This window comes from Hemiscyllium ocellatum, chromosome 36, assembly GCF_020745735.1.
Source record: "Hemiscyllium ocellatum isolate sHemOce1 chromosome 36, sHemOce1.pat.X.cur, whole genome shotgun sequence".
NCBI classification, from domain to species: domain Eukaryota; kingdom Metazoa; phylum Chordata; class Chondrichthyes; order Orectolobiformes; family Hemiscylliidae; genus Hemiscyllium; species Hemiscyllium ocellatum.
The window spans coordinates 14,165,498-14,309,676 of record NC_083436.1 but is presented as its reverse complement, the minus strand read 5'-3'; positions in this window follow the sequence as shown (position 1 = coordinate 14,309,676).

Here is a 144,179-nt window from a genome sequence, read left to right as displayed (position 1 = left end):
AAATATTCACTCATGGGACATGGGCATCACTGGCAGGGCCATGATTTGTTGCCCACCCCTATATGCCCTTCAGAAAGTGGGGGTGAACTGCCTTCTTGAATTGTTGCAGTCTATTAGTTCATTATTTTTAGAGATATTTTGAGGGATCCCAGACAAAGGAGGCACCGTCTGAAAATCAGAGCCAAATCCTTGAAATCTGGAAGGTACATTTATACAGAATGAATGGCAGAAATCTGGATCTCTCTCCCCGAGAAGGTTGTGAACAACAGGACTTTAAAATCTGAGATTTAAAGATTGCGTTCAGTCGGGATACCAATGAAGGGAAATGATAGGACCTGAGCTAATAAATTTGAGTGACTGTGTGATCCACTCCTACAGGTTCAGCCTTGTACAGATGAACAGAATGGCCATTGCTCACTTGTTGCTTGTTTGTACCTGAAAATTAAAGTCCAAACTGAGCATTCTAAACTTCAGCATTTTTCATGGAGGCAAGCAGGTGGACTCTTCATCCATTTGCAGACCTGCATGAGGATTATCTTTGGTGGACCTTTGTGAATTGTTAAGTGGCCATAATTTAACTTTTCCAAGTTTTCTGCTGTACACATGTAAAGCTTAAGTTTAGAGACTGCCAGACTCTCTTTCCACTTCCAAATGCCAAGTCATCCTTTCCTCGAGGTACAGCAAGTTGGGATATTGGGAATTTGAACATCAGTCTTAAAGTTCCATTAAGAGGAATGAGGAGAGTCCTAGAGTCATAGAGATGTACAGCATGGAAATAGACCCTTCGGTCCAACCTGACCAGCAATCCCAACCCAATCTACTCCCACCTGCCAGCACCCGGCCCATATGCCTCCAAATCCTTCCTATTCATATACCCATCCAAATGCTTTTTAAATGTTGCAATTGGACCAGCCTCCACGACATCCTCTGGCAGTTCATTCCACACACGTACCACTCTCTGTGTGAAAAAGTTGCCCCTCAGGTCTCTTTTATATCTTTCCCCTCTCCATCCTAAACCTATGCCCTCTAGTTATGGACTCCGCCACCCCAGGGAAAAGACTTTGTCTATTATTCCTATATATGCCCCTCATAATTTTGTAAACCTCTATAAGGTCACCCCTCAGCCTCCGACGTGCCAGGGAAAACAGCCCCAGCCTGTTCAGCCTCTCCCAATAGCTCAAATACTCCAACCCTGGCAACATCCTTGTAAATCCTTTCTGAACCCTTTCAAGTTTTGCAACATCTTTCCGATAGGAAGGAGACCAGAACTGCACAAAATATTCCAACAGTAGCCTAATCAATGTCCTGTACAGCCGTAACATGACCTCCCAACTCCTGTACTCAATACACTGACCAATAAAGGAAAGCATACCAAACAGCTTCTTCACTATCCTATCTACCTGCGACTCCACTTTCAAGGATCTATGAACCTGCACTCCAAGGTCTCTTTGTTCAGCAACATTCCCTAGGACCTTCCAATAAAGTGCATAAGTCCTGCTAAAATTTGCTTTCCCAAAATGCAGCACCTCGCATTTATCTGAATTAAACTCCATCTGCCACTTCTCATGCCATTGGCCCATCTGATACAGATCCTGTTGTAATCTGAGGTAATCCTCTTCGCTGTCCACTACACCTCCAATTTTGGTGTCATCTGCAAACTTACCAACTGTACCTCTTATGCTCGCATCCAAATCATTTATGTAAATGACAAGAAAATAGAGAACCCATCACCGATCCTTGTGGCACTCCACTGGTCACAGGCCTCCAGTCTGAAAACAACCTTCCACCACCACCCTCTGTCTTCTACCATTGAGTCAGTTCTGTATCCAAATGGCTAGTTCTCCCTGTATTCCATTAGATCTAACCTTGCTAATCAGTCTCCTATGGGGAGCCTTGTCAAACGCCTCACTGAAGTCCATATAGATCACATCTACTGCTCTACCCTAATCAATCTGCTTTGTTACTTCTGCAAAAAACTCAATCAAGTTTGTGAGACATGATTTCCCATGCACAAAGCCATGTTGACTATCCCTAATCAGTCCTTGCCTTTCCAAATACATGTACATCCTGTCCCTCAGGATTCTCTCCAACAACTAGTCCACCACTGAGGTCAGGCTCACCGGTCTATAGTTCCCTGGCTTGTCTTTACCGTCCTTCTTAAACAGTGGCACCACGTTTTCCAACCTCCAGTCTTCCTGCATCTCACCTGTGACTATCAATGACACAAATATCCCAGCAAGAGGCCCAATAATCACTTCTCTAGCTTTCCACAGAGTTCTCGGATACACCTGATCAAGTCCTGGGGATTTATCCACTTTTAACCATTTCAAGACATCCAGCACTTCCTCCTCTGTAATCTGGACATTTTGCACGATGTTACCATCTATTTCCCTACAGTCAATATCTTCCATATCTTTTTCCACAGTAAATACTGATGCAAAATATTCATTTAGTATCTCCCCCATTTTCTGTTGCTTCACACAAAGGCTGCCTTGCTGATCTTTGAGGGTCTCTATTCTCTCTCTAGTTACCCTTTCTTCTTAAATATATTTGTAAAAACCCTTTGGATTCTCCTTAATTCTATTTGCCAATGCTATCTCATGTCCCCTTAATAATGAAGGGAATAGACAGGATAAAATTAGGGAGGTTATTTCCACTAGCAGGTGAAACTAGAACAAGGGGACATATTCTCAAAATAAGGAGCAGATTTAGAACTGAATTGAGGAGGAACTTCTTCACCCAAAGGATTATGAATCTGTGGAAATTCCTGCCCAGTGAAGCAGTTGATACTTTCTCATTGAATATTTTTAAGGCAACGATAGATAGATTTTTGAACAGTAAAGAAGAGGGTCATGGTGAGCAGGTGGGTAGGTGAAGCTGAGTCCACAAAAAGATCAGCCATGATATTATTGCATGGCGAAACAGACTCGATGGGCCAGATGGCCTGCTCCTCCTCCTACTTCTTATTTTCTTACACCCCACAGCCAGTAACCAGTACTGCTGGAATGGTCACTAAACTATCGAGTGTTTTAAGGGCTCTTTTCCAAACTAATATGTTGATTGTTGAATCTTTAAGATCCCAGTCGATCCAAAGGCAGGCAATGGTGTAAGTTGAAATATCCAATTCAAATAATTAATTGCAAATTTAAACCTGGTCTATTTTAAAGCAAAATATTGCTTTGCTGTATGAGTTTTACAAGTGTTTGTAACTGTCTTACTTTATACTGGGTGTGTGTTTCTTTAGCCATTACTGCTCAATAACATACAATGGAATAATCATTAAAACCAGAGAATCAATTATCCTCAATATTTTCAAATACCATGGACGTGGTTTGGCCATTGGCGATAATAGGCTTTTCTCTAGTTGTCTGGTGCACAATAAATCATTCATTGTTTCTTTACAAGTTGCTTGCTGTTAAAAATTAAAGTCAATGCATAATAAATGAATTAACATAGCATAATCTATGGTTTTAAAAAGTGAATGTTTGGTTTTGTGTTCAGACGTGCTTTTGTTAAACTCTCCTGGGCTTAAAGCAGCGCAGAAGTAGTTAAATAATAAAATTGCTCTTCTAATGGCTGTGCATGATATTGATGCAGTGATGCTCTACTTAACTGCTGTCCTGTAATGTCAACCAATCTGAAGATTATGTAGTGTCATCACTTGATCTTACACTTGCTCAGATAATCCGACATTGCATGTGATTCACATGCCAACCTGGAGGCAGGAGCTACACTGGACATGACATACCTGCAGCCAGGATATGGGAAATGGTTTCTCAAATTTCAGCTCATTGGAGGTGAGTGCACAGATGAACCCTCCTCCAGAGGATCCAGTTGAAGACTCCCATCGTGTGGCCTGCAGGAAAAGTCAAATGAGCATCTACATTGTTAGGATTGGACCATTCTCAGTTCCACCGACACACTCATTTGTTTGGCCGAACTGGTCCTCACCCTTAACAATTTCTCCTTTGAATCCTCCCACTTCCTCCAGACCAAAAGGGTAACCTTGGGCACCCATATGGGCCCCAGCTATGCCTGTCTCTTTGTTGGCTACGTAGAACAGTCCATCTTCCGTAATTACACTGGCACCACTCCCCACCTCTTCCTCCGCTACATTGATGACTGCATTGTCACCACCTCGTGCTCCCGCGAAAAGGTTGAGCAGTTCATCAACTTCACCAACACATTCCACCCTGACCTTAAATTTACCTGGACCATCTCTGACACCTCCTTCCCCTTCCTGGACCGCTCCATCTCCATTAATGACGACCAACTTGACACTGACAATTTTTACAAATCCACCGACTCCCACAGCTACCTGGATTACACCTCTACCCACCCTTCCTTCTGCAAAAATGCCATCCCATATTCCCAATTCCTCCGCCTCCGCCGTATCTGCTCCCAGGAGGACCAATTCCATCACAGAACACAACAGATGGCCTCCTTCTTTAGAGACCGCAATTTCCCTTCCCACGTGATTAAAGATGCCCACCAACGCATCTTGTCCACATCCCGCACCTCCGCCCTCAGACCCCACCCCTCAAACTGTAACAAGGACAGAACGCCCCTGGTGCTCACCTTCCACCCTACCAACTTTCGCATAAACCAAATCATCCAACAACATTTCCGCCACATCCAAACGGACCTCACCACCAGGGATATATTTTCCTCCCCACCCCTTTCCACCTTCTGCAAAGACCGTTCCCTCCGTGACTACCTAGTCAGGTCCATGCCCCCCCTACAACCCACCCTCCCGCCCTGGCACCTTCCCCTGCCACCGCAGGAATTGCAAAACCTGCACCCACACCTCCTCCCTCACCTCCATCCAAGGTCCTAAAGAAGCCTTGCACATCCATCAAAGTTTTACCTGCACATCCACCAATATCAATTATTGTATCCATTTCTTCCGATGCGGTCTCCTTTACGTTGGGGAGACTGGGCGCCTCCTAGCAGAGCACTTTAGGGAACATCTCTGGGACACCCGCACCAATCAACCACACCACCCCGTGGCCCAACATTTCAACTCCCCCTCCCACTCTTCCGAGGACATGGAGGTCCTGGGCCTCCTTCACCACTGCTCCCTCACCACCAGATGCCTGGAGGAAGAATACCTCATCTTCCGCTTCAGAACATTTCAACCCCAGGGCATGAATGTGGACTTCAACAGTTTCCTCATTTCCCCTTCCCCCACCTCACCCCAGTTCCAAACTTCCAGCTCAGCACTATCCCCATGACTTGTCCTACCTGCCTATCTTCTTTTCCACCTATCCACTCCACTCTCCTCCCTGACCTATCACCTTCATCTCCTCCCACACTCACCTAATGCATTCTGTGCTACTTTCTCCCCACCTCCACCCTCCTTTCACTTATCTCTCCACCCTTCAGGCACTCTGCCTGTATTCCTGATGAAGGGCTTTTGCCCGAAATGTCGATGTTACTGCTCCTTGGATGCTGCCTGACCTGCTGTGCTTTTCCAGCACCACTCTAAGTCTAGACTCTGGTTTCCAGCATCTGCAGTCATTGTTTTTACCCAGACTTTTGAATAACCAATCCCAGAGTCTGCCAGCAAGTACACATTGGTTTGTACCTTAAGCAAAAGACTTAGCAATTTATTAACAATATAGTAACACTAGCAGACAAAAAGGGACAAGAAAGTAATCTAATAGGTCAATGATTTCAACCCAAAATCTTTTGTTTGCAGACCCATTCACACAAAAGACAGATAGGTAAACAAATAAAGTTAATGGATAAATAATAGAAAATTACAAAACTGGCCAGATTATCGAAGTTGGTTTTCATGATATGTTGTTCCATAAGCATTGATAATGGTTTTCTTGGTTTAATTTCTAAAGATGTCAGTCTTCATCATTCACTCCAATAAAGGCAGTAATACCTGTAATTTAATTTTCTGTCCTCTGGGCTTCTAAGAGCTGCTCATGGGAAGTTAGGGTCAGGATGTTGCTAATCTTCGTGCTTTAGCATCAATAATCAGATGTACTTCTCACAGAAAATGCAGTTTGAAACTTAATTTGAATTCTAACCACTCTCTGATTGACTGACCATCTTCTCCACAAGGTCCCATTATCATTCAACATCTGCTCTCTGTTGAGTATAGCATCTCTTCCAGACTTGCTGGTAACTAATTCCCTGGTACTGACATCATTAATAGCCACTTTCTGTGATCTATTTAAACATAATGTCGGTGATAGAATGCCTGCAAAACCTACAGATCAGCAACCAATCTTCAATTAAACTTCCAGGCTTGGCCTCACAAATAAGCAACAGTTTGTTTCGTCTGTCTTCCTTCTAACACTAGCTGTTAACTTCTATCCAAAAGTCAACTTTAGCTCTCAGTCCCCAGTTCACAGCTCCAAATCAAAACTGATAAGAACATGAAAATAATGAAAAATCAGCAAGCATTTTAAGATGTCCTCTGAAGCTGTAGAATTCAGATGGACCAGCCTGTTTCTCCATCAAGATTGTCAGCATCCTGCAGGTGCCTGCAAGACACAAGAGAGAGATGCTGCCACAACCCATGGTTTGGAGTGATGCTCAATGAATGACACAGATGGTGGGGTTCTGGTGAGAGTTGCAGTGGAAGGGAGAATTCTTACTAGTTTGTGGAGCTTGGCTGTTTCTCTCCAGCCATAGCTTTTGATCCCAATAAGGTTTTTATAAATAAGGATAGAGAATAGATGTAATAAAGTCCCCAAGTATGAAACAGCTGACAATCTAAAGTGTCACTTTAGGCACCTGTTGGATCCTTGGAAGACAACCCAGTCAAGGGTCAAGTTCCTCCACCATGGGCAGTGCTCTTTCCATCCATCTGGAGAAGGGTTCTTTCCTTCTCCATGTTCAAATTGTCACGTACATTGAGAGTCCCCTTCTTTCTCACTAACCAACTCAAAATATATCAGCTGGTGCCAGAGCATAAGTAATATTTTCTGACTTTCTGATCCTACAGCAAGAACTGTAAATTTAGACGTGACACTACGAGGGATGAGCATCATTCTGCCTTGGCTCATTTTCTTATTGAGTCATGGAGTCATATTGTATGGAAACAGACCCTTTGGTCCATCAGCCCGTGCTGACTATAATCCCAAACTGAACTAGTCCTAACTGCCTGCATGTAGCCCATATCGCTCCAAATGTTGCTTATTCGTGGCCTGATCTAACTGTCTTTTAAATGTCATAACTGTACCTGCATACATCACATTCTTTGGAAGTTCATTCCACGCACGAATCACTCTCTATGTCTTTTTGAAACCTCCTGTCTTTTTGAAATCTTTATCCTCTCACCTTAAGAATATGCCTCCTAGCCTTGAAATCTCCTACCCTGGGGAAAGGACACCTGTCATTCACCTTATCAATATCCCTCATGATATTATAAACCTCTGTATGACCACCTTCTTGACACATCAGTTCCAATCTTGCAATGTTGTATAATTTGACTATAGTTCGCAGCATTGGAGCCAATCCTGTGCTCGGGACTTTTAGTAAATATTTTCTAATCAACCCGTTCAGAAAAGTTATGCCTTCCCACTGGAGGAGGTGGGCCTTGAACCTGGAACTGCTAGCTTAGAGGTAGTGTCCCTAATATAATTGCAGTTATTTGTCAGTGATTATGCCTAACATTTCACATTCAGGTAGAGAAGAAGCTGCTAAAGGAATATTTTTGTTCTAAATACATGTTTTCCCAGCAGAGCATATGAATCCCGTCATCAGGACTCCGGTAAGTCATCCCTGGAATTGAACCGTCATTCCAGATCAGTAGAGGCTCCTTGTCAGATGCAAGGTGACCTGGCAAGAGTACCACTGCCAATTGAGTGCAAATGATTCCTTTTGCCTAACTATATTTCCTTGGCGACAGTGGCTGACAGGGAAGCAACATGAGAGGGAAGGAGGTGAGTCACAAACCAAACAATAGTAGACAAAGTAGATTAGCCCAGTGCTTTAGCCACCCTTGTAAATTCATTAATCCCTTTCTGCACTTCTGAAAGTTCCTGCATTATGGAGGTGATGCCTTAAACACCTTCTTTGTATAAATATTATACGATTTTAAGAAGGAGTTGGATACAACACCTGGGGCTAAAAGGATCAAAAGATATGGGGCAAAAGCAAGGACAGGTCAAAGAGATGGATGATCAGCCATAATCATAATAAATCGAGCAAACTTCAAGGGCTGAATGGCCTACAGCTGCTTCTATTTTCTGTTTCTATGTTTCTTCCATACAACCTAAATCACTCCGCCTTCTGTCTGCAGCAGTCAATCCTTTTTAAACTTTACTCCAGGGTGATAGCTAAATGGATGTTTAAGAGTATCTTTGAGTCGTGTCTGCTGCCAACTTTTCTGAAGTTGCTGCTTATTCAGATTTTCTGCTAGTCTGTCCTTGCTGTTGAAAATGCTCTGTGCCCCATTTAGCTAGCAGTGTCGGGTTCAGAGTCTGAACTTTGCTATCCTGAGTTGAGCCCAAAATGGGATGATTGAGTAGTGATGGAGGTTCTTGGATCTCTGGTGGCTATGGGGAGAACAAACAGCTGAGGTCTCCCCAAGAGTGAACTAAGCAGAAGAGATGGCGGTCCCTGCATGGCTAAACTCTGAAGAAAACTACTGAACTCTTAACTTATTTCTTAATTTTTCTGGTTAACATTAAGAAGGACTTCAATGTTAAGTATTAACATATTTCTTTAATTTTCCACTTATTCTATAATGGTCTGTAACGCTTAACTTTTTAACTTTGTTTCTCTCTTTTACTGCTTTGTACTTCAGCTTTTTGTACCTAGATACCTCTGTACCTGTGATGGAGCTGTATGTGGCAACATTAAACACTTGTCACTGGACTCCTGTACTTCTGTACTTGAGTATACATGACAATAAAATCCAAATCTAAATTTAATCCAACAATAGCAAAAGAATCCAGCCTTCAGTATGAACTTAGTTTAAAACTGTGCATATTAGAGAAATGATTGAATGAATACGGTATAGAAATGTCAACTTTAATAACTGTATCCTATAGATTATTTGGGGCAGCATAAATGAACAGAGAAGTGCTTTCTATGGGATTGGAGAGCAGCTTAGCAGGAGAAAATGAATCCAGTAGCCCTGAGAGACAATTTCCTTGAAGATCACCAACCAAGAAAAGTGCCTCATTAAATAAAGTGGAAAATTGTTAAAAATATCATGTTGCTATTTAAGGATAAAACAGGAAATTATTTTACATTATACACATGGGCAAAAATACCAATTAACTCTCAAATGTAGAAAATATAAAAATTGTAGCTTGGTTGCATGAATAGTTTCACACTGGTTCTGGCATAATTGCTGGTAAAATCAACGTAAAATTATCCAGATACCTGCTTGACCTGAAATATAAAAGAAAGAAAATAATGTCAGATGAAACAAATTATAATCAAACCTCTGAATACTGGTTTCTGGTTATACATATACGTTTTTCATTTTATTGCAATTTCCATGGTGCTGAAAAGGTTTAAACAACTTGAAACAATGTTGAAGAATTACAGGATATGATTCCCAGGTTTAAGACTTTTATTATAACAAGCAATCTAAATGCAAAAATAACGAAATACAGGTGTACAACCCTTTATCCGAAATGCTCGGGACCAGCTGGTTTTCAGAATTCAGAATCTTTCGAATTTCAGAATAAGTGACAATTTGATGGTGAAATTTTTTAAAAATCTTACTGGAGGAGCAGACTCACTGAGTAAAACAGGCCCTGAGACAGAATTGAGGGCTGGCAGTGCTGGGCCAAGCCTCCCCGCTCCCCCCAAGTCACATCTGAGTGACACGCATCGAGTGGTGTCAACTTGGGTTAACTGTTTGCACGCCAAACAATCTTGTTAATGAGAAAAAAGCTTCACAAAAAATCTTTGGACTTTGTCATGCCTGCCATCTCTTCAACCAACTAATTTGTATAAATTGTATACAGTTAAAACCCAAACACTGATCTCTGTGGCACACCATTCAATATATCTCATGAAACAGAAGTTGGCTCATTTATAAATCGCCATGGCAATTTATTACCTGCTATCCCATGAGCTTTTTTTTAAAAAAGCATTCTAGAAATCTAAATACAATACATCCTCTTTTATTCATACACAGAATTCCAAAAACTTGGTCTGTTACGTTTTTACCAAAACTATACTGATCTTGCCTGATTACTTTGGACCTTTCTAAGTACTCTACTATAATGTACTTAAAAATGGTTTGTCAAATCTTCCCTCGAATAAATGTTAAATTAACTGGACAGTAGTCTTCATTCTGGTTCCATCCATTTTTGAATAAAGTAGTTTAATTCGCTATTTTCTAATCCAATGGAACATTGCCTGAATTTAGAAAATTTTGGAAACAATTAAAACCTATGTATCAATTATCTCATGAGTCACTTCTTTTCAGACCCTCAGATGAGGTCCATCAAGAACAGGAAACATGTCATCTCACAACTCCAACAATTTGCTCAGGACCTGAATCACTCAATTATTACAGTGGGGAAGGAGGCCCTTTGACTTATCCTGTCAGTGTCAGCTCTCTAAATCTTGAAATAATGTCAAACTAATGTTTTTCTGCCATGAGCCTGCCATTGTCTCTATTTAAATATCGATCCAATACCCTCTCGGAAGCCTTAGTTGAACTTGTCTGTACCACAATTCCACGTGGAACATTCCAAACTGGAATCGTTTGCTGTGACAAGCTTTTTTCTCACTCCACATTGCTTCTTTTATAAAACACTTCGAAACTGTGCCCTCTTGTTTTTGTTTTTTTGTTCATGAACAGCGAGAACAGTTTCTCCCTATCTATTCTGTCATTTTAAAAAAACCTCTATCAGCAGTTTGCTCAATAACACTTCCATGGTGATTGTAGTTTATATGAATTTCTCCCAGCCCACCATTTTGTAATTTACAGCTAATCCTGAGCTGTTATTTGTATTCACGATAGTCAAGCTCAATGAAAAATATCCAGTTCATCCAACGTCTTCTTATTTTTCATTTTCTTTCACCAGACTCACGTCTATACGACTTTGTTGTCTTTTACTGGTAGAGTTTTTATCATTTTCCCTCTTGCTTTGTCTCTACTCTTTGATTTACTCATATTTATTCACCAGGTTCAATTTCTGTAATCTCACTTTGTTAACTCTTGTGTTCCACTTTTCACAAAATTAGTTCTCATATAAGAATGGGTCAAAAATCACACCTAGCTGTCAATGCATTTCTTTCTCTATGTTTTGCCAAGTCACGACGTCAACTAGCCATCAAAAGGCACTTCACTCAATTTTTTGCGGCAGTACTAAATTGAAATTGTAATAAGTTAAGAGAACAGGCAAAAACCTGCTAGATAGAATGTAATGTGGGAAAATATGAGATCATGCACTTTGTCTGGAAGAATTGAGGTGCCGATTAATATTCAAAATGGAGGAAGGTTGTGGAAAGCTGCGACAAAGATAACTTTGGGATTCTTTGTGCGTAAACCACGAAAAGCTAGCATAGAATTTCTGCAGATAATATGGACAAATTGGCCTTAATTTCAAAGAGAATACAATATCAATTAGGGAAGTCTTTATATATCTAAAAAAAAGGTTACATGACAGCTAAAATTTTGTGAACAAGTTTTGGTCTCGTTATCCAATTAAAGATATACAAGCATAAGAAGCAGTCAAGAGATCTTTCCCTGGATTGATTCTGGAGGGACTTTGTTACGAAGAGACACTGAGTAGTTTGGGCCTGTACTGATTGGAGTGAGAAGAATAAGAGACAACCTTATTGGAAAAAAATACAAGATACTTAAGGTGTTTACCATGTAGATGTGCAATTTTCTTTCCCATTGTGGGAGATTCTAGGACCAGAGGGCATAATGTCAAAGTCAGCTGTTACCCAGTTATGAAGACATAAAGAAGGATTTCCTTTTCCTGATGATAGTAAATCATGGGTTTCTTACCCCACAGAAGGTTGTAGTGGGTGTCACTAAATAAATTAAAGGATGAAATAGAAGAAAATAGAAGTTGTGGGAAAATCGTAGGGAAGTGAAGTTATCACATTAGCTGTGATCTCATTGAATTCCAAACCAGACTCGATGGGCAGAGTAGGTAAAAACAATGACTGCAGATGCTGGAAACCAGATTCTGGATCAGTGGTGCTGGAAGAGCACAGCAGTTCAGGCAGCATCCAACGAGCAGCGAAATCGACGTTTCGGGCAAAAGCCTGATGAAGGGCTTTTGCCCGAAACGTCGATTTCGCTGCTCGTTGGATGCTGACTCGATGGGCAGAGTGGCCTGCTTCTGCTTCCATGTCTTTATTGGTGTTATGGTCACACATGATCTACTTTAGAGATTTCAAATTCCTTAAAATTGCCAAGGGATGCTCCTTTTCATTTGGAACCTGTCTTCACTCCTGTATTCCAGCTTGGTAGCTTACGGAGAACTCACAGCTTCTACTTTCTGATGACTAAACCAGTAGGAGCTGGTTTCTCTTTCAGTGAGATCTCTGTACCCACTCCCTTCTCTTTTTTTCTACCCAAGAACTTGGCGGTCAAAAGCCTGTTCTGTTGCTTTTAGTTTTATTTTTAAGAGTGGTCATTTTACGTTTGTCCCAGTCAGTCTCACCCTGAACATTCCTCTCCCATAGTAAGCAAGCCACCCCGACTTATTGTCAGGTACAATTCAAAGCAGATCATAATACCCTCTTCAGTACTTAAATTTATATTGAATTAAAGAGATTATCCCAAAGCATAATCAATGTATAAATCCTTAATCTACAACAAGCATAGTTGACTGTCAAGGCAAGAATTCAAAAGAACTCCTGAAAAAAATTCAAAATAAGGATAGTATGCCATGTAGAATCAGGAGGCTAACAGCATGTTTAGATTACTTACAGTGTGGAAACAGGTCCTTCGGCCCAACAAGTCCACACCGATGCGCAACCCACCCAGACCACTATATTTACGCCTTACCTAACACTATGGGCAATTTAGCATGGCCAATTCACCTGACACTGCACATCTTTGGACTGTGGGAGGAAACCAGAGCACCCGGAGGAAACCCACACAGACACGGGGAGAACGTGCAAACTCCGCACAGTCAGTTGCCTGAGGTGGGAATTGAACCCGGGTCTCTGGCACTGTGAGGCAGCAGTGCTAACCACCGTGCCACCGTGCCGCCCACAAATTTGGAGTTGCTTCCTGGGACATGCCAAAAGATCAGCGGCCCCTTATCTAACCCACCCTAGCTGATGGCCTGACTGGTAGTCCTTCATTATGTTCAAATCTTCATCAAGTTTCTAATGGTTCCTACATTTATCTACCTCAGTAATGCCCAGTTCTCCGGTGAAGCTGATAACTATGCTGCAGGATATTGCATGCCCTTTGGCCTTTGACCTTGGAACCGGCTCACTGTCCTTAGCTGGATCACCATTGCAGTGATGGCCTATTGATGGGCTGCTTTCCCGAAGAATGTAACTGTCAGTGCATCTCTGACCAGTGCAGGTCCATGCCTTGAAAAGTATTTCAATGCCTGATTTTCAAAAAAGGCTAAATATCCAACTTGACGTCCATTTGGAATAATATTTATAAATGTGCCAAAATTATTTGAACCATGATACTCTTTTAACGATATCATTTGGTTTCCAGCTATCATCTTCCATGCTGGCTTTCTGAACCACATTTATTTAATATTAAGCACAGTTAGAACTTTTCTATTATTCATTTGTAATGGATAATTATTCATTTGGCAAATTTTAGTGGCAAAAATTAAAGGCTTAATTCGAATTATTAGTATCGTTAATATTCTGTCTTGTATATTCTTTCCCTTAACTTTTTTTACCTTCAGACATCAAATTTGTCACCCATGACATATATTAACCTTTTGAATTTCACAAGCCGGTCAAACGTGGCATCTTTAAATACATTTCCAAAATAGGCCTTAGCTGAATCTTCCCAGGCAATGGACAATGTGGTGGCCGATTCATGAAAATTGTATGAGATAGCCAGTGAGGACTTCTTGATATTAAGAGTAGAAAGTCCTATTTTCAAAGCAAATGTTGAACAACAAGACAAGATTCTCACTAGCAAGCAACAAGAGACTTTTTTGTGTGCATCAGTTACCAAGGGGAAAGTGTGCATTTGGGGATAAGAAGCTGAGCCTGAGAATATGTGTGTGAAATGCGACCAAGTTTTCTTTCCATTGTGCTGCAGATAACAAGTGCACAATGTAACTGCAAACAGCTGTCACCACACCATGTGTAAGCATTTCAATCAGTTAGGAAGGAGCTTCACTTTCAATTGATTTCAGGTCCTTCAAAGGACAACAGCATTACATGGACAACCGTACAGTCCAGGTGATAAACATCGAAAAGCACCAACTTTAGGCATTCAAGCCTACAAATTTTGGCATCAAGAACTCTTGATCACATCATCCAGCATGAGGAATCAATGCCATTAATCGCTGTGATGTACAATCAATGTACTGCAGCCAGGTAAGATCCATCCTAGTTGCCAAAGTAGCAATCGTATTCCATTGTCCATACATAGTATTGAAACTACTCACTTCGTACCTTGGACCATTAAACCTTAGTTAGCACTAAGAATGGTTAGACCCTGTACCTTCACTCTTGTAGTTGCTGCTAGATAGACATTTGCACACACAATTGAAGATGAAAAGTGATCATTTGTTTACAAACGTGAGAATATATTTACAATGATTTATCACTAATGTGTCATTAGAAGGTCTTCTTCCTCCTTTCCTTCCCACTACATTTAGATGCAGTTCCAGGGTCTGGAGATGGGGTGGAAAGATTGGGCCTTACAGTGGCCTTGGAGTCATAGTCAGGCAATCCTTTGTAGCGAGAGAGACCAAATATGCTGAGTGCGTACACTCTCCATGGCTCGGTCTCCGACAGGACCAAGGGAGGCTAGCAGGTAAGAGGTGGCCTCCTTTGGAGTGTCCTGACAGGAGGCTTTTGGGGTGGCCTGAAGATGGTTTCCATCAGGCTGGGTGCCAGTTGGAACTGTCCTGTCTTCTTGAGAGGAAGGGGCACCTGGAGTGAGGTCAAGGTCCCTCTTCCTCCTATCAACTTGAGTGTTGGAGCTCAGGGCTTTACATTCATCGAGCAGACAATTGAGATTAATGGACTTGGCTCTCCACCTTTCCATGGAGACAGCCAGATGCTCATATGTCAGAGGCAGCATGGTATAAACAACATAGGTGCAGCCCTGCAATCTTTGTGCCAGTTTCTCTAGATGTTGGGCCAAGATTTGTTGAAATCCTGTACATTGTTAGAAAAACAAAAAACAAAATTATCACCAATCAAGGCAAAGACCAGATACCCCAAGAACAACAAATCGCCACTTGCTACTGAATGATTTGCACTAAATGGCAATTACCAAAGTAACTTTTCACCCTGAACCTTCCTCGGATTTTATGAGGTTTGCTCATTAACTGCCCAGTAGATTTTCCTTAGAAAGATATCTAGAAATGAATAGCATAGGTACAGTTTTAACAATATGATAATTGCTTACAATTGTCAATCCATATCACCAGCTCAATTTTTGTTTTAGCGCTGTAAGGTACTGGATTTGCAAACTGATCATAGCCCAGCAAGCTTAAGAGGGACTTACTGAACGATGGGACAAATAGTAAATCTCCTGAACTGATAAATTGTAGGATTAAAGACGGAGGAAGAACTGAGAAGATATTGGAACTGATGGGATTTCATTCTAAGTCAAGTCAGGTACTTAAAGCGAGGTAAAGAGAGAAAGGAAGAGAGAGAAAGAAACAGGCTGAAAGATAAAAAAAGGTAATAATATCTCTTTCAGGTTGTAAGTTTGCTCAGAGAAATGTCAAATTAACCAGGTATTTCACAACGATCTGCTCCAGCAAATTTCAGCTGAATGCATTTCTCCAGAGAAAATGGTTTTCAAATGGAACGCTTTTAATCTCATTTGACTGGAACCAGCATTGACTGATGGCTTGCTTAATCCTTAATGGATGTAAAATCTTAAAAGGTTGTAATATAGGTAAGTATTTGAGAGTGATCAACAGTAACGGAATATAATGTATGTTTTTGCAGCTGAAACTGGACATGTTAATTCCTTGGTAAGAATTCTTGAGTGAATTAAGAAGGAACACATAAATCACGGCAAATAGATGGTCATGAAATTTTCTATTAAATGTGGGATAAGAATTTTTAAGCAATTTGAATTTTTATACTCCCACAAATGCAAGGCATCATAATGACAATTATATATGAGTCTTTCCATGGGAAAGTTTGTGAAGCGAGGCATTTTATTTCTATTACTTTTTTGAAGGTCTGCATTAAAGTATTAAACTGGCACCTGGTATCCTCAGCTCACCACTGGACCACACCAATCACTGACACCAACCTCTCTCAAAAACCTGACACTCCACCCCCAAGAATGCCCGACTGTACCCCTACCATCATATCTAGCTTCCGCAGAAATACACAACCAGCCACCATTCCTTCATACAGGAGCAAATGTCAACATCTCTCTTGCAGAGATTCTTCCGATGGACACTCCACAGCTCCTAAATCTAAATCATGCTGCCCTCTGACCCACTCAAATGCTCCTTGTACCCCCTCAGCCACCTGACGCCTTACCCTCTTACCTTCCTGCATTATGACCCAACCCTCTCAGTCACTTGGCAACCCCTCACTCAGCCAATGGCACTCGACCCCTTACACAATTTACACATTTACCTCTTCACTTACCTTACAGGGATTTTTAATCAACCTGTCTAGATGTGTTTTGTCACATCTCCGGAGCAGGACTTAACCCCTGGCTCAGAGGTAGGAACATTATCACAATGCCACAAGCGACCCCCAGATAACAAAAGCTGATTGGTTGATTTCCAGGCATGGATGGGGATGAAAGACCAGTGCCTTTTGACGTGGCCACCATGTCCTCTCACTTACTTGACACATTTACTGTCTCTCAATAGCTAGCAGTATGGCTTTGGGCCTTAAGATATTTGCTGGAATAAAACAATTAGTGCAATAAAAAGAGTATGTAAATTTTGGAGCCAGTCCCCACCCTGCTGCTGCCTGCATGCTGTATTGGGCTGTTTCTGTGGTGATAAACCCTGCATTGAGTGTCCAACCAGAAAATTCCTAGATAAGTAATTGGGCAAATATTTGTCAGTTCAGAGTTGAAAGTAGAGATTCTGACACAAATTGGAAGATTCTGCTCAAAGTGTGATTTCCTTGTTCCATCAGATATCTCATTTTTAAATCATTTCAGATTTTAAACTTAATTATCTTACCACTATGGTGCAGAAATGTTCAATACTTTAGAGAAGTTATTCTACGTGGGCCAGATTTCCCAATTAGTGTCAATCTCATGCAGAACATTATTCCAGTCCTTGTATTTCACCCACAAATGAGTTCTGCATTTTCATCAAACACAGCTCAGGAACAGGCCCTTTGGCCCATCATGTCTGTACTGACTATGATGACAAACGTAACTAAATCCATTCCCCTGCATTGGGCTGTTTCCCTTTATTCTCTGCCTGTACATGTGTCTGTCTAGATGCGTCTTTAACATTGCTGTTGTAACTGTTTCAACCACCTCTCCTGCCAGAGTATTCCAGGCATCTACCACCCTCTGCATAAAAGATTTGTCTCACACATCTCCCCTAAACTGTCCTCCTCTCATCTGTGGCTCTAGTATTTGACATTTCCACCCTGGGAAAAAGGCTCAGACATTTCATCCTCTCTATATCTCTCAATTTTATATATTCAATCAGTTCATCCCTCAGTCTCCTACATTCGAGTGAAACAAACCCTAATTTACCCAACCTGTCCTTATAGCTAATACATTTCAGAAAGGTTTCTGATCATCCAGAAATCCAATCCATAGCATAGGGCAGTCAGGGGAATACATGTTTAGAACCCCTTTCTCATAGCAGTCAGTAACCATATTCTGTAAGTTAAAGGACCAGTCAGTGGCGACAAAAGTATAGGTAATTGTGAGATTGGAGTGCTTGGAGGGTAGGGTGCCAGCTACTTGGGATAGCAGGTGACTAGGGAGTAGGGTGCCAGTGAATATGGTGCCAGGTTAGTAGGGTTCCAGAGGCTTAGTAGGGTACTAAGGTGTAGGCCACCAGCTCAGTAGGATGCCAGGTAAATAAGACTAGGATGCTAGCCAGGACACATGGCAGCGTGGGGACTGGGTAAGTGCTGGCATGTTTAGGCTATGTCTCAGCAGGTCTGAGGTATGTGTTTCGGGTATTGAGAGGAGTGTGGGTGTCCTATTTAGGAGCGGAATATGATGGCCAAGGTCCCACATGGGGGAACCATGTCTGAAGGGAAGTAAGATGGGGTCAGGTCTAACAGTGAGGATTAGGGGTTTTGGTTCCTGGGATGGTGGTGGGTAGAGGGGGGTGGCGTGAGGAGGGGGGTGGTGGGGGCAGGACTAAGGTGACACAGCAGTTGTCCGGGTCCAGAGCAAGAAGAATTGTTTCCAGCAGCAGAGGTAGGAGGTGTTGAGTCTGATGCAGGGTTCATCTTGGGTCAATGGTATTAGAGGTCAGGTCCCAGGAGAGGGGTTGGGGGTCTATTGAGTCCAGAACAGAGGTGGTTTGTCAGTTCCAGTGGTGGGGGAGAAGTCAGCAGGACCTGGAGGTGAGGGTGGTATGAGGGCCTGGGCAGAGAAGCGTATTTCATGTTCCAATAACGAGTGTTTTATCATTTAGTATCAGGGAGACTTGGATCCCAGTGCAGGATGTATAAAGACACAGGGCATTAGTAAAGGAGGTATCAGGTCAGATTCCAAGGGTGTATGGGCTCTGATGGAGGTGTACTTGGACATATGTGAAGTGAGCAGAAAGTGAGGACTGCAAATGTTAGAAATCAGAGTCAAAGAGTGTGGTGCCAGAAAAGCACAGCCAGTCAGGCAGCATGTGAGAAGCAGGAGAGTCAACACTTTGAGCATAAGCTCTTCATCAGGAACGTGCTTATGCTTGAAACGTCGACTCTCCTGCTCCAAGGATGCTGCCTGACTGGCTGTGCTTTTCCAGAGCCCTGATATGTGAAGTGAGTTGGACGTCAGTTAGTTACTGAGGAGTTAGACTATTTATTTAATCATCTAATTTTTCCTGAGTAACTATTGAACACTGTGAATTCTCCATATTAAATGGATGATTTTGGAAGGAAATTGTCCACTGGGGTTTCATCAGTGTCTCCATGTGCAGCTCCCACCCACACTTCGGAAATGATAGGATCATTGGGAAATTTGGGCTGACATTTCTTAGAGCTTCTTGTTAAAGTAAAATTGTAGCATTCAACCACTTTATATTTGTTTGCATGAATAAGTCTCATCCCTGAGTTAGCAAATTAGAAAAAACATGCATGCAAGTGCAAGGTAAGAACCACATTTGATGATAATTGTTTGGAAGGCCAGCTATTCTGTGATTATTTGAGATTAAGAAATGTAATTCCTATAATGTCCTGCTCAATTAATTTTCATACTCATTCATGGGAATGTTGCTGGCCTGCGTGGCATTTAGCGCCCTTTGTAATTTCCCTTGAGATTGTGGTTGGGAGCCACTTTTTTAAATCACAGTAGTTTCCATGCTTCTGACTCTACCACTCAACTGTTGGTTGATTCATTATTCAATATAAGCCCATGTGATAATGGAATGGATAGCATATTCTTTTTAAAGGCCACTTGCCCCTCTCTTAAGGATTATACTCAGTGGAAGGGAGCTTCAGTCCATTGCCAGGACTATTCAATCCCAGGCACTGTTAAGAAATCAGATCCGAGAGTGAAACATGGCTTAACAAACCATTGCCTTAGTTTTGCAATCTGGTTACTACGGTGATCAGTCACATGAGCTGAAAATGTGTTGCTGGAAAAGCGCAGCAGGTCAGGCAGCATCCAAGGAGCAGGAGATTCGACGTTTCGGGCATAAGCCCTTCTTCAGAAATTAAGAAGGGCTTATGCCCGAAACGTCGAATCTCCGATTCCTGAAGAAGGGCTTATGCCCGAAACATCGAATCTCCTGCTCCTTGGATGCTGCCTGACCTGTTGTGCTTTTCCAGCAATACATTTTCAGCTCTGATCTCCAGCATCTGCAGACCTCACTTTCTCCTCGAAGATTTTAGCCTACTCCGAATCCTCTTGCAAGGATGCCTTCCTTGAAGAAGCTCTCTTCCTTCCTGAAGAAGGGCTTATGCCCAAAACGCCGAATCTCCTGCTCCTTGGATGCTGCCTGACCTGCTGTGCTTTTCCAGCAACACATTTTCAGCTCTGATCTCCAGCATCTGCAGACCTCACTTTCTCCTGATCAGTCACATGAGGCTGCTAATGTATTTCTAACATGCGAACAAGTGATTATTACAACCAACAGAACAATTTGGAAAGATCTCTCAACTCAGGGTTGATCTATTTCAATTTGATTAAAGAGGATGAGTTGAATATGTTATTAGCTACTCTGGACAAAATGTTGTATAATCAGCTAGTACCAATGGCTGACTTGTTCCAGCGTCTCTCAATATCTTCTGAGGAAGGGTCACTGGACCTGAAACGTTAACTCTGATTTCTCTCCACAGATGCTGCCAGATCTACTGAGCTTTTCCAGCAATTGCTGTTTTTGTTTCTGATTTCTAGCATCCTCAGTTCTTTCGGTTTCTCTCAATATCTTTATTTATTTATCACCTTGATTAGAAAAAACAAGGAAATACTTCTTAATTTGAAATGAAAGGTTCAGAATCTCATTATCAATAGAAAAGGAAAAAAATGCCTAACTGTCCTAAACCATCTTTCTTTTCCTAGTAGGTTTTGAGGAAACACACTCCACCTGTGCTACAGTTTTAATACCAATTTCCTAACTTGAAATTCTATTTTCTGAGGACTTTACAAGTGTTCCTGTTACTGCATGATATTTCCTCTTTAATATCAAGCAACTGCTTTTAGCATGTCAAGTTTTATTGCAATAAAAGCATATTCTTTCTATCCGTTTATCTTGTTTATAATTTGACATATTTACGTTTGCTCCCTACAATTAATACCGTTTCCAACACTAAATATTATATTCCACTAATTCCACCATTCCCCCCTTTAATCCTGTGTAAGACCGCTCAGGTATCTCCCAATCTCAGAGAATTATCCCAGCTAACAAGAGTTTTAATTGCTGGAATCTTGTTACTTGATGCTCATCTGAATAACTCATAAGTATTACCATTACTAATACAGCATTACTACTGCTGTTTTTTCAGAATTCTTTCATAATTGTATAAGACTCTGGTGCGGCCTCATCTGGAGTATTGTGTGCAGTTTTGGTCGCCATACTATAGGAAGGATGTGGAGGCATTGGAACGAGTGCAGAAGAGGTTTACCAGGATGTTGCCTGGCATGGTAGGAAGATTGTATGAGGAAAGGCTGAGGCACTAGGGGCTGTTCTCATTGGAGAAAAGAAGGTTTAGGGGAGATTTGATAGAGGTGTACAAGACGATTAGGGGTTTAGATAGGGTTGACAGTGAGAACCTTTTTCCGCTAATGGAGTGAGCTGTTACTAGGGGACACAGCTTTAAATTAAGGGGTGGTAGGTATAGGACAGATGTTAGGGGTAGATTCTTTATTCATCAGGTTGTGAGGTCATGGAATGCTCTGCCAGTAGCAGTGGTGGACTCTCCCTCTTTATGGTCATTTAAGCGGGCATTGGATAAGCATATGGAGGTTATTGGGCTAGTGTAGGTTAGGTAGGCTTCAGTCGGCGCAACATCGAGGGCCGAAGGGCCTGTACTGCGCTGTATTTTTCTATGTTCTATGTTCTATGTTCTAATCATAATTTCCCTCACATTCTCATATTATTTCTCCAATTTCCACGATCAAAAACACCAATCCCAAAGTAATTCTTTCTCTCTGGCAAATTCTATAAATGCTTAATTAGGTTTCTTTCTGAAGCTTCAAGGACAAATTGTAAACATTGAATATTGCTATTTTAACAGTTTCATAGTCTGCAGACTTATCTTGTTACAAATGAGTGTACACATTCATGGTTGTATCTATGAAAATACACTGTCGAACATTTTTGGCCACTCCAAGTTCTGAACAATCCTTTTCAAATGAGGAGAAATGCCTTTCAGCCCCATCCTCTGTCAATTTGTCATTCGTGTTGTAATCATTTTTCTGAGCTATTTATTACCTTTATTATTCCTTTACCCCAACCTTTACATTTTTATTTATATTTCCATTTCATTTTTCTTTGCTGTGTCTTGCCATTTTAAGCTTTCTGATTTCCACTTAACTTCCTATTTATCTTTCTCTTTCTCTTCTTTTCCCATTTCTCTGTTCTTGTTTTCTTCAAAATCATGTTTTTTTTTTCATTTCGAAGTGAATCTTAGCTAATTGCAGCAGAGTTTTATCAATTTTAGGTTTCCCTCCTTTTAACGCTAAGCATCTCATCGTTATAATGTCCCAATTGTATTTCTACCTTCATACTATAACTCCATCCTTAGTCAAGGATTTCAAATGTCACATTTTCCATTCCCAGAGAAGTCTTGGCAACAGTCAAAGCTAATTTGAAAGCCCGACTGATATAATATGCTTCTCAAGAACTCTCTGATACTCACAGGTATCGGAAGCAATTTAAACATTTCACACATTCTCTTAAATTCAATTGATTTATTTCCAGTCAAGACCCCCTACTTTGTTATGAGATAATATTGGACAAATCAGCTCCTTGAGTGAATCATGTCTTGACAGGTTATAAGTTTGATTTTACAATAATACACCAAGTTATTAGACATTGAACAAACACACAAAGTGTCTAATACAAGCATTTTTTTTAGAAAAGCATTATTTAATAACAGAAAGAAAAGACTTTCAAAATATGGTCAATTGCAAAGACCTTAACACAAATCGGAAAAAAGAAGGGAAAATGACATTTTCCCAGCAATATCCTTTACAGACTGAAAGGATTAAAGTCGAAGGGGTTAAATACAGATTCAGGTAGAAGTGTTTGTGGTGGAAGAAGTGTAAGTTGAACAGTGAATTAGCAGGTGCCCCCACGGGGCAGAATGGCAAAGAGCCAGCCTGGGAAATGTGTGCTGAAACAAGGACACTGCCTCCAGCATGCAATCATCAGGATAAGGGGAGGCTTTTCGTGGACACGAACAATGCCTGGTATATATATTGCAGGAAATTAGTTACATCTGGTTAACATGTAGTTGTAAGTTGATCAGAATTGAAATTGAGTGCGTGACTTAAATTGTATAAGAGAGGGGAACTTGTGGATTTTTGCCAGAGTTCAAGATCTTAGAAGTTTCAACATTGACATTTGTACACACGACAAGACAAGACAAGACAAGACAAGACAATTGTAATCTGTACCTGAATTTCTTGGCAGTTTCTCAAGGTGAACAGAAACAATATATTGCATAGTTATCTGGACCTGTTGTCATATCTGCTGGATCAGCATTGCATGTGGGTGAGTACTTTCCAATTTACTATCAATAGGTAGGTCAGAGAGTTGCATTGGATTGATATGGATGAGGGCCCACGTAGCTGAAGGAGGTCTCACGAGAGGATGGGTTGGTTGAGGAGGCTGAACCATTCTGGTGGGAAGCTAAAACATCTTATAGATGAGTCAATCTCCTGGAAATTACCTGTGGGACAGGTCACTCAGGTGGGCTCAGCAACATATTGCCAAACTAAAGCTGCACAGGGTGAACAAATATCCAAAAAGAAAGCAATGAAAGATGTTTTTAAGACAGAAGTCGTTACGTAAAGTTGAACACAAAAACTCACAAGGTTTTTGACAAGATGTCACTTGGGAGACTGATTGGGAAGGTAAGACTCCATGTGATTCAGGACAAATTGGATCCAACATTGGATAATGACAAGAGATAAGACATTTGGAAAAGAAAGATAAAAAAACAAAGTCAAGAATGGAGATTAGAAATGTAAGCTACCATACTTACATGAAGTTAATAAGGGCCACAAATAAAAACGTAAAGGTTGAGGTAAAGGAAGAATAAAAGGCAATAAATGTCTCAGAGAATGATTACATTTCAAATGACAAATCAACAGTCATCAAACAAAGGGAAGTGTTTTATATAGAATTTAAACTTGATTAGCTGACAATATGTATGAATGTATTTGATTTTTGTTTATTATTTTTTCAAGAGCTTGGGTTTTAACATAATGGCATGTTGGTCTTGGTCTATTATCTGTGACGTGTTTAAAGAATAAATTAATCGGTTTTCCCAGATCTACAATTTTAGAACCAGCATCTGCCCTCTGAAGTATTCGTGGAAGTTTGTTTATACATGGAGGTTTCTGAGTGGAGAGATAAAACAGCTTAACTTAGCAGGATTTAAGGTGAATATGATTTTAAAAATTATTTCAGAAACTTTAGAGCAGTTCAAAGGAGATATGACTGAAGTTAGATACAAGCATATTTTCTCTCAGAAAGGAAGAGACTGTTCAAAAGAGTTAAAGAAACAATTTACTGGAGTATAAGAGTTTCATTTATGGAACCTCCAGACGAGGACTACTTGGTGAGAATCTTGAATTGATTATTCAAAGCTCAGGAAGTCTAAGAACCCAGTGGGATGAATGATCAAGGAAAAAGGTCTCAGCTCATTAGACATGATCTGAGAAGAAGCTGCTACGTCAAATTTACAGATTTGATAAGGAAGCATTTCTCTGACTTTAAACAATTGGCAAGTGGATGGGATTTTGATTTGCTGTGTGATTTGAAATCTTTCAAACTAAGTTATATTCATTTTTGCTTACTGGAGTAGTCCATGGTCAGCCACAAAATCACAGAATTGCTGCAGCAGAGAAGGAGGCCATTCAGCCCACTGTGTCCACACGCACTCTTCAAACAAGCATCACTAACTAGTGCCAATCTCCTGCTTTTTTTTTCCACAGACCTTTGCACAGAGTCCTAGAGCCCATCCACTGCAAGTTAATGGCTGGTCATCAGTGGGTCAAGCTGCAGGAGGGAAGCTGGGAACTGAATTATGGGGATTGGAGTCAGAAAGCTGTGATTTCAGTGTAAATCTTTTCATTTTTCTGTTTTTTTGATTGTGTACTGAAATGGGAAAATGACTGTTGTAAAAACCAAGAATTGTAGAAAGGAATGTCACATGTTTTAAATGCAAGTTTCCTGATACTTACTGTTAAATTGTTCATGCAGTGTGGGGAGGTCTCATTGCAGACAAACTGGAGATTTAGCTTGCAACATGTAGCTGATTGGTCTGGGGCATGTTAAACTATTGTTGATGACAAAGGCGTTCTCTGCCTTCCAACAACTACATGCTTGCCTCGCCAGTAGCTGAACAGTTTTGGGGTGTACCTGTTTGGGTCAGTAGCTATCGGACCTTCAGAAAGGAAGGACTTGTCCTTCTCTTTGCACCAAAATAAAAAGCCTCAACCCTGAAGAAGTTTGATTTATTTCATCTCATTACCTTCAGTAAGTTGTAGCTATTAACTACTAAGATAAATACTTCATGTGTGTGATCCAGTCACTCTGTGCCTCCTGCAGGTAAATGAAAGTACTTGACGAAGAGCAGCTCATCCTGATAACACAAGGACTATCTCCATGATCCCTGTGGACAGCAGCCATTGAATTGCCTTCCAAGACTTTCCCTCACCCATAATATCTATTTTCTTTCGTGTTTCTCTGTATGTGTGATTCGGAAGGTTTATAAGAGGCTTATTATTTTAACTCATACATTTATATGTCCATCTAACCATAAAATCATTGGAGCAGGAGTAGGCCATTCAGCCCATTAAGTCTGCATTCAATGATGTCATGGCAGACCTGAAAATCCACACTCCACTTTCCTTCCTTTTTTGCATAATCCTTGATTCCCTTAGAGATGAAAAAATCTGTCTATCTCAGCCTTAACAACTCAGCCTCTACAATCCTATGGAGTTAAAAATACCACAGCTACAGAAGTAAATTCTCCTCATCTCTGTCTTGAAAGGGTGACCACTTAATCTGAGATTATGCCCTCTGGTCTAATAATCTTCCTCAAGGCAAAACCTCTCTGTGTCTACTCTGGCAAGTTCTTTAAGAAACTTGTATGTTTGAATAAAGTTGCCTCTCATTGTTCTAAACTCCAAAGAGTCCAGATCCAACCCACTCAACCACTCTTCGTACTGGTGATCAGTCTTGTAATCCTTCACTAGACTGTTTCCAATGCCAATCTTTCAATTAGATCTTTCCTTCAGTAAGAAGTCCAAAACTGTATTTCAGTTATGGACTGACTAGTGCCTTGTATTGTTTAAACAAAACTCAATTCCCTTTGAAATAAAGGCTATCATTCCAGTTAACTTCTGTATCACTGGCTAAACCTAAAGTTAGCTCTTTTTTTTGAGATTTATGTATGAGGACTCCAAAAGCTCACTATGCTGTAGCTTTCTGCAGCTTTTCCCCATGTAAATAATATTCAACTCCTCTATTCTTCCTGGTAAATTGGAGGATTCAGAATTTCCCACATTATACACTGTGTGCTTTATCTGCACACATTCACTTAACCAGTTTATATCCCTCTGCACACTCTTTGTGTTATGCTCTCTGCTTGTGTTCCCATCTATTTTTGAGTCATTTGCAAACTTGGTTATAGTACATTCACTTTCCTCACCTAAGTTATTAATATAGATTATAATAATTGTGGGCCCAGCATGGATCCCTTTGGCACCCAATTATTTGTAGGTTACCATCTTGAAAATGTTTCTGTTATCCTAAATCTCTGTCTTCCATTAGTTAGCCAATCCACTATCCATGTAAAATTACTATTTCCAACATCATGGGCTGTTGTCTTACTAAGTAAAAAGTCTGTATTCAGGCACTTTCTGAAAATTCCTTATATTATATCCTATCATCTAACCTGCTCATGACCTCCTCAAAGAATTAGAATAAATTAGTTATCCATGATTTCCCTTTGTGAAGCCATGCCAACTCTACTTGATCATACTATGTATTTCTAAATGCTCTATTATTATATCCTTCATAGTAGATATTAATACTTTGTCAATGACAGACAGTGAGTTAGCAGGCCTATAATTACCTATATTTTGACCCTGTCCCTTTCTAAATAAAGTTCTAGTTGACAGTTTTCTATTCATCTCGGACTTTCAAGAATCTAAGGATTCCTGAAAGATTACTACCAGATCATCAACTAACTCTATAGAAACGTATTTGAATATCCTCAGATGCATCCCATCAGGTCTGTGGGACTAATTCAGCTTTAGCCCTGTTATTTCCTTAACACTTTTCTTTAATGATAGTTATTGTGTTTAGTTCATCTCTTCCCTTGCTCCTTGATTGGTTGATAAGTTTGAAAAGCTGTTAGTGTCTTCTACTTGGAAGATGCTGATGTAAAGTAATTGTTTAACTCCTCTACCATTTCCTGTTTCCCGATTATTATTTCCCCAGTCTCATTCTCTAAACGTCCTACATTCACTTTGGTGTCTTCCTTTCTTTCTATACGTTTAAATAAGTGTGTGATGTCCATCTTTTTATTACTTGCATGTTTGCACCCAAAGTTTACCTTTTCTCTCTGTCTTTTGGCCTTTTTTGTGTTGCTTCTTAAAACTTGCCAAATCCTCTGGTTAACCACTAATCCTTGACATGTATGTTTTAATCCTTTCAATTTGATGCTATCCTTAACTTTCTGGTTAACACCTTATGGTTAATCCAGTATCATTAACCCCTTATTAGAACTTTTCTTTCTCATTGGGATATATTTTTGCAGTGAGCGGTAAATATTTTCTTAAACGTCCGCCATATTTCCTCAACTATTTTTGACATTAAACTCCTTTCCTCATCCACTCCAGCTAGCATTGGCCTCACTGGTCCCTTTCAAATTGAGTGTTAAATTCTACCATGTTCTCGTCTGTGATCCGGAGGACATGTTTTATTCTGTAAATTATTTTGAAACCTGTTACATGACTTGTCGCAAAATCCAAAATAACCTGATCCCTGGTTGGATCTAAAATATATTGTATTCCAGTCAAATGGCAGTGGAGTAGGGCTTCTGACCCCAGGGTTCATTTGTTCCATCTCCTTTTGTTTCAGTTTCCCTTTTTTTCTCTCTTCCCCCTTTCTTTTTCTCTTCTATTTTATGCTACTTACCTCTTGGTGAAAAGCATGGTCACAGCAACAGTGAGTAGGCCCAGTAGCGTGGACCCATGGCAGTGGGATTGGAGGTGAGTTTAGGTTCCTGGTGGTGTCTGCTTCTGCCGCAGATTCACGGAGGGGCAGCGGGGGCAGGTCCAGACCCCGTATAAGGCCTGGTACCATCAATAGCAGCTGCATCGGTGAGGTGGGCCCGAAGTGGACTTATGGCAATGGCAGAGTCGAGTTTGGGCTGGTGCGGCAGCATCAGTGGCTCCTGCATTGGTGAGTTCCAGCAAGGTCTCACAGTGTGGAGGGCGTTGGTGGAGGCGTGATGGAGCACAAGGGTGACAACTTCTTTTCCAGCAGCAGCATATGGGGACTTGTACTTGGCCACCAAGCCCCTGATGGAGCACCTAACAAGAGGGGCTGTAAAGTTGGACACTTCCTTTGTTTCTTAATTTCTCCGCTTTTATATTCTATGTTTTGGTGTATTTTCTTGTGGGTAAAGATGGTGCTGGAGAGTAACAACATTACACACTTTTCACTGTATTTTGTAACAAGATGCACGTCATAGTCATAGAGTCATACACCGTGGAAACAGACCTTTTGTTTCAACCAGTCCATACCGAACATAATCCCAAACTAAACTAGTCCCACCTGCCTGCTCCTGGCCCATATCTTTCCAGATCTTTTCTATTCACGTACTCATCCAAATGTCTTTTAAATGTTCTAATGGTACCCACATCCATCACTTTCTCAGGAAGTTAATTGCACTCACAAACTGTCCTCTGTGTAAAAAATTTGCCCCTCGTCTTTTTTGAATCTCTCTCCTCTCACGTTAAAAATGTGCCCCTACGTCTTGAAATCTCTCATCCTAGGGAAAAGACAATTACCATTAACTCTATTTATACCTCTCATTATTTTGTAAGGTTCAATTTGGTCACCTCTCAACCTCCTAATATTAATCAAGGAATCTATTCCCGAACTTATTCTGTGAGCTCTTCATCGGGGTTGCCTCTGCAAAAAAGGAGAAATCACATCCAGAGTGTGACACAGCCCAAGTGAGTACTTAATTTGGGGAATTTGGAAGCACTGTGGGAATTTGGTGCAGAGAGCTAGAGATTGTTTTGCTTGTTTTTCTTGGCTCAATGTTTCTAACAGGATAAATGTGAGCACAGGACCAGGAGCCCAGCGTAAAACAGAGTGACAGCATTGGAAACTCATACATTCATTGGTTAGTAATACATGTTAATTTAGCAATCAATTATAGGTTACTTTCAGATTAAGGATAAATAAGACAAATATTTAAAGTTTACAAATACAAGACTGTTTAAATACAATTTAAAACAATATTAAGAACTAAGTAAATAAAATGGAGTTACTAGGCCAGCAATGTGTTGTAACGAGATGATGTGGGAGTTGGTGGACCCCATTGTGGTTCATAGTGACCACATCTGTAGCAAATGTTGGTTGCTTGAGGAACACCAGCTCAGAATTGATGAGCTAGAATCCAAACTTTGTACACTGTGACATGTCAGAGAGGGCCACACTCCTTAGTTTAGGGACAGGAGGTTCTGACGATAGGCAAGGCAGGCAGAGGGATCCAGGAAGGAACCTTGGCCTTGTGTTTATCTAACTGATTTGAAATTCTTGCTCCCTGTGTGGATGAGAGTGTGGGTTGTAAGGAGGATGAGCAAACTGACCATAGCACTGTGGTACAGGGAGTCTATCACAGTGGGGGAGGTAGTGGCTGGGGAAGAAGGTGAGAGAAAAATAAATTGGCCAGAGTTCTGGCAAACAACATAGTCAGGGTGGCAGATAGGGCATTAAACTAAACAATGGGGTGGAGGGGTGTTCCAATGCACAGGGATTTTTAAACTGAATGGTAAAGAAGACAGTAGGATTGCAGATTAGTGAGGAGATAACCATGGCTAACCAAGGAACTTAAGGGGAGTATTAAGTTGAAAGAAAAAGCATATAAGGTGGTCAAAGTTAATGATAACCCTGAAGACCAGAATAAATTCAGTGTCCAGCCAAGGAAGACTAGAAAAGATTAAAAAAACAGAGAAAGTAAATGATGAAGGCAAACTAGGAATGAGTTATCTGAAACCAAAAGTAAGATCCTCATTAACTGTATAGAAGTAAGACAGAGCTCAAAGTGAACATAGGCCCCATTGAAAATGAATCTGGTGTTTGTTTTTTGGGAACAAGGACATGGCTGAAGAGTTAAACAGATACTTCAAAGACACTTCGAACAATCTGGTAATTGTAAAGTATGTGGGGGAGGAATAAAGTAACATTACAGAAGTAGTATTGGACAAAGTAAGGGATTAATTGCAGCAAAGTGCCCTGGCCCTGATGGTTTGCATCCTAAAAGAGATAGCTACAGAGATAGTGGGTGTATTGGTTATAATTTTCCAAAAATCCTTGGATTCTGGAGAAGTACGAGAGGATTGGAAAACTTCTCGTGTGACACTCCTATTTAAAAAGGGAGGGAGGTAAAAAGCGGGTAGACCGATTAGTTTAATGTCTACTATTGAGGTAGTATTGAAATTAATTTTAAGAGAGCAGTAGCAGACTATTTGGAAAACCATAATCTAATCAGGAAAGTTAACAAGGGCTTCATGAAAGAGAAACTATGTCTGAATCATCTTTTTTGAGAAAGTCTCAACCAGAGTGGATGGGGGGGAACTAGCAGATGTGTTGCATTTGGACTTCCATCAGACATTCTATAAGGTACCTCACAGAAGCTTAAATCATAAGGTAAGAGTCCATGATGTTGGAGGTAGTATATTAGTATTGATACTGAATTGGCTAATGGCTGGAAACAGCGATTGGTTGTAAAAGGTTCTTTATCATGTTGGTCACACATGATCAGTATGGGTCAACAGGGATCAGTGTTGAGACTGCAAATATTTGCAATATAAATAAATGAGCTTGGGGAAGGAATGTACTGTCACCAAATTTGCAGATGACATTAAAATAGGTGGAAGGGCAGGTTTGTGAGAGGGATACAAACAGTTAGCCAACAAATATTGATAGGTAAAGTAAATTAGATTAGATTAGATTAGATTAGACTTACAGTGTGGAAACAGGCCCTTCGGCCCAACAAGTCCACACCGACCCGCCGAAGCGCAACCCACCCATACCCCTACATTATCCCTTACCTAACACTACGGGCAATTTAGCTTGGCCAATTCACCTGACCCGCACATCTTTGGACTGTGGGAGGAAACCGGAGCACCCGGAGGAAACCCATGCAGACACGGGGAGAACGTGCAAACTCCACACAGTCAGTCGCCTGAGTCGGGAATTGAACCCAGGTCTACAGGCGCTGTGAGGCAGCAGTGCTAACCACTGTGCCACCGTGCCGCCCAAAATGTAATCCAACCAGACCTATTCCCCTACCATATATTTACTTCTGACTCACTCACCTATTCTATTGATCCATGTACACTACGGGCAATTCAGCATGGCCAATTCACCTCACCTGCACATCTTTGGATTGTGGGAGGAAACCCACATAAACACGGGGACAATGTGCAGACAGACAGTCACCCGAGGCTAGAACTGAACCCGGGTCCCTGGTACTGTGAGGTAGCAGTGCTAACCACTGAGCCACCGTGCTGCCCAAGCTGGAAAAAAGTAAGTGGTCAAAATATTGGAAAATAGAGTATAATGTAGGAAAATGTGAAGTTGTTCATTTTGGAAGCAAGAACAAAAGAACCAATCTATTTAAATGAAGAAAAATTGTAGAAAGCTGCAGCACAAAAGGGATTTAGGGGTCTTGTGCTTGAAACACAGAAAGCTAGCACATGCACATACAGCAAATAATCAGAAGGTCTAATGGAATGATGGCTCTTATTTCAAGAGGTTTAGAGTGTAAGAGTAGGGAAGTCTTATTGCAACTGTACAAAGTGCTGGTGAGACTACAACTGGAGTTCCCTGAGTGGATTTTGTCACGTTATTTAAGGAAAGATATCATTTCATTGGAAGCAGCTCTGAGAAGGTTGATGCCGAATTAACAAAGATTGTCGTACATGCAAAGGGTAAACAGGCAGGGATTCTACTTACTGAAGCTTAAAAGAATGGAAGATGATCTCATCGAAACATATATGATTCTCAAGGGGCTGGACAGGGTAAATGCTGAGAGAATATTTTCCCTGATGAGAGAGTCTAGGACCAGGGGCATAGTCTCAGAATAAAGAGATTCCAAATTAAGACCAAAGTGAAGAGGAATGTCTTCACTCAGAGGGTTTTGAACTTTTGGAACTCCTTGTCACAGAGAGCTGTGGAGGTAGATTTCTTGTGTGTATTTAAGGCTGAGATAGGCAGATCAATAGGGGAACCAAGGGCTATAGAGAACACTCAGGAAAGTGGGCACAGGGAATGTCAGATCAGCCATGATCCTATTGATGGCAGAGCAGAGTCTTGCAATCAAACAGTCTACTCCAGTTCCTATTTCTTATGGTGTAATGGCTATCTCAATCTACATGAAGATTAAAGTCAACCATGATTAATGTCCAACCTTTTTTAGCATGACACCTCACCTCCTTAATTTATTCTTAGTCCAATCAAATAGGTAATGTTAGGGTGCTTTCAGACCACTCCTACCCAGTGCCTTTTTCCCTTACTTTTAACTTCTAAATGGATTCTGCATTTTAAATCTAAAGTCATTTCTTGCAATCACACTTATTTTCTAACAATGCTACTCCATACCTCTTCTTTCTTGCCTGTCTTTTTGAAAAGTCACAGCGTCTGAATACCTTGTTTCTTGAAGGCTTGATCTCCTTGTAAATATCTCTCTTTAATGGCAGTTGGGTTAATGGCATACATTCATGCTAGTTTTCAGGTCATTCAGACAGCAATCCAGACATTATCACATTCAAGGGTCTACTTTATAATTTAGCTCCTAATTGTTCAAAGTCATAGAATCATAGAGATGTACAGCATGCAAACAGACCCTTTGGTCCAACCCGTCCATGCCAACCAGATATCCCAACCCAATCTAGCCCCACCTGCCAGCACCCAGCCCATATCCCTCCAAACCCTTCCTATTCATATACCCATCCACATGCCTCTTAAATGTTGCAATTGTACCAGCCTCCACCACATCCTCTGGCAGCTCATTCCATACACGTACCACCTTCTGTGTGAAAAAGTTGCCCCTTGGGTCTCTTTTATATCTTTCCTCTCTCACCCTAAACCTATGCCCTCTAGTTCCGTACTCCCCGACCCCAGGGAAAAGACTTTGTCTATTTATCCTATCCATGCCTCTCATAATTTTGTAAACCTCTATAAGGTCTCAGCCACTGACACCCCAGGGTAAACAGCCCCAGCCTGTTCAGCCTCTCCCTGTAGCTCAGACCCTCCAACCCTGGCAACATCCTTGTAAATCTTTACTGAAACCTTTCAAGTTCCACAACATCTTACCAATAGGAAGGAAACCAGAATTGCATGCAATATTTTAACAGTGGCCTAACCGATGTCCTGTACAGCCGCAACATGACCCCCCCAACCCCTGTACTCAATACTCTGACCAATAAAGGAAAGCATGCCAAATGCCTTCTTCACTATCCTATCTATCTGTGACTCCACTTTCAAGGAGCTATGAACCTGCACTCCAAAGTCTCTTTGTTCAGCAACACTCCCTAGGACCTTACCATAAAGTGTATAAGTCCTGCTAAGATTTGCTTTCCCAAAATGCAGCCCTTCCTATTCATCTGAATTAAACTCCATCTGCTACTTCTCAGCCCACTGGCCCATCTGGTCCAGATCCTGTTGTAATCTGAGGTAACCTTCTTCGCTGTCCACTACATCTCCAATTTTGGTGTCATCTGCAAACTTACTAACTGTACCTCTTATGCTCCCATCCAAATCATTTATGTAAATGACAAGAAAGTAGAGGGCCCAGCACCGATCCTTGTGGCACTCCACTGGTCACAGGCCTCCAGTCTGAAAAACAACCCTCCACTGCTACCCTCTGTCTTCTACCTTTGAGCCAGTTCTGTATCCAAATGGCTAGTTCTCCCTGTATTCCATGAGATCTAACCTTGCTAAACAGTCTCCTATGGGGAACCTTGTCGAACGCCTTACTGAAGTCTATATAGATCACATCTATCGCTCTGCCCTCATCAATCTTCTTTGTTACTTCTTCAAAAATGTCAATAAAGTTTGTGAGACATGATTTCCCACACACAAAGCCCTAATCAGTCCTTGCCTTTCCAAATACATGTACATCCTGTCCCTCAGGATTCTCTCCAACAACTTGCCCACCACCGAGGTCAGGCTCACTGGTCTATGATTCCCTGGCTTGTCTTTACAGACCTTCTTAAACAGTGGCATCACGTTAGCCAACCTCCAGTCTTCCGGAATCTCACCTGTGACTATCGATGATACAAATATTTCAGCAAGAGGCCCAGCAATCACTTCTCTAGCTTCCCACAGAGTTCTCGGGTACACCTGATCAGGTCCTGGGGATTAATCCACTTTTAACCGTTTCAAGACATCCAGCACTTCCTCCTCTGTAATCTGGATATTTTGCAAGATGTCACCATCTATTTCCCTACAGTCTATATCTTCCATATCCTGTTCCACAGTAAATATTGATGCAAAATATTCATTTAGTATCTTCCCCATTTTCTGTGGCTCCACACAAAGGCCGCCTTGCTGATCTTTGAGGGGCCCTATTCTCTCCCTATTTACCCTTTTGTCCTTAATATATTTGTAAAAACCCTTTGGATTCCCCTTAATTCTATTTGCCAACACTATCTCATGTCCCCATTTTGCCCTCCTGATTTCCCTCTTAAGTATACTCCTATTTTCTTTATACTCTTCTAAGGATTCACTCGATCTATCCTGTCTATACCTGACATATGCTTCCTTCTTTTACTTAACCAAACCCTCAAGTTCTTTAGTCATCCAGCATTCCCTATACCTACCAACCTTCCCTTTCACTCTAACAGGAATATACTTTCTCTGGATTCTTGTTATCTCATTTCTGAAGGCTTCCCATTTTCCAGCCGTCCCTTTACCTGTGAACATCTGCCTCCAATCAGCTTTCGAAAGTTCTTGCCTAATACTGTCAAAATTGGCCTTTCTCCAATTTCGAACTTCAACTTTTAGATCTGGTCTATCCTTTTCCATCACTATTTTAAAACGAACAGAATTATGGTCGCTGGCCCCAAAGTGCTCCCCCCCTGACACCTCAGTCACCTGCCCTGCCTTATTTCCCAAGAGTAGATCAAGTTTTGCACCTTCTCTAGTAGGTACATCCACATACTGAATCAGAAAATTGTCATGTACACACTTAAGAAATTCCTCTCCATCTAAACCTTTCACACTATGGCAGTCCCAGTCTATGTTTGGAAAGTTAAACTCCCCTACCATAACTACCCTATTATTTTTACAGATAGCTGAGATCTCCTTACAAGCTTGTTTTTCAATTTTCCTCTGACTATTAGGGGATCTATAATACAATCCCAAAAAGGTGATCATCCCTTTTTTACTTTTCAGTTCCACCCAAATAACGTCCCTGGATGTATTTCCGGGATTATCCTCCCTCAGCACAGCTGTAATGCTATCCCTTATCAAAAATGCCACTCCCCCTCCTCTCTTGCCTCCCTTTCTATCCTTCCTGTAGCATTTGTATCCTGGAACATTAAGCTGCCAGTCCTGCCCATCCCTGAGCCATGTTTCTGTAATTGCTATGATATCCCAGTCCCCTGTTCCTAACCATTTCTGAGTTCATCTGCCTTCCCTGTTAGGCCCCTTGCATTGAAATAAATGCAGTTTAATTTATTTGTCCTACCTTTTCCCTTCCTGCCCTGACTGTTTGACTCACTTCTGTTCTCAGCTGTACCCGTCTCAGACCGATCTCTTTCCTCACTATCTCCCTGGGTCCCACCCGCCCCCCCCACCCCCCACCTTACCACGTTAAATCCTCCCAAGCAGTTCTAGCAAATTTCCCTGCCAGTATATTAGTCCTCTTCCAATTTAAGTGCAATCCATCCTTCTTGTACAGGTCACTCCTATCCCAAAAGAGATTCCAATGATCCAAAAATGTGAATCCTTCTCCCATACACCAGCTCCTCAGCCCTGCATTCATCTGCTCAATCCTCCTATTCCTGCCCTCACTAGTTCATAGCACTGGGAGTAATCCAGATATTACTGCCCTTGAGGACCTCCTTTTTAAATTTCTGACTAACTCTCTGTAATCTCCTTTCCGAGTCTAAACCTTTTCCCTTTTTATGTCGTTGGTTCCAATGTGGACAATGACCTCTTGCTGGCCCCTCTCCCCCGGGAGAACATTCTGCACCCTCTCTGAGACATTCTTGATCCTGGCACCAGGGAAACAACACACCATTCTGCTTTTTCTCTGCTGGCCACAGAAACGTCTGTCAGTACCTCAGACTACAGAATCCTCAAACACAATTGATCTCTTGGAAGCTGAAGTACCCCTCGTCTCAATACCAGAAACTTGACTGTTTGTGCTACGTTCCCCTGAGAATCCATCACCCCCTACATTTTCCAAAACAGCATGCCTCTTTGAAATGGGTATATCCACAAAAGACTCCTGCACTAGCTGCCTACCTCTCTTACCCTTCCTGGAGTTAACCCATCCATGTGACTGTGTCTGAGACTTTCCCCCTTTGTATAACTGCCAACCATCACATACCGTTGCTGTTGCAAATTCCTCATCACTTTTATCTGTCTCTCCAACTGATCCACTCGATCTGATAAGATTCGCATCCAACAGCATTTATGGCAGATATAATCTGCAGTAACCCTTAAACTCTCTTTAAACTCCCACATCTGTCAAGAAGTACATATCACTGCGAAGGCCATTTTTGCTCCTTCACAATCTACAGACCCAGAAAATAACACCGTCTTATTCCTCTACAAACACTGTCCCAGGTTAAATTAATAGCTATGACGTATATTTTAAGTTTAATCAAGAGACTTATCTCCAAAAACATATAATCAAGAAAGAATCCACTATACTCACTACTGCAGCCTTTCTCTTGGGCAGATTTAAAACAACAATTTACTTATCTGATTCTGTGCTGTGAACTCTCCCAAACAGGTTCCTTCAAGATTAGTTGTGAATTTCACTGTTTGTTAACTTTCCCAGATGCACTCCGATGTCCAGCGATATACAAATTCAAACAGCAAAGGCAGTAACTGTGCAGGTTCTCTCTCTCTCTCTCTCTCCTGCACTGTCCTCACCATGTGCTTCCTTTGTCTGCTCTTCTCCCTTTTAAAACTGATGTTGTTTTGACTTTTTTCTCCCAAAGTTCAAAAACAATGCAACAACATATAAAACAGTAATTGCTGCTCCTGGAATTTGAGGAAATCACCCCAATGCCTAAAACATCTCAAAAAAAAAGAAGCAGTTCTTACAGCCGGAAATTTTTCCCGTCCTCCATCTTGGATTACCCAGAAAGTCTTTCAGCAGTTTCCTTTCCAGTGCTATCAACATCATTAGTAACGACATTGATGACAACTACTGGATCTCTCTTTTTCCACATCAAATTCTTCTCCAGCACCAAGGAGATGTCTTAACATTGGCACCAGGCAGGCAACATTACTTTTGGGAGTCTGGCTAAAGGCTGCAGAAACTGGATCTATTCCCTCAATTAGATGGTCTCCTACCACAATCACATTCCTATTTCCTACCCGAACTTGAATGGTTCCTTGTACCAAGGTGTCATAGTCTGTAAGTGTCTTGCCTGCAGTCCACACTCTTGGCATCCAGTAACTTCCACATGTTGCATGCACAACACATCACCTATCCTGCTATCTTTATGTATTTGATTTAATTTATAACTTAAACACACTAGATTCTATGTCATTATACTGTACTGTATTGATTTTTCCTTTCTTTTAAAATCAAGAAGAAAGATACTGAAGACCAAAACATAAACTGAAGATCTTACATTTACTTTGAAGATGAAAGAAATATTCACCAATCCAACTCATCAATCAGTTACTTTCCCTTTACTTGTGTTTGTAGTTAGCGTCTCAATCCATGTCGTTGATCCTCTCTCACATACCTCCCACTCTGGAGAGTTTTCGTTTTTCAGTAAACCTTAGTTAACCCATTGCTGAACCCTTTTGATGGCTCATAATTATTTACTTAAGCTAGAATCTATTTATTTATAATAAATAGATTGTCATTGTTAAGTGCAGAAACCTGGTGTATGCTCTCCTATCAATCTAGGTCTGAATGAACAAGTTAATTGTTGAATTTTTTTTGCTATTATAAAAGCTTTAACTTTTGTAACAAGTCCAAGAATAATACACCTTGGTTTCCAATAGAGACATAGAATCATAGAGTAATATAGACCCTTCATAGATGCCGACCAGATATCCTAAATTAATCTAGTTCCATTTGCCTGCATTTGACCTGCATTCCTCGAAATCTTTCCTGCCCATTGACTTGTCCAAATGTCTTTTAAGTGTTCTAATTGTATCCATAAATGCAATCCCCCAAATGAAACGTTGCTCCTTAGGTCCCTTTTAAATCTTTCCCCTCTCACCCTAAACCTATGCCCTCTAGTTTTGGACTTCCCTACTGTGGGGAAAGGATCTTGGCTATTCAGCCTATCCATGCCCGTGATGAACATCTATAAAGTCACACCTCAGCCTCTTAAGTTTCAGGGAAGAAAGTCAAGTTGATCAAGCCTCTTCTTAGAATTCAGACCCTGCAGTCTTGGTAACATCCTTTCAAAAATGTCTCTGGATTAATAGCCTAACAATAATGCCACAAGGCCATCACCTCTCTGATGGTCAGTGTAATAACAATATTTTCTGCTTCTATTGTAAAAGTAATGTTCTTAACGTTAGTTTCACATTATTATTTAAATTTATAAGGGTTAAAAATGGCCAATTAATAAAGGAACTTAAATTGGGAATCTTTGAATAAACCACATGCCAAAAGAAATGGTGAGACACACTGAGCTGAAACAAAGAGAGTGAATGAAATATTGAAAATGGCTGGTTTTTGAACAGAAGAAAAGTGGCCTGAGGATGAAAGCACAATTCAAAATACCAGCATTCCAAAACTGTATTAATCATGTACTTTAGCGTGACAGAATTTATCATTCATTGGTCAATAAGAAAACAATGATCAGAAAAGCACCAACATTTACTGATGATTTGAGAATTAATGGTTCAACTGATTACCTTACCATCTTTCCAACCTTATGGTGGTATGCTCAAAGGTCTGAAATCAATAATGCTGAGTGTGGTGACAAAATTGTTACAACATATAGATACAAGCCAAACGAAATCAGCCTTACTACCGCTGGATTCACAACACAGTGAAATTCATACATTCACTGACCATCAAAATTGTTCCAAACCAAACTTTACAAATAGATCAAATGAAACAAAAATTAAAATTTATTATTAAGAATGTAACTTTAACAGAACATAGATAAATTACAATGCAATCTCATTAATATCAACAATCTAAGCTTAATCTTCTTTGATCATTAACCTCCGCTCATAAACTGACACAGATTGACACTGTTAAGGGATAAAAAATAATCATAACTTGCCAATTCAATAATCATTTCAATGATGAATGCTAGGTCTTTGTGAAGTCCTTGGATGATGGATTGGATTACAGACACTCAGGACTGTATATCATGCGCGAATTCTGAAGTCACCAATCAATGCAAACAAACTTTTCCAAATCTCTCAAGACTTTCACATCTTATAGTCTGGGATTCTGTTGTCAGCAAAAGACAAAAAAACACCCAAACCTGAAGTTTTCAAAATAAAACTGCCTCCTGACTAAAACACAGTCATCTTCAGTTCACTTTTAGTTTTATCTTTTTCATTTTCAACTTTCTCTCTGGTTGGTTTGCAAGACCTCACTCTTTCATTGATTGACCAAATCCACATCCAATCAGCTGGCAGTCCTTGAACATAGCAATATCTCCGTGCTGAATCATCTGCAATGTCCTTTGAGCAGTAATTAACTGACCTTACTTTTCCAGGTTTGATCCTAACAGGAAACAATTTCTGTTCTCTCTTTTTTTTTGAAAAATAACAAGTTGTCGTTTGAAGTTCAAAGCGTAATTCGCAACTTCAAATCACAGTTCCAAACCAAAAGTGAGAAAAGTAGTAGAAAATTAGTGATATTTTCAAGAAAATAAAAATTTTTAAAAAATTCTCGCTGTCATTCTTTTGAAAATTTGCTCCCGACAGAGACTTTGTTCTATATTTAATTGTGGAAAGTATAAGTCAAATGTTAATTAAGGAGTTCTTATGATGCAATTGGTTCTGACCTTTCCTCTGGACATGAAGCTAAGTTTGAGTTCCATTGCAGGATTTAATTGCTGAGTGTCGTGGTTGTAACAAGGTCAGTCAGGTAGGTCTCATAAAATATGAGTTCTCCGATTGGGGCAGTTAACCTGGTCCAATCAGGGAGCCCTGGCTGACAGATATGAACAGGAATGTCAGACATCCTGCTCACTCTGAGAGCTGGATCTGAGGAAGTTGCATCAGTATCAAAGACTGTCCACGTGTAAATAAAGGGTGGCTTTGTGACTGGAAACCAGCAACTGTCGAGTTACAGAGGAACCTCGATTATCCAAAGGACACAGGCAGGGAGTGTTTTGTTCAATTAATCGAATTCCGGATAACATAGTTTAGCCAAGCACCGAGACCTTGCAATCTTACTGGATAATCCGATATTCAGATAATCGAATGCTGGATAATTCCTCTGTGTTTCACTGAAGTATTTGTGTTCATAACCTGAGCAAACAGCTTGTGGTTCAACCTGCAAATCCTTCCAAATTATGTTATTTGTGTATTCATATTTATGTAAAGCGCACAGCAACTCAAGATTCTCTCAGTGCACTATGTCACACCATAAGATTTATTCTGTGTTAGTGAAACTATGAACTATGAATTGAAGCCTTTGTCATCCTTGGGGATTTCCCAGAATGGTACACATCAGTTGCTTGAGCAAACATTTAATATATAAATGCAAAGAGATCCTGTCCCTTTAAAGCCAGGGCTCATATACACTCTCTGGGACTGGACAACATATTGCATTTATATCACACCACTTCATAGGGAGAAAATCACTCAAAGTACTTTGTCAATGCACAATCACTAATTCAGGGGAGATAAAGGTCAGTCACTCAATACTTTATCAAAGAGGTAGGTTTTAACATGGTCTATAAAACAGGTAGGGAAAGATGGAGACGAGACAGGGAGGCTGTGGTATGTGTATATAAATTTCAATATTAATTTTACTTAACTACAATTTCTTGACATGCATCTCAGATTGTTCACTAATGTATGTGTCAAAGGATTCCAAAGGTTCTGATGTTTGTCACTATTTAATTTGCTCTGAATAAGAATGGAGAAATATCACATAAGCCTAATCTAACTTCAACACTCTAAACTAAAATGTCAACTTCATCCTGAGCATATGGTAAGTGTCCAGATTTACAGCAAGAAAACCAAAAAGAAAATGGACACTGAAGGATTTATTAACTTTTTGTGAAGAATCATTTTCTTCGCTTTTTTTTCAAAGTTTGAAGCCTACTCTCTGAGAACGAAAGATACATTAATAACGTGTCAGCTCAGAGTGATTGTATACATTCCTATCCTGTCACACCATGTGAGGGGTCAAGTTCAGTCTTAATACTTCACCACGAATTCACAGTTTTGTTGGTAAAAATCAGTTGAATGTTGATAGATCTGTGTTGATTCCATGTGTGACTCACTCCACTTTAAATTCTATTAATGGACTTTAATTATGTGTGCTCAACACTCCACTGTGTATAGTCTTCTGCTATTTAGGAAGACTTTAAACCAATAGAGTAGAATTTATTGCATTAGGGCATTATTCAACTATTTTTGTTTAAGCGCTAAATCACACTTAGGCATCTTACTGAAATGTCAACGGAGACCTCCAAGAAATAATGAGACGCTCCTTGGCAAATTCAACAAATATTGACACATTCTTGGGAACCTCCTGCAAATAACAAGGCCCTCCAAGGAATCATCTATGAATAATGAGACACTTGTCTGTACTTCCTACAAATGTTAACACATTCTGAAGGATTTCCTACAAAAAAAAATTGAAAGATCCTTATAGCTTCCTGCAAACATTGGCACATTGATGGGGACCTCCTACAAATGTTGGCTTGTTCTCTGGACCTCCTACAAATATTGATGCCCACCAGGAGAGCTGTTAGAAACTTGATTGTACAATCATCCACAGAAAATTAGCTGAATTAACAGTACAAATAGAACTTACTATGATTGCATGAAGAGCCATTTGTGGAGGTGTGGTTGCAAAGTGAGCAAGTTTGGGAACTAAATATCTCAGGATAAATAACTTATAGAAAAGGTTGACAAAAAGAAAAATGGGGATAGGTAGCCCTGTCCATAAAGGATGGGATGAAAACAGCAGAGAGAATGCTCAGAATGGTGGCTCAGTGGCTAGCACTGCTGTCTCACAGCCCCAGAGACCCGGGTTCAATTCCTGCCTCAGGCGACTGACTGTGTGGAGTTTGCACATTCTCCCCATGTCTGCGTGGGTTTCCTCTGGGTGCTCTGGTTTCCTCCCACATTCCAAAAATGTGCAGGTTAGGTGAATTGGCCATGTTAAATTGCCCGTAGTTGTAGGTGAAGGGGTAAATGTAGGGGAATGGGTCTGGGTGGGTCGTGCTTTGGCGGGTCGGTGTGGACTTGTTGGGCCGAAGGACCTGTTTCCACACTGTAAGCAATCCAATCAAAATCGGAAATTAGTATTAGCCTTGTTTGAATTTAGAAACAGCAAGGGTCATAAGCCATTCAAAGGAGTTGTTTAACATAGAGTGCAAATCAGGATATTAGAACTTCATATAACAAGATAATGTATGGGGACATTAATCTTCCTATAAACTATGCAATTTGATTATATTAGATTAGTATATGGGGCATGAACATATGAACATATTAAAATACAAATTCAGGGCAAAAGTAGGCCATTTAGTCCCTGATTCCTACTCTTCCATTCAATAAGATAGCTGATTTGGTAAGTTCATGAATTTATACAAGACAGCACGGTGGCACAGTGGTTAGCACTGCTGCCTCACAGCGCCAGAGACCCGGGTTCAATTCCCGCCCCAATTCTCCCCGTGTCTGCGTGGGTTTCCTCCGGGTGCTCAGGTTTCCTCCCACAGTCCAAAGATGTGCGGGTCAGGTGAATTGGCTATGCTAAATTGCCCGTAGTGTTAGGTAAGGGGTAAATGTAGGGGTATGGGTGGGTTGCGCTTCGGCGGGTCGGTGTGGACTTGTTGGGCCGAAGGGCCTGTTTCCACACTGTAATCTAATCTAATCTAAAACAGTTTTTTAGGCCAGTGTGTAGAGGAACCAATATATTTTTGAAAAACAAGCTATTATGGTCTGAATTTTGTGCTGTAAGTATTAATTATTAACCTTGGTTTAAAAGGACCTTGAGGGAAAGTGACTATGTATTGATGGAGTTTTGATGGATAAAGAGCTTTATATTGAAGCAAAGTGAAGAACCATATGTGAGCCTATTCTCATTATCCCACATTTACCAGGGATCACCCATCTAGCCTATACATCCCTGAACCATATGGGGCAATTTAACACAGCCAATCCACCTAACCTGGACATTTTGCATGGTGGGAAGAACCCAAAGAACTTAGCAAAGCCACATTTAGACACAGGGAGAATGTACAAACTCCACATAGACAGTCACTCAAGGCTGGAATTGAACTCAGGTCTCTGCCACTATGAGGCACCAGCACTAACCACTGAGCCACCGTGCAATCTGAGTTGACTATGGTACACTGGGAAACTATATTAAAAGATATGACAATAGACATGTAAAGAAATAATGGACTATTTGAAAGTCATATACCTTCTTTTAAAGCACAAACTCCTTAAAAAAGCAATCTAATGTTTGGTAACAATGCTAAATTGCCCGTAGTGTTAGGTAAGGGGTAAATGTTGGGGTATGGGTGGGTTCCGCTTCGGCGGGTCGGTGTGGACTTGTTGGGCCGAAGGGCCTGTTTCCACACTGTAAGTAATCTAATCTAAAAGACCATATGATAGAGAAGCAGAATTATTATTTTTGGAATGTTTTTATGGTCTCCTATCATGAACACATATGGTGTCTCTTTGTGTGTCTTCCACCATTCTACTATAGATGATATATTTCTCAATCACTTTCTCCTTCCTTCTTCCCATAACCCTTGATTCCTTTACCATAAAAGAACTATCTATTTCTGTGTTAAATGCACTCAATGACTTGACCTCCACAGCTTGTTGTGACAATGAGTTCCATTGATTAACCACTCTTTGGTTGAAAAAGTTCTATTTATTTCAGTTCTAAAGGATCGTTCCATTACACTGAGGTTGTGCCCTTGAGTTCTAGTTTCTCCTTCTAGTGGAAACATCTCCTTCACATCCATTCTATCCAGGTCCCTCAGGATTCTGTAGGTTTCAGTCAAATCCCCTGTCATCCTTCTAAACTACACTGAGAACAGACGTGGAGTGCTCAGCTGCTCCTCATATGACAAGCCCTTCATCCCTGAGATCATTCACTGGAACCCCTCCAAAGCCAGCACATCCTCCCTTAGAAAGGGACATTTGGACTGGAGCTTTATTCAGCTTCAGCATTCCTTGCTCTAGCATTCTACCTTTCTTGAAATGAATGTTAACATTGCATTTGCCTTCTCACCTGCCAATTGAACCTGGATGTTAACCTTAAGAGAATTCTGAACTAAGAGTTCCCTTATGCTTCAGATTTTTGAAGTCTTTCCCTGTTTAGAAAATAGTCAATGTCTCTCTTCATTGTACCAAAGTGCATAACCTCACACTTTTGAACAATGTATTCCATCGGCCACTTCTTTGCCCACTCTTCTAACCTATCCAAGTCCTTCTGTAGCCTCCCTTCTTCCTCAATATTATTTGTTCATCTACCTATCTTTGTGTCATCTGAAAACTCAACAACAATGCCCTCAATTCCTTCATTCAAAATGTTAATATAGAGAGCAAATAGTTGTGATCCCAAGACGTACCACTGGCTGTAGTCATCAATTGTCATCCTGAAAAAGACCACTTTATCCTTACCTTATGTTTTCTGTTAGTCAGCTAATCCTCTACCTTGCTCCATCATCATGAGCGATTATCTTATTCAGCAGCTTCCTGTGCAGCACCTTGTCAAAGGCATTCTGGAAAGCCAAATAGATCATGTCCATGAGCTCTCCTTTGTTTAACATGTTTGTTACCTTCCCAAAGATGTTTAGCAGACTCCCCTTGGTAAAGTCATGCTGATGCATCCCTATTTTACCATGCTGTTCTAAGTACTCTATAATCTCATCCTTAATAATGAACTCTAAAACCTTATCGGCAGTCTAGGTCAGGCTAACTGGTCTATAGTTCCCTGTCATCTGCCTCCTACTCTTCTTAACCAGGGATATTATCTTTGACATGATTGATACCTGAAAGGTCAACACCAATGGCTTCACAATCTCCTTAACAATCTCGTTCAGAGCTCTGGGTTTAGGTTATCAAATCTGGGTGATTTATCCACCTTCAGATCTTTCAGCTAAAGCCACTACTCTCACCTCTACCCCCGATTCTCTTGAAGTTCTAGTATACTGCTGGCATCTTCCACTGTGAAAACTGATGCAAAGTATCTACTCAGTTTCTCCACTACAACTTTGTTCCTCACCATAACTTCTCCAGCCTCATTTTGGTGTGAGATAAAAAGTTTATAACGTTGCCAAAAATGTAGTATGCCTAAGGATTGGGCTGACTTTAGAATTCAGGAAAGGAGGACCAAGAAATTGATAAGCAAGGGGAATATTAGAATAAATGAACAAGAAACATTAAAAAAATGTTCATAAAGGAATGAAAATAGGCAGAGATTAGTGAAAGTAATATGGGCCATTTAGAACTATAGAAGGATGAATGATGAGTAACACTTATAATGATCAACAATGAAATAATAAAGACATTAAATAGGTACTTTGCATATGTGTTCATGACAGGAGACCATAAAAACATTCCAAAAATATTAAGGAATCAAGGTCCTAGCAAGAATGAAGAACTTCAATCAATAGGACATAGAACATAGCAAAGTATATCACAGAACAGGCCCTTCGGCCCATGATTGTGTGCTGAGGATTATTCCTAATCAAAAATAAAATAGCATAATCTACACACCTCTCAAATCACTGCTGTGCATGTGCGTGTCCAGCAGTCACTTAAATGTCCCACAGCTGGGAACGCATTTCATGTATTCACAACTCTCTGCGTAAATAACCTATCTCTGACATCCCCTCTCTACCTTCTTCCTAACACCTTAAAACTGTGACCCCTCGTGGCAGTCAATCCTGCCCTAAGGAAATGTTTCTATCTACGCCTCTCACTACCTTGTACACCTCGATCAGGCCACCTCTCTTCATCCTTCTCTCCAGAGAGAAACGTCCTAGCTTAGTCAACCTCTCTTCGTAAGACAAGTCCTCTAGTCCAAGCACCATCCTGATAAACTTCCTTTACACCCTCTCCAAAGTCTCCACATCTTTCCTATAGTAGGGTGAACTGGACACAATATTTCAAGTGTAGTCTCACCAGGGTTTTATAGAGCTGCAGCAAAACCTTGTGGCTCTTAAATTTGATCCTTATATTATTGAAAGCCAAAAGATCATATGCTTTCTTAACAACCCTATCCACTTGGGTGGCAATTTTGAGGGATCTATGCACTTGAACACCAAGATCCTGCTGTTCCTCCACACTGCCAAGAATCCTGTCTTTAATTCTACATTCAGCATTCAAGCTCGACCCTCCAAAATGTATCACTTTGCATTTATCCCGATTGAACTCCAACTTCCATTTCTCAGCCTAGTTCTACATCCTGTCAATGTCACGCTACAGCCTGCAATAGCACTCGATACTATCGACGACACCTCCAACCTTTGTGTCATCAGCAAATTTACTAATCCACGCTCAGCCTCCTCATCCAAGTCATTTATAAAAACTACAAAGAGCAGACACCCAAGAACAGAGCCCAGCAGGATCCCACTGACCTTCAGGCAGAGTACTTTCCATTTACAACCGCTCTCTGCCTTCTGTCAGCCAGCCAATTCTGAATCCAGAGAGTCAAATATCCCTGTATCCCATACCTCCTGACTTTATGAATGAGCCTACCATAGGAAACCTTATCAAATGCCTTGATGAAGTCCATATACACCACATCCACTGCCCAACCTGTCTCATCACCTCCTCAAAGAACCCAATAAGATTTGTGAGGCATGACCAACTCCTCACAAAGCCATGCTGACTGCTTTTAATCATGCTATGTTTTTCTAAATAACCATAAATTCTATCCCTCAGAATTCTTTCCAAAACCTTGCTGAATACAGGCGTAGGACTGACTGGTCTGTAATTTTCAGGGATTTCCCTATTATCCTTCTGGAAAGAGGAACAACATTCGCCTCCCTTCAATCCTCTGGTACCACTCCCATGGAGAGTGAGGAAGCAAAGATCTTTGCCAGTGGCTTAGCAACCGCATTTCTTGCATTCCGGAACAAGCTAGGATAAATCTGGTCTGGCCCTGGGGACTTAAGGTTTGCCAAACTTTCCAGTACATCAACTTCATCAATATTGATCTGTTCAAGCCTGTTTCCCGGCTCCTCAAAGTTCTCATTCACAACAAGGTCACTTTCCTTCGTGAAAACAAAGCAAAAAACTTATTTAGGGCTTCCCCTATCTGCTCAGACTCCACGCACAAGTTCCTACACTATCCCTGACCAGCCTAACCTCCTCCCTGACCATTCTCTTATTCCTCACATATGAGTAAATGTTTTTGGGTTCGCCTACTCCTTCCCACCAAGCCTTTTTCATGCCCCCTCCTGGCTCTCCTTAGTCCATTTCTGAGCTCCTTTCTAGTAAGTCTGTAATCCTTTAAAGCTATGATAGACTGTTGCTTTCTTCACCTTCTGTAAGCTGCCTTCTTCCCTTTGACGAGAAGCTCCTCTGTTTTTGTCATCCAAGGCTCTTTAATCTTACCCCTTCTTGCCTGTCTCAGAGAAACAAATTTATGCATCACTCACAACAACTGAGACTCAAACACTATTGGAGTAATTGAAGGAACAAAGTGGCATTAGTTCCCCTGAATTTGATTACTGACATCCTAGGATTTTAAATTAAGTCAATATTGTGGATGCAATGGTTTCGATCTTCCAGAAATACATAGATTCCAGAATATCTCCAAATGATTGAAATGCAGCAAACATAACAGTTGTTTCTGAAAGGAAGAAGAGATACAGCAAGGTATATTGAATGGACTGTGGATTAGCTAATGTACAGAAAGAGAACATCAAGAGACATTTTTGGGTTAGCAGACCATAACTAAGGAGCTACTACAAGGATTGCTACTTGGGCCTCAATCTAGATGATGTGGCAGATGGTAACTCAGCTGTGTCTGCTACTGATGCAAAGTTAGGCTGTAATGAGGATACAAAGAGGCTGTTGAGAGATATAAACAAGTTGGGTAATGGACAAGAACACTGCAGCTGGAACGGAGTGTGACAAAGTGTCCATTACGGTAGAGAAAATAAAGTGCAGCGGGGAATTTTTAATGAGCGTTGTGAGGTTGGGAAATGTTTGTGTTCAGATGGATCCTGATATCTTGGTCACAATGATCTCCATTTTGCAGCAACAGCAGGAGCAGTGAGATCGAGAACCAGGGGGATGCTGGGAAGGTAAATCTTTATCTTTAAGACTCACCTCGTGAATAGGTAGAGTGAAAACTCAACAGGAGTGGGCGCAGACATGGGGATTGCTGGGCACATGAACTGACATATTTGGCCTGTGGCAAAACTTGAGACACTACATGTGTGATGTCTCCCATCCATCCTCCTCCTCTAACCAAGAAAAAAGTCCATGTATGTGGAGGATGGGTAAGGTAAGGCATGTTTTTGTTTTTTTTTCCATTTATTCAATCTCTCGGTAATGTAGAGCAGAGGGAATGGACGCTAGGCCGGTTGCATGCTCCTCTTGCAGGATGTGAGAGGTAAGGGTCACCACTTGGTGTCCCAGCTGAGTTCACCTGTGAGAAGTGCACCCAACTCCAGCTCCTCACAAACCGTGTTAGGGAAATGGAACTGGATGAACTTCAGATCATTCGGGAGGTTGAGAGGCTGATAGAGATGAGTTACAGGGAGGTAGTCAAACCTAAGTTACAGGACAATGGCAGCTGGGTGACTGTCAGGAGAGTGAAAGGGAAGAGGCAGACAGTGCAGGGAACCCTGTGGCCATTCCCCTCAATAATAAGTATACCATTTTGGAGGGGGTTACCTACAAGAGGAAAACTCCAACGGCCAGGTTTCTGCACTGGGCCTGGCTCTGTGGCTCAGAAGGGAAGTTGGGGGGCGGGGGGGGGGTCGGTGGAATAGGAGTGATAGTGATAGGAGAGTCAATGGTGAGAGAGACACACAGGAGATTCTGTGCTCACGAGCGAGATTCCCAGATGGTATGTTGCCTCCCAGGTGCCAGGGTCAGGGATGTCTTGGATCGAGTCAACAGGATTCTTAAGGGAGAGGGAGAGCAGCCAGAAGTCATAGTACACATCAGTAGCAATGACATAGGTAGGGAAAGGGAGGAGGACCTGAAAAGAGAGTATAGGGAGTTAAGTTGGAAGCTAGAAGGCAGGACAAGCAGAGTAATTAATCCCAGTATTGCTACCGGTGCCACGTACTAGTGAGGGTAGGAATAGAGAGTGTGCGCAGATGAACATGTGGCTGAAGGGCTGGTGTAGGAGGAAGGGCTTCAGATATGTGGATCATTGGGATATCTTCTGGGGGAGGGTGGGACCTGTAAAAGAAGGATGGGTTGTACCTGAACTGGAGGGATGCCAATATCCTGGGCAGGAGGTTTGCAAGAGCTCTTCGGGAGGGTTTAAACTAGATTGGCAGGGGAATATTGTGTTCAGTTCTGGTCGCCTCATTATAGGAAAGATGTGGAAGCTTTCAAGAGGGTACAGAGGAGATTTCCCAGGATGCTGCCTGGACTGAAGGGCATGTCTTATGAAGAAAGGTTGAGGGAGCTATGGCTTTTCTCATTGGACCAAACAAGGATGAGAGGTGACTTGATAGAGGTGTACAGGATGTTGAGAGGAATAGGTAGAGTGGATAGATAGCGACTTTTTTCCCAGGGTGGAAATGTTTATCATGAGTGGGGATAATTTTAAAGTAATTGGAGGAAGGTTTAGGGGAGATGTCAGAGGTCAGTTCTTTACACAGAGTGTGGTAGGTGTGTGGAATGCACTGCTAGCAGTGGTAGTAGAGTCAGATACATTAGGGACATTGAAGTGACTCTTGGATAGGCACATGGAAGATAGTACAATGAAGGATATGTTGGTTAGTAGATCTTAGAGTAGGATAAAAGGCCAGCAAAATATCAAGGGCTGAAGGGCCTGTACAGTGCTGTACTGTTCTCTGTTCTATGTTCTATAAATTATTAAAGAATTGACTTGGGTAAAACAAGTCCTAATTAGGAAGGCAAAATGAATGTGAAAGTTGTGAAGCATGATGAACTTGTGTTCATCTTTTCTGCCCCCTATTTTTTATTGGGAGAAAGTGAGGACTGCAGATGCTGGAGATCAGAGCTGAAAAATGTGTTGCTGGAAAAGTGCAGCAGGTCAGGCAGCATCAAAGGAGCAGGAGAGTCGACGTTTTGGGCATGAGCCCTTCTTCAGGACATGAGCCGTGATTCTTGAAGAAGGGCTCATGCCCGTACGTCGATTCTCCTGTTCCTTGGATGCTGCCTGACCTGCTGCGCTTTTCCAGCAACACATTTTCAGCACAATTTTTTATTGTTGTGAATTAGTTTATTCTGGAGGTTTAAAAAGACAGCTAGTTAATTGGATATTGTTAAACGATATTGTTACAAATGTATAAAATGTAACAATTTTTTGATCTATCTTGTTCGTGTTTCTTTGTTCATGAGATGAGGGCATCGCTGGTGAGGCCAGCATTGCTTGCACATTCCGAAATGCTGAGAGAGCACTTAAGAATCAACCACATTGCTGTGGGTCTAGGGTCACATGTAGGCAGACCAAGTCGGGATTACAAATCTCCTTCCCCCCAAGGATATTAGTAAATCAGATGGGTTTTTATCACAGTCAACAATGCTCATAAATCAAACTTAGACACGTTTTTAATTCTAGGTTTGTACTAAATTACAATTTCACCATCTACCATGCTGGGATTCGAACACGCATTCCTAGAACATTAGCACGGTGTTTTGGATTTGTAGTTCAATGACATGACTGCTATTCAGCGCCTTCTCAACCATGTCTGATATCTGATGTTGACAGTCGATCGTGCTGGTAACTGCAATTGTTTAAACTTCCTCATCGTAGTTTGTGGAAACGTCTCTGCACAAACCCGGTGCCACGGGTCCTTGAAGAATCACACTTTGAATTTGAGAAAATGAGGACTATCACACTTTCATTCTGCAGACGGCTGAGGCAGAGATTGTATCTGGTTAACTCAGGCTGGTTCTCTTCCACACAGCATGTGCTTGTCTAGATGTAAATGTGAAACTGTCCCTTGCTCAAATACTTACATTTTAGCCCATAACTCTAATAGTGTTATATCATAAATTAGATACAGGACTGAAATCAGAGGTAGTTTCTTTATTCAGGGTAATAGGGACATGGAACGTACTGCTTGCAACAGTTTTAAGGGCATTTAAATTATCATTGGATAGGCATATGGACGAGAATGGAATCGTGTCGGCTAGATGGGCTTCAGATTGATTCCACAGGTTGGCGCAACATTGAGGACCGAAGGACCTGTACTGTGCTATAATGGTTGATGTTCTATGTATGAATAGAAGCAAATATTTTTCACCTTGAAGCAAGACCCAGCACTGGCTGGCCACTGATTCAAGAAACTGTAAAATTAATTCAAAGTAATGCTTTAAATTCACAGGAATGAAAAATATTGGTTAGTAAATTAGTTGTTAACTGTCATTCTAAAACAGTAAATGTTAAAATCCAGTTCTGTTAGGTGCATTCAATTAAACTTTCAATATGTTGCTCACAGGTTGTGTTTACGTTTCAAAAGCATTTTAAACACAAAGCTTTTATACATGCAGAGCATTATCTACATTTTTTAATCGTGTCAGAAATTGTTATTCTGTTAAAGACTGTTAATTTGAGAAATAATCAAAACTCTGAAGAAATTCTGTTGCGATAAAGATACCACCCTAATTGCAGATGTCTTGCCCATCCCTGCCTTGGTGCACCGAGAGACACATCGGATGTACAGAGAAAGGAAGCAAGTTTTCAAGCTCATTTCTCATTCTGAGATGGAATGAAGTTTCCACGATATGTGAACATCATCCATGTGAGTTGTGTTTAATTTCTGGCAGCACTGAATTTTTTTTTTCACAGCCAATTCTGCTTATTGCATCAGTCAAAGTTTGTGCTGTATGAGCATTTCAGGGAAGTAATCGCTTAGTGCACCTTAAATTAATCCAATGTCTTCGCCCAAACTAGATACGGCTTATTGCCAAAGTTTGGATTTGGTTAAAGATGAAAATGTGTTGCTGGTTAAAGCACAGCAGGTTAGGCATCATCCAAGGAACAGGAAATTCGACGTTTCGGGCCAGAGCAGATGTCTCCAGCATCTGCAGACCTCACTTTTTACTCATTTGGTTAAAGATGTTGGTATAAGAAAGAGTCGGATTCCTGTATGTAAAGAAGCATTGTTACAATGAGGTACTAACACAACTGTAAAGGTTTCCCCAGTCTCTGCTAAGGCACATGCAGAAGCATATGGGATACAGAAGGAATAAAAGTGTATAATATGCTGTTGTTGGTGGTGGAAGACTTGACAAAAACATCAGTAGGCGCAGGACAGATACAAATCAATAACAGTTTTTGACTGTCTTTTATTCTGATTAGCCATTGGGTTGATTTGCTAGCCAGAACCTGGTGTATATGGGAGAGTGCGGAAAACTTGAATTCAGTTTGCATGTGTGACTGCTAATAGTTGGTGATGGCTGCAGACGCACTATCTGCAAGTCAACCAAGCCAGCCACATTTCTCCCTGTTTTTTGATAACACACAGTCCTCTCCCTCATGCAGGAAAAATTAAGGCAAAGCCAGAACAGCCAAGAACTTGACAGGCAGGGGAAAATCTGCACCTTCGAAACCACACGAGGGAAGTAGGATCAGTCTTTATGGAACGTCTGGTGGTCCCCAATTGGTTGAAGCCATTGAAAATGAGTTGCAATAATATTCTTGTGCTCTCTAAATGAGACACAAATGAGGCAGATGGAATCTCTTTACTTGAACTTCTTAGATATGTTCATTTATAGCTAAACTAATATAGACTGTACAGAGAACATTCTGGACACAACCTGTTCCTCAGGTCTAACAGTATAGAGAGACTGTGGTCATGTGATAGCATCCCTTTTTGCTATTTAATCTATGTTTCTCATCAACCTGTTCACTGATGTTAGCACATACGCTGGACTAGATGGAACTTGAACCCAGGTCTCCCAGTCTAGGGATAAGGATGTGACCACTCACCATACCACAACAGATTCAAGTACTTGGTCCATTTGCATATTGAGCTCTTAAAGGGACCTCACCCCAAAGGTGAGAACATTACAACATCTTTCTCCCCAAAGGTTAGCTCTTGTATGGGAAAAGTGAAAGAACATAACCATTGGGCAATAGCAAAATGAGTCATATAGAGACAGGGATTACAAAATTGACAACTATAGATGTCTAAGAGCCCATATATCATTTTGGTTGGTCTATAATTGTTTCAAATCTCATACCTAACCTTCTGGAAATATGGGTTTTAGCATTGGCTGACCTAGGTCTGCAGACATCTCACCAGTATCTTCCTTCTTTTTCTGGTGTACAATCACATATTCATCATCTGCTAATGCTCTTTTGTGTTCCCTTGTGCAAAATTTGCCATATGGTACACTTCCCTCAGATGGCTTCTGTACCTCCTCAGTGATGCTTCATTCGGTATTATAACTTTCTAAGACCTGGGTTATGACACACTTTGGAAACCTCTGTGGGTAAGTAGGTTCATGCTGTGGGGTGCATGTCTCTTGCATTCTGCATTTTGGATCACTTGGATTGACGGTGGCTTGATGTGATGATTTGCTGCTTTTCAATATAAATGCCTGCTGGTGATAATAAGCCCATATCCAGAGGCTGCAACATGGCAACACAAAAAAAAAATGTTTTGATGTCCTACTTTTCAGGTTGAGTGATTTAAAAGTGCAAACCATTCACTCAGTGAGGCCGTTTGATTTGGGATAATGTGGTGAGGATTTCACGTGGATCATGCTGTATTTGGCACATCTATCTCTGAATGAGTTGATAAAAACTATGCTCCATGGTCATAAATGATTTGTTCAGGTACACTGAACAAACTGCTTCTGGCACTCAATATAACTATCATGGAATGCCTGAAGTATCCCTTACCTGTCTGATAATTAGAAAGTTGGAAAAATATTCCATGACTAAGATGAAGTTGACTCCATTCACATTAAATAGATCATTGATGATTTGGGATCAAAACTCATAGAATCTTGTGCAGATGAAGAGATTCTCTACATTTCTGTTGTAGCTGGCTTTGACATGACTTAGGTACCTGTGTTAACTTTTCAATATCACCATTCATCCTTGGCCATTAGATCATACCATGTGATAGTTATCTTGAACACTCAATATCCGAAGATCCTCAGTGTAGTTGTGACAATGTCCTAGCAGCATCTTCGGGCATAAGTACATGTTTTTCTTTGAAGATAATGTTTTTGAGACAATGACCTCTACCCTGTCAGACCAAAAGCATCTGATAATGAGTGCATCTCTGTTATTACCAATGATCTGGCATTGATATCTTTCTACAGTGTCTTCTGTTGCACATCATTAACTGTTTTCGAATGAAGTCAGTTGCGCTTCAGTGGTGCAAAATGCAATGGATTGATCCTGAGTACATCTTCCTCCTCAATGACCACCCAGTTGACTTACAGATTCAGTGAAACCTTTCTATCAGTGTTCATGTTTGGCAGTCTTCTCTGCATACCCGAGGTGGCAATTTTGGCAGTAGATTTGGAGTAGTTTTAATTTCATATCCTTGTACTTCTGTGAGTTGTTATCGTCTAGGTGCTACAACTGTCTGTGGTTTTTACCAAATGGTTTCCAATATCTTGTGATCAGTGGAGTCTTGCAACGCACAGTATAAGAGTACAAATTTCATGCTTTATGTTGGAATAATTGGATTTCACTTACAATATATTTTTGAACCCAAATGCAATTGGTGTACCACTTGCATGATGCATACTCCTAGCCGCTCCTAACAAAGCACTGACTTCCAGATTGTCTTCATCCTGGGATTGTAACACCATAGGTGGCAGGTTCATGCTGATGATGCCTTTTTGAGAGACTTGAACCTATGTTAATAGTCTCCGTGCCATGTCAACAGCCCATCTATTTTCCACAGCTCTTTCAATGATGATGCTTATTTTGGAAAAATTCTTTATGTATGGTGCCAATAATTTTAAAGATCAAAGACAGCTCATCTTGTATTTGTCTTTAATACTGAAGCAGTTGTCTTACATTTTCAACATTGCCTGGGTCAGGATGGCTTATATAATTTGAATACATAGAGCCAATACAAATTGAATTGACGTGCATCCAGCTGTCAATTATTGCTATTGAAATGACCCTTTCAGGGTAAGTTACTGCCATCAGTGAGCCAAGTTTCCAATCACTATTTTCTTTAGTTTTGCCTATTACCATGGTATCACTGACAATTCATATTCATCTAGGGACACTCCTGTACTTTTGTCCACTTGCTGCTGGAACAGATTTTGACAGACAGATAACTCTCCTGGTCTTCTGGAAGCAATCATTGTAAAATAGTGTCTGCAAGTAGCAACATCCCAAGAATCCTTCACATTGTGAATTATTCCAGCTCCTATGTGAACCTTGGTTTTATGTGTGTGGTTGTCATTTTTGGGGACAGGCTGGGGTAGTGCGGAAATGATGTTGATTGTGGCAAATGCTTTTGTTGGTTAATTTCATTCACAAAGAATCACAGAAGTGTCACTGTCCAGTAGGAGGATGTTCTCCCCAGGCACTGGCCCGCCATCTGAGCATTATCATTAGGCTATTCTCCTGCTTTTTCCCCATACCTTTGGGGAGTGTATCTGTTCAAATAATCGTCAAATTCCCCATTGAATGGTTCAATTGAATCTCTCTCCATCACATTTCCAGGCAATGTATTCCAGCCCCGAAGCATTTGTTTGAGAAAGATGTTTCTTACGTCACATTTATTACTTTCACAGTCTTTTAAATCATTTCCTTTTGTGCTTGAGCCCTTTACAAGCAAGAAGACTTTCTATCTATTGGTCTTCTCATGATTTTGAAAGGTTCTATCAAATCCTCTATGAGCGTTCTTCCTTTCGAAGGGTTAGTTCTAATCTCTCCAATCTATCCTCATGCCTGAGGTTTCTCATACCATTCTTGTATACTTCTTCTGCACCCATTCTAATGTGTTCGCATCCTTCCTACACAATCCAATCCAAAGATGTGCAGGTTGGGTGAATTGGCCATGCTAAGTTGCCCATAGTGTTCAGTGATATGTAGATTAGGTGCATTAGTCGGGGGTAAATATCGGAACATAAGATCGGGGAATGAGTCTGGGTGGGTTACTCTTCAGAGGGTCAGTGTGGACTTGTTGGGCCAAAGGGCCTGTTTCTACAGTATAGGTTCTATAATTCTCCAGTGTGCTGTCTAGAACCATAGATAATACTCTAGCTGAGGGCCAAAAATTGTCTTGTATAAGTTTAACATAACCTTTTTTTGGTACTCTAAATTCTTACTAATAAAGCCCAGGGTATTGTATGGTTCATTAACTGCTCACTATATCTTCAATGATGCACATGTGACCCAGGTCTCTCTGCTCCTATGCCCCTTAAGAATAGTATTCAGTATTTGATACTGCCGCTCATTTGCTTCCTCTCAAAATGCTTCATCTCATAGTTCTCCACATTAGATATCATCTGCCACTTCGATCCCTTTGTCTATGTCCTTCTGAAGTTCCACATTGTCCCCATAGTTTATATTCACAATGTGGAACAGCTGTGGGTTCTGATTAAATGTCATTCCACTTGAAGTCATGTCTTGAGTCTGTCTTGCTGTGAACTTGGTATCAGTTTACATCTATCTCAGTCTCTGGCACATTGTTTGCTGTTATTATCAAATTGCTCTCCTGGTCTTCTCGTTGATTGTGTCCTGTTGTAGCCGCTGGCTTAATCGTTAGAGCCAGCTTTGTCAAATAGGTGGCCCATAGATGATATTATCTGTGTTGCAAAGTTCCTGAATGTGGCTAGCTTTGCGATGTGTGTGATAAACCATTTTTTATCATAACAGCTTGCTTCCTTTTTGTATCCGGGCTACAATATTATTACAGTTTTCCACACCTAATGCTTGCAGGTGTTATTTGGCTACAATATTGTATTTGTTGCCTTCTATTATCAATGAGTTTATACTGTAACTTTTATGTTGTTTTTTTCTCAAGAGGCACTTTTAAAACTCTTCGATAAGAGTTGAGGCAATGACCAACCCTATCATCTTCTCCAACAGTTCAGCTGCTGACAAGTGTATTTGTTGCCCTCATTAAAACATCAACTGGCAAAATGATCCATTGTTTCCTGTGGATTATGCCAGCATGAGAGCATTTAAAAGTATTGAATTCTGAATTTGACTCTTACATACAGTTTATCTTCTGGCACTCTCCATTTCTTTGCAGCATATTTCAGTATCTTCTTCAGTTATGTTGGGGGTATTATCCCATATAGTCCTTTGGTACCAGCTGCTACGAGCATTATCAAAGCTTGCCAAACCAGGTTTGCAGCTGCTTGATCTAGTAAGCAAAGCTGCATCTTTTATTTAAAGATTTGGAACTTGAATAAAGAGTTTCATGGCTTTTCTGTTCATGATAGGAAATTTAGTATTTCTGGTGTCATTTGTCTTTTCACTTAACTGTGGACACTTCTGTGTTTTTACTTCATACTGAGAGTCATTTCTCTTCGTTGGCTTGAAATGTGCTTCAGGACTTGGTTCTGTTCACACTTTCTAAATGCAGCATGCTTTTTTGTTGTTGGTTAAACTTTAAGCATATGTTTGTTTAGTTTATCATGGTTCCTGAAAAAGCATTTAAATTTGTAATAGCCTGCATAAACATAATCAACTTTGGTTTATCAATAACCTTTTTAATTCCATTTTCTGTTCTGTGGGAACTTCTGGAATGCTGTTACCTTTCTGTTTGAACCTCAGGTTAGGAAGGATAGTTTCTTGAATGAGCCCACTCAATTGTATTCTTTGGTGCCAAAAGAGAATTTTTGGACACATAACATGAACAGTTTTTTTGTCCACAGAAACTGCCAGTCCTGCTGGGTTTCTCAAGCATTTTATGTTTTCATTTCAAATATATAAAAGCTGCAATGTTTTTCTTTTATCTAGGCAATCCATGTTAATGTTGCAAAATTGTTCTTGTTTGCATATTTTTTAAAGCTTCTACAATTTGTTTCTGGCTTCCTTATAGTTTACTCTCATTTTATTTTCTCACTTGTCATTCTTTGTTGATTTTAAAACCTTATCAATCCTTTGGCAATATTTGGCAACATTTGACAACTTTGTCAACTTTATTTTAATCTAATACCAGCATTAATGTCTCCAGTTCACCAAAGCTTTGCCACTTTTACAGTGCAGCTTCTCTTCGACAAGAATCACCCATCTTACTCTCCGTTAGCTCACTGCTCATGTTTAACTTTTATTTAAATTGATAATCTGCTTGGGGCCATAACCATACCATTCTCAAACTTGACCTCAAAATCTAATATATCATGAATACTATTTCCCAGAGGATCCGTACTATTTTACTATCATTACATTAATTAGCCTTGTCTTTTTATACAATAAGATTTCAGATTGTTTATTTTGTACATCATTTTTATCACTTCTCTGGTCCACAATACAGTTCCTTCATTGATTCCTGGACATATTATCTAGAAAACTGTCCAGATGCATTTCATGAATTCATCCTTCAAGATAATTTTTGCCTATTTGTTTTGCCAGAGCAATAGTATCCACCATAATTATTGCATTACCCTTGATACATGATCCTCTAATTTTCTAATTTAGATTCTAAGCAATACATTATGAAATACTATTAGAGGGTTCTTTCAACTAATTCCACCAGTGTTCTGTGCCCTTTGTTATTTCTTAGCTTGTCAATATTCTTTTCCATTCTGCAGCTAGAGAATTTCAGATTTGCAATGATTTCAACTTTATTAGGGGTTTTAGAACATAGAACATAGAATAGTACAGCACAGAACAGGCCCTTCAGCCCACGATGTTGTGCCGACCACTGATCCTCATGTATGCACCCTCAAATTTCTGTGACCATATGCATGTCCAGTAGACTCTTAAATGTCCCCAATGACCTTGCTACTCCACCAAATGCTAAATATCAATAACAATCTCGCCTCAGCTCTGGAACTGAGCTCATTTGTCAATCTGCCAATTGTCCGAGTGAAAAAAAGTGTGTGGGATTGGATTTTGTTTTCTGTGGGTAGGACGTATCGCAGTAAGTTTTCACTTTGTTGAGTAGATTTTAGTCCAAGTGGAATTTTAGAGTATTTTAGTTCAATTGGAATTGCTTAGACAGGGAAGTAGCTAATTCCTGAGCATAAATGTTCAGTGCCAAAGCCAATATATTATTGTGTCTCATCACCTTTAATATATCCTGTGTAGTCAGCCCATTTCTTTGTATGATATTGAGTAAATCCAATTGACTAAGTATTAGCATCTGTGATAGTTGGGAGCTCAGGAAGCTTGGAGGACTTTGTGAATAGTTGGCTGTTTGAACTAAATGTTACTTGGGAATTTGGTGCTGGTGGGGTTTCTTGGGTAAATATTTCTCTCATTGTAATTTATAATAACTTAAAATTTTATAACTTCAAAAGAAACTGCAAACTTGATAAGATTACTAGTTGCCAGTTGCAACTATCTGTCAATCAACTAAAACTTTAATAAATATTAATTGCTGCAGGAAGTTTAATTAACATCTATAACTTCAGTGTGCGTCATCAACTCTCTATATAAGTAGGTAGCATTTCTCAATATACAGAGAGACAATGAACTGAATGTAAAGTCAAGAATTTAGTGCAAGTGAGAACTGTTGCAGAGGGAAAGGATGAGTTTTTAAAGAAATATTTTTAGTTTCCTTCAGCAAAAATTTCAAAAATCATTCTTTCCAAGGAATTTTGCTATGGCTTTAAGCAAAGTATGCAGCAAAAAACAAAAAAAAGTCTGCAAAATTGAATAGCTACCATGAAGGAAACGTTACTGAACAGAAAACTTCCTCAGAGAATCGACCAGAACATGACAAGTACCAAAAAGCTTTTCATAGCAAGTAACAGAGGAAACAAGGATTTATGAAAACAAAGAGAATATTAAATGACCAGTAGCAACTTCAGAAATCTGAATCAAGTACCCATAAAAAGGAATGGTTATCAGACACCAGAAACAAATTTGATTGCTTAAAGGAAGGGAGGAAGGAACTTCATTTTGAACCAAAACATTTGGCTGAGGAGCGCAAGTTAAGATTTCAAATAAGTGAAGAAATTTTTTATCCATTTCATGTATGAAAAAGTTAATCACAGCAAGGTAACTCTTCAGGTATAGACTTAAAGAAAGCAAATGAGAAAAAAAAACTCAAAAATCAGGAGTTCAAAATACTAGAACTTTAACAATGCAGTTAGTGAAATCTATTATTTTGATGGTTTGAATGTCAAATTCAAAGGTTTATTTAGCAACAAAGAAGTTTTTGTTATTTTATCACTAAAATACAAAAACAAAAAGGAAAAAGAGTGCAAATCTGATTATGTGGTTTGAATTCAGTGCAAAAATATGTCAAAAGTAGAAAAATCATCTTGAATAATGTCTCAGCAGTCATGTTCCATATAATAAAAAAAATTATTGCATCCAGGTATCCATCTTTGATACAGTCAAAAACTCATTGAATCTTATTGAGTGAAGCCATTTTGAGAAAGTGGTATGGACAGATCATTTAAAAATAATTCAGCCAATTGGAAAAGGAATGTCATTCATATTTATGAAGATGCCATGTTAGTTAGAGTAAACAGGATTTTACATTGGAAACAATATTAGAACACTAGAAACTTCAAATTGCTGTCAGTTTTAGCACCAAAACAACAATTTTTAAACAACAAAGATTCAACATCAGATTTAATAAATTAAGAATGCTGCAAGACAATATAATAACTTTAGTACAAGGATAATAAAACCCTAGCAATAATCTTCCAAATCTAGAAAATAATCAACAACTTCAAGTACCTACAAACAATCGTATAATACAATTAAGTTCAGCTCTACCAATTTCTCCACTAGAAATGTTTAAGCTTTCAGGCCCATTTGATAACTCAGTGACTTGACATATATAAAAAGCACAATTCTTAAGATTTTGGACAGGTTCTGAACTGAACACCAGATCAAATCCAGAACAAGTTAGTTCAGTTCTCCATTATGTGGATGAATCTCAGATCATGTGTTAAAACAGGAATTTGATGATAAACAGATTATTTTTAACAGATTAACATCCTAACAGCTTTGATCAATATTTCACTTCAAGAAGAAAAAGAACACTGATAAGATCACACTTCAACAGCAGATATAAACCTCCAGGAGAGTTTATTGAGTGTACATGCAAGTCATTAATGAAAGTATGCGAATCATGTGATTATGGAAACTTGCAACAAGAGCTCAATTTGTGACAGAACTGTCATTATCTCTGAGATAAATCAGTTACTGAACTTGATCAATCAAAAAGCTATCTAACTATAGAGCAAGCAATCCAAATAGCAGGAGTCTAGAAAGTTGTTCAAGAAGCGTTGCACAGCAAAAGTTCTATTTAATGCAGAAAATCCTAAAGAAACTGTCGAACTTTTGAAGTATGATAAACCACCTGACCAGAGGCGACAGACCTTTTATTTGAAGACCATACCACATATGACAGCTTCAACATGAAGTCTGACACAAACTAATAATATTGTACCTTGTCACAGGTTTCTCCAGCCTTCCACCAACAATATATTCCTTACAACAAAACAGTTCACTTCTTGATGATATGCTAGTCTGAAGAACATATGAAGCAACAAATCAAATTGCTCCCAACCATCAAGTAGGTACATACCTTGGAACAGAACCCTGAAGAACATGTTAATATTGCAAAATGCGAGATTTGCATAAAAATGAACAATGCATGGATGAGCTACCTCATTTTTTTCTGGGGGATCTATTAATGATATCCAGTGCTAAAAATGGAGCAGAAGAACAATAATCACCTCAAAATTCTTGTATTCTCCTGCAGTTATGTCACTCCAATTTCCTTCAGCAGGGAAACAAAAACTCTGATGCAACCAAGCCAGCAGGCAAAATTCAAGATCACAAATTATATCTCAAATGTTTCTATAACTGGTCATAGATTTTTCTAGTCTACAAATCAGAACACAGGAATCAAACCACATACTTTGGGGAGATGAGGAAAAATGAATAATAAAATGTTTCAAAGCAAGCAATATAGCTAGCTTAGTTAAGATTGTCTCTAATTGTTAATCAATACTCATTACAGGATGGAAAAATATTGGCAAGGTGTGTTGTGTCAGAGCTTTAGGACCCTGTTTTTTCTTGTGATGATGTCATAGAACTGCATATCTCTGAGACTAAATAGAACAGTGTAAATGGAGTTAAAATACTCAAATGGAAAAGAGTCAAAAGAAAAGAGTAAAAGTTCATAAACATGAAAACATGAAGAAAATAGACTAGTGCTCAATAACATAATAAGAATATCAGTGCTCTTGAGTATCTATAATTATCATTTGTAACAGATGTTAATATCAATATTTTTAAAAGTGTTATTTTGAAGCCCAAGCACATTTCTTGACTTGGTGGTCTGCTTACCCATTCTGTCTTGAACCCAAACTCACAGGGTGACATGAAGCTACACAATGCAAAAACCCCTCTTATATTACATAGAACTTCACAGCCTGGGCCAGGAAGGTGAATCTGTCAATCAGGTAGGTTCAGTGGACCAGCATGTAGCGTTGCAAGAACGCTGTCATTGTCTGTGAGCAGCAGGTCTAAGTACTACATACCTGGATGGATGAACAAACTGAAGGTGGAAGCATGATGCAGGCTGACTTACATTGGGGAAGAGAAAAGGAGTATGGCTGTAACAAGTACATTATAGTCAGCTGGTAGTTACTGTTCATAGCAGCTGCAAAGGTTGTGCTACACGCAGGTGCCTGGGTCAACAGTATCTCCTCATGACTGAAGACAAACGTGGAGTAGGACAGGAAAGGACAGGTCCAGCTGACTTGATTAATGTAGGAACCAACAACATAAGATCATAAGATGCAACACCAGAAATGGCCATTCAGTCCATCGAGTCTGCCATTCAATAAGATTATGGCTGATCTGATAATCCTCAACTACATTTTCTTGCCTTTTCCCCATAAACCTTGATTCCATTACTCATTAAAAATTTGTCTATCTCAGTCTTGTGTCTATTTAATGACCCAGCCTTGATACCTCTCTGTGATAAGGAATTCCACAGATTCACTACCATCTGAGAAAAAAAGTTTCTCATTATCTTTATTCTAAATGTGTGCCATCCTATTGTGAGATTATGCTTAGTCTCTCCCACAATGGGAAACAACCATTCCATATCTACCCTGTCAAGTCATGCAAGAATCTTGTATTTTCAACAAGGTCACCTCTCATTTTGTAGATTCCAATTTACTCAACCTTTCTTCTGAAGACAGTCCCTTCATACCGGGCATCAGTCCGGTAAACTTTCTCTGGAATGCCTTCAATGCTATATGTCCTTCCTTCCAGAAGACATCAAAGCAGTTCACAGTATTTCAGCTGTGGTTTGACTCATGTCTTGTACAGTGTTAACAAAATCCCCCTACTTTTATACTTGATCACCTTTTAACTAGAGGTTAGCATTCCAATTGCTTTATCTATTACTCTTTGAACTTGGATGCTGGCTTTTTGTAAATCGTGGATGAGAACTCTCAAATCCTTCTGTTCCATACCTTTCTGCAGTCTTTCCCCATGTTGTATTCAAATCCTTATTCACAATTAGGAACAATGATTTGTTAAGAGAGTTTGAACAGTTAAAACAATGAACCTCAATGGTAATAATCTCTGTTACCTTAGCCACATGCCAATTAAGCAACATATATAATAGATAGAGTATTAATTATCTGGCTCAGAGAGTGACAAGATTAATAAGAGCATATGATTCATGGGACATTGACACCAGGAAGCTTTCAGACAAGTTGGGGTCAATGTCTCGGTGAAACAAAGAATTTGTAGATTGTAGTTTGGTCTTTGAACTGTGGAAGTGGGAAGGATTCAGTTGAAGGAAAATTTATAAGTCCAAAGATTTGGATAAAGGAATAGAGCTTTGGAAATGAACGGCGACAGTATTTAATCATCATAGTATATCAGCTAATAGGAGGAAGTGAGGACTGCAGATGCTGGAGAGTCAGAGTCAAAATGTGTGGTGCTGGAAAAGCACAGGAGGTCAGGCAGCAACTGAGGAGCACGAGAGTTGATGTTTCGGACATAAGCCCGAAACATTGCTGCCTGACTGCTGTGCTTTTCCAGTACCATCCTTTTTGACACTATCAGCTAATAGGGTTCATGCAAGTATCCCTAGAAAGGAAAAGGACGTTTTGATCTGAATGCAGAAAGCATTTGTATTGAGATCGATGAACCGATGGCACAAATGTAGATTGTTTGTTAATGTTTAATTGCCATTGCAGAGATTTTGTTACAATGTAACCAAGGTTTGGAAATAAATATTCCTTGGTACACAAATATTTTGATATGACAGACAGTAGGAGGAGCAGGAATGGATTGCCTGACAACAGTAATGAGAAACAACCGTCAATTAAGGAATTAAACCATATTGATAGAAATGTAGGAGAAGCAAGGTGAGCATACTTTATAGATTCACTACATGTCATTATGCTGATGGAGTGTTATGCTCCCAAAGTCCAAAGATTTGCAGGTTAGTTGCATTGGTCATGCTAAGTTGCCCTGAACTATCCTGGGACGTGCAGGCTACATGGATTCACTATGGTTGTTACAGCATTATGGTGGTAGTTTGGAGTGCTGGATCTGATGGGGTGGTACTCTTTGGGAGGTTTGGAGCAGACCCAATGGGCCGAATGGTCCCTTTCTGCAATGTAGGGATTCTATAATTCAACTAGGGCAAGCAGCTATTTTATTTCTAGAATTGTGAAATGAGAGCTGGTCAAGTAGTAGCCTCATCCTGCAAAACTCACTCACATAAAATGATCATAATGCAAATAATTTTCCATTAAATCTGGTAGTGCAACATATCAGTCCCAAATAAAAATCTTACACTTAAATAAAGTCAAAGTCTGTTACATAGCAGTGGGGTCCAGTGGGGGTTGCAGAGCGGTGACGGGGAAGATGGTGCTGAGTCAGGTTGATTATGGAGACAAACAAAATTTTTTTTTAAAAAAATTGGGAAACGTAAAATAAACAATTTTAAAAACACATTCCATTGAAGAATGAAAAAAAAGCAAGAAAGTAACATTCAGGGCTTCTCAAGGAAATGAAAGATAATATTAGTTGAAAAAAAAATGACAATATAGCAAAGAATAACTGCATGGAATCCTTGCTGTGTGGAAACAGGCCATTTGGCCCAACAAGTCCACACTGATCCTCCGAAGAGTAACCCATCCAGATCCATTCACCTAACTTAATACTCGACATTTACCCCTGCACCTAACCTACACATTCCTGAACTCTATGGGCAATTTAGCTTGGCCAATTCACCTGATCTGCACATCTGTCCTCAGCAACCTGAGAATTAGGAACATTTTAGAAATTAGCAAAATTGGTAAGAGAAAGGAGGAAAATACAGTTTTGAGTGTAAACTAGCTAGGAATATAAAAATAAGCTCATTTGTCTATGAAATTTTATAATCTTTAAAATCTTATATCATGCCAAATGTTTTATTTGGCTCATCGTTCAATGGGAAGGAAACATTTGTTTCAAGTAAGATAATCTCCCTAATAGAAAGACTGCAATATTTTCTTTGATTGTTTTTGTTTTTCATTGTATTGGGTCTTTCTGACTGCTCAGCTCCCAGTGATATCCCTGATGGACATTTCCCTTGTTTACTCCAGAATAACTTAACAACAATTAACAGTAGCCGTGCCTTCAGGTTCACATTTGAGCTGCTCTGAAGCTATTTTAACTTGGGGAGTCTTGCAATGGGTTAGACATTTTGAGTTAAACATAGGCATTGTGAATTTGTTTTATTGTGGTAATGTGATCAAATCTTATGACTAGTCTGCAGGCAATTGTGGAGGGAATGCAGTTTCATATCAAATAAATCAATTAAACTGGAGGCTTTCGTGTCTGAAAAGGTAGATGAGAGCCTATTCCTCATCGACACTGGGGATGGAATGAATCTACTTCATGATAAAGGAAATGATTGAAACCACTGCAAATTGACCCAATTCGATAACTTTTAACTGTCATGCAATCTTGAGTAAATCTATTCTTGGCCTTTCTAATATATTAGCAGGAAACTAAAAACTGACAGATGACTATACTGATAAATATGTTTAAGGCTGTTCCTATTGTTTGCAAAAGAAGACTCTACCTTGTTTAATGATTTATACATTTAACTGGTTTACTCATAAACATGTTCTTCTGCCAACTGCTTCGAATTGGATGCAGATGTGTAAGGGAAAAATTTCAGCTTCCAACATTGCAACCTTCTTTCTCCACAGGAGTGGCGGCATTATGTCTTCCTGTTGCTGGTCTGGTGACTTCATTGCCAGGTTCCTGACTATAACTGGATCCAGATGGGACCTACTATTCAAAATATTTGATTGCAAAATACTGTCCTCATAATAGGCATATACTTTTCAACCCAGTTTTTGGATAATGCTTTTCATCTGGGACTGTTGTAAACTGGAGATGCCTTCCCACAGGCTATTTTAAAATTCAGTAGTTTAGAATAAATTATACAGTGAGTTAAATGCACAATGAAAACAGATCGTGGTCCTACTTAATACTTTAATAATACAAGCAACTACACTTCTGCACATTAGTATGTCCACATCTGTCAGGGTTTATATGGTGTATCGTTCATACTTCAGTTGTATTGATTTCCAGTCTACTAATACAGTATATGATATGGTTACCCCCTGAATCCTACACTCAGTCTGATATGAACTGCTTATCAACCACTTTCCTTTCAAATATCATAAATATATAAGCCTAAATAAAAGACATGAACTCGAAAGCTGGGTACAATTAAGCCATCAAGAGGTGAGGGAAAAAAAAACAAATCTTTACATGGAGAAGAAAGTTCCTTATGCAAGGTGGATTTCTACACAATTCATTGTTTAGAAAATTTAAGTAAGGATTTTATTTGTTAGCAAATTTACAGAGGCTCATCAGAGGTAGGATCACTGGACCCAAAATGACAATGTAGCTTTTTTTTTCTACAGACCTGCTGAGTTTTTCCAGCAATTTCTCTGTGTGTTTTGGATTTCCAGCATCCGCATTTCATTGGATTTTTTTTTTCTCATGCTAAGAATCTTGTGCCACTGTGAGGATGTCCCTATCTCTGGGCAAGAAGGTCCTGGTTTAGCTCTGAACCAACCTAGAGTGCATGTCCAAATAGATTGATTGCATGCAGCTGATTTGGAGCAGCAACACTCTTCACTGTGCACTGTACAATTTGGAGAGAGGTTTCTGGGACAGTTGTACCAGAGAGTGGTCACTCCACATCGTGATAGGTAGGCAAGGAGAAATGCAGAGCTGGTAGGTGAATGGGTGACCATCCGCTGAAAGTAAAGAGGGTAACAGGTCCAGGAAACCCAGAGGCCTTGGAGTTGTGTAACATAAATGAAATTGTAAATGCCTATTTAATGAATGATATCACTGAGTCAGGGGTTGATGACTAGAGGGAAAACCATAGTACTATAGTACCCAAGGCTACTGTAGGCAATAAGAGAGATTGTGGGAGGTAGATTAAAAAGGTGCTAGGTGTGGGTGACTCAATAATTCGAGGGATAGACAGTCTAGCTTGCTCCAAAGATTATGAGTCCCATACAGTCTCTTGCCTCTCAGGTGCAAGGATTCGGACATAACAGAATGGTTGGAAGAAACTCTGGAAATGGAGGGTGAAGAACCTGCAGGGACTAACAACATAGAGAGGTATAGCTTCGAGGATCAGTTTCAGGAATTAAGGACTAGGCTGAAACACAAGACCTCCAGGGTAGCGAGCTCAGATATGCTACATGTGCTGTAAGCTTCATAATTTCATAGAACCACTACAGTGTGAAAAGAGGTCATTCAGCCCATTGAGTTCACACTGACATTCCCAAAAGCATTCCAATTATCATAGTTAATCCACTTAATCTGCACATCTCTGGCCACTGCTGGCTAATCCACCTAACCTGTACATCTTTGGACTGTGGGAGGAAACTGGAGGAAATCCAGGCCAACACAGGGAGAAACATACAAACTCTACACAGATAGTCACCTAAGTCTGGAATTGAACCCAGATCCCTGATGCCGTGAGGCAACAGTGATAACCACAGAGCCACCCAAACCGAGGGAAAGGCAGATCAGGGAGGTAAATGTGTGGTTTAGAAGGGAGAAGTTTAGATTTTTGGGACATTGGAATCACTTTTAGGAAAGGGGAAATCTGTTCAAAGAGAGAGGCTTCACCTGAACAGAAATAGAACTAATCTCCTGACTGAGAAAGTAAATAGTGCATGAGGGTGGATTTAAACATGCTACATGGGAGGGGTAGGATTGACTAATGGGCCCAGTTTTGGAAATACCAGAGAGGGCAAAAGAGAGAAGATAGCAGATGAGGAAAAAGAAGTGGAAGAATGCTTGAGTGTCACCAGTGAGCAAAGAAATGGCTTCCTTTCAATGGGCAAGATAGGGGTAAGGGCAGGGTTACATTTTATACATGTAACTGCAGAGTATCATTCAAAAAATTGTGGAACTGGAAACAGAAATTGCTCTTGGATAAGTCTTAGTAACATTGACAGAAATATGGCTCAAACCAGAACAGGACTGGAGACATGATATCCCAGGTTTTGGGGCTTTTAATAAATACACGGTGGGTAAAAAAGAAGGAAATGTAGTAGTCTCCGTCAAAGGTAGTGTGTTTGCGCTTGAATGAGATGCAGTTCCTGAATTGAATCTATATGGTTGGAGGTGAGTAATAGGATGGAAGCAATGACCTTGTTGTGTTTATTATTGATCACCAAATAGAGGGGAGGAATTAGAAGGGAGTAGTTGCAGATTACAATGTGATCTTTCTGGAAGAGTATGTTTTCAGCCCTAGCAGGGGGTAACCCATGTTGGATCTGTTCCTAGGAAATGAGACAGCCCAAGTGGAGAACTTCAGTGTAGGGGAGCATTTGGGAAGTAGTGATCGACAGGTTCAATCTTAAGTTGGAAAAGGATGAAAATTAATCGGTGATTAAGATCCCAGACTAGAAAAGGACATACTGTAGGGATCGAAAGGTTGAACTGGAGTAGGTTGATTGGAAACATTTTTTTGTGGATAAAACAGTGAATGAAAAATGGGGGAATTTCAAAAGAGAAATGAATAGAGTGCAAGTTAGGTACATTCCCACGAAACAGAAATACAGCGTCCCAAAGCTAGAGTAATTGGATGACTAAGGATATTGATGCGAAAATAAGAAAAATAAAACATATGATGCACCATTTATATAAATGATTTGGATGTGAGCATAAGAGTTTTAGTTAGCAAGTTTGCAGATGACACCAAGATTGGAGATGTAGTGGACAGTGAAGAAAGTTACCTCAGATTACAACGGGATCTTGATCAGATGGGCCAATGGGTTGAGAAGTTAAATCAGATAAATGTGAGGTGCTGCATTTTGGGAAAGCAAGTCTTAGCAGGACCTGGGGCATGTTGCTGAACAAAGAGACCTTGGATTGCAGGTTCATAGCTCCTTGAAAGTACAGTTGTAGGTAGATAGGATAGTGAAGAAAGCATTTGGGATGCTTTCCTTTATTGGTCCAGAATATTGAGTACAGGAGTTGGGAGGTAATATTACAGCTGTGCAGGACATTGGTTAGGCCACTGTTGGAATATTATTGGAAAGATGTTGTCAAACCTGAAAGGGTTCAGAAAAGATTTACAAGGATGTTGCCAGGGTTGGAAGATTTGAGCTCCAGGGAGAGGCTGAATAGGCTGGGGTGATTTACCCTGGAGCGTCGGAGGCTGAGGGGTGACCTTATAGAGGTTTACAAAATCATGAGAGGCATGCATAGGATAAATAGGCAATGTCTTTTCCCTGGGATGGGGGAGTCCAGAACTAGAGGGCATAAGTTTAGAGTGAGAGAGGAAAGATATAAAAGGGAACTTTTTTCGTGCAGAGGATAGTACATGTCTGGAATGAGCTGCCAGAGGATGTGGTGGAGGTTGGTACAATTGCAACATTCAAAAGGCATTTGGATGGGTATATGAGTGGAAGGGTTTGGAGGGATATGGGCCAGGTGCTGGTAGGTGGAACTAGATTGGGTTGGGATATCTGGTTGGCATGGACTGCTTGGACCGAAGGGTCTGTTTCTGTGCTGTACATCTCTATGATTCTATGACTCATTCTGGAATAATAATAACAATAGAAATCAGGAAGACTCTCTCAAATGCAGGTGAGAGGTAAATAATAAGGAAGAGTCAGAGCAAGCCTGAGGAAAGTATGGCAGGCTGCACTAAAACATACGCTAGAGCAAAATATTAGTGAAGGATAGAGTGAGGCTCATGGGAACAAACTGAGTAATCTGGGCACTGAAACAAAGGGTGCGGCAGAGGTACTCAATGAGTGCTTCTGTCTTTACCAAATTAGAAAAATGTGACAATGGCTGAGTTGAAAATGTGGCTTTTGGGCAATTGGGCAGTGTAGTGACACATAAAGAAGAAGTGTTAAAAAGGTTGGCAACACTCCAGGTTTCATAGATTGCTAAGGGGGTAAGGAAGCAAATTATGGAGCTGTTGACATTTGGATCCCTCTGAACACTGGATTAGTTCTGGGGAATTGATGGATTGCAAAGATGACACTGTAATTTAAGAAAGCAGCAAAACATAACCCAGGAAATTATAAACCAATCAGCTTGATGTCAATAGTGGGAAACCTGATGGAGGCCATAATACAGGATAAGGTAAATATATATTGAGAGAAAAATAAGTTAATACTTGACAGTCAACATGGTTTTGTGAAGGAGTGGTCATGCCTGACAAATTTAATTGAGTCCTTTGACCCAGGCAGTGGATGATGGTAGCACTGCGGGTGTTGTATATGTGGACTTTCAGAAATATTTGATATGGTGCCTCATGGCAGGTTGGTTAGCAAATTAGAAATGTTTGGGATTGATTGATGGGGTCCTTGGTAACATGGATTAGAAGTTGGTTAAAAGTTAGGAAACAGGGGATAGATATAAATGGGTATTTCTCAGAAAGGAGACAATTTGGAAATGTTGCTTTCAGGGATTGGTGATGGACCCTTGCTTTTTCTGACTTACAGAAATGATTTGGAGAGGAGTTTGAAGGTGAAATCTCTAAATTTGCAGATGATTTGAAACTAGAGAGAATAGTGAATCGTAAGAACGATGTTGAGGGACATTGGCCAAATAGGCAGGCACCTGGCAGATGAATTTCAGTGCAGAACAATGTGAGGTAATGCATTTGGTCTAAGAAATACAGAGAAGCAATACTGGCTCAATGGTGCAACTTTGAGGGGAGTTCAGGAGAAAAGGAGCTTCATGGTTCATGTGCATGATTCTCTGAAGGTGGCCAGGCAAGTTGAAACAGTTGTTATGAAAACTTTCAGGACACTTGGGTTTATAAATCGAATCATCGAGTAGTAAGGCAAGATTAAACCTCCACAAATGTTTGGTCATACCACATTTGGTGTATTATGCTCAGTTCTGGGCATCTCACTTAAGGAAGGAAGTTAAAGCCCTGGAGAGAGTGAAAAGGAGATTTACTCAATTGATACCAGAAATAAGGGATTTTAGAAATAAAGAACGATTGGGCTCATTCACCTTGGAGCAGAGAGGATAACGAGGTGGTCTTACTGAGGTATTCAAAAATATGACTGATTTTGCCAGGGAAAAGAAGGATATTTTGTTCCCACTAATTGATATGCCAGTAAAGGATTTCAGGACTGCCAGCAAAATATCTAAGAGTGACATCAGGAGAAACTTCTTTACTCCTAGATTCATCAGGGTTTGGAATGCACTGCCTGGGAGAGTGGTGAAGGTGGGCTCCGTTTGAGGTTTCAAAAGAGAGCTGGGCAATGATGGAGTGAGAGGGTTTTGGAGACAGGGCTGCAGATTGAGATGAGCTGGGCAGCTCTTTTGGAAGAAGGGACAGACTTGATGAATTCAATGGGCTCCTCCTGCACTGTGAAATTCCACGACTCTATAATTTAATCAAATGACAGATTTGAAACAGGTGGGAGTGAAGTTGAACTTTGTATTTTATCTGATTGTAACATGAACAAACAAAAAATCTGATTGAAGATTTGTAGCTCGGGTATCCGTTGTTGTGGTTCTGCTCGCCGAGCTGGAAGTTTTTGCTGCAAACGTTTCGTTCCCTGGCTAGGGAACATCATAAGTGCATATAGGACAAACAGGAAGACAGCTAACAATCCGCATCCATGAACATCAGCTAGCCACAAAACGACACGACCAGCTATCTCTAGTAGCCATACACTCAGACAACCAGCAACATGAATTTGACTGGGAAAACACCACTATCATAGAACAAGCCAGACAGAGAACAGCCAGAGAATTCCTAGAAGCATGGCATTCATCCCCAAACTCCATCAACAGACACATTGACCTGGACACCATATACAAACCACTACAGCTGAAACTGACACCCGGAAACGGCAAGAACATCCATCAACAGACTCATCGACCTGGACCCCACATACAAATCACTGCAGCTGAAACTGACACCCGGAAGCGGCAAGAACAAACCAATATAAATACTGGAAGAAACATCAAAGCAGCGCTTCACACGAGGCTCCAACAGCACTGATGATGTTCCCTAGCCAGGGAACGAAACGTTTGCAGCAAAAACTTCCAGCTTGGCGAAAAGAACCACAACAATGAACAAACAAGTCAATTTCTGAGATCTGGCATCCTACATCCTAAGGATGCCTAAGTTATAATTAATTGAAAATTGAGTTGGATGTTTACAGACTGCACTGGCATTCAAAAATAAAACAGACATTAAGCCATTTACATATGGATTAGGATTGTTTGGGAAATTGATATTCCCAGGAGAGGATCAGATGCTGGGTCTGCTTTTCTCCATTTCACCAGCCTGAATGTGATCTGGGAATCAGCTATCACCAGAAATGTGAGTTTCAGCAGTTAAGAACATCAAGTGGAGGATAAGGTAGAAATGTTGCTTCTAATTCCATACCTGATGTCTGAAATTGGCCCTTACTCTATTATCTTCCCCCATCCCCATCACAGTACCCACCTCCGAGGAGTCAGCTGCTTATAGAGTCATGATCACCACCTAACCAACCAATCAGATCATTTAGTTGAGGGGCAATTTTAGGCCTTTTGTTTTAGGCTTAGGGGGTGCATGCAATAACTTGATTAATGTTTATTTTTTGATATTTGCTATCTGCAGACTTCTAACATTGTCTTTCTAATACCTATTTTTCCAAATCATAAAGCCCAGGCTTATAACTTTGATAGAGGTAAGAGGTGAAGTTGTGGAAGGAATTGAAAACAAAGACAGGAATTTAAAATTGACATCTTGTCTGAATGGAAACCAACATAAGGGTGATTGGATGAATGATGTTTTGGTAAGAGTTTGTTCAGATAAGCTCAGGCCAGACTTCACAAGCATTATTTATTCACACAATACACATGACGCTGTTTCAGCAGCCATCTCTATCAAAGCTGCTCCAGTTCCAACCTTTCAGCAGAGTCTAATTTGCCAGCAATCTGCCCATACTTTGGTTATGCCAAATTATCTAACTTTCTGAACTGCTTCCTCCAATTGCACGTTATTGTGCTGATTTCCAAAGTGCTACAGTCACAAGACTGATCTGTGAGGGCAAGCTATTCAGTACTCTCCTGTTACTCTGTCATAACTCCTCAAACATAATAGAATTCTATCTTGCTATTAGTTTCATATCCTTTCCACGGTGAAACCAACTAATCAGCTTTGAGCTTGAAAACAGCAGAGTAGTTATTCTGCTGATATTTACATTCTCCAACATCAGAATCCAAAATGAATATCTAGTAAGTAACCTCACTGTTATTAGTGGGAATCTTGTTGGATGCAATAGCATCACATTATAAAAGTGATTGTATTCATTGCAAATGCTTTGTGAGGGCCTAAGTGGATAAAATTAAATGGAACTCTACTACATTCCATTGTGTAGGTAACCATTCCAGTTAAACCATATTTGATGTCCTACGTATGCAACATATGAATTTCCTGAATATGTTGCATATGTAGATGTAAAATCCATGTTGCACCCAATGGCATGAACATGAGAAATTGATCATCAGGTTGCATCAATTTGGCATGCCGTAGACTTGAAGGCTTCCCAGATGTGTGTGTGTGTGTGTGTGTGTGTGTGTAAAAGGGGGTTTGAGCAGGCCACAATTGTGCAGCCAGGAAGAACCACTTGGGTTTGTATTCAGTTGATTGAAATGTTACATTCCAATAGTTTCCCCGTTCTCCTATTTAAGATTTCATGGATACATTGTCCTCTTTCTCATGATGACCTCTTTCACAGATAGGAGTCAAAACCAACAGTGTATTGACAGGAAGTTTTAGCATTCAAGCTTTCAGTCAGGTTAAGATTTTAAATGCAGAATGCACTCAAAAAAAATCATAAACAATCCAAACATTTTATCCTAGTCTCATTCCCACTCCAGGCCCATTGCTGCCAAAGTTAGCATTTCACATTGTTTCTATTCAAAATATGTTTGAAATGTCGACTCTCACACTCCATTCATTATTTGGAGATGCAGGTGTTGAACTGGGGTTTACACCACCCCCCACCTTTTCCTCCGCTACATCGATGACTGTATCGGCGCTGCCTCGTGCTCCCACGAGGAGGTTGAACAGTTCATCAACTTTACTAACACCTTCCATCCCGACCTGAAATTCACCTGGACTGTCTCAGACTCCTCCCTCCCCTTCCTAGACCTTTCCATTTCTATCTCGGGCGACCGACTCAACACAGACATCTATTATAAACCGACTGACTCCCACAGCTACCTGTACTACACCTCCTCCCACCCTGCCCCCTGTAAAAACGCCATCCCATATTCCCAATTCCTTCGTCTCCGCCGCATCTGCTCCCAGGAGGACCAATTCCAACACCGCACAGCCCAGATGGCCTCCTTCTTCAAGGACCGCAGATTCCCCCCAGACGTGATCGACGATGCCCTCCACCGCATCTCCTCCACTTCCCGCTCCTCCGCCCTTGAGCCCCGCTCCTCCAACCGCCACCAAGACAGAACCCCACTGGTTCTCACCTACCACCCCACCAACCTGCGCATACAACGTATTATCCGCCGCCATTTCCGCCACCTCCAAACGGACCCCACCACCAAGGATATATTTCCCTCCCCTCCCCTATCAGCGTTCCGCAAGGACCACTCCCTTCATGACTCCCTTGTCAGATCCACACCCCCCACCAACCCAACCTCCACCCCCGGCACCTTCCCCTGCAACCGCAGGAAATGTAAAACTTGCGCCCACACCTCCACACTCGCTTCCCTCCAAGGCCCCAAGGGATCCTTCCATATCCGCCACAAGTTCACCTGTACCTCCACACACATCATCTATTGCATCCGCTGCACCCGATGTGGCCTCCTCTATATTGGTGAGACAGGCCGCTTACTTGCGGAACGCTTCAGAGAACACCTCTGGGCCGCCCAAACCAACCAACCCAATCACCCCGTGGCTCAACACTTTAACTCCCCCTCCCACTCCACCGAGGACATGCAGGTCCTTGGACTCCTCCACCGGCAGAACACAACTACACGACGGCTGGAGGAGGAGCGCCTCATCTTCTGCCTGGGAACCCTCCAACCACAAGGTATGAATTCAGATTTCTCCAGCTTCCTCATTTCCCCTCCCCCCACCTTGTCTCAGTCGGTTCCCTCAACTCAGCACCGCCCTCCTAACCTGCAATCCTCTTCCTGACCTCTCCGCCCCCACCCCACTCCGGCCTATCACCCTCACCTTGACCTCCTTCCACCTATCCCACCTCCATCGCCCCTCCCCCTAGTCCCTCCTCCCTACCTTTTATCTCAGCCTGCTTGGCTCTCTCTCTCTTATTCCTGATGAAGGGCTTATGCTCGAAACGTCGAATTCTCTATTCCTGAGATGCTGCCTAACCTGCTGTGCTTTGACCAGCAACACATTTGCAGCTGTGATCTCCAGCATCTGCAGACCTCATTTTTTACTTTTACAAAGTTAAAAATCACACAACACTAGGTTATAGTCCAACAGGTTTAATTGGAAGCACACTAGCTTTCGGAGCGACGCTCCTTCATCAGGTGATAGTGGAGGCTCGATCGAGCCCTCCAATATCACCTGATGAAGGAGCATCGCTCCAAAAGCTAATGTGCTTCCAATTAAACCTGTTGGACTATAACCTGGTGTTGTGTGATTTTTATCTCCATTCATTCTCAGCATTGTACATTGGAAATATAGAAAATAAAATCTGCCTAGAAGTGTAATGAAGGCAGCTTCAATTGAAGTGTTGAAGCAATCATTAAATTATTATTTGAATATAAATAATGTGCAGGGCTATGTAGAAAAGGAAGCTTGATATTTCAATGGTTAATACAGCTGCCTTGCAGAGCCAGGGACCCAGCTTTAATTCTACTTTCCACTGACTGACTAGCAGGAGTTTGGTGTTCTTTCTGTGCCCATGTATGTTTGCTCTGTTTTCCTCCCATTATTCAAAGATGTGCAGGTTAGGTGGTTTGGCCATGATAGATTGCCCAAACTGTTCAGGATGGGTAGGTTAGATGGATTAGCCATGGTAAATGCAGGATTACAAGGAATAGGGTTAAGGGGGATGGGTCTGGGTGGGGTGGTCTTCAGAGAGTTAGTATGGGCTGAATGGTTGCTTCTTGCATTCAAGGGATTCTATGTTAGTCTTTCTATGGCACAAAGTCATAATGCTCATTGGAAATGACTCCTTTTACACCATTATAATATAATTCTTTGGTTCTATGAAATATTCCCAGTGTCTCGGCTAATATATGTGTATATCCCAAAAATCACAAAGCATATTATCTGGTCATTATTGCATTGTTAAGCCTATTCATAACTTTTTAAGAAAAATTTGGCTGAATACAGATGAGAATAACAGAAGAAGATTACATGACACCGAAAGAAGCCACCTGGCCCCAGTCTGTCTGTTCCTGCTGAACAAGAGCTAATCCAGCTAATTCCACTTCACAGATCTTAGTTCCAAAATGATTTATCACTTGGGCAATTAAGGAAAGCCAGCATGGATTTTGTTGAAAGGGAAATCTTGTTTACCTCGCTTGCTTGATCTTTTTGATGAGATTACAGGGAAGTTGATGAGAAGAAAGATTCTACGAGCGGGATAAACCAACCATGACTAGCCAAGGAAGTTAAGGGGAATATTAAATTGAAAGTTATTGGTAGGTATGGACTCCAGGTTGTTCTGCTATAACGCGTGTTTTGTTCACGTGAATTTGCTGCAACACCATTGACAAATCAGGGACATTGTTTCTATAGCGCGAACTTTTAAAATGTTTGTTGACTATAAAATGATTATATTGTCAACACTTTAAGCCCTGTTTCTAAAGTGTGATTTTTCTATAACACAGGGTTACACAAAAACATCGCATTATAGAAGAAACAAGTGTAGTTGAACTGAAGTGTCTGTTTCCGTGCTTTATGACTCTGTGGTTGTATAATTGAGAACCTTTCAGAGATACAGCACAAGGTCAATATTCTGTTTTGGGATTATAAGAACTGATAATGTTCCTCAATCTCCTCGTGCCACTTCAGCCGTTGATTAGTCAAAGCTGTAAAGAAACAGCATGAGCAACCACTTGCATAAAATATGAGTTTTTAGCTAATCTTTTCCTAAGATTACAGCAGGGGATGAGATAAACTCCTATAGAAATAAATGGCAATCACTTGGAGTGAGAAATGGGAGATTTGCATTCCTTTGCAATGATCAATCATTGATAGGCTAAAATGGGCTCACCCAAAACATCAATCTGCCAGTCCCATTCATATAATGACTGGCTGATTGCATATTGTTAGCAATACTTCTTTTTATTGAGGAATTGGCGGATCTCCCATGATAATATTCATGATATATTGGATTTTTTAACTGAACAACAGTTTTATCCCACATGAATGTACATCTGATGCTGACAGTAAGATGGAGTTATGTTCTTTAAGGCCAGAAAGAGTATGTTTGTTAACTAGATACAGCCCCAGGTCAGTCAAAGTTTAGTTGTTGATTCTTCTGGAAACTTCGTCCATTGCAATATTACTGGCCAACTTCAGATTCCATGGCAATGAGTGGCTTTCATTCTTTTACATTTGTAATAAAATGCAATACTTGGTCTGATGCCTGGAGTATGATGACAATGATTTTTACAGATAAAATGGGTAATTAGCACTGTCTTCCTTGGAGGAGAAAATAGTGAAAGCAGGTTTGATCAAGGTATTCAACATCATCCGTGGTCTGGACAGATTAGGAAAGGTGAAAGGATAGAGAACAAAAGTGAACAGGTTGAAGAAAATTGGCAAAAGCAGTCATGGAAACATAAAGGGAAGTGTTTTCAGGAAGTGATTGATTATGATTGGAATGTACTGCTTGAGAATGTGGTGGAAGCAGGTTCATTTCAGGCATCCAAGCGGGAATTGGACTATTATCTGAAAAGAAGGAAGTTCAAGGTTACAGACAAAGGCAGTGGAATGGCACTAGATGCATTCATTCATTTGGTGTGCTGGCACAGATGTCATAGAACTATGGATTTGTACAGCACAGAAACAAACTTTTCAGTTCAGCGTGTTCATGCTGAACAGATGTCCTAAATTAATCTAGTCCCATTGTCAGCATTTGGACTATATCCCTCTAAATTGTTTCTATTCATACACCCATCCAGATGCCTTTTAAATGTTGTAATCGTACCAGCCTCCACCACTTCCTCTGGCAGTTCATTCCATACACACACCACCCTCTGCATGAAAAACGTGCCTCTTAGATCCCTTTTATTTCTTTCTATTCTCACCCTTACCTATGCCCTCTAGTTCTGGACTCACCTACCCTGGGGAAAAGAACTTGGCTATTCACCTTATCCAAACTACTAATGATTTTATAAACCTCTATAAGGTCACCCCTCAGCCTCTGACGCTCCAGGGTAAATCACCCCAGCCTATTCAGCCTCTCCCTGTAGCTCAAATCCTCCAGCCCTGGCACCATCCTTGTAAATCTTTTCTGCACCCTTTCAAGTTTAACGACATCTTCCCGAAAGCAGGGAGACCAGAATTGCACATAGCATTCCAAAAGCCGACCGATGTCATTGAACAGTCTTTTTCATTGCTGTAACAATTCTGTGACTGAGGTGGAAGATAAAGTGGGCAATAGAATGACCAGAAAGTCAGAAGTGCAAACAGAAGCTGTGGTACAAATGATAATTGGTTAAAAAAAAACTAGCATAATGAGTGCATACTTTGCACAAGAGGGAATGCAAGGTTACTGAGAACCCGTCTTTCTCGGAGCTGTCTGTGAAGTACACAGCTGCTTTTCTTCCACATTGTCCTTCATGAATAATATTTAGATCTTCAACACGACTGCAAGGATTTAACAAAATGAGCACAAAGAGGCTTTTTGTTCCACTTTCAGCTTCATTAATTTCGAATGGAAGACGAGAATAAAGATAGGGAGAACTTGCTAATTTCTATCAATCTCTGTCAATCATTAGCGTGCAGACACCACAAAATATTTTAATGAGCTACACATGTGATCAGATATTGATTTGCAATTCAAATTATCTTTATTTTTCTCTTGAAAGAAGTTTTTGTTGAGACACATGGGTTCATACCAGCTCAAACAGGCTTCTGAATTCTTATCAATTAATTGTATAACAAATATCATAAAATTTTGCACTGACTAATTTGTTCCTGTCAATAAATCTGTCAAACTCTCTTCCGGAACTAAAAGTGAGGATAGACATGTGGCCATTAGAGATATAAGTACTACCCCATTTCAAGTAGGTTAACATGTACATCTTAAATCAGGTGAAACATGTGAAATATAGAATGATTTGACACAAGGAAACATATCAGTGAAATGTGAACATCATTTCCGATAAACTGTGAAACATAATTATGGACTTTAGGAGATGGAGGTTTCTTAATGTCTTTGCTTCATCATTACAATGCATTAAATGACCTTCTGCTCATTGTTACCTGATGACTTTCCACTTCAGCTGATTCAATGACTGAGTGGTGCAAGTCAGATTCAATTGTTTGTTTACAGTTCATGGAATATAGTGCTACCCATTTCTCTGTCTCATTAACTTGGTATTTTGATTCTAGTGTAAGAAACCTATTAGTGCTCCCTCTTTTCTGCTCTATTACAGGTGTTGCCAGCCATGGATTTAAACAATGTTAGTTGCTTGTCTGTTTTAATTGACTCCATGTCTATTTCAAATCATTTGAAAGTTTACTCTTGCAATGAAGTAGAACTTTGTATCTACCTTCGTAAAAAAAACCTTCAAAATTAATCAAATGGTGTTAACAGTATTTTTGTTTGATTATTTTGGCCTATTGTAGATTAAAATGGCTTTCTAATCACAAGCAACAACAAAGAAGGTGAGAAATGAATGTATTTTGCACTGTTATCTCAAGATATCCCAAAGGACTTTGAAAATGAACAGCATAATACTTGCAGTGCAGTTAGTGGTGCAATCTATAAAAACAGGAATAAATTTACGTGCACTTTACTGTATACATTGTGCACAAACAACAATACAATAATGACTGGATCATCTGTTTTAGTGATGTTGCTTGATGAATAAATGTTGCCCAGAACATAAACATTAATGTTTTTTTGGTTCTACTTCTCCTCATTAGCGTTAGCCCCATAATGAAGTGAATCAGAGTCATCAGCCCATGATTTTAAGATGTCCCATATGTGCTAGGTTGGTTTGGCATTTTTGGAATACTATTTTGAGAGAATGTCCTGACAAGATCAAAGATGAATGTCAATGCCCAATGATTAAAAAAAAAGCTTAATGTGAGTTGGTAAGTAAAAAGTTCTTTCCTGATGTTAGATTTAATGATTTATTGGGATAATGCAGCTCATCCTGAAGCATGGCAGTTGTTCAGATTTGGAAGACACAAAAACATTTAATTTCCACACCAGATGTTTGAACTGACTATAAAATATTTATTTGCAATGAATTATATTTGGACTTTGCACTTGTTTTTCATTGTTGGAATTATGTGACACATCGTGGTTAAGGAATATATATAAAGCTATGGTTACAATATTTTAAACCATCAACTATTAAACTAACTACAAACATTTAACTGCACCACTGCATGCACCAGAATGTCCTCTGATTAATGCTACTCCCCTTTGTCTCCAATTATTCTTTCTACCAGTACAACACGAACATTGTTCACCATTTACCACCCTTCATAGGTTAGTTATTGTTGGTATATGAACAGAGGAGTAGGTTGTGATCAGAGGAACAGGGGGCTAGGGGGACAATTTCAGATGTTGGTGTTTACTGAAGAATGAACTTAATGAGCCAACTGATTACACTCAACAATCTTAAGATCCTTTGAGTTACAGCCTCATTTGTTAACATATAAAAGTGATTTAAACTGTTTCTGAGTGTTCAGGTATTGTAGCAACCTAATTATATTCTTTGACAACAACCTCTCAAAACTACAAATAATAATTTATTTGTAATTTTTCGGTTATGGAATTATAATTATAGATCCTACAGATTAAGTACAAAACACATAATGATGCAAAAATCAAATAAACGCTGTCTTAAGCAGGGACTCTTGTAACATTTAAGAAATATCTGGATGAAAACTTTAAACTCCAGGGCATAGTATGCTTTGGACCAAGTGCAGGTAAATGCGGTTAGTGTAGTGTAGTGTTTGTTTTTCAAGTGGGCCAAATGGTCTGTTTGTATGCTGTATAACTCTATGACTCGTTGTGGAATCAATCAATTGCTTGGCAAAGTCTATTACTGGCACCTAAACTGAATAATAAAACTTATATAAACGTAGAAATTAGAAACAGATATTAGGAAGTGATTCCAATGTGTGAATCGAGCCTCCCATATCAGATTGCAGTTATAAACCATTTGAATTCACTTGCCTATTTTTTGGTATTATCAGAAACTGTTGGTTCGATTACAGATGTCCAATTTTACCAGATATTTATTGATATCTCTGTAAGTCTTGTGACTAAATCTAATCAAATGCTTAATGAAATTTAAAAGAAGACCTGATTGGACAGAGTCCAACACCAAACAATAGAAATTCTGTCATTCAAAATTCAGAATATTAAGATTTCCATTTTTGTGCGAAAAAGTCCATTTTCTTTCTCTAACTTATTTCAACATGTATGCATAAAGCATGTTTATTTGAGAGTTTGAAAAGATGGGATAAACTGACAGTATTTCTAGTATGACAATAAGAGTCATGTCACACTTTAAAACGTCTTGAGGCATTTATCATATGATTGTGTCTTAATGAAAAAAGGTTTTTACAGGGCTATAATGACCTTTTATGGGAACTTTTAGGTTTTAAAATATGAGGATGTAATTTTTCAATGACTTCAATGGATTGAAAATTGAGGTCTGCACTTTTTCCATATTTCCACCTGTGTACACCATCGAAGAAATGATACCATGGAAACACATCTGGGTTTTTATATATGGGTGAGGAGGATTTGAGTTGGCAAAAATGTTGGTGCACCCTGAAATCAGATTCTGGGAGCTCATTTCCAGACCTACGCAACTTTTATTCTCAACAGGGTCCAGACTCTCTGAAGAGGCAAATTATTATCTGAATATGCAAATTACTGAATTACAGCAACATTTCAAAGGTAGATTCAATTTAATGGTATGTACATGGGTTTTCTAGGTTTCCTGAGACTCACCATTTAAAAAATGGAGAAGATTGAACAGTAATTTAAAGAATTGATTAAGAGTCAGGTAAGTGGAGCCATTAATAATGTGTTCACGGTAGCATTCTAACCCACCATCAGCAAAGAGTTTGTGGAGAGTACTTATGATGAAGGTTTATTCCTGCAGTTGAAGATAGTAATTTTCTGACTGGCACATTGGTTACCTTAGATTGGACCCCAGTTGATAAGCAAGAGACTATCAACAGCAGTGACAGCTTAATGTGCTGAGGCCTGCATGTGGCCATTTAACAAGGAAGTTTAGTTTATTTGTTCCCTCAGAAGAGCAGTGGCTTTGCAAGCTGAGGGCATCACATCATGAGGTGGATGACATGTATAATCTTGAAGAAGGTTGTTTGTTCCCTACAGGACTTGTTACTGCCTGAGGACACATGCTGCCCAGATCACTGCTTTGATTGTTGAGATGTTCTCTGGGTGTTAGAGCCCGCCACCCTTTCAAAACACAACTTTCAACAAATTTCAGAAGTCATTAATGAAATCATCCACACATAGCCATGAATGCTGCCTTCTTTTGTTAAATCTTGTTCAGGTGCAGAGGCATAAAGATGGGAGGGCAGGAAAGAACCAAAGAGAAGCTCTACTATTGTCTGGAAGGCAATAGGAATTTAAATGACAACAGGAACGAGGGTGCAAACCAAAAGGTGATGGAAATGGAGCTATAAAAGAAAAAAGAAATATACCTGGAAGAGCAATATAATCAACTGTAATTTCTTTTTTATAAAAGGTGGCTGATTTTTAACTGTACCTTTTCAGTACCTTTCATCCTTCGAATCATTTTAGTGAAACATGTATAATTGGAACAGGACGAGATAGAATAGATGCAATGAGGGTGTTTCCCCTGGACGGGGATCTAGAACCAGAGATTACAGTCACAGGTTATGAAGTAGGAGATCTAATATTGAGAGGGGGAAACATTTCTTCACTTTGAGGGTGGTCACCCTGTGGAATTTGTTAGCACAGAAGGCTTGTTGTAACTGGATCACTGAGTACATTCAAGAAAGATATTGATACATTTTTAAGTATTAAAGACATTAAGGGATATGGAGAGAAAGTGGAAACATTGCATTGGTATAGAGGATTAGACATGACCACATTGAAGGGTGGAGCAGACACAAAGGCTGACTGGCCTACTCCTGTTCCCAAATTCTACTGTAGTCATAGAGTCTATGGTCCATTCGCTCATGAATCTGAAACTGCTGCTTGCTGAGATCAAGGAATGTTCACAAACTACTCCCACTCAGGCGCAATCTCTTCACCACGAATCCCAGCTACATCAGCACAATCTCTTCACTGCAAATCTCAGTTACACCAGCACAATCTCTTCACCACAAATCCCAGTTACACCAACACAATCTTCACCACAAATCCCAGTTACACCAGCACAATCTCTTCACCACAAATCCCAGTTACACCAGCACAATCTCTTCACCACAAATCCCAGTTACACCAACACAATCTCTTCACTGCGAATCTCAGTTACACCAGCATAATCTCTTCACCACAAATCCCAGTTACACCAACACAATCTTCACCACAAATCCCAGTTACACCAACACAATCTCTTCACCACAAATCCCTGTTACACCAACACAATCTTCACCACAAATCCCAGCTACACCAGCACAATCTCTTCACCACAAATCCCAGTTACACCAGCATAATCTCTTCACCACAAATCCCAGTTACACCAACACAATCTCTTCACCACAAATCCCTGTTACACCAACACAATCTTCACCACAAATCCCAGCTACACCAGCACAATCTCTTCACCACAAATCCCAGTTACACCAACACAATCTCTTCACCACAAATCCCAGTTACACCAGCACAATCTCTTCACCACAAATCCCAGTTACACCAGCACAATCTCTTCACCACAAATCCCAGTTACACCAACACAATCTCTTCACCACAAATCCCTGTTACACCAACACAATCTCTTCACCACAAATCCCTGTTACACCAGCATACAAGAATTTTGGCATACTTTTCACACAGTAACGTCAACAGAGTGTGAACAGCTCTGAGCAATTTGCTGCTTTTAATCTGGAAGAAGAATTGGAGAGAAAAGTTGATTTTTTTTAAAAATGTGGGGAGACTAGAAACTGTTGGTATTTGAAGGCACCTGCTCTTGTATTCATATCTGTTTCACAAGTCGATAAATATTGTGCAGTAGGATTGGTGACTGCTGCTCATTAATCATCTGGGGAAGAGTTTCGGATCTCCAGTTACAAATCTGTTGTGCACATCACATCCTGCTCCCCACCTTATCTTGTAAAGTTTGTTCCATTACAAAACTTCACATATTCAGTCAGCTCACAAGTGTCCTCCACCCATCATAACATTCCACTCAAAGTGTCTGTGGGAGCAGTTCAGAGCTCTATAAGTAAAGTTAACAATCCCTATGGGTAAGGGGGGAAATGTGTTAAAAAAAAACAGCACAAAGAACTGGTCTAGGAAGAACAGAAAGTGAAAAAGAGTAATTAACCTTCATTTTAAGCAGACTCTCCAAAACACAGCTACAGTCGACAGGGAAAGAGCCAGAACATTAATATATACTAAGGTCATAGTATCAGAGAGATTGCAGAGGACCTTTAAGGTAACTGAAGGATGATTTAAATTATTTTAAGGACAGAATTTAATAGAAGAAGAGAGACCAATTTTAAGATTATGTTAAGACTGGGACATAAATAACTTGCGTTGTGATTTTAGCTGGAATATTTATTAAGGCCATAGCAATCATTTATTTTTAAAAAATTGTATAGCGTGTGCATTGTGCTTTTGACTGTAAAAGGTAGAAAATATTCATTTTGCTGAGGAGGAAGTGGGAGACTTCCATCTTGGCTGCAGAAGATGAGAAACTCTTTAAAAAGTGGGAAACCAGCAATTTGATCAGCAAAACAAGATTGTAAACCCTGATGAGAAATATAGAGCTATCATATTGCTCTAACATAGCATTTAAAACTTTAAAGAAAAATGTACTATCACTTGCTACAATAGAGTTTAAAAACTGAAGGTTTTAAGAGCAGAGAATTAAAACAGCATTGCTATAGTACAAGATGTAACATTTTAAAGCTGTAGCATTTATATATTGCAAAATAATTAAGCTTATGAGGTGAACACAGGACAAAATAGCATTGAGATGCTTTAGAATTTCTATCAGCTTTAACATATTAAGAATATGTAATCACATTAAAATTGAACAATAAATTTGCCATGATATAATCTCAGGTATGAAGCAGACTGAATATAAGATTGGACATCTTAGAGAACACACTCTCTTAATATTAAATACAAAATCTCAGACTGATTAAATAAATATAAAGTCATATTCAATAGTACTTACAGCAGTTAATAACTCACAAAAATATAAAGTAAGGCAGAGTTCATATTTAAAATGTTCTAATGCCTTTAGTAATTACTTCCAGATGAGGACAATAACATTCTAAAAGAATTCTACAAGTCCAACACTACCTCATACATGTCACCATCCAAATTGTACACTTGTCTGGCTTGGTTAGATATTGTTGTTCATTCATCAACACTGGGTCAAAATGTTATAATAGTCTCCATGTGGGCCAACATCACATGGATTGTAGTGAGTCAAAAAGATGGACAATTCTGATGGGCAGTAAATGCTAGCTTTGCCAGTGAGACTCATAACAGAATGAATTAGGAAGTATTCACGGACTTCGAAGAGTTCAGCAGAATGCCTGCCTCATGTTTTTGGGTACACACTCTTGCTATGCCGACATCATTTATCGATGGGAAGATGGACCACAACTACATTTCCTTAAATGTGCACTTGCTTTGTGACTGTGTGCAGGGAATGGTTGCTATCCTGACTGCACTGACAACCCTTCCATCTTGCTATGTTTGTAGCTGGCCTGTTTGGTGACAAAGGTTTATCTCTCTTCACTCGGCTCATGGTTCCCTTTATATTTTACAACAATGGTCTCACTGCCTGCATTCAAGAGGAATTCTCCAGTCCTCAGCAAAACATGCATCCAAACTGCTTTAGGCCTGTTGCATCCTCTACATTCTGGCTGTTATAAGAGCGTAACACTTACCATTGGAGCTTTGGTGAGAAACTTGGGAAGAAGAAATATAAAAAGATGAGATGGAGGAGGAGGAGGGCAAAAACTTTTTGGAGTCTCTTTGTTCCATGAACAGTTTGCTTCCTCAATCTCTCACATGTTGTTATGGTCACAATTCTCCAGAATTTTATTTCTGTTCTGTGAAGGAGCACAGCATATTCATGCGCAAAATTCATAAACATAAGACAAGTTCATAACAAGTTTATTCAAAACAAAATAATAATTGTAATTATACAAACAAAACTGAATGTTTCACCCTTGTGCATTCATTTAGTGCCTGTCTTGCTGGTTAATGCTCCTTCACATTGCGATTGTAACTGGTGGATGGTTCCTGATTTTTTTTCTGGGGGAAAATGCAGATCGTTTTCCAGGATGTCCCAGAGCAGAGATGGGCCTTCAAATCCTAACTTGGGACTGCACTACGTCAGCTATCCCAAAAGGCACCAGCATTGTCACGAGTGGAATAGCATTGGAGGGAATCCCAATACTGTGATCCTGAGACAGCAGGCAGCTTTGGGATTCCAGGAATTGCTGCCACTCAGTTGGAATGGGATCTGAGCATTCTCAGCAATCTATCAGAGCACAGCTTTCTGCACAGCTGCAGCAAACCCTTCTGAGCACTTGCATCTGAAACTTTGATGACAGCAGTCTGTGTCTGGTCAAGTTTGACTTATATGAAAACAATATTGGATCTTCTGACTCCAGTCAGCTCTGAGACATTGTGCAGCTCTGCATTATAATTAGATTCATAATTACGTGCTGCAGCCAACGATTTACACTTCTAAGTTTCAGTTTGATGCATCACTGTGGGAATGAAAGTAATCATATTCCTTAATAGTACAGTATCACTCACCTACAATTTGAATCATCAAATACTCCTGAGTTCTATCTGTGTACAGGCCCCTCTTACACTGAGACCAGTGTCCAAACTGCTACTATAACAATACCAGACAATGTCCCCTTTCTTGAACAGCAAGTCCTATGTATTCAAAGCAATAATCAGCTCAGTATAGATGACCATCCCACACCTAATCAATGCAGACACTCAAAACCATGTTAAATTGGAATCAACACCCACCCCACCTCAGATTGGTACAAACGTCCAGCCCACTCCCAGCTCAGCAAAGACTCCCATATTCACCCTGTGCTGAATTTTGGACAAGATCTTGCCTCCTCCATTTGCTTATCCAGGTTAACCTCTTGGGGGTATGGAGGGCATTAAATGTATCCAACTGACCAAAGCAGGTCAACTGAAGAGAGATGAGTCAACAGAGATAGGAGAGAGAATTCCTTGAATCATGGTCCTAGTTTAAAGCAGCTGCTTCTCCCATGCATCATTTCGAAGGTGGAGTAACCTAACTCACTTCTGACAACAGAGAAGGACAGTGGAGAGTAAAGTGAAGACTCTGTACTGACCCAGTCTACCGGCCTTTCAGAAAGGGCACACCAGCTGTTGGTGGGATGACCTATTTGCATTCAAGACGTTGTGAGGACTCTAGAGGGGGGTGATCTCCTTGATATCAAGAAAAGATTTTTTCTTGCCGAGGCAAGCATAAGCTATTATGTATGGATCCTTTGGACATCGGCAAAGCTCAATCTTTCAGAAGGAATTGTTGATCAGTAGCTGGTACAGAGGCTGCTACACACCCTGACACTGAGGCTGCACATTAAAAGAATGTGACACTCCTGGGAGATTGTGAAACAAAAGAGACGATGGAAGACCTCAGTAATTTGTTCCAACTGTGATGCCATCTCTCATCTGTACTATTCAGACCTTCTTTAAACTCCTTAGCAGGAATATGATACTTGTGTATTACCCCTGTAGACTGAGGTAGATTTTCTGAGGATATGAAAGACTTAACACAAAGCATTTCTGTGTGTCCTGGATCATAGTCTTGCTTGAGGTCAAGCAAGATCGGAGAATGGAGGTTGTTAAGCAGTCAATAAAAAGCTCCAGAAACTCCACATAACAATCTGGGATAACCACAGCACAAAGACATACTGTAGCAGATTGATTTGCTGACATATTCAAAATAAAAAAGTTTCAAGCTAAATAAAGCATTTTCTGACTGAAGAGTTAACACTTCAGGCTGACTTATGGAATTAAGGGATTCAGTGATATCTCCTTGGACCATCACTGGAGTATACTTGCTCACAGCTCTAAGGGAACACTCTGAAGGCTGTGACACTGGACAATCAAGGATGGTCAGCACCTCAGCAGGAAGCATTAGTTTTTCATGAGTTTCACTGGTGGTCAGAAGAAATTCTAGGCGGTACGTCTATGGAGATAAAAGGAGTGGAGCCTCTGACTGAGGCCAGTATGTTACAATTTTGGAGTATTCAGTTGGTCTGTGAGACAAAGCTGCAACTGTATTAGTGTATCCAGCAAAAGGTTTATCTGGGTCAGAAGGATGAACAGAGATTGCATGAATAAAGAATATGCTGATCTGCCCTCAATTTCAACTCCTCTTCAGCATAGCTGTCAACTCTCTAATATTGCAACAACATATCAACCTATTTATCAAATACTTTCAGTGATCTAGCCTACCCAGCTATTTAGGATAAACATGCATTATCCTCTGGGAGAAACAGTTCTTGGTGGTAGGGGTTATGACTTCAGAAGGTGCTATTGAAGGAGCTTAGTGAGTCATTTTGGTGCATCTTGTCAATAATACTCACTATTGCCATTGTGCTTTGGTAGTGAAGAAAGTGAATGTTGAAGGTGATGGATGGGATGGTAATCAAGTGGTCTACTTTGTCCTGGATGGTATCAAGCTGCTAGAGTGTACTTGGAGCTGCACCCATCCAGTTACGTAACAGATATTCCATCACAATCCTGACTTGTGCCTTGCAGATACTGAAAAGGCATTGTAGACATAGAAAATCAGTTACTTACCACAGACCTCCTGAAATCTTACAGCCATAGTATTTAGACATCTTGTCCACTTCAGTTCCTGGTCAATGGTAACACCCAGGATATTATAGTGTGGGATTTAGTGAGGGGAATGTCATTAAATGGATAGGGATGTATGGCATGAATACGACTTTTCTTGTGATTTGTTCATGGAATATGAACATCAGTGGTTAGGTCAGCATTTATTACCCATCCCTAAATTCCCAGATGTCAGTTAAGAGACAACCACATTGCTGGAAGCACACGTAGAACAGACCAGGGAAGGACAGCAGATTTCCTTTCTAAGGGAAGCTTAGTATTTCTTAAAAAAAAAACGAAATTGTACTCGCCTCCACTAGTACCTCTGGCACTCACCACCCTCTGTGTGATAAAATTGCCCCTCTGGACCCTTTTGTATGTCTCCCTCTCACTTTAAACCTATATCCTCTAGTTTTAAACTCCTCTATCGTAGGGAAGAGCTGTTGGCTTATTTATACTTATTGTGATTTTGTAAGGTCACCCCTCAGTCTCCGACACTCCAGGGAGAAAAGTCCCAGCCTTTCTAGCCTCTCCTTATAATTCAAACCTTCCAGTCCACATAGCATCTTTTCTGCACTTTTCTAGTTTAGTAATATCCTTTCTATAGTAGGTGACCAAAACTGCACACAGTACTCCAAATGTGGCCTCACCAACATCTTAAACAGCTACAAATGTTGCAAGTGAGACAAGTCTTGAACTTCTCCAGGCTGGAATAGTTAACATCTCAAATGCCTCACAGCTTGTCTCTATGCTTGAACAAGGGAGATCATGGATGCTCCTTATTGCAAAATGAGGGGAGTACAATCCTTTCTCTCTTTCCAAAAGAAAGCAGGGTAGGGAGGGCACCCAGCTTTATCAGGATGACAAGCTTTCTGGTAGGATGAGCCACTTTGCAATCACTGAATGTACGATTGTAAAGTGCAACTGACCAAATATATGTGACCATACCCAACATGTTGTACAAGTTGGTGTTTGCCCACTAAGCAGCAAATATGATGCATTCATCTTGAGACAGTCCACTTGCATTTGAACAACCACAAGAAGGCTGGCTTACAGGGCAACAAGGGTCATGCACTGACTAACTGGTTCTGACCCTGCTGCGTAAAACTCAAACACATGTAGGCACCATGTGTATGATGAAAACCATGCTACTGCACAAAATGTCATTCACCAAATTATTCAAATACTTAAACAAGCCAATACAGCCCAGAGCATGCTTGGGGAAACCCGAAGCGTTCTTCAGACCATCCGTCAATGCTCGTCATGGTCTGCAGTGTCCTACATGACTTGCCATCATGACGGCATTGTACCTGTCACCAGATCAGATCAACAAACAGCAGGAGAAATAAAGGATGAAGTAACTGACATAACCTCTTCCCATGATCAGGCTGCTATATAGTCATAGAGGCATAGGGGTGTAGAGCATGGAAACAGACCCTTCGGTCCAACTCGTTCATGCCAACCAGATATCCCAATCTAGTCTAGTCCCATTTGCCAGCACTTGGCCCATATATCCCCCAAACCCTTCCTATTTATATGCCCATCCAGATGCCATTTAAATGTTGCAATTTTAATAGCCTCCACCACTTCCTCTGGCAGCTCATTGTATACACGTACTACCCCTGCATGAAAAAGTTGTCCCTTAGGTCTCTTTTATATCTTTCCCCCCTCACCCTAAACCTATGCCCTCTAGTTCTGGACTCCCCCAACCCCGGGAAAAGACATTTTCTATTTATCCTATCCATGCCCCTCATGTTTTTTTAAACCTCTATAAGGTCACCCCTCAGCCTCCGACACACAAGGGAAAACAGCCTTAGCCTATTCAGCCTCTCTCTATAGCTCAAATTCTCCAACCCAGCAACATCCTTGTAAATCTTTATTGAACCTTTTCAAGTTTCACAACATCTTTCCGATAGGAAGGAGACCAGAATTGCATGCAACATTCCAACAGTGGCCTAACCAATGTCCTGTACAGCCGCAACATGACCTCCCAACTCCTGTACTCAATACTCTGACCAATAAAGGAAAGCATACCAAATGCCTTCTTCACTATCCTATCTACCTGCGATTCCACTTCCAAAGAGCTATGAACCTGCACTCCAAGGTCACCTTGTCCAGCAACATTCCCTAGGACCTTAACATTAAGTTTATAAGTCCTGCTAAGGTTTGCTTTCCCAAAATGCAGCACCTCACATTTAGCTAAATTAAACTCCATCTGCCACTTCTCAGCCCATTAACCCTGCATATATCGGTGAATACAATCCTATTCCTTTTGTCATTCTTTTCCTTTGGCCATTATGCTCAAATTAAAGTTGCCACAAAACAAACCATTTAATATTCCATTCCAAAGACAACTTATCTCTCCTGCTTATTCCCTCAGTGTTTGTCTTCCATGTGTGTTTGCTTTATTTGGTGTCCTTATGCAGTGCTAGTCCAGTGACTTCAGAATGACTTGTGAAAGTTGTTAAGTTCCAGTGGGGCATTTCACCTTATAGACTGGCTGGCTTGCAGGCAAGAGTCCTGGCAGTGTGGTATGAAGATGTGGGTGTACTGTACCTTTACAAAAGTTAAAAGCTAGTAGAACTACCTGACAGCACCAAGTGTTTTCAACAAGATACAATGTAACATGTGGTCTAGCAGTTAAGGCAACTGGTTACGTGGAGAAAAAAAGGAAATTAACCTTCCAACTCAGCAAGCAAACCTACATCCAAAAGAAAAAAAAGGTTTGAATTAGGCCAATCAGTTTAAATTATACCCCCCCAAAAAAACCAAACTCCAATCCAGTTTGAATTGAATTGAGCATATTGACAATCTTAAAAGCCAATGGCACAGTCCGGTGCTTTTGGCGGGGGGGGGGGGGGGGGGTTAAGACCAGGGAAAATTGAACAGTTGGGAGTAGAACTGCCAAGCCACCAGCATGTAAAGATTGTCCGAAAAATAGCTCTCTTAAAGGTACCTTTATTGATCAGTAACCTGTGAATCAGAATCCCCAAGAAGAAGATAAGAAGATAGGAATGCAGAGAAGAACTAAAAGCTGCCTGGTTTTGAGATAAGAAGTTCTGCTTTGTAAACCTCATTCGGGGGATTTTATTGGACTAGTACTATAGAAGGGAAGATAAAAGATACATGAGAGAAAGGAGTTGTAAATAGTTGTTAGTTAATTATTCTCTTTTATACTTTAAGAAATAAAATTGTTAATTTTTACTTTAAATAGTTCTTGGCCTCTCAAATTTTCACAGATTACTGTACGGGATAAACCTGTTCTGTGATGGGGTTTAAGTTAAGCAGGAGGGGTTACCTCATGTCGTCACAAGTGGTGGGAGGATGAAAGCTGTCATTGTAAAGATGACATTCTACCATTGTCAGCCTCCTGAGATGATACCTGAGCAATGTACTTGAGCATCAATTAGTGCATTGCTGTGAACCTCTGAAAGCACTGTTGAAAATTACCATGAAGGCAGCATTCTCAGCATGTTGGGCTGAAGGGCCTGTTTCCACACTGTAGGAAATCAAATTGAATAACTGGCAGCTATCTGGGGTGGTACAGTGGCTCAGTGGTTAACACTGCTGTCTCACAGCATGAAGGACCTGGGTTTGATTCCAGCCTCAGGCAATTGTCCGTGTGAAGTTTGTACATTCTCCCTTTGTCTGCATGGATTTCTTTTGGGTGCTTCAGTTTCTTCCCATAGTCCAAAGATGTGCAGGTCAGGTGGATTGGCCAAGGTAAATTGCCCACAGTGTTCAGGTATGTATGAGTGAAGTACATTAGTCAGGGGAAAAGCAGAGTAATAGGTTAGGGGAACAGGTCTGAGTGGGTTACTCTTTGGAGGTTCGATGTGGGCTTGTTGGACCAAATGGCTTGTTTCCACACTGTAGGGATTCTATTCTATGATAACCTCAAAGGAAAAATGTGAAGTGCTGCATTTTGGAAAGGCAAATCTGAACAGGATTTACACACTTAATGGTAAAGTCCTGCATGGTGTTGTTAAACAAAGAGACCTTGGAGTATAGGTTCATAGTTCCTTGAAAGTGGGGTCATGGGTAGATAGGATAATGAAGAAGGCATTTGGACATGTTTCCTTTATTGTTCAGAGCATTGAGTACAGGAGCCGGAAGGTCATGTTGCGGCTGTACAGGACATTAGTTCGGTAAATTTTGGAATATTGCCTGCAATTCTGGTCTCCTTCTTATCTGAAAGTTGTTGTGAAACTTGAAAGGATTCAGAAAAGATTTACTAGGATGTTGCCAGGGTTAGAGGAATTGACCTATGGGGAGAGGTCGAATATATTAGATTAGATTTAATTAGATTAGATTAGATTAGATTAGATAAATTAGATTAGATTAGATTAGATTCCATACAGTATGAAAACAGGCCCTTTGGCCCAACAAGTACATACCAATAGACTGAGGCTGTTTTCCCTGGAGTGTCAGAGGCTAAGGATGACTTTATAGAGGTTTATACATTCATGAGGGGTGTGGATAATATAAATAATAAAGGCTTTTTCCCTGGGTTGGGGGAGTCCAGAACTAGAGGGCATAGGGCTAGGGTGAGATGGGAAAAATCTAAAAGGGACCTGAAGGGCAACATTTTCACATGGATGGTGGCGTGTGTACGGAATGAGCTGCCAGAGGAAGTGGTGGAAGCTGGAACAATTACAACATTTAAAAGGCATCTGCATGGGCATATGAATAGGAAGGGTGAGATGGGATATGGGTCAAGAGCTGGCAAATGGAACTAGATTATGTTAGGATATCTGATTGGCATGGACAAGTCAGACTGAAGGGTCTTTGTTGTACATCTCTATGTCTCTATGACTCTGTGACAACAGTCTGAGCTGCCAGTGTAGCAATCAGACATTAAATGGCTTCTGTTTGCACAGCAATGGAATTTGAGCAGGACCTACACACTTAATGGTAAGGTCCTGGGAAATATTGCTGAACAAGCAGAGCTACAAGTACAGGTTCATAGTTCCTTTTAAGTTGAGTTGATGTCGACAAGGTAGTGAAGAAGGCATTTGATACACTGTCCTTATTGGTCAATGCATTGAGTATAGGAGTTGGGATGTTACTTTGCAGCTGTACAGGACATTGGTTCAGCCATTTTTGGAATACTGCATTCAATTCTGGACTCCCTGCTATAGGAAAGATGTTCTAAAATTTGAAAGGGCTCAGAAAAGATTTACAAGGATGTCACCAGGATTGAAGGGTTTGAGCTATAGGAAGAGGTTAAATATGCTTGGGGTATTTTCCCTGGAATGTTAGAGCATGAGGGATGACCTTATAGAAGTTTGTAAAGTCCTGTGACGTAGGATAGCTGAAATATTTCCCACAGGCTTGAGGAGTCAAAAACTAGAGGGCATAGGTTCGGGGAAAAATATAAAAAGGACCTAAGGGGCAACTTTTTCATGCAGAGGGTGGTACGTGTATGGAATGAGCTGCCAGAGGAAGTGGTAGAGGCTGGTTCAATTACAACATTTAAACACTTCTGGATTGGTAAATGATTAGGAAGGGCTTAAAGGGATAAGACCAAGTGCTGGCAAATGGAACTAGACTAATTTAGGATATCTGGTTGGCATGGATGAGACGGACCAAAGGGTCTGTTTCTATGATGTAAATCTCTACGTTTTCATGGATTTGACCACCATTTCATTTGTGCCCAAAACTGTGCGTAAATTTGATGCTGGGCTCTACATGTGACATTGATAGGAGGCTGTCTGGCACTCTGGGAATAGGGATTAGAGCAGTGCTGGAAAAGCACAGCAGTTCAGGCAGCATCCGAGGAGCAGGAAAATCGACGTTTAGGGCAAAAGCCCTTCATGAGGAATACAGGCAGAGTGCCTGAAGGGTGGAGAGATAAATGAGAGGAGGGTGGGGGTGGGGAGAAAGTAGCGAAGAGTACAATGGGTGAGTGGGGATGGGGATGGAGGTGATAGGTCAGGGAGGAGAGTGGGGGAAGGTAGCAAAGAGTACACTGTGTGGATGGGGGTGGGATGAAGGTGATAGGTCAGAGAGGAGGGTGGAGTGGATAGGTGGAAAGGAAGATAGGCAGGTGGGACAAGTCATGGGGACAGTGCTGAGCTGGAAGTTTGGAACTGGGGTGAGGTGGGGGAAGGGGAAATGAGGAAACTGGTGAAGTCCACATTGATGCCCTGGGATTGAAGTGTTCTGAGGTGGAAGATGAGGCGTTCTTCCTCCAGGCGTCAGGTGGTGAGGGAGCGGCGGTGAAGGAGGCCGAGGACCTCCATGTCCTCAGCTGAGTGGGAGGGGGAGTTGAAATGTTGGACCACAGGGCAGTGTGGTTGATTGGTGCGGATATCTCAGAGATGTTCTCTAAATCGCTCTACTAGAGGCGTCCAGTCTCCCCAATGTAGAGGAGACCACATCGGGAACAACGGATACAATAAATGATATTGGTGGATGTGCAGATAAAACCTTGTTGGATGTGGAAAGCTCATTTGGGGCCTTGAATGGACTTGAGGGAAGGGGTGTGGGTGCAGGTTTTGCAATTCCTGTGGTGACAGAGGAAAGTGCCAGGATGGGAGGGTGGGTTGTTGGGTGGCGTGGACCTGACCAGATGGTCACGGAGGGAATGGTCTTTGCGGAAGGTGGAAAGGGATGGGGAGGGAAATATATCCCTGGTGGTGGGGTCCGTTTGGAGGTGGTGAAATGTTGTTGGATGATTTGGTTTATGCGAAGGTTGGTAGGGTGGAAGGTGAGCACTAGGGAGGTTCTGTGCTTGTTACAGTTGGAGGGGTGGGTTCTGAGGGCAGAGGTGCAGAATGTGGACGAGATGCATTGGAGGGCATCTTTAACCATGTGGGAAGGGAAATTGCGGTCTCTAAAGAAGGAGGCCATCTGGCGTGTTCTGTGGTGGAACTGGTCCTCCTGGGAGCAGATACGGTGGAGGTGGTGGAATTGGGAATACGGGATGGCATTTTTGCAGGAGGAAGGGTGGGAAGAGGTGTAGTCCAGGTAGCTGTGGGAGTCAGTGGGTTTGTAAAAATTGTCAGTGTCAAGTCGGTCGTCATTAATGGAGATGGAGCGGTCCAGGAAGGGGAGGGAGGTGTCAGAGATGGTCCAGGTAAATTTAAGGTCGGGGTGGAATGTGTTGGTGAAGTTGATGAATTGCTCAACCTCTTCATGGGAGCATGAGGTGGCGCCAATGCAGTCATCAATGTAGCGGAGGAAGAGGTGAGGAGTGGTGCTGGTGTAATTACGGGAGATCGACTGTTCTACGTAGCCAACAAAGAGGCAGGCATAGCTGGGGCCCATACGGGTGCCCACGGTTACCCTTTTGGTCTGGAGGAAGTGGGAGAATTCAAAGGAGAAATTGTTAAGGGTGAGGACCAGTTCAGCCAAACGAATGAGAGTGTCGGTGGAACTGAGAATGGTCCAATCCTAACAATGTAGATGCTCATTTGACTTTTCCTGTAGGCCACACGATGGGAGTCTTCAACTCGATCCTCTGGAGCAGGGCTCATCTGTGCACTCACCTCCAATGAGCTGAAATTTGAGAAACCGTTTCCCATATCCTGGCTGCAGGTATGTCATGTCCAGTGTAGCTCCTGCCTCCAGGTTGGCATGTGAATCACATGCAATGTCGGATTATCTGAGCTAGTGTAAGATCAAGTGATGATGCTACATAATCTTCAGTCTCCCTGTCTTTCTGTTTCCACATTTGACTCCTGCATCATCACCTGTACAGTTTGCAGTGCTTGACTATCTGATCAGAAAGAAGGCACAAGACTGATATTATGGTGAGGGCAGCAAGTAGATAACTCCTATCTGCAGTTTGTGCATTCAAAGAGATTGTGAGATGAGGCTGAAGTGAGATGTGTGAAGAAGGGTTGCTACGTGCACACCATCATATTGAACATTTTTTGACCGTGCCACTAGCCTCAGTCCTGACCACTCCAATGATGGTGACTTCCATCTCTTCCATCAGAGTAGCGCCATGCAACCTTGCTTGTGCCCCATCAGTTGGGCACTGCTGCCTGTGATCATACTGTGTTTTATCCTGTGAGTGAATGTAGTACAATGTGTTCGGATGATGTGGCTGTCATGGTGAATAGATGGTAATGGATGGAAGCTGTTATGTTTGGATGTAAGGCCTGCAGCATTGCTAACTGTCTGAGGATAGAATGAAGCAGTAAATGTTAGATATGAGTCACTGTTGAGAGAGATCGTTGACAGATGAGTGAAGGTGGGTTAGTGTTATATGGCAAAATATGTGAGGCTTGTGAATTGGTGGGATGAGGTATTTCTGGTTTCCACTGAACTTGACCGCTTGTGAGATCATTGACGTTCTAGTTACACTACATTGATATCCTTGAGGCTACAGAGCGAGCATCAGAGCTGATGGCTAACTAATCCCTCTGCCTTCATTATGATTGTGTGGAAGGCCCACCAGGCCCTTGTGGATAGGGTGATCCTCTGATGTCCTCTCTACCCCCTGTGCCAAGGTCTCCAGTGCCAAGTTAGAGACGTTTGGGTTCACTATACACCATGTTGTGCCACTTTTAAGCTGTTCCCGGGTCAATTTCACTTCCAGAATGATTTCCAGCTTCAGTCAAGTACAGCTCCTTTTAAGAGGTGCTTGTTAGCTTTAAGGTATGCAGTCTACTTAAACTCTGGCTGCTCTCTCACAGTTCACACTTTCTAGTTCAGGTGAGCAGTCACTCAGCAGTGGGCCTCACACCTACCGTGTGCTGTACTCAGGTAACAAAGCAGAAAGCACAAAGGTTGCATTGGCAGTCATGGATGGAATTAGTCATGTATCGAGAGAGCAGGCCCTACTTTCAAATTTTTAAAATCAAATTCCACTGCTTACTATTTTAAGAACATCACATCTGGACCCTTGGTGTTTAGACAGTGATTTTGAACTTCTTCCACCCATCTCCCTACCTCAAACGAATTTTGACTTCTGTCCTAATTTCGCTTTACACCAGTAACTGAGGCCATGAAACAAACATGCACTTTGAATTGGATAAAAACATCCAACGTGACCTTGGTCTCCCCATGACTGGCGTTAAGGCTTCCTGCATTGAGGGTTGCTGATTGAATTGATGCCTGGCTTGTTGCTTCCTGCTATTCAGAGAAAGCTGCCTGGGTTCAAAGACAATGGGTTACCTTGTTGGCAAGAAATTAAGCATTGTCACTGTACGTACATTATACCATTAATATCCTTAAAGTGATAGTCTATGCCTAAGGAGGAAAAGAAGTATAATTTAGTATTAAGAACCTTGAAGAATTAACTAAATATAAAGCACAGCTCCTAGCATGATGATGAAAAATAAACTGACCTTTCTCACAGCAGTTTTCTAGCATCATGTAGACAGAGGAAGTCTTTTATACTGAAAGGGTTTCCTCTTACAATCACATCCCCACCCCTTACGAAAGATGGGCTTTTGTCTTGCAAAGTCAAAACCTTGAGTTCAAGTTATGTACAATGCAAGGAAAAACTCCCATCGTTTAAGTTTTAACATTAAGTAAGGATGTGGGAAGCAAATGCTAGTTTATCTTCCATGAACAGTGACCCAGTTAATAAGCGGCAAGCACATAACTTACTCTCGTGGGACATTTTCAACTATGCTATTGTCAGTATTAGAAACAATAAAAAAAATGTTGGATTCCCAACAAGAAACATCTATCTAGATCCAGCAGATGGCAGTAACAGACAAGGCAGTTGAAGTGCCAGGTTTATGCATCGCATGAATACAAATACATTTCTGCAGTTGACATGCCAAACCATTATGGTGTGTCATGCACATAGCAAACTTGTCACAGAGTCCAGGGTACTTCTGACTGCAAGTACACTTATGCACGGACCTCTGTAACCTCTGCAGTCAGCAGTGAGAAGATTCATCCATCTGGTACAGTGCAACGTTAGTGCTCTGGCCCTCACCACAGACACATGGATTAAGCTTCTGTGGGAACGTGTCAGTCAGACTGAATGATCTCCTGCGTCTCCTTGTGGGTGGAAAAGTGCCAAGAAGTCTGAAAAACGCATAAAGCAAGACCACGGTCACCATTGTCACAGCATATACTGCCCAGAGCAGAGAAGTGAGAAAAGAAAGCTCATAGCAACACCATGCAGCATTCACTGGGACTGGGAAGTTGTTCATTCACAGATTATGGTTTCTTTTTAAAGCATTTCTTAGTGCTTTTGATTTTTTTTTCCTCCCCGCCTTAAATGACGTTTGTTTCTCATGAGCATTTGTACCAATTGTTTGAATTCTTTTGTGCCTTCTTCCCCATCACTGCCAGCAACGTGTCTCCTAATGGGAATACTCCTGTTTGAGACAGATGGACAAAGAAACAAAAAAAACAACATTGGAACAATGACTGGAACTCCCACATCCGCATCCACAGACAGGAGTTGCCTGACCTGCTGAGGATTTCCACGAGTTTCAGTTTCCATTTCGGATTTTCAGCATTCACAGTATTTTGTTTCTGCTGAAAAGATCTATCCATGTTGGCAGAAATTCCCAAAGAAGTTAGTGGCAGTAAATTTTGTAGAGCCACTGAGAATGATGAATGCCTGACTAATTATGATATTGGTTACTTTCCCTGAAGTGTATTGGCACATAAAAGTAGCACGCCATGATGACAACTATTGGCTCATGTTGACATGAGACTTGTGGCTCATGGTTCTATTCTGCACATTGAAAAGATAGCTATCTTGGTCTCTTCTGGTAGTTTGTGGCCTATAATGGTTTCTCTTCTTATCGACGACTGACTGTTGTCTCACTCTGGTGCATTTCTGACAACTGTTATTTGTATTACTGTACAAAACACTGTTCCCTGTAAGTACATCTCTCATAGGCACAGACTATTCCATCCTTTGTTTGCATGAATGCTATTGTCACTGTTACATTATTGTATGCATCACCATTGGATCCATTATCATTGAACTCACTTGCCACGATCCCATTTGCCACTTCAGCAAAGTTGTTGTCAACTGTATTTGCTGCCTCAGTCTAGGTACCTGGTAATGAGCTGACTTCACAGGTTCTGGCTTATCAGGGAGCCCAATTCAGAATTGTACCATCTGAAGGGGTAACTTTCAGGGTAAGACTGGCGCATCTAGGAGACATTCATTTGTAGGCTGAAACTTGCCTCCATCGCTATATGCTGCAAAAATGGCTTTTGGGATTGGGCAATTAGTACGTTCAGTCCTGGGAAATGTCTCAGAGGGCGCCAACTTCAGCTCAGCAGCCATCAATCAAGGGATTCATCATCAAACAAGGGGTCAAGATCTGATCTATGTAATGAAAGGGTGGTGGGGTGTAAGATGGAGCAGGAAAGTGTGTCGGTCAAGTATTGGACTGTTCCATCATATGGGGTAGGAGATCAGATGCTGGTCTATACCATCAAACCTTGGTAGGAGTGGAGAGTGTAGTAAAATCAAGTGTTTGCCTGTGTATTCATGCTCCACATTATATTGCCCTTGTCCAGCCTTATCTTCAGCTATAACACTTCAGCTTGACCAAACCCAATAATTGTTTTCAGTTCTTATCCAAAAGCTTTATGAACTGTTAGACACACACACACACACTTTACCAATGTAGTAATTGACTAACATATATTGAAGCTCATAGAAAAATGGCACTCCTTTAGGCCCAAACCATGACTAAAGTTGAGATCTCTAAGTGTGCTCCATTGCCAAGCTTATCTGGTGCCATGGTTACTTATCAATTTGTTTGACAACTGAACGGCCAGAAACACAGAAGCATGGTAAATCCTTGCTTCTGCTCCAATTCCGATCATCCTACTGAGTGCAATGAGATGTTTCGTGTCTCGTACGGCTACCAGGAAATTCCCTGGCAAAATCAGAGCCAGAAATTGGAATGGTGAACATGAGGGTTGAGTTCAAGAAGGGTTGCTAAAACCAATGAAAATATCAACACATGCAGAAGCTGGGTGTGAGTCGGGTGTAAATTGATACACATGTCGAATTCCCTCTGGAGACTCTGGTTAGCTTTCAATGAGGCAACTTGATGGATCTTCATTGGGATGTGAATTTGGAATGACACGCACTCAGGTTTCCTGAACACACACTATTGAAACAAAACTGAGAGGTTTTTTAACATGAACGTATGGGGCTTATCAGGCACATCAATGTCAATAAATGCACAGAGCATCCAATGGCTTTCTTATCTCTCTCAGTGAGAAATAGTTTGTTATGAGCAATTGTGTTAAGGTGTTAATTTACATGTTTTAGAAGTATTGAGGCTAAAGCTAAGAAGGGTGGGGAACATCATGGCTGTTTTGGATTGAACTCAGATGAGGTGGACTGCAGACTTTCAAGAAGGCAGCTCACCACCACCTTCTCAAGGGTTACACAGGATTGGCAATAAATGCTGGCCAGCCAGTGAAGCCCACATCCCACAAAGGAGTAAACTAAAGTCAGCTGAAGTCTACAAATGAGTGTTGTTAGCAAGATATGGAAGCACTCTTTTGGCAAGAGAACAGAAATTCAACCTCCAGAACTTTTACTGAGAAATACCTTAAGAATTCTTAAACTTAAGCCTCACGTGAAATCAGAACATGTTATAAGAAAGCAAAATTTACAGAAGTCGATTTAACTAAAAGAGACTTCTGAATAACAATTCCAGCAATTAGCAGCCACACAGCAGAACAACAGAACAAAACATTTTGTACTTCAACAAGCTACCAGCTGGCAGATATTGAAAGGCATGGTAAAGTTGTGGAATGCAAATGAACCAAGATAAATATCACAAGTTGGCTGCATTGAAATACATCAAAACAACATGCTGACACATCTTCTGGGTTTTTACTGCCAATATCACTGTAGACCCTACTCCAAGCACAAGATACTGTGTTAGTATCAAGGCCAATAAATCAGTAAGCATAGCATCCATTCATCTGAAACCACAGATTCAGACATCTCCAGGACAGGGTACCTCTTGATAAATCAGTAGGTCAACATATGCCTTGTCTCAGTTCCTGGCTTGAGTTCATACAATAACATATTCAATAATCTAAAATAATGCAACGGTCAATTCAAAACTTTAAAGGTTGCATAATCCACAATGATCTCTTGCATGACACTGACTGGAGGGCTATTTTCATCGGATGTATACAATTGCCCAAAATAATAATGTAAGTTTCTATTATGTAAGTGCAGTAAGTGTACAATTCAAACTGCATGAGTTATGTTTGCTTAAAACTGTGTTCTAGAATTACACTATGACATGAATTTGGACTGTTTGGTATTAAATAAAGACCAACACAGTATGGGGTCAGTAAATACAAGACGAAGAATACTCCTTGAAAGAAGACTTTATCTCATCTTTAGAAGGATCTCAATCAAGGTATTCTTTGGAAAAGAGGGTAGGATAAAGTACCACTGTGTTTCATGGTATAGTCAAGATCATATGAAACAAGTCTTGTACCACTTACCTATTTGCATAAACCATAATGAATGATAAGGAGGTCACTTAGATTGGATGGCTAGTTTGCAATGCAGAGTAATGTCAACGCTGCAGGTTCAATTCCTACATCAATTGCAGTTACCATAAGGAGTTTTCTTCTCAACCTCTCCTTTTCCCTGAGGCATGGTGACCCTCAGGTTAAACCATCACAAGGTTTAACCACAAGGCCTTTCTTAAATGAGAGAGTAGCTCTATGCTCTGAGAGGACTATGGCACCTTTACCTTTTCAGTGAATGATAGCAATCATGGAATCATAAAATCCATACAGTGTGGAAGCAGGCCACCTGGCCCATCAAATCCACATCGACCCTCCAAAGAGCATCCCAGCCACACCAACCCACTATTCTATCTGTGCAACCCAGCATTTCCCATGGCTAATCCACCTAGCCTGCACAACCCTAGAATTGGGACAATTTAGCATGACCAATCCACCCTATGATAATGATATGATAATGATAGCAAATGATTACTTAAAATATTACACTATCAATGTTGTCACTTACCTTAAATTCATTCTTATTCTTGTTAAAATTATCTTTATTAAAATTGAGTGCTTTGGAATAAATGAACTAATATCCCTGATGTGAAATTCTGGGCTATGCCTGTTAGTTTGGGGATTCGATCATCCTTTTTGAAAAGATTACTGAATGACTAATGCATTCACTTAGAGACTGAACAGCATTCTCAAATGTAAGCCTTCAGCATTTGCAAAGATGGTGGCTTTGGAATCAGAAACATCTCTGTAACTGAGAGGCCTAAAAGCAAATATTTCAGCTGTTCATTATATTAGGAACATAATGAGCACCAATCTTTAATAAGCACATCTGCAAGCACACAGGCACAAGCAACTAAAGTCATAACCGGTATCTAAGAAGAAATGACCAAGATGTTCAGTGCTTTAGGTATTGGACCTCCCTGTTGTTAAAAACAATAGCTTGAAGGAAAATGGTCCAGTTGGGATTTGAGGATCTCAAAAAGTGGAAGTCAGAAACACTGGATATCCAAAGAGACAAATGCTAGTGTAAGTGCCAAATGTCAAAGAAATTAGGATGAATAAATGTACACTTTTAGGACAGAACTAGGTCCAGTACCCAGAGGCTATTTATGTAAGATTAACAGGACAGGCAAGAGAATGTTTCTACACAGATAAGCCAGTGAAGGTCTAACATGTGGAAGGATTAATATTATATGATTTAAGTGCAACTGTGTGGAGATCTCTGACAAACTAAATAACTAGCCGGTATGAAGGAATCTTGCCAGACCCTGAATGCTGTGGGCCATGGCAAGGGAGTTGGGAAAATAGATCCTCTGAAGATCTATTATTCAGAGGATTACAAGGAGGCAGTTACACCTCAACTATAAGAAGAAGGTAGATGGGTCATTGTCAGGGGACGCAGAGGGAACCGGCAGGCAGTGCAGGGATCCCCTGTGGCCATTCCCCTTAGCAACAAGTATACTGTTTTGGATACTGTTGTGGGGATTACCTACCAGGATTAAGCAACAGGGCACAGGTCTCTGGCACAGAATCTGTCCCTGTCGGTCAGAAGAGAAGGAGGAAGAGGAGCAGAGTATTAGTCAATGGGGACTCTATAGTTAGGGGACAGTTAGGAGATTCTGTGGGAACAAGAGATGGTTGGTGTGTTACCTCCCAGGTGCCAGGGTCCGTGATGTCTCTGATTGTGTTTTCAGGATCCTTGAGGGGGAGGAGGAGCAGCCCCAAGTCATGGTCCACATAGGCACCAATGACATGGGTAGGAAGAGAGATGGGAATTTAAGGCAGAAAATCAGGGAGCTAGGGTAGAAGCTTAGAACTAGGACAAACAGAATTGTTGTCTCTGGTTTTTTGCCCGTGCCACGTGCTAGTGAGGCAAGGAATAGGGAGAGAGAGGAGTTGAACACGTGGCTACAGGAGGGAAGGTTTTGGATTCCTCGATAATTGGGGTTCTTTCTGAGCTAGCTGGGACCTCTACAAGCAAGATGGTCTTCACCTGAACCAGGGGGGGACCAATATCCTGGCGGGCAAATTTGCTAATGCTCTTCAGGTGGGTTTAAACTAATTCAGCAGGGAGATGGGACCCTAAATTGTAGTTGAGTCTACAGGAGAAAAGGGCAGTCCAAAAGAAAGTTTCAGGGTCGCAAGCGGTCACTGGCAAGCAAGATGTTGGTTTGAAGTGTGTCTATTTCAGTGCCAGGAGCAGAAGGTGGGTGAACTTGTAGAATGGGTCGGTACCTGGGATTTTGATGTTGTGGCCATTTCAGAGACATGGATAGAGCAGGGACAGGAATGGTTGTTGCAGGTTCCAGGATTTAGATGTTTCAGTAAGAACAGAGAAGATGGTAAAAGAGGTGTTGGTGTGGCATTGTGAGTCAAGAACAGTGCTACAGCTGCAGAAAGGACATTTGGGGACTCGTCAACTGACGTAGTATGGGATGAGATTAGAAACAGGAAAGGAGAGGTCACCCTGTTGTGAGATTTCCATAGGGCTCTGAATAGTTCCAGAGGTTTAGAAGAAAGGACAGCAAAGGTGTTTCTTGATAGGAGTGAAAATGACCGGGTAGCTGTTATGGGGTACTTCAACTTCTCAAACATTGACTCGGAATACTATAGTGCAAGTACTTTAGATGGATCAACTTTTGTCCAATTTGTGCAGGTGGATTGCCTGACACAGTATGCAGACAGGTCAACAAGGGGTAAGGTCACATTAGGTTTGGTTCTGGGTAATGAACCCAGCCAGGTGTTAAATTTGGAGGTAGGTGAGCACTTTGGTGATAATGACCACAATTCAGTTATGTTTATTTTAGCGATGGAAAGGGATAGGTATACACCAAAGGGTAAGAGCTACAGCTGGGGGAAAGGCAATTACAATGCGATTAGACACGATTTAGAATGCATAGGATAAGGAAAGAAACTGCAGGGAAGGGCACTTTAGAAATGTGAACTTTATTCAAGGAACAGCTACTGTGTGTCCTTGATAAATATGCATCTGTCAGACAGGGAGGAGATTGTCGAACACAGGAGCCTTGATTTACTAAGGAAGTTGAATCACTTCTCTAGAGGAAGAAGAAGGCTGTTGTTAGGATGAGATATGAAGGCTCAGTTAGGGCAATTGAGAGTTATAAGGTAGCCAGGAAAGACCTAAAGAGAGAGCTAAGGTGAGCAAGGAGGGGACATGAGAAGTCATTGGCAGATAGGATCAAGTAAAACACAAACACTTTCTATAGGTATATAAGGGATAAAAGAATGACTAGAGTAAGATTAGGGCCAATCAAGGACAGGAGTGAGAACTTGTGCATGGAGTCAGAAGAGATAGGGGACATGCTAAATGAATATTTTCTTCATTTGGAATAATACAAAATTGTGGAGGAGAATACTGAGATCCAGGCTACTAGAGTAGATGGGATTGAGGTTCACAAGGAGGAGGTGTTAGAAATTCTGGGAAGTGTGAAAGTAGATAAATCCACTAGGCCGGTTGAGATTTATCCTAGGATTCTCTGGGGAGCGAGGGAAGAGATTGTCGAGCCTTTGGCTTTGATCTTTGTGTTATTATTGTCTACAGGAACAGTGCCAGAAGACTGGAGGATAGCAAATGTTGTTCCCTCGTTCAAGATAATTATCGGCCAGTGAGCCTTTCTTCGGTTGTGTGTAAAATGTTGGAAAAAGTTATAAGAGATAGGATTTATAATCATCAAGAATGGAATAATTTGATTAAGGATGCTCAACACAGTTTTGTGAAGGGTAGGCCGTGCCTCACAAACCTTATTGAGTTCTTTGAGAGGGTGACCAAACAGGTGGATAAGTGTAAAACTGTTGATGTGGTGTACATGGATTTCAGTCAGGTGTTTAATAAGGTTCTCCACAGTAGGCTACTACACAAAATACTGAAGCATGGGATTGAGGGTGCTTTGGTGGTTTGGATCAGAAATTGGCCAGCTGAAAGAAGGTGGTGGGTGATGGGAAATGTTCACCTTGGAGTTCTGTTACTAGTGGTGTGCTGCAAGGATCTGTTTAGGGTCCACTGATGTTTGCCATTTTTATAAGTGACCTGGATGAGCATGTAGAAGGATGGGTTAGTAAATTTGCAGATGACACTAAGTTTTTCAGAGTTCTGGATAGCGCCGGAGGATGATATAGGTTACAGGAAGGACATAGATAAGCTGCAGAGCTGGGCTGAGGGGTGGAAAATGGAGCAGAAAAGTGTGAGGTGATGCACTTTGGAAAGAGTAACAGGAATGCAGAGTACTGGGCAAATAGTAAGATTCTTGGCAGTGTAGATGAGCAGAGAGAACTTGGTGCCCATGTACATAGATCCCTCAAAGCTGCCACCCAGGTTGATAGGGTTGTTAAGAAGGCATATGATATGTTAGCTTTTATTGGTGGAGGGATCAAGTTTCGGAACCATGAGGTCACATTGCAGCTGTACAAAACTCTGATGTGGCTGCACTTGGCGTATTGTATGCAATTCTGGTCACTGCATTACAAGAAGGATGTGGAAGCTTTGAAGAGCGTTCGGAGGAGATTTACTGGGATGTTGCCTGTTATGAAGGGAAGGTCTAACAAGGAAAGGTTGAGGGATTTGAGGCTGCTTTTGTTAGAGAGAAGAAGGTTGAGAGGTGACTTAAACGAGACATACAAAATAATCAGATGTTAGGTCAGTGAGACAGTGAGAGCTTTTTTCCTAGGATGGTGATGGCTAGCACGAGGGCACACAGCTTCAACTTGTGGGGTGATAGATATAGGACAGATGTCAGAGGTAGTCTCTTTACTCAGAGGATATTAGGGGCCTATAATGCACTGCCTGCACCAGTTGTATACTCACCAACTTTATGGGGATTTAAATGGTCATCGGATAAGCATGTGGATGAGAATGGACTGGTGTAGATTACATGGGCTTCAGATTGGTTCCACAGGTCAGTGCAACATCGAGGGCTGAAAGGCCTGCACTGTGCTGTAATGTTCTATGTTCTATCAAGAGCAAGGGTTGGACCGTAAGAAGGGATTCTTGCTCATGAGCTGCAAAAGGACCATTATCACTCATTATTACCCTTGTGACTACTTAATTTCACTTCATTAATATGCAGGCTTCCATTCTCCCAACGACAGGGTGGAAATTGGACATGAATTACTCCGAACAAAAAAATCAGAGCAGTTACCTGGTGACTCCAGTGTGCCACTCACTCCTCTGGTTCACCACTGTACACCTGACGTCAACATGTCTGGGCACTCTCAACAGGCACACACTGCATATCCATGGATCTTGAAATCTATCACATACCAGTCTTACTCCATCATTATAGCAAATCTCTGATTTAGTTACAGGCTAATATTCTACAATTCAATACTACACTTTGGAGCATTCCTGCTGCAAGGAAGCTTTGTCCATAGGAATTGATTCCGAGCTCATAGTTTGGACCAAAATGCATCTCAGGCTCCTTGCTTGCTCTGTTAGCGCTCATTCAATTTATCCCTACATCAATGCTTACAGCAATCCTGCCTTGATTAGATTAGATTAGATTAGACTTACAGTGTGGAAACAGGCCCTTCGGCCCAACAAGTCCACACCGACCCGCCGAAGCGCAACCCACCCATACCCCTACATTTATCCCTTACCTAACACTACGGGCAATTTAGCTTGGCCAATTCACCTGACCCGCACATCTTTGGACTGTGGGAGGAAACCGGAGCACCCGGAGGAAACCCACGCAGACACGGGGAGAACGTGCAAACTCCACACAGTCAGTCGCCTGAGTCGGGAATTGAACCCGGTCTACAGGCGCTGTGAGGCAGAAGTGCTAACCACTGTGCCACCGTGCCGCCCTGTTTTGCCCCTTTAACCACAAATTGAAGACTCAGGGTACATCACTCTCGCCATGCTGCTTAAAGGAGACACAAAGCCAGACAACTTGTTCTCGTTGTCAACAGTGATCAAGAGGATAGACATACTGCTGTAAGGCACTGTGCTGCATCAATCTCACATCTATAGCAGCATATGTGGCACACAAACACACGGCATGTTTTTTAAACAGATGGTCATGTTTCAAAGTGAAAAGGAGCATTCCTCTGTCAATTTGAGGGGGTCCATCTTGAGTCAGGGTGTCCTGATGCATTTAGCCAACGGCATTGTCCAAGGTCAGTCCAGGGACTTGGGCTTGGTCAGTCATTGGCTTGGGGCGGTTAGGGTCAGACAGTCCATTTCCCTGCAGTCTGGGAAAGGGCCATGCTCAGACCTGCAGGTCCCAGTGTGATCAGTCAGGGGGGCTCACAGCTCATCAGCTGGCCTGATCAATTGGGGAAAACGTGAGGACTGCAGATGCTGGAGAGTCAGAGTCGGAAAGTGTGTCACTGGAAAAGCACAACAGGTCAGGTAGCATCCAAGGAGCAGGAGAGTCTACATTTTGGGCAGAAGCCCTTCATCAGGAATGTGGTGTGAGGAAGGAGGCTGAGAGATACATAGGTGGCTGGGACTGGGGCTAGGGGTGGGGGGGTATGGAGGTAACTGGGAAGGCGATAGGTGGATACAGGTTGGGGGGGGGGTGATTGTGATAGGTTGGTGGGGAGGCTAGGGTGGATATGTGGGAAGGAAGATGGACAGGTAGAACTTGTCTATCTTGCTTCCAAAAACCCCTCCCCCATTCCTGATGAACAGCTTATGCCCAAAATGTCAACTCTTTTGTTCCTTGGATGCTGGCTGACCTGCTGTGCTTTTTCAACATCACAATTTTTGACTCTGCTCAGTGAGGGGTTGGTCAGTCATCAATTGGGGCAGTCTGTTCATGTCGGTCAGGAGACTGGGCCATGGTCGACCCTGGGGATCGGCAGAATGAAAGTTATGGGAGGGTTAGCATGGGGGACAGTGTTATGGTCAGGAAGTAGGGGAACTCAATGGTGAGGATTGGAGGCAGCAACCTGGGATTCAGAGGGTCAAATATGCTGAATAAGGAATATTTGACATTTAATAAGGATGGAAGATGATAGCCCATCAGAGGATATGAGATATTGTGGAATGGGGTGGACTATCATGGTCACACGCATTGTGGTCTCATTGAGGCAATTGACGTATACATCATCATGGCAGGCTGGACCAAATTGTGGCAGTGGGACTCAGGGATAAGGATGGTGGTTGGGAAAAAAAGGGGATCACTAGTGATGGACTGTTCAGGGAGTGCCAGGTACAAAATAACATGAAGGTGAGCCTTTGACATGGTGCCAACCATGACCCATCTAGCCCATCCTGATTCCTGAATATGAACCACAGATAGAAAACACACCCAGCGTGGGCACAATCAAGCATCACTTTTAAGGGTGTCTATGACAACATCTGTTTCACAGAGCTGACTTGATTCAATGTTCATCGGTCAATGATTTGTGAGCACTATGTCAACCTGACAGAAATTTTCTCCTTAATCTGTCCAGTGATGTTATCGCACACCACTGGAGCAGGTGAGACTTGAACTTAGGGCTCCTGGCTCAGAGGCTGGGACACCACCACTGCACCACAAGCACCCCCATTTGCACCCTACCTTTTTCTTTATTTTAACCTAATTTTCTAATCAAACTGTTCGGAGACATTATTACACATCTCTGGAGCAGGTTGATTAACCCAGGTCTCCCTGTCCCAGGGGTAAGGACAATAGTACTGCACCATGAGTCTCATTTTTGCACCCAACACAACTTAACACTGCATGTATTTCACATACACACTGAAATAATTGCAAATGAGTTCAGCCTGCACTTTGAAAATGCATCATTGGTATGACTGTCCCATAAAGGGCTTCATTAGAACTGAGGTCCTTATGTTTGGATGGAAAACAAATGCTGACCATGTCCACTTTGGGTGCATTTGCAAACTTTTCTCAACCACTGCAGAGATAAAGGAGAGAGGAACTTGGTTCTGTAACCTGTGTTACATGCTTTTGTCTGCCTTTTATTGGAGAAAGTGAGGACTGCAGATACTGGAGATCAGAGCTGAAAATGTGTTGCTGGAAAAGCGCAGCAGGTCAGGCAGCATCCAAGGAGCAAGAGAATCGATTCCTGAGGAAGGGCTCATGCCTGAAACGCTGATTCTCCTGCTTCTTGGATGCTGCCTGACCTGCTGCGCTTTTCCAGCAACACATTTTCAGCTCTGCCTTTTATTGGGTGATTTGTGGCAGGGAACACAGGGTTTCAGTCTAATGTAGCACTAACAATCTTCTACTGTCTCTTTGTGACATTATTGATGTGATATTCAACAGAATAAAGTGCAATGTTAAAATATCATGTAAAGGGGTTCCATTGCCCTCGTTGTTGGACAGCTCCTTGTCCCGTTGCACCAAGGTGTAAACTTTCAACTATGGGTCATGCAAATGCTGCCTATTAAGGGCCTATTTTGTTTCTGATGCTCCCCATGTCTATGTTCATTGCAAACATAACTGATAGATCCAGCCATATCTGGGATGAACATTAGAGGAGGAACAAAAGCACCAGCAAGCCCAAAACCAGCAGCAAGCTACCGAGGATGTTGAATGAATGTTGAAGAGATTGCAGGTGAATGGCCCTTTAGAATGTTCAGAGGTACTAGAGTGTGTTGTCCTTGATACTTTGTCCTCTCGATGAATGAGGTGTAGTGTCAATGCAGACCATGAATGTCTGGTCACTCAACTCTGCCAGCCACTGGAATGGGAACTGCAGCCTGAAGGAATACCATGCTATCCTAGTGATCATCAAGGTGACCTTGGCATTGAACTTTTCTGTAACTACCAAAGAGTCACCGAGGACCTGTGTCGGATCTCTGTACCAAGGACATTTATGTCACATCACACTGCTTCATTTTATTTCCTTGTGACAGGATCAGTGCTACAGACCAGGTCATAGGCTTCTGCAACATAGCTGGTTTCTCCCAGATGCTGGCCGCAAAAATCTGTACACACATCGCATGTAGAGGAGCACATCTTAATGTTCATCAATAGAAATGGGCCCCATTTGTGGGTGGCACAGTGGCACAGTGGTTAGCACTGTTGTCTCACAGCGCCTGAGACCCGGGTTCAATTCCCGACTCAGGCGACTGACTGTGTGGAGTTTGCACGTTCTCCCCGTGTCTGCGTGGGTTTCCTCCGGGTGCTCCGGTTTCCTCCCACAGTCCAAAGATGTGCGGGTCAGGTGAATTGGCCATGCTAAATTGCCCTTAGTGTTAGGTAAGGGGTTAATGTAGGGGTATGGGTGGGTTGCGCTTCGGCGGGTCGGTGTGGACTTGTTGGGCCGAAGGGCCTGTTTCCACACTGTAAGTAATCTAATCTAATCTAATCTAATTCTGTTGATGCACAAATTATCTGAAATCATGGCTACCACATCTTGGAAGTCTGTGCCAGATCTCGATATCATTAACAATGCTTGTGTTCCTTCTGGCTTGTGAAGGACCAGATGCCTTGCAAGGATGACTACTGGGTGACAAGGGCTACTTTCTGTGGTTATGCTTTATGACTCTGCTATGCAAATCCCTGACTGTGGAAGAACATAGATGCAATGAAGCTCATTCTTCAACCAGAGTTATGGTGCAGCAGACACAAAACCTGCAGAAGGTAAGACCCACTGCTTAGATTGGACTGTGTGGATCTCACAGTACAGTCTGGACAGACTATGTCACATAATCTGAGTATGTTGCAAGGACCAGACAAAAGGAGGTTGTGGGGGGGGGGGGAGCATGATGGAGGCTGACCACTGGCCAACTGAGAGAGTGGAAGCATTTCTCCAAGGATGTAGCAGAGGAACTGAGTTGGAGGCATATCACATGTTATAGAACATAGATAGAACATAGAACAATACAGCACAGAACGGGCTCTTCGGCCCACGATGTTGTGCCGAACATTTGTCCTAGCTTAAGCACCTATCCATGTACCTATCCAATTGCCACTTAAAGGTCACCAATGATTCTGACTCTGCCACTCCCACAGGCAGCGCATTCCATGTTCCCACCACTCTCTGGGTAATGAACCTACCCCTGACATCCCCCCTATACCTTCCACCCTTCACCTTAAATTTATGTCCCCTTGTAACACTCTGTTGTACCCGGTGAAAAAGACTCTGACTGTCTACTCTATCTGTTCCCCTGATCATCTTATAAACCCCTATCTAGTCACCCCTCACCCTTCGCCGTTCCAATGAGAAAAGGCCTAGCACTCTCAACCTATCCTCGTCTGATCTATTCTCCATTCCACGCAACATCCTGATAAATCTCCTCTGCATCCTCTCCAAAGCTTCCACATCTTTCATAAAATGAGGCGACCAGAACTGCACATAGTACTCCAAATGTGGCCTTACCAAGGTCCTATACAGCTGCAACATTACCTTACCTCTCTCGAATTCAATCCCTCTGCTAATTAACGCCATAGGCTTTCTTACAAGCTCTATCCACCTAGAAAGATCTAAGAACATAGATCCCAAGATCCCTCTGCTCCTCCACCTTACTAAGGCCCCTACTGTTAACCCTGTATTCCGCATTCTTATTTGTCCTTTCAAAATGGACAACCTCACACTTGACAGGGTTGAACTCCATCTGCCACTCCTCAGCCCATATCTAAGTCCCTTTGCAGCCAACAACAGCCCTTAACGTTATTACATCAACGTTGTATGATGTTGTTACATCAACGTTGTATGATGTTGTTACATCAACGTTGTATGATGTAGCAACCAATGCTGCTGCGCTTTCAGTCAGATTGGACTTAATTGGCAGATAATTGATTGCTCAGAGCTGTAAGATTCAGAACAAGGAATTGTGATGAAGTGTTAAATATCATTTAAAAACAGAACACAAGACAAGATGCTGCAACTGAAAACTCATTAGTTCAGTGAGTGTGCAATACGACAATAGAATTACTTCTGGTTTTCCTGGACAGAGATATAAAAATGCATCGCCTTATTTATCAGTGTTAATGCAGGGGCTTGGATTGGCATTAGTGCTTTAATGTGGGATGAATGATACCATGAATGGAACATTCTAAAAAAAATTAACAAGTTAAAATCAAAGTTTAATGGCCAATTTTGAGAGACTGGTAAAATCAGTGCTAGCATTGGTAAAAGTGCAGACTTTGTTGACCTAAGAACTTGGAGCTGAACTTACTATCTCATCAGTGAGATAGACCCTAAGCATAGGGAATGTTGGTATAGGGAACTGAGCCAACAGTTCCAATGCTTATAGAATGGGAAAGTCATCCAGATTATTAAAGGATTGCTGACTATTACATAATAACTGGTGCATACAAAGTTAACTCCGCAAGTGCCTGGGGAAACATATGGTAATCCCTCTTCCCAGTTATGTCTAAAGCTCTGAAGGTCCTCTTTAGAAATATACGAGCTTAAGGTGATGGTCAGCTAAGAGCAAAGATAGGATGCTAGAGCTCATGAGTTGTATCTAGAATCAGACAGTAGTTAATGTAATATCCAATTGACCAGTGTTTGATTATGACCAGTCTCTTTACTTCTCTCTGTACTGTTAGTCAAGCTTAGTCGTGGTTACAGAGAAAGATAAACTGATCTGAAAACAGGAAGGTGTAAGTGTGAGAGCAGACATCAATATGTCAATAAAGATCCAGTTTAAACATAGGTGAAGATGACACATCAGTTTCTAATTCTGAAGCACAAAACACGAAGATTGATTTAACAGGAATAATGCAAAAATCAGGAAAAGAAGATAGAAATATTGCGATTTTTTAATTTCTCTTTATTTTTGCTTGTGGACTGAAATGAGGAAGGAAAGAATTACTGTTTCCAAACGAAAGACCGTGGAAGGAAATGCTGCAGGTTGAAAAAGTTACTGGAACTCATTGTGAGTTTTTGTTACATAGTTGTTTTGTTTGAGCAATGGAAATATATGAGATAAGATGGTATAGTACCTTGGTGTAATTGCAGAGTGAAATTCAATGGCAGTGGGTAGCTAATTTGTTTGTGCAATTGTGACTAGATGTGGATGTCAAAGGTGGGTGATGATAACTCTCTGCTTCCTGGGCCACTGACCAGCATGCGGGTGTAGCAGAAGTTTTCCAGACCGGGAGAAACCGCTGAAAAAAAACAAACTGGTTCTGTGGCTCCCTGTACTTTGAAGTATAGGTAAAGCAATGATCTTCTCCCAACAGTTGCTGTTAGCTGGTGTCTTTAACTAGTCACTAAAAGACTTTATAATTCATGCACCAGTCACCCTGTGTCTCCTGTGAAGTGAAAGAACATGGAAAAAGGATATCAAAAAACAGAATGTCTTGGAAAACAAAAAAGATCATATGATAGAACACTGTTCACTGGTGCTATTGAACTGTGCATCTCTAATTCTTCTAACCATAACATCAATGTTTTTCATTTGTTTGTCTGGCTGTCTCTATATATATGTGTAAAGTTCAAAAGGATGTTAAAAGTTTATCAGCAGAGTTATATGTTGATTGTTCATAGTTTTGTTACCTCTGACTAAAACATACGTTTTGTAATCGACAGTAGTATTTGTTTCCTATGGGGACCTGTTCAGTGTTTTCTAGTAACCGGGTCCTATCAAACAGGCAAACTGCGAACTTTGGATATTTTGTTCAAATCATTAACTTTCGTGATGACCCTGGTAGAAGTAAAGCATGAGAATCAGCATACTTTCCCAAGTGGGACTTAACAACTATGATTATCATGTAACAGGATTATTATTTTTTTCAAAGGAGTGAGTGTTCACACAATTCAGCTCCATAGTCACTTACGGGGTATTTTGAAAAAGCGCAGCAGGTCGGGCAGCATCCAGGGAACAGGAGATTCGACGTTTCGGGCATAAGCCCTTCTAGAGCTTCTTCAAGGAGTGCATCCTTGCAAGAGGATTCGCAGTAGGTTAAAATCTTCGAGGAGAAAGTGAGGTTTGCAGATGCTGGAGATCAGAGCTGAAAAGAGCTTCTTCCCGAAGCTTATGCCCGAAACGTCAAATCTCCTGCTCCTTGGATGCTGCCTGACCTGCTACGCTTTTTCAGCAACACATTTTCAGCTCTGATCTCCAGCATCTGCAGACCTCACTTTCTCCTACGGGGTATTTTGTATGGTAAGGGGCATCATGTGCACATAGATCTGGTGCAGTCCATCATCTGCTTTGATGTAAGCATTAGCTTGAATGTTATAGCTGTGTTCCAGAAGTATGCAGTGTTTGCAGATCATGATGTCAACCAGCACATAACAAGTTTTACAGCAGCGATGATGTTTGCAACCTCAACACTCCAGCTAAAGCCTCTCTTAAACAGGCAAGGCTTTTATCTCTCAGAAGAAATCAACTACTTTCAGACTAATGATGGATTGACTTCTGTAATGACATGCTGTGAGCTTTCTACTTGATACTGGGGAAATCTGCCAGAAATAGTGTTGCATGTGGCAAAGTTTAATTTTTCATTTTGACATCAAGGGTGTTGCTCTAATCACGTCTCCCATTTATGAGGACTCCAGTTACCGTCCCTCTGGGCCTGCAGAATACCAGTTTGATTGAGCAGATGGAACACAGAGAAGGACAGATTGCTCACAAAGGGAGGAGGGGGAAGAGTGAAAGACTCTTAATTGAAAGCCTTATGGACAAAGGGTCTTCAGGGAGAAATTCCCTTTCCTAAGGAACAGTTATGTGCTGTGTTACGATCTTCTATAGAGACCAATGAATGAAACAAGAGATTTGAATTCTCAGTGATGATCTGAAAGGAATTATATTCCAAGATGTCAATTTTTACATCTTTTTGGTCATTTAATTATTTGTGCGGGGGAACCATAAACCACAAATAACCAAGTTGACCAACTAACCATCAAATTAAAAAATTAACAGCCATATCAGGCAGATAGGAAGATGGTTATAAATGTTTGAGGTCAGTCATCTCAACTCTCTGCAGGAGTTCCTCAGAGTAATGTTCTGGACCCGACCACCTTCAGCAGCTTTCTCAATCATCTTCTCTCCATCATAAGCTCAGAAGTGGGGATATTTGCCAATGATAACACAATGTTCAGCATAACTGATGACTCCTCAGGTACTGAAGTAGTCCATGTTCGAATGTGACAAGATGTGGATGGCACCCCAGTTTGGGCTGACAAGTAGCAAGTGACATTTGTGGCACACAAGTGCCAGACAATGATTATCGCTGGCAAGCTGGAATCTAATTATTGTCTCTTGACATTCAATGACATTACCATCACTGAGGACCCCACTATCAACATCTTGAGGTTCACTATAGACAAGAAACTCATCTGGACTGGCCAAATCAGCACTGTGCCTGCAAGAGCAGATCAGAGGCTAAGAACAAAGGGCAAAGAACAATACAATAGTAAACTAGGTCTTTTGGCCCTTCAAACCTGCGCCGACACATTTTGCCTTTCCCTATTAAATCCGTCTTCACTTCCAGGATCTATATCCCTCCATTTCCTTCCTATTCATGTTTTGTCCAGGTGTTTTTGAATGCTGCTATTGTGTCTGCTTCCACCACCTCTTCTGGCAATGCATTCCAGATGTTCACCACCCTTCGTGTGAAAAACGTGCCCCACCCATCCCTTTTAAACTTCCCCTCCTGCACTTTGACCTGTGTCCCCTAGTAATTGGGAAAAAAGCCTCATATCTAATCTATCCAAACTTTCTTCAAAGCTAAAATTTCTGATGAAGGGTTTATGTACGAATCATGCATTCTCCTACTCCTCGGATGCTGCCTGACCTACTGTGCTTTTCCAGCACTATACCCCGCACTCTGATCTGCAGCATCTGCTGTCCTCACTTCCTCCTAAAATTCCCCATACCAGGTAGCATCCTGGTGAACCTTTTCTATACCCTTTTCCAAAGCACCACATCCTTCTGATAGTGTGGTGACCAGAATTGTACACAATATTCCAAGGTTGCTGAAATAAAGTCCTATAAAGCTGCTTGGAATCCTTCAGCAAATAACATACCTCCTTGATTCCACAAAGCCTTTCCCCTATCTATAAGAAAAGTGATGGAATTTTTTTTGTTGCTCAGTGTTTCTTCATTTTTCTCTCTAATGATTCATCCTGGTGTCCAGCATTTGGATAAGTTAGTTTAGACCATCCAACACAGTAGTTATTAACTTCTGCAACAACATTGGTTTCAACTCTGTTGAGGCGTTTGTTTTACTAACAACAATAATTGAAAATAGAGAAAATTAATTATTGAGTCATTTCTTGGCTAAAGTGGTTATATAAATAAAGCACAGTTTTATTGGAGGTTTTGGAATTCTACATATGTTTTTAACTTCTGGGAGGTTGAATGATGGGAGAACTAATGGGGAATGACGTCTTACAAAAGGACTTTGGCAGAGATCTGAGGTAGTGAAGGACATTGTGAGAATTTAAGATGGAAAACAGTCAGGTGTGGAGTGCCTTTCTTTTCAGAGTGAACTGTTATTTATTTCATGCAGCGGGCTATAATTTGAGCTCTCCATGCTTTGCCAGCTGTCCAGTGCCTCTTGAGTCTCTTTCTCCACTTCCACTCTTTACTGCTCACCCTCCTCAAGCTGTCGGGTTGCAGGCATATCCTCCTCCTAGTGAGCATTATGGCCTTCAAATTTCTAAAGCCTAACTTCATGAAACCGTTATGATGCATGCAGCATTCTACCCTGATTCTTGAATCTTGGACTGGATTCCATTCGTTCTCCACCTGATTTATCCATCATACCATAATGATCCTGGAAACATTAGTTGAACTTCCCTGCAACTCTCCAACTAATTCATCTCGAGACTTCCAACAAGACTTTCAAATTCATATCATCTGCTTCTTGTGGTTTTGTGGGTCTCATTATAGTTATTGGTCTCATCTGTCTGTGAAAGCCTCAATAAAGCCCTGCACAAGTGGACAGAATAGCTACTGGTGAACAATTCCCTTCACACACGAGATGCTCAATGATAGGATGGATGGTTGTTTGTTGCTAACCAAGCAGTTGAACCTAATGGCCACTATTCACATCAGGTCTCAAACATCCAGCAGAGGAGAGTGCAATGCCATTATAATGGCTTAAGGTTTCATAGCAGAAGTATGTAATCTTGCCATCTAATGAGTAGACCACTATGCCCCTAGATCCTGCACATCATTGCCCACCGATTCACAATATCATGATGCCGCCTCCAACCAAATCTCTAAACTACCTGTGGTGCCAAATTCTGAACTTGTAAATGCAACAATCAGCTTTGGTGATGGTGCATCTTCATACTGATGCCTGATCTCCTCTTCTTGCATTGGCTGAAACAAGTCCTCAGCTTCTGAAATGAAAAGCCCATTTATCTGCATGCGTGGCAACAAAACAGTGGAAACATGACTTTTGACTGAGCTTACAATTTGTCATGGAGTATGGAGGGTGAAGACGTCGGCGAAAACCTATCATGAAGAAACTCGAAATGGTGAAGGTATGAACAGAGCAGCCTACTTTCACTTGGCTTTGCATGTTATCTTTGCCATTATCTTTTTGATCCTCCAAGGGTAGAGGTATAAGGCCTAATGTCCACTTCAGGCGCTACCATGTTTATACATCCTTCCTGTGAAGATGGAGAATAATTATATACAAAGTGCCTCCTCTTCATTGTCCTTGCTTCTGTTTGTCTAATAGCTATGGAAGCAGGAGTATGAAGAGCAAAAACCTATTGCACTGATTATCTTCCCTCTATCCCTCTGCCTTACAGCACGATTAAGGCAGGTATTCTATATTAGCTCTGAAAGTGTGACCAGGAACAATAGTATCATATCTTTGCATTTGTAGTCAACTTTATCATCCAGCATTTCTTTGATGCACCGTGTAGCCTGGGCATGGTTATTTTATAAACCGCAAAAGAAAAATGATTTAAAACTTTCTATCAGATTGAAGGTGCAATATAAATTAAAAGTTGTTTTTGTTGAGTTTATGATCATTCCATGTTCCTTTTTGTATCTCCTTTCCTCAACTGGAGGAATCCATGATTTAAATAAAAGAGAAAATGGATAATAAAGGATTGGATGCTGGTGCGATGTGGGGTGTAGCATTCCTTTTAGAGTCATTGAGTAGTATAGATGTACAGCACAGAAACAGATCTTTCTGTCCAACTCGTCCATGCCAACCAAATATGCTAACTTAATTTCATCCCATTTGCCAACACTTGGCTCATATCCCTCTAAACCCTTCCTATTCATATACCCATCCAAATGCCTTTTAAATGTTGCAAATGTACCAGTCTCTACCACTTCCTCTGGCAGCTCATTCCACACATGTACCACCCCTTGCTTGAAAAAGTTGTCCCTTAGGTCCCTTTTAAATCTTTCTCCTCTCACCCTAAACCAATGCCCTCTTGTTCTGAACTCCTCCAACCCAGGGAAAATACCTTGTTTATTTACCCTATCCATGCCCCTCATGATTTTATAAACCTCGATAAGGTCACCCCTCAACCTCTGATGTTCCAGTGAAAACAGCCCCAGCCTGTTCAGCCTCTTCCTGTAGCTCAAATCCTCCAACCCTGGCAATTTCCTTGTAAATTTTTCTGAACCCTTTCAAGTTTCACAACATCCTTCCTATAGGAAGGAGCCCAGAATTGCATGTAATATTCTAAAAGTGACCTAACCAATGTGCTGTACAGCTGTTACCTGACCTCCCAACTCCTATACGCAATACTCTGACCAATAAAGGAAAGCATACCAAATATCTTCTTCACTGTTCTACCTATCTGAGACTCCATTTTCAAGGAACAATGAACCTGCCCTCTAGGGTCTCTTCGCTCCCCCAGGACCTTACCATTAAGTGTGTAAGTCCTGCCCTGAGTTGCCTTTCCAAAATGCAGCACCTCACATTTATCTAAATTAAACTCTATCTATCACTCCTCATCCCATTGGCCCATTGATCAAGATCCCGTTGTAATCTTTTGGTAGAAACATTTAAAAATTATCGTCAAACCCAAACCCTAACTCTACAATTAAAAGAGGCTGGTAGCAATGCACCTTTAACAGAAATGTTACCCGAAAGAAGTACTCAAACCTTTTAACCACGTATTCGTCCCTTGTGTGACAGACAAAAGACAGATAGTCCACTCAGACTTTAATTAAACAAATCCTTCTTTATTTAACGCATTAGGTACCAATACTCAATATCAAACATGCCCCTTATAAAGTAAAATGGTGCCGGTGTGTTGAGCAGACCACCATCTAACCTACCTTACTTTGTCAGCAAGAAATTGCAGATCACAGCTTATTGGACAAATCCCAACATATCCTGCGTACACTTTTAACTTAGGTCAGAGTTTAAACTAGCTTGGCAAAAGTTCCCAGCATGCTTAATTGTAGCACTTAAACAGTCTCATAGGAATTTCTCCTGCTGGCCACCTGGCCACAGGAATTGGAATCTTAAATTGGGAACATTGCAAGCACTGAAATTTCACAACACCATAAGGAGTACCAATAGATTGTGGCTGTGAACATTTTGGATTCTATTATTTACCGATATAAAAAATTCTTTTTCTGGGAAAAGGTATTAGAAGTCTACTGAAAAACAGTATTTTGTTTTTGTAGCTAGAGGTAGGAGTGACAAAGTGACAGATGGTAACAGTAATGTGCTGATGGAGCACAGGATATTTCTTGTATTGCATTTGATCACATTGAGCGATAGACATTCAATGTGAATGTGCAACCTCGTTGTGAAATAAAGTAAGGCAGAAAAATGAAAGCAGCAAAATGTAATGAACATGAGAATATACAAAAGAACAAATAAGATAGGAGCAGAGGTCAAGCATCATGTCATTGTACTATCCTTAGATTTCCAAAAAGGCATATGATAAGAGGCCACATCAAAAGTTATTATGGCAAAGAAAAGCTCGTTGTGTTGGGTAATAGGTTAGCCTGGATAGGGGATTGGCTGACTAGCAGTAAACAAAGACTGTGTCGAAATGGGTCCATGCCTGATTGTAAGGACATGGTGACTGGAATCTCTCAATGGTCTGTGCTAGGCATTTAACAATTCACATTCAAGACTTAGATGAGAGGGGCCAAAGCACAGTGGCTAAATTTGTAGATGTCATAAATTAGGTCAGAAAGGATGTAATGAAGAAAACATAAGGCATTTGCAGATAGATATAGTTAAGTTGAGTGAGTAGACAAAATCTGGCAAATAGAGTTGTAGAATGTGGGACATATGAAGTTGTTCACTCTGAACTTGCGCCAATTCCAACTAGACCTCACAACCAAGGACATCGTCCCTCCCGCACCCCTCTCTGCCTTCCGCAAGGACTGTTCCCTTTCCCTTTCCCAATCTTTGGTTCGCGCCACTCTCCCCACTAAATCCCCCCCCAAACCACCAGGTATCTTCCCCGCCATTGAAAAAGATGCAACACCTGCTGGCACACCACCCCCCTCACCTCCATCCAGGGTGCCAAAGTCCTTTCAGGTGAGACAGAGTTTCACCCGCCTCATTGCCAACCTAGTTTACTGTATCCAGTGCTCCCAATATGGTCTTCTCGACATGGGGGAGAGCAAGGGGGAACTAAGGGCACATTTCACCGAGCATCTTAGCCAGGCCCACAGGGGCTGACCTGACCTCCCAATTCCCCTCCTGTTCCCTCTCCGACATGACTTTCCTCAGCCTCCTGCTTGTCTACTAAGGAAAATGAAAAAGTAGAGAATTACTTAAATGGAGAATGGCTGCAGAATTACAAGGGCAGGATAAAGGGTTAGGTCTGGGTAGGATGACTTTCCAAGGATCATAGAGTCATAGAATCATAGAGTCATACAGCACAAAGACAGGCCTTTTGGCCCAAACTGGCCCATGCCGACCAAAATGCTCATCCACACTAACCCCATTTCCTGCACTTGGCCCATATTCTTCTAAACCTTTCTTATCCATGCATTGTCCAAATGCCTTTTAAATGTTGTTCATGTACCTGCCTCAACCACTTCCGGTGGCAGCTCGTTCCTATGCATACCACCCTCTGTACAAAAAAAGATCCCTTCAGGTTCCCTTTTATTCTTTCCCCTCTAACCTTAAACTGATGCCTCTCGTCCTGGATTCCCCAACCCTGAGAAAAAGACTGAATGCATTCATCCTATCCATGCCTCCATGGTCTTATACACCTCTATAAGATCCCCACTCATTCTAATACACTCTAAAGAGAAAAGTCTGAGCTTTTTCAACCTTTCCCTATCACTCAGACCCTCCAGTCCTGGCAACATTCTTGTAAATTTCTTCCGCGCTCTTTCAAGTTTAATAGTGTCCTAGCTATAGCAGGGTGACCAAAATTGAACACAATACTCTAATGAGGCCTCACCAACGCCTGTACAATGGCAACATAACGTCCCAACTTCTATACTCAATGCCCTGACTGATGAAGGCCAGTGCACTAAAAGCCTTCTTCACTGCCCTGTCTACCTGTGACTCCACTTTCAGAGAACCGTGCATCTGAACCTCAAAGTCCCTTTGTTCCATTACGCTCACTAAGATCCTGAAACTCCTACCTTGATTTGACTTTCCAAAATGCAAGACCTCACACTAATCTATACTAAACTCCATTTGCCATTTCTCAGCCCACTTCCCCAGCTGATCAAGGCCCTGTTGCAATCTCTGACGACTTTCCTCACTGTCCATGATGCCACTCATTTTAGTATATGGGTGTAGGACCATTCGGCGCAGCCATGTTGGTGCAAGTGATTTGGTGCGGCCGGTTTGGCGCGACCCATTTCGGCGCAGACCCATTTCGGCGCAGCTCTTATTTATTCCTTTTCAGGCTTACTTACAAGCATTAATGAAAGCAATAAAAAAAATAATGTTTATTTTCTTCAGTAAAACTGTTAAAAAGAAAATAAAAATGAAAGAAAAAAGGCGAATACAAAATTGTTGATGGCATTTTAATGGGTTTTATTTTATTTTAATAGTTTGTATATTAATATGTTTTATTTTAATATATTTTAATAATTTTAATAATAGTTTAATAACTACTACTGAATAACTACAAAACATTTCTGCGTCAAATGGGTCTGCGCCGAAATATATTTCATTTTAGTAAATTTTAACAATTTTAATAATTTAATAATTTTAATAATAGTAGTTTAATAACTACTACTGAATAACTACAAAACAGTTCTGCGCCGAAATGGGTTGCACCAAACCGGCCGCGCCAAACCACTCGCACCACTCCAATTTTAGTATCATCTGCAAACTTACTAATCATGCCTTGTACATTCTCATCCAAATCATTGATACAGATAACAAACAGTAATGGGCCCAGCACTGACCCCTGAAGGACACCACTAGTCACAGACTTCTAGTCCAACAAGCATCCTTCCACTATTACCCTCTGTTTCCCACCATCAAGCCAATTTTGTATCCAGTTTGCCATCTTGCCTTGGATACTATGCGATTTAACCTTCCAGAGCAGCCTACCACATGGAACCTTATCAAAGGCCTTATTGAAATCCACATGGACTAGGTCTACCACCCTAGAAAAATGGCATTGACAAGGTAGATGTGTTAAGGATATCCCAGTCGAGGGTAAGGCCAAAGCTTGGGGTCACTGTTTTAAAATTAGAGCTCACCCTTTTAGAAAAGAGTTGAGGAGAATTTATGTTCTGTGAGGGTATGTACAACTTTCTTTCACAGTCGCTGCATCACTTCACTCATCACATCCTTACAAATAGACATGGACATATTTATACATAGTCTCTATGAGGAGCCAGCTTGCTCATCTTCTATCCAAGCTAATATGTTACCCCCTATACTTAGATATTTTATATTCTGTCATAGTTGGAACCATTGTGGCACTTTATCAAATGCCTTTTGGAAATACTAGTACATTTACAGCCCCCCCCCCCCCCTTTATCTACAGGAGATGTTACACCTTTGATAAATTGTCTAATAAATTAGTTAAACATGATTTCCCTTTTACAAAACCATGCTGAGTCTTCCTGATTGCCTTGAGATTTTCTACGTTCTTGGCTATGACTTCTTTAATGATCCTGGGGAGGGATGCATGGTCGATTTTTTTTCTATTTTGTCTGTTTACATATTTGTAAATAGGCCATAACTTCCCATTATAGATGCCAGGCCATTGGCCTGTCTCTGCAAACATTTTGATCCTGACTCACTGTGCAGGTGTCACTTTCAGCCTCATCTCCAAAGCCCACAGAACGTCAATTTATAAGCTGGTCTTGCTTTGATCATGTTAAGTACTGAAATTTATTTAAATTTTTTTGAGAAAGAAATAACTAATACCTGTCACCAAAGGCTAGATTTACATATTTTTATCACGATTTGGAGACTCTGGTGTTGGACTGGGGTTACAAAGTTGAAAATCACACAACACTAGGTTCTAGTCCAACAGGTTTATTTGAAACCATTAGCTTTCAGAGGGCTGCTCCTTTACCTGATGAAGGAGCAGCGCTCCGAAAGCTAGTGCTTCCAAATAAAACTGTTGGACCATAACCTGGTGTTATGTGATTTTTAACTATGTTTATCACAGCAGGAGTTGTGTAGGTTCACAGCTTGATTGACAATTCCAAGCATTTGATAATTAATTAGCTGCCCTTTACATAAGGTTATGATCACAAATGCTTGTTTCTATATAGGATTAAGCACCGTACTGAATGAACAAACATTAAGGAGTTTTTTTTTAATGGAATGAAGCATGTTATAGATAGTCAGACCTTATTGTTATTTTATCCCAATATGCTTTCTGAGATTTTCCCATGGTTCATACTCTTTAAGTTGACATGGAGGATGTAAAGGCATGGTTTGGTAAAGTAATAGACATGAATTTGCATGAAATTGTGAAATGGACTGTAAAGGGTATTGCAAGTATGGGTTGGCATGTCAGAGCACGGAGAATGGATGGAAGCTGGAAGGTTTCTATTTTAAGAAAATAATTAGGACACAGAGAAAACCAAGGTGGGCCTTATGTCCTGCTTGCCTTTATATTCAATAGTCCTGGTGGCCAGCTCAGTTCTGTAACTGGGACAGATTTCATCCTGCACCCTGTAATCAGGATGAAGATATTTCCATTCTGGCACTGTAGCCCTGGAGAGAGATACAGTGAGCTGGGAAACTTTGCTTATCCACTTAGTGGCTTGTTTAAATAGAACCCTGAATTATCAATGTGAAAATTCCAACACCAAAGAAACGATAACATGGAAAAGAAAATGAACAATTTGGTGAAATAACTTGTGGTTAGATCACATTGAAATATTTATAAATTGAAACAAAGTATTCTCATGCCTTTTTATTGGAACAATGGTGGATTTTGCAATGTGGCTCAGACTATTGAGTATAAATTTTAAAGAATGGCAGGGGCTGGACAGTTTAATTGGAGCACAGTAAAGACATTAATGGCTAAAGGCAATCTAAATTATAGTTGTACTTTACCAACTTGTGTTTCCCGAAGTATAATGGCCAGTTAATTAAATCAGTAAAGTTCAGCACAATAATACTCTACGCAAGTTCAAGACTTGGTATACCGGGCTTATTCTGAACAGACCTTTTTGGAATGTGTTTATGGTGAGGTGAACAAATTGGGGTTCTGGTGTTGTGGTACTTGGGTTGGATGAAGTGTGAAAGGCCAGAGAGGAAAGCAGGTCCACCTCATGATTCCAAAGCTGAATAATTCTTCAGCGCAGCATAACGATCATCTTACCTGCTATAAATGTTTCCGTGTTGCTATATAAATACATGAATAATTACAAGGTAAAAGCAAAATCCACAAATTAGACGGCATGGGTGTTTTTAATATTGCTGAGCTCATTTTACATACCAGACTAAAGTGTCTTAATGTACAATTTGCTCATCTGCATAGGTTCTCATACTCCCAGATGAGGCTTATATATTCAACACTGGTGTGCTAACTAGGTTTGAAAGATGTATGACATCTGAGCAGAGTTTCGGTCCACTTGGGTTTAGTCAATCAGACTTCTGCTAGTTTGGTGAAGAGCTTTACTTTAGGCCAATCTGTTGCCTGCAGTATTTTGCTCATTCAGAGAAAGGCCTGAAACTTAAGAAATTTCAGTTTTGAAGAGTTGGAGCAGCCCAGATTGCTCTATGTAAATCCACAAACAGCTTCTGACTACTGCAACCATACACTGGTCTCCATCTCATTTGCACTTTCTCCTTGTGGTCCACACTACCTCAGTGCCAGCTACAGATAATGAGAACTGTGATTACCTTTGACGAGAACAACCTAGGACACCAGAGGGGAAGAATACAATTTGCGGTATTTCATTGAGTTATTATATAGAGTCAGAGCAACTCCTGGGACCTGCTCCTGTTCCACTAGCATTGCTTCACTGAGGGTATGGTGGAAACTGGAGTCACATTTTTGAACACAAAGAGTTCCAAACCAAATGAAATACCATTGATAGGCCTGGCCAAATACTGTGGAATGTGACAGTTGGAGAGTTGTGAACTCTGGAAGTCCATGAAATTTCCCAGCTCTATGGAATGTCCTGGCTTTACTATTGATACAACGTTTGCCAGGATAACCTTGTTCATTACATTTGATGCAAAGTCTTGTCATTCTCATATCACCATCTGTTTCTTCACATGGATTGTACCCTTATGAACAGGTACCCAAATATCAGTGATTGTGTGAATGTTGTTCTGGCTGACATGGGTTCTGCAGCTCACTCCCTGGTGTGACGGGAACTGACAGGATTTCTTCATCTGTTGGCATTACACATTTGTTAGAATGTAGGGAAAAAAAGTGTGATGTCTGTCTCCTTGACAACAACAGGTAACCATTATTTGTTTCTCAATGCCAGACAGAATGGCAATGATGCACAGGCCTGTTACAACTGGCTCATGGTGAAGGAAGAATTCAGGTCCTCCATCCTTCTGGGAAGTCTCCAGTTGTGCTGACCTTTTTGTATTCTCTCCTCAACAACATCTCCTCCCCTCCCCCACCCAACTTTATTTTTCATATAGGTCTGGAAATTGACATTCCTGAGGAAGAGACAGACTCAGAAGCTGAACCCATGAGGATCTTCAGTGTGAGGAGGGCACAGACAGCTGTTGGAGAGATTTATGAGACATACTCAACAGAGAGACTTTTAGTAATGTCGGATCATGTTTTAGCTATCCAACATCTGCAATAAGCAGGTTTCTCTACCTAATTTCCAACTCGGACCCTTGAGAACACTCCATTCATCATCAACGCAGCAGTCCTGTGAGGATAGCAAGAGCACAAATGTTTTTCCGTTTCAAACCATCTTTATGTTTCCACCCAAAAAGTCATGAAGAACATAGATTTTAAAATATATATAAAATGTTGTGGAACTGTATGGCTAAAATTTAGTTAGTTTAAACACTCGTGTTATTTCGTGTTTGGTTTTGTTCTTCTTTCTAAGTGCTATCATAGCTCTCGGGAATGTGAAATGTTGCTCAGTACAAATTAGATCCAGGGAGTTATGTTTCTCTCAAGCCTGTGATGACCCTTATCAAACTGCCCTATCCCTGGACTTATAATCTTTACAGCATTGATCAGCTGACATTTATCTTAAACAAGTGAAAAATTCAAGAAGAATAATCAGAGAGTTCTTCAGTGCTCTTGTCCAGAACGGGAGCACAGGAGTATAATATTGGTTATCATTCTGGGACAATATCTCTGGGTCCTCCACAGGAATTATCTTGAATATATGGCATTCACTGAAGTGATACTAAAATGAACACACTGAAATCTGGCTGAAATTGTTCTTTCTTTCTCTACTTTCCAACAGCTTGAATACTGCTAATTAAAGTCAGTACAGAAGAACACTGAAGCAAAAATTGGTCATTTAACCCCTCAGCCTGTCTAGCTATTCTGCGTGACTATGGTTGATTTGTATATAGAATCATTGAGACTTCTGTAATGGCCATTTACTTCAGTCTGACAATGATGGAATGGCTGAGACCTGGAGCAGAGCAGGCTGGAGACCTGGAACAGAGCCGGGAAGGTTGTTGGACTAGGGTCCCACGCGTCACAATGAACAGGATAATATCAAATGAAATGACAGAAAAAGCAGAAATGCAAAATAATTACTACTCTACAGTACTTACAGAAAAACAGAATGGGTCCAGGTGCACATGACATCAGGTGAAGAGATGAGAAATTATCTACTTATATTTAAAGTTTTAAAAAGCTAAAATATTGAATAACCTTAAAGACTGGTTTAGATGGATAGGTTATCACTTTTAGATGAATTGAGAGAAGAGATAGCAGAGGTATTAGTAAACATTTTAAATTTGCAAGATGCAATTCCAGACTGAAAACTAATGAATCTTATGCCTGTATTTAAGAAGGGAGATAGAACATGTCCCAAAAGCTTTTGACAGTCACCTTAATGTTCGTGCCAGAAGAAGTAATGGAATTCAAAGTAAAAGTGAGAATGGAAAAATATCTAGAAACCAAAATAATAATAATGGATAGTCAGCATGGAATTAAATAGAAAATGTCTTGGATGACAAGCCTTGTTGATATTCTTTGAAGAGTTTGGAGAAAGAGTACATAAGGCATTGTAGTAGATGTAATTTATCTAGATTTTCATGATGCTCTTGATAAAGTACTACTTAATGGACTAAGGAATAAAGTCAGAGAATGCATAGTTAGGAATAGCAAAGGCATATCTGGCTTGATTTAGAACAGAAAAATAGCGAGTAGGGGTAAATTGTAGTTATGCAGAGAGGCCAAAGGAGGGAAGCGGTGTTCTGCAACTGTAGTTCATAATTTATATTCCTGATATAGACTTTGTATCTACCACATTTAGCATGATGACAGTGCTACACTACATGATGACCTCAGGTATTCTCAGTCTACTCTGCCTTATAGGAACTATATTGTGGTCACTGCTACCAGTAAAACATAAATCTACAACAGTTAAATTGACGAGGATGAGATTTGTAGGTTTCTACCCTTGTGTGGTTCTCTCATACGTCATGTCCAGACTGGTAGATATTTCCTTAAAAGCTCACAGAACTTGTTCAATACTGTACACCAAGCTACTCTTTATAATGTACATTGAATCCCACCCCCACCAGATAGAGTACATTTTATTGTCCTCAGCACCTCAATGTTTCTTCTTGTGTTTGTGTTTAGCACAAAGGAGTAACGCATCATCAGAACTGTGGGAATGTTAGTTGGTGATAAACAGCTGGAGGCTTCCTTGCCCATATTTGACCTGGTTCTCAGAGACTTCATAGAGAGAGTGTTAATGTTGGGAACTCCCTGAGCCACTTATTCCATCGTGTCTTTTGGGTTGTTGGGCTTTTGGCTTCAAGGAATGATTTAATGCATGTAACTATAATAGGCCCCTGCTTTCTAGTCTGTGGTTCAGCTGTTGTAATTTTGGTACAAGTTCTAAGATATCATTGAGGGGGACTTGGCAAGATCAACTCAATAAGGCTCTTTTGATATTCAATCGCAAGTTGTGGGCATCAGTGACCAAGCCAGCATTCACTGGTCATGTCAAATCATCTTTGAGAAAGTGGTGTTGAGCTGCCTTCCTGAACTGCTGCAGCCCACTGCAATTACATAGACCTTCAGTGCTGTTTGGAAGGGAATTCCAGGTGCTTGATCCAGCAAAAGTGAAGGAACAATAATAAAGCTCCAAGGTGGCTTTGAGGGGAACTTCCCCGGTGATGACAGTCTCATGCATCTGCTATCCTTACTCTCCCAGGTGATAGAGATCTTGGGTTTGAAAGGTACTGTCAAAGCAGCCTTGGTGAATTGTTGCAGGGCATCTTTAGTTGGTACACATTACTGCCACTATGCGGAGTGAAGGCTTAAGGTGCAATCAAGTGAGCTAATTGACCCTGGATTAGTTGATTTTGAATGTAGTCGGAGATGCACTCATCCAGGCAAATGGAGAGTATTCTATCACACGCTTGACTCTATAGCTTTGATGAAGTATGTGAGGCTGATGTATTTGGTGAGGCTAGACCACTACTTTGGACGAACAGAAGCATCAACATCAGAGGTAGAATGATGAGCTCTCATTATTGGAGACCATCGACCTGAAACATTAGCTCTTGTTTTCCTCCGCAGAGATGCTGCTAGCCAGGCTGATGGTTTCCTGCATTTTCAGTTTCTATTTCTGTTTTGACCAGAACAGATTTGTAGGTGTCATTAAAGCTGTTTTGCAACATTTTGCTAAAATATGCAAACTTTGAATTTAACATTGCAGTGAGGGTTATCAGATCACCCATGACCTCAATAAATAACACAACAGACTTGATGGACTGAATGGCTCACTTGTGCTCCGACATTGTATGGTCTTATGGTCTTGTATTCTGGCTTCATCAGCCAGTACGTAGCTTCCTGAGCTCTCTGCATGTGGCCACTTCCAGACAACGGGCATGACGCACAAGTGATTGATCGTTTCCTTCCTTCAGTGTACTGTATAGTGTAGCTGCTATTGCTTTTCCTGATGGATCTGTTGAAACATACATTTTCACATGTATTTGAAATGCCACAAGATCTGGTGGAAATACTACCTTTGCTTTCAATGTGTCAACTGCTATTGCTGCATGGTTGTCCTTTCCTATTGCATATTCTTGATCAGTAGCTTTTGAAGAGGTTTCATTATCTTGCTGTTATTAGCAAAAAAAATGTCATAAAAGTGCATAGCACCATGGAGCAATATCAATTGTTTCACATTAAACAGAGGAGGAAGTCCATGAGTTGTTTTGATACTGTCATGTGTCGGCAATGCACATTTCTCATTGCTGTTATCAAATTGTGTTGTTAAAGTTGAGTTAACACAGCTGATAACCCAGTGATCATTCATGGACGACAAGTCATCTGGCAAGACTGAAGTAATAACCTTCTGGTCTGCATTACGTGCTGAATTTATTCCATAGGACACTTTGTGGGACTCAATCATACCTTCCTGAATGACAATAGCTGTAAGATATGGACTTTGCTCTTCTAATGATATCCACAGTTGGCTCTGCCACATAATGGAGGCAAATATTGTTGATGCAACAAATCTGAAACAAAGACAGAGAATATTGGAGAAACTCAGCACTTCTGCCAGCATCTGTAGAGACAGAAACAGAATTAGTATTTTGAGTCTAGTGTTATTCTTCCTCAGCACTGAAACCATAATTCTGCCACATTTCACTTTGGTGAAAACTGTGGAGTTATGAAATGGTAATAGTAATGATAGCATTTGGATCATAAAAAGTTGTCTATCTGTAATGAAAGCTTTGTCAAATGCTTTAAAATTGATGTATAGTCTGAGTTCACCATTTTTGCAAAGTCTAGATTCAACACGCATAACCATTAGCCAATGTTCTCAAAAATATTGTTAAAAATCACACAACACCAGGTTATAGTCCAACAGATTGAGTTGGAAGCACTAGCTTTCAAGGTGCTGCCTCTTCATCAGGGTGCTGATGAAGAATGCCTGTTGAAGAGGCAGCACTCAAAAAGCTAGTGCTTCCAACTAAACCTGTTGGACTATAACTTGGTGTTATGTGACTTTTAACTTTGTCCACCCCAGTCCAACACAGGCAGCTCCAAATCATCTCAAAAGTATTGAGTACTTGTAAGCATTTTAGTGGCTGTGACCCCTAATGAAAATTGCAAATGGCAACCATCTCACATTTTTAGAAACTGACAGAATTGATATGTTGGAGCAAGGAATGTGACAATGTCCCTTAATCTCCCCACATCCAGGAAATAAAGGAGAATATTGTTGTGCTAAGTCTGTTTCCATCATCATATGTTTATTGGTGGAGTCTTGCAATTTTGAAGGCAAGCCTATCAAAAGCATCATTCTTATAAGTCTTCTGCCTTTGACTACATATAAGGGGAATCTGTGTCAACCCAGCATCAAAACTATGATAATTGCCAATTATAATTAAGAGTCATCATAAGTTTGAGAAGTGTATGTATATAGAAGTGAGAGAAAATTGTGAAAATGCCAACAGCATATCACTCAGTATATAATTATGGACAAACTGAGAGCTTGTCGTATCTGATACATAACAGTTCATGATAGAATACACAGATTCATTATCAAAAGTAGACTCCTGCAAGTGTAACACCAATGGAGTCGCTTCTTTAACAAAATCAGAAATTGCTGGAAAAACTCAAACAGGTCTGGCAGCATCTGGGAGAGAAAGCAGAGTTAATGTTGGGTTCAGCTATCCTTCTTCAGAACATAATTTGCAGTGTCCAGCTTATCCTACATCTGGAATTCTTTGGTTTCTTGTTTCATGAAGTCTCTTCTTTAATCTGTACACCTTTGTGAAACGATTCCACGTTAAACATGACCTACAATTTTTGCCCTCAAGCTAAATGATACTTTGTGCACCAATGAGCCCTTATACAATTTGGGCACATGTTTGAATGTACATGACTGTGAAAAGGTCACCATTCTCTGGTGGAATTTATATCACTCAATGCTCACAATTTTATTTGATCCAAAGTTATTTTCAAGAAGATAGTTAGAGAGTGAGCATTTTGGTGATGGTGACCACAATTCTGTGACGTTCACCTTGGTTATGGAGAGAGATAGGTGCGTGCAACAGGATAGGTTTTACAATTGGGGGAAGGGTAAATACGATGCTGCAAGACAGGATCTGAGGAGCATAAGTTGTGAGCATAGGCTGTCAGGGAAGGATGTCATTGAAATGTGGAACTTTTTCAAGGAACAGATACGACGTGTCCTTGATATGTATGTACCTGTCAGGCAGGAAAGAGATGGTCGTGTGAGGGAACTTTGGTTGACGAGGGAGGTTGAATGTCTTGCAAGGAGGAAGAAGGAGGCTTACATAAGGTTGAGGAAACAAGGTTCAAACAGAGCATTGTAGGGATATAGGATAGCCAGGAGGGAGCTGAAGAAAGGGATTAGGAGAGCTAAGAGAGGGCATGAAAAATCTTTGGCGGGTAGGATCAAGGATAACCCCAAGGCCTTTTATGCATATGTGAGAAACATGAGAATGACGAGAATGAGGGTAGGTCCGATCAAGGACAGTAAGGACAGTAGTGGGAGACTGTGTATTGAGTCGGAAAAGATAGGAGAGGTCTTGAATGAGTACTTTTCTTCAGTATTTACAAATGAGAAGGACCGTATTGTTGAAGAGGAGAGTATGAAACGGTAAGCTAGAGGAGATACGTGTTAGGAAGGAAGATGTGTTGGGCATTTTGAAAAACTTGAGGATAGACAAGTCCCCCGGGCCTGACGGGATATATCCTAGGATTATGTGGAAAGCAAGAGAGGAAATTGCAGAGCCGTTGACAATGATCTTTTCGTCTTCACTGTCAATGGGGGTGGTACCAGGGGACTGGAGAGTGACAAATGTTGTGCCCCTGTTCAAAAAAGGGAATAGAGATAACCCTGGGAATTACAGGCCAGTTAGTCTTACTTTGGTGGTAGGTAAAGTAATGGAAAGGGTACTGAGGGATAGGATTTATGAGTATCTAGAAAGACACTGCTTGATTAGGGACAGCCAGTACAGATTTGTGAAGGGTAGGTCTTGCCTTACAAGTCTTATTGAATTCTTTGAGGAGGTGACCAAGCATGTGGATGAGGGTAAAGCAATGGATGTTGTGTACGTGGATTTTAGTAAGGCATTTGATAAGGTTCCCCATGGTAGGCTTATGCGGAAAGTCAGGAGGCATGGGATAGTGGGAAATTTGGCCAGTTGGATAGAGAACTGGCTAACCGGTCGAAGTCAGAGAGTGGTGGTAGATGGTAAATATTCAGCCTGGAGCCCAGTTATGAGTGGAGTTCCGCAGGGATCAGTTCTGGGTCCTCTGCTGTTGTAATTTTTATTAATGACTTGGAAGAGGGAGTCGAATGGTGGGTCAGTAGATAGGTGGAGTTGTGGATATTGAGGAGGGCTGTTGTCAGCTGCAAAGGGACTTAGATATGATGCATAGCTGGGCTGAGGAGTGGCAGATGGAATTCAACCCTGTCAAGTGTGAGGTTGTCCATTTTGGAAGGACAAATAAGAATGCGGAATACAGGGTTAACGGTAGGGTTCTTAGTCAGGTGGAGGAGCAGAGAGATCTTGGGGTCTATGTTCATAGCTCTTTGAAAGTTGCCACTCAGGTGGATAGAGCTTGTAAGAAGGCCTGTGGTGTATTAGCGTTCATTAGCAGAGGGATTGAATTCAAGAGTCGTGAGGTGATGTTGCAGCTCTACAGGACCTTGGTAAGGCCACATTTGGAGTACTGTGTGCAGTTCTGGTCGCCTCACTTTAGGAAAGATGTGGAAGCTTTGGAGAGGGTGCAGAGGAGATTTACCAGGCTGTTGCCTGGAATGGAGAATAGGTCGTACGAGGATAGGTTGAGAGTGCTAGGCCTTTTCTCATTGGAACGGCGAAGGATGAGGGGTGACTTGATAGAGGTTTATAAGATGATCGGGGAATAGAGAGACTGGACAGTCAGAGACTTTTTCCCCAGCTACAACAGAGTGTAACAAGGGGACATAAATTTAAGGTGAAGGGTGGAAGGTATAGGGGGGATATCAGGGGTAGATTCTTTACCCAGAGAGTGGTGGGGGCATGGAATGCGCTGTCTGTGGGAGTGGCAGAGTCAGAATCATTAGTGATCATTAAGTGGCAATTGGATAGGTACATGGATAGGTGCTTAAGCTAGGACAAATGTTCGGCACAACATCGTGGGCCGAAGGGCCTGTTCTTTTTTTTAAGATTAGATTAGATTACTTACAGTGTGGAAACAGGCCCTTCGGCCCAACAAGTGCACACTGACCCGCCGAAGCGCAACCCACCCATACCCCTACATTTACCCCTAACACTACGGGCAATTTAGCATGGCCAATTCACCTGACCCACACATCTTTGGACTGTGGGAGGAAACCGGAGCACCCGGAGGAAACCCACGCAGACACGGGGAGAACGTGCAAACTCCACACAGTCAGTCGCCTGAGTCGGGAATTGAACCCGGGTCTCAGGCGCTGTGAGGCAGCAGTGCTAACCACTATGCCACCGTGCCACCCAAGACTTACCACTTCTGAAAAAGTAAACATGTATTCTGTAAACTGCTCAAATACTTGCTGGTCTTCTTCTCTGAGAAAATGTATGAGTTTCATCTTCATGCAGCTCACTGTGATATCTAGACTGAAATCTATCAACCCTTCTGATGGAAAGAAAGGACAGATGCACAAATTGAGAAATTTAAAGTACTTTCCATCATTTTAATTGTCATTATTTTTTATGCCACAGAGATATGTAAAGATGATGAACTCCTGGCTATATGCTGGAACAGGGGTTTAATCAGTACTTTGAATCACTGGTTCTCATCTTTCCAGTTGCTTGTCCACAGTTTAGTCTTTTTTTCTAACGCAACATACTTCGGCTTAATTAATCACACAGTAAAGAATGTAGTCAACAGATAAACACAATCAAATATTGAATAGTGAACAAGTGATCACTAGCTTTGTCTCATTTAAATCTCTCAGAGCCTCTGGTTACACCCAGAGACATAGCAGAGACATAGAGGGCAGCTTCCTTTTTCCTGCAGTTAGTGAAACTGCAGAAATTATGACACTGTTCCATCATTCTGATCTCCACCATTGCAAACCAGCCCTTCGGCAGATTTGTTGTTCTATCCAAATAGCCTCTCTAATTGGCTGGGAATCCAGTTATCCATCTCAGATAAGTTAATCAAATAAATGCCATCCAATCCAATCAAGTGCTCACCGACAGAATTCCTGGAACACAGTCACTTTAAAGTATAGATGTTTTATTTTAGCCTGCCTTTATAATTAACTGTTTTAAAAGTTAAGAAATCATTATGGGCACTTGGGAGAAAGTGAGGATTGCAGATGCTGAGGATTAGAGTCGAGAGTGTGGTGCTGGAAAAGCACAGCAGGTCAGGCAGCATCCAAGGAGCAGGAGAATCGACATTTCAAGCATAAGCTCTTCATCAGGAATGAGGCTTGTGGGCCAAGGGGGCTGACAGTTAAATGGGAGGAGGGTAATGTAGCTGACAATGTGATAGGTAGATGAAGGTGGGGGTGAAGGTGATAGGTCAGAGAGGAGGGTGGAGTAGATAGATAGGAAGGAAGATGGACAGATATAACAGGTCAAGGGGGCGGTGCTGAGTTGGAAGGTTGGATCTGGGATAAGATGAGCAGAGGGGAATTGAGAAAACTGGTGAAATCCACATTGATTCTGTGTGGTTGGAGGGTCCCAGTGCGGAGGATGAGCTGTTCTTCCTCTAGGCATCAGGTGGCTGGGGTTTGGTGATAGAGGAGGGCCAGGACCTGCATGTTCTTGGACAAGTGGGAGGGGGAGTTAAAGTGTTCAGCCACAGGATGGTGGGGTTGTTTCATGCATGTGTCCTAGAGATGTTCTCCGAAGTGTTCTGCAAGTTGGCGTCCTGTCTCCCATGTAGAGGAGACCACATCGGGAGCAACAGATACATGAAATAACATGTGTGGAAGTGCAGGTGAAACTCTGATGGATGTGGAAGGCTTATTTGGGGCTTTGGATGGAGATAAAGGGGGAGGTGAGGCCGCAGGTTTTGCAATTCTTGAGGTGACAGGGGAACATGTTGGGAGGGGAGAGTGGGTTGGTAGGGGGCAATGACCTGACAAGACAGTTGCCTTCTGATAGTGGGCACTTTGCTGATATAAGAACTGAAACTGAAAAGAAAATATTACCAAGGCAGAAAAGAAAAAACAAAAAGAATGAATCAATGAGAGATAAAATACTAATAATGATGATGGAAAGAGGAAATAAAAGAAATGCATTTGAGTGTGATGACATTGAAAATAAAATAAAAAAGTAGCAAAATTATAATCAAGTGAAATAAAGATTGCCTAATGAAATGTGTACCAGATTTGGAAACAAATCACAAATGAGACTTATGAACTAGAAGACAAAATCTGATAGGTAGAAATAAAGGGATATGACAATCAAGACATGAGATTTATCTAGAGCCTGTCAGGAGCAGGCTAGAAGAGGGACAGAGGTAGGTCTAGGTGGACAGAGGAAGTGCTTCTGTAATACCATCAAGGCCTCACTGGCAAACTGCAGCATTCCCATAGTCACCTGGGAATCACTGATCCAAGACCATCCAGGAGGAGAAGCATCCAGGAAGGCATCAAGGACTTCAAGACTTGCCATTGGGGAAAAGCAGGAGCCAGGCGAAAACAGTGTAAGGAGCACTTTGCCACAATAATGCCCCACCCACCATTTCCTTCTTTCCCAAAATAAATCAAGCTTGCAGAAGCTGTAGCAGACTGTACAGCCACCTCCAGACTCACCCTGAGAGTGGAAGAAAGTCATCTTCATTTGTGAGGGACCACCAGTAATGACGATGATGGTGATGAAGATGATGAGCTAGCCATAGAATCATGGATTCTGGATTAGTGGTGCTGGAAGAGCACAGCAAATCAGGCAGCATCCAAGTTGCAGCGAAATCGACGTTTTGGGAAAAAGCCCTTCCTGATGAAGGGCTTTTGCCCGAAATGTCGATTTCGCTCCACCATGGATGCTGCCTGATTTGCTGTGTTCTTCCAGCACCACTAATCCAGAATCTGGTTTCCAGCGTCTGCAGTCATTGTTTTTACCTTATAGAATCATAGAGTCATACAGCATGGAAACAGACCATTGAGGTCTAAACAATCCATGCCAAATATAATCCCAAAGTAAACGAGTCCCGCCTCCTGGCCCAGATCCCTTCAAACATTTTCTATTCATTTACTTATCCTAATGTCTTTTAAACATTATTTTGAGGTGCCACTTGGAAAGGTGTAGACAAAGTTGAGAGTCACACAACATCAGGTTATAGTCCAACAGGTTTATTTGGAAGGTCTAGCTTTTGGAGCGCTGCTCCTTCATTGGGTAGCTGTGGAGCAGGACCATAAGACACAGTATTTGTCACAAAATATTACAGCGTCATGCAGCTGAAATAATATATTGAATAAACCTTGATTGCTGTTAAATATTTCATCTTTTGCGGAATTCAGTTCATTAAGATATAAATCCCAGAACTTCTTTTAAGTCACATTCTTGAGATAATTTGAAGTTTTAACAAAAAAGGTGATATCTCAGCTCAGACAATGTATTAAAGGTATGAGGTTAGACTCTGCTTGTATCCCAATCTTGAGTCAGTCTGATTCTATTTCCAAAGTAGGAATTCATAAAATGTTACATGGATTGGCTGCCTGCATTGACTGCTTGGATTGCGTGCTTTTTGAGCAAAATACGATGTATCTGTAAATATAATACTGCAAGTGCAAATTCACCCCATAGACTTATATGTGTGTGTGCTTGCATGACAGAGTGTGAGTGTGTGCATGTGAGTGTGTGTGTTTGAGTATGAATGTGCATGAGAAAGTGTGTGATTGTGTGTGTGATCTCCACCCTTCAGGCACTCTGCCTGTCTTCCTGATGAAGGGCTTTTGCCCGAAATGTCGATTTTACTGCTCCTCGGATGCTGCCTGACCTGCTGTGCTTTGCCAGCATCACTCTAATCTAGACTCTGGTTTCCAGCATCTGCAATCATTGTTTTTACCCTGTGTGCATACTTGGCAAAGTGTGTGTGTGGGTGTGAGAGGATGTGTGCATGGGTGTGAATGTGGGGCATGTATGTATGTGTGTATGAGAGATGTGTGTGAGTGAGGGTCCGCATGAGTGCGTGTGTGAGAGAGAGAGTGTATTGTTTAGTGGGGTCATCTGTGGTGTGACATGAACCCAAGTTCCCAGTTGCGCCCAGCCTCATGGGTACCGAACTTGGCTATCAGCCTCTGCTTGGCTACTCTACATTGTTGTGTAACCTGAAATCCACCTTGGAGGATGGACACTCAAAAGTCCGAGGCTGAATGTCCCTTACTGTTGAAGGGTTGCCTGAAGGTAGGGAAGGAAAATCCCTTTCTGGCAATGATTGCATGGTGTCCTTTCATCCGTTGTCATAATGTCTGCTTGGTCTCGTCAATGTACCATGCCTCGGGGCATTATTGCCTGTACTTCAGCGGTCAGGGACATTCGGCTTTGGATCTTTGGGTGACCATCCTCCAAGGGGACTTTGGGATATGCAACAGGGCAGAGTGGCTGAGCAGAGGCAGATAGCCCAGTTCGGTACCAATGGGGATGGCCTCAACCAGGACCTAGGGTTCTAGTCACACTACAGACGACCCCACTACACTATACACATGCACACGCGTGCACACACACATACACACACACACATACACGCAAACACACATGCACACACACTCTTACACACTCACGCAGATCCCCTCTCACACATACGCTCTCTCATACACACACACATACATCCCCCACATTCACACCCAAGCACACACCCTCTCACAGGCTTAAGACCATAAGACCATTAGACATAGGAGTGGAAGTCAGGCCATTCGGCCCATCGAGTCCATTCCGCCATTAATCATGGCTGATGGGCATTTCTGCTCCACTTACCCGCATTCTCACCATAGCCCTTAATCCCTCGAGACAACAAGAATCTGTCAATCTCTGCCTTAAAGACATTTAGCGTCCCGGCCTCCACTGCACTCTGCGGCAATGAATTCCACAGGCCCACCACTCTCTGGCTGAAGAAATGTCTCCGCATTTCTGTTCTGAATTGACCCCCTCTAATTTTAAGGCTGTGTCCATGGTACCTAGTCTCCTCACCTAACGGAAAAAATTTCCTATTGTCCACCCTTGTACTTCATCACATTCACACAAAGACACTTTACCAAGCATGCACAAACGCAAACACACACTCTCTCACGCGCACTCACACGCACATACTCTCACTCTCTCTCATGCATGCACACACACACACACACATTTAGGTGTATGGGGTGAATTTGCATTTACAGAATTATATTTGCAGAGACATTTCTATTTTGCTCGAAAAGCACACAATCTGCAGGCAGCCAATCCATGTAACGTTTTATAAATTACTACTTTGGAAACAGAATCAGTCTGACTCAAGATGACCTCACACTTTTAATACATTTTTTGAGCTGAGATATCACCTTTTTTCGTAAAACCTTAAGTTATCTCGAGAATGTGACTTAAAAGAAGTTCTAGGATTTACATACTAATGAATCAAAACCTGCAACCCATTCTAAAAGGTGAAAGATTTAACAGCCATCTAGGTTTGTTCAATATTTCATTTCAGCTGCATGACACTGTAATCTTTTGCAATAAATTCTGAGTCTTATGATCCTGTTCCAATGCTACCTAATGAAGAAGCAGTGTCCAAAAGTTGGTGCTTCCAAATACTGGATTAGATTAGATTAGATTTACAGTGTGGAAACAGGCCCTTCGGCCCAACAAGTCCACACCGACCCGCCGAAGCGAAACCCACCCATACCCCTACATTTACCCCTTACCTAACACTATGGGCAATTTAGCATGGCCAATTCACCTGACCCACACATCTTTGGACTGTGGGAAGAAACCGGAGCACCCGGAGGAAACCCACGCAGACACGGGGAGAATGTGCAAACTCCACACAGCCAGTCGCCTGAGTCGGGAATTGAACCCGGGTCTCAGGCGCTGTGAGGCAGCAGTGCTAACCACTGTGCCACCGTGCCGCCCACCAGGTTATACTGTTAGACTATAACCTGGTATTGTGTGATTTTTAACTTTTAAACATTGTAACTGTATCCACATCCACTACTTCCTCAGGACTTTCATTCCACAAGTGAATCACCCTCCGTGTAAAAGAAAATGGCCCCTTGCGTCTTTTTAAAATCTCTCTCCTGTCACCTTAAAAATGTGCCCTTAGTCTTGAAATCCCCCATCCTTGAGAAAAGACAACTACCATTAACTCTATCTATACCCTTCGTTATTTTATGAACTTCTATCAGGTCACCTCTCAGCCTCCTATGCTCCAGTGAAAAATGCTCCCAGCCTATCCAGTCTTTCTTTACAACTCAAACCTTTCACACCCAGCAACATCCTGGTAAATCTCTAATTAACCCTCTCCAGTTTAATAATATCCTTCCTATAGTTTAATTGTGAAAAATATGGCAGGAATTTAATTATTTCTACATTGCTTTCAGTGAAAGAAACAACTCAGTGCTCAGGTCCTAACACATTAATACAAAGGTAGAGAAGTTAATAGACTGCTTGATGAAACATGGGGTATATTTGAATGTAGTCTCCATTCATTTTATGCTCCCAGATATATGATCCAAATTCCACCAAACATCTGCCCCCTTCCAACATTTCTCTGCAGAGATTTTTTTTTAACTGAACAAGTAGAGGCAAAACAGGCAAGTTCCCCTCCAGCTTCCTGCCAGAAAGTTGTACTTGGCTCATTTTAACTTATGAAAAATAAAAAGAGAAAAGAACGGGTATTATTCTTTCCTTGCATTGGAAAGAAACCTGCAAATACATACCTCTGTACTTAGAATGACAATAGCATCTTAACATTTCTAAATATACACAATGTAGATCTGTATAGAAGAATAAATGGGGTTACTAAATTTAAATTAACATGAAATTATTCTAATTTTGAATGTCATAGACTTTGGCACCTCAACGAAGGCGGCCCACTCGAATTGACTGGTACTTTGACCAGACCACATTCTCGATTGCTCAGTTCTGTTCATTCTTGGCAATGCTTCTGACATAAGGTTCCGTCTTTTCAAAAGTCAGCAGCTATACTATGTTACAAACATATCACTTCACTCTCTTTTTAAATAGAGCCAGAATCGCAGCCAGAGCACTTTGGCTTTTGTTATTGTCTGTAGTTTTAATTGTCTAATCGTGACAATGTTGCTGCAGATGTAATTCCAATGCCAGTAGAAATGTAAAAGTCAAATCTCAGCTGTGAATATGCTAATATCATAGTTTCAACTCTGCAGACGAGTGGCAGGTGTTCAGAACATAGCTCTTTAACTCGGCAGCCATATCTGCTCTTTGTATTATTGCTTTTACTTTTTACAAAAGAAATCCTGAGGGGCATCAGTCATGTTTTGCATGTTAAGTTTTGTACAAGGCCTCTTCATGCTCCCTCCTCCTTGTGCCTAACCCATATTAACTTACATTCCAAGGTCTATTCTGACTATAGCAGTGATCATGTTTTTGTGCATTAATATCAGGAAAATATGATACTCCATTAGAAGAAGTAAAGCTTTCTTTAAAATTTACAGGATTAAAGATGTGTAAGTTTTCAAGCTGTCTGGATGATTGTCCTCCTTAGGGAAACGTTATGAGTTCTATTGATGATGGGGAGAAAACTGGCCCCTAACCTTCC